Here is a 144,179-nt window from a genome sequence, read left to right on the forward strand (position 1 = left end):
ATGAATCAAATAGAACTGAGATCATAATCCATATGCTATACATATATCATCACATTCAGTGAATCCATTATTGTCCTCTTGTTCGTGTGACGTCTGACGTGGAACTCTGCTTACTACAGTGGGCGGGACCAGCGGCTAGATTTAATCCAATCACAGTCCTTCGCGCGGAATTTCAAATGTTTTCAAAGTGACTTCTCTGTTTTGTCGTAAGATTCCTCCGCCAGATTTGTAAACAAAATAGGACCTTGTGGACGCCAGGAAACCTCTGATATATTATAACTCTATGGGAACCTCACATAAAATGAGTAAATCTTAATGCACGTTCAAAGAAGAAGACGCTTAAAACAACCGCACTGGCTTTGTACACAGAAATTACACATTTTGAAAGTCTTATTTCTGATTCTCACTCTGCGCCTGCGTGAACTGCGGAGCAGTGTTGCCAGGTTTCACAAGAGAAACAAGCAACCAGGTCTATGAAAACAAGCCCAAAAGAAGCGAGCCCATCGCGCTTTTTATTATTGCTATTCGAAAAATAGCCGATCTACAACAGTGTAGCTTGTAGATCTGTTATTTTCACCAAATCTTTATTTGGAAAATATGAAATATTTTTGAAACATTTTAACAACATAAATCTTGTACGGGATCCCTGGCATAAAATATTTTCAGATGGGGGTCTGCAGATAAATACATATTATTGGGGGTCCTTGACTTGAAAATGTTTGGGAAACACTGGTTTAAACAACATTAGGAAACAAGCCCAAATAAGCAACAACTACACCCAAAGTCGCTTATAATAAAATGACATGGCAACACTGCTGCGGAGGGATCTCAGGGTGAAAGGACTGTATTGCCACAACCACCACGTTTAGTCCACCATTAGTGTAGTGTTCGTAGCGCCGTGTTTAAGCGCGTCTGCAGGTTTAGATAGAATTAGGTTGTTTAGACATTTAATGATTTAATTTAATAGCGATCCTTCAACTCCCAGAAGTCAAGGTTTATGGACCTATTTCACCAGACGTTGAAGTATCTTTGAAAACAGGTAAAGTAATGTAGTTCAGTTCCGCACAGTAGTTGTGTTAACGCTAGTTAATGGAATCATGTAAGATATTTGCACAGAAACACGCTACACGTTGCACTAACAACTGTGTTTCAGTAGATTGAATCGCAGAGTAAGTTAATACGGTGTGTGTGTCCCAGTTAAATGCCTGTTACCACGTTGAAAATGTTGTGGGCGCCATGATTCATGGTCCATGATTATCCATGGGTCACGAGACGGTCCCGTCATGGATGTCAACTTCAACATTGGGTTTGCACTTTCTCCCTTTCTGGCCTGTACATCTACATACACGTTCAGATTTCAAATATGCTTACCCTATGGCCACGGATGTTGTAATTATGTACGGCTCCTCAGAAGTACCCGTATCTTCCGTAATGTTCAATAAAAAGCATTTTAATTCGATTGGTGGCCATTTTCTCCGTATTTTCGCCATATGCTTTCAACCACGCGACCCTATCGGTTGGGAGGTGTATTGCACTCTGGTACGTTATAACTATGAGAAAATGGTACGTTATAACTATGAGAAAATGGCCACCGATCAGATTAAAATGCTTTTTATTGAACAATACGGAAGATACGAGTACTTCTGAGGGGGCGTACATAATTGAAACATCCGTGGCCATGGTGTAAGCACTTAACATTTGAAATCTGAACGTTAATGTAGATGTACGGGCCAAAAAGGGAGAGAATGCTAACACTAGGTTGAAGTTTCGCCATGACGGTCGTGACAGACAACGTCGTGTGATCCATGATCCATGGCTATGTTAACGGTAGTTAATGGAATGATTTTAAATATTTGCCCAGAAACATGCTACGCCTTGCACTAACATCTGTGTTGCTTGCAGTAGATTGAATCGCAGAGTAAGTTAATACTTGTGTCCTAATTAAATGCCTCCGTTACCACGTTGAAAATGTTGTGGGCGCCATTATTTATGGCCCGTGATTAAAAGTAACGTACCAGCTCCTAGAAACATGGTTGGTTTCGATTCGCACAACACACGTCAACATAACAAACAAGGAGTCCGTGTCCGTCCACTACTTGAATTAATACTACAATAGTGTAATGCTGTTCAAGCCGTGTGTGTAAGTTACATGTTTGTTTTTATAGGTAACTATGCCGCTGCACGGAAAAGTAGTGGTGATCAAGAGGAGTGGTGTGGATGGAACAGAGTTTCCTCTCACTGCAGCATGTGTTTTTGGAAGGTGAGACCAACACTTGTCTAATTATTAGTTTCTTAAATGTAGTGTAAGTGTCATGTATCCTTTGTCACACACCATACGTAAAATAAAAACAACAGCCCATGAATAGGTTTGTCCTTTTAACAAGGAGATAATCAGATTACTCACAAACGTGCTTTTTATTTGTCGTACTGCATTTAGACTGTAGTTAAAGGCACCGACCTAGTAACCTCATGTTGGCCATATGCCAGGCATGCAGACTCTTGTCCATCTGGGGGTTTCAGTCATTTCAAATGGTAGGAGGCGGGGTTTCAATTGCATACGTCATACTTCCTAGTTCCTACATGCATAGGCATTGTGATCAAATGTGTTAGGTGTCTTTATGGTGAAACAGAGTTGTTAATATTTCAGAGGGGAATTTGTTACTTTCCAGTTTCCACAGCTGCTTGCACTGTAGCTACTGAAACAAAATAAAAAACAAAGAAGGAAGAGACAAATAGTGAATAGAACACATCACATACAGGTCAGGTATACACACAGGATGCATGTGAGACAACATTTTGAATATAGTGAGTAAAAAATGTAATGTACGTAACTTCAGTTTGTCACCATAAATAGGATGAGGTATGTAATGGAAACATAGTTCTGCAGCAAAGCTAGCCTTTCAACCTTTTTTTTTTGTAAATCTGATCCAGCAGCTAAATTGACTTAAGTTGGCTTATTGACAAATGTGCCGTTTTGTTGAGCTGACGGTAACGTCTGTGCTTCTCTATTGCCAAATAGGAAAGCGGAATGTGATATCCGAATTCAGCTTCCTCAAGTCTCCAAGGAACACTGCAAAATTGATCTGAATGAAAATAAGGAGGTAACCAGCAACAGCGGCTTTTTAAGCTGTCATAACTTGACAAGTTCACACCAAATGATTGTGTTATGTGTTTGAACTCATGGTTTCACTGGTTTCTTCACAGGTGATTGTAACTAATTTGAGTTCAGTGAATCCAACACGCATCAACGGAGAGGTTTTGCAACAGTCAGAGCGTCTGAAACATGGAGATCTAATCACTATTTTTGACCGTTCTTTCAGGTTGGTATGAAGTGGATATGACCTTTTGTGGGACATACCTTGTTAGAAAAGTTAGAAAAAATCATTTTGAGGTTGAGATGTCAATTTTATCCAATCAGGAGAGAGACTTCCACAAAGATAATTTATCAGCCTCGGTTTTATATTTTCCAGTTATTGCTTTGTCTGCTAATTTTTTGTTTCATCACTTCCAATTTTACTTGCTTATCACTGTATGAGATCAATCTCCTGATTGGAGAATTGGTATTCCAGTTGAAAATGTATTTTCTGTTTGCTAAAGGGTGAAGCAATGTTACCGAACAAACTTTGAACAAATATAATTTACACCACCTTTTAAATCTATGGCTCCCATGATAATTTACACCACCTTTTAAATCTATGGCTCTCATGATTTCTCTCATTGTTGTCTTAGGTTTGAGTATCCTCCAGCACCAACACCGAAAAAGAGATCTTCCATAGGAGGCAAAACTGAAACTCTCCGGGTAACTTTAACACCCCTCTTTTGCATGCACATCTGCAAGATTGTGTATAGGTGCATAATATACTAATGGCAATGTGTTTCCCTAGGTTCTTCAAGATAAGCAAACAAGGGACACTACTGCTGCTGAGACAGTAGATAAGACATCTGAAGCACCCTCATGTGAGTATTAAATATACACATTTTGTTAGGGTTTTATTGCCACTGATGGGTGTGTCAGTGTGTTTTTCCAGTGTGTCTTTGAAGCTTACCCATGAGAACCCTGGAGGTTTCTTGCACTCTTCATAGCGCTAAAGCTAAATGTTTTCTTACAACCAAAATATGGGTTTCAGATGAGCAGTGAGCACTCACTGAAAACTGATGTGATTAGGCAAACAAAATATAGAACATCCCACCAACATACAATAACACACTTAACAATACTAAAACAAGAAGAAAACTAACTTAAAACAACAACAAACAAAAACATATCCTCTTTAACCAGTTTAGCTGCATATAAGTAGAGAATCTTGACATTTACTGAACGTTGCCTTTATCTGTCTGGTCTCTAGATCCCTGTCTGAAAGATGGAACAAACAATGACAACATCCAACGGACCCCGGAGAAAACGGTTGAGGTGGAATCCACAGATTCACCTTTTGGTGACCTGTATCAAATGATCAAGAAAACCCTGGATTCAAAGAGTCCATGGAAACCATCTGGAAGTCAGCCCCAGACGCCTGCCACAAGGTTTTGCACCCCACAACCTATGTTGGTCAGGATAGCCGCTGGAGAAGTGGCAATCCTCCCAAAGGCGGAGGAATGTACCCTGAGCGAGGTGAAAGCTGAAGAATCCTCTGGCATCACTGCTGTGGAGGGTGATGCTGAAGTTGAAAATGTGGTTGTGGTGACTCCAAAGTCAGTGAAGAAAGAGCAGAATTCCTTCCAATGTGGACTTGCAGCAGAAGAGAAACCGCTGACTGAACAGGCTACCAATCCTGCCACGCCTGTACAGGAAACTCCTAAACATAAACAACGGTCTTTGACATCCAAAACACCTACCGCTACGGTGGCAACTTCATCACCACTGAAAAAGCACCAGGCAACTCCTCAGAAGTTCACCGTCACTCAGATGGGTGAGCAGGTTTCAGTTGAAAAGCCCACTTTGACACCCACAAGGAGAAAGAGCAAGGGAGCCACACCCATCAAACTTGCAGTAACTGAGGTGCAAGACCAGACTGAGGCACTGCCCAGTACTCCCAAGACCAATCCTTCTCCAAGGCATTCACCAAGGACGGCAGAGAAGAAACTGCAAGCTCAGGAAGCCACACCCATCAAACCTGTAGTAACTGAGGTGCAAGACCAGACTGAGGCTCTGCCCAGTACTCCCAAGACCAATCCTTCACCAAGGCATTCACCAAGGACCGCCGAGAAGAAACGGCAAGCTCAGGAGAAACGGCAAGCTCAGGAAGTTGCTCAAGTTATTGAGGCTGCAGCTGTTGTCAATGGTAATGTATATCTTAAGCTTTTTTTTTGCACATTTGTGATAACTTCTCATTTACATTTATTGCACCTGCATGTGCATTACAAATATTTTGGCATGGTTATTTCACTACTCTGATCAATAACAATTTAAAGGCCCTGAACATTAATACAGGTGTTTTCAGTTTGTGCACACCTACACAGCCAGGAGAAGTGTAATAAGCCAGTAGTAGTAGTAGTAGTTGGCAAAAAACCTGTATGAGTGTTCAGGACCTTTTAAAACTGTATTTGAACTTCTTGTCTTCTGGTCTTGTTTTATAAATGGCTACAACTCTTATTGCTAAATTAAATTCATATTTTCAATAATCTAACAGTGACGGCAGCAAAGAAACGCAAGAGTGAAGAACTTGGGGCGGATTTGTCCATGCCACAAATGAAAAGGAAACGGGTATCGTTTGGAGGTCACCTGACCCCAGAGTTGTTTGACAAACGAATGCCTCCTGACTCTCCACTGCGAAAAGGGGCTGCTCCACGACGCAGCCTATGTGTTCCGAAACTCGCAACGTCACTCCTAAGAAGGGCATCTGTCAGTGGTTTTCCAAAGGTAAGACTGAGGAATAGTATGTTTTTGCAGAAGTCTTTCAACTCACAAGTGTAATGAGCATGGCATAATTTGTTATTGAAATGGCTTTTGACTTCAGGCCAAGACTCCATCCCCTGCCAAGAAGTCATCAAAAGCCAAGACTCCATCCCCTGCCAAGAAGTCACCAAAAGCCAAGACTCCATCCCCTGCCAAGAAGTCACCAAAAGCCAAGACTCCATCCCCTGCCAAGAAGTCACCAAAAGCCAAGACTCCATCCCCTGCCAAGAAGTCATCAAAAGCCAAGACACCATCTCCTGCCAAGAAGTCACCAAAAGCCAAGACGCCATCTCCTGCCAAGAAGTCACCAAAAGCCAAGACGCCATCTCCTGCCAAGAAGTCACCAAAAGCCAAGACTCCATCCTCTGCCAAGAAGTCACCAAAAGTTAAGACCCCTTCTCCTGAGACTCCCACTGTGCAAGGTCGATTCTCCGTTTCACGCATCAGCACACCGTCTCCTGTTGCGGAGGAGGCCATTTCTGCCCCAGAGCCCTCAGCCACTATGACCCCCAAGATGCCTTTGAGGCGAAAAAGCATGAAGAGCACGTCACGGAAGACCTTGACGAAGAGTGTCGCGGAGGTTATGCGCAGGAGAAGCGGTGTGTCACGGGCATCTTTGAAAGGTAACCAAGGTCACCATCCAATATCACGAAACCATAACGCCATATGATTTCCAATATTCTATTATTCTCAAATGCATTCAACCATTTATTAATGAAAAGATATTGTTCATTCATTTTAGCTCATGTTGCTCTGAGAGATATAGTGTTAGGAGTGTCATCCATGAAGTTAAAGTGGCTTTCTTTTGTTGTGTAACTTTAACATTATGCCCAGAGGAATTGCATTGAAGGAGTAGTTCACCCAAAAAAATACTTATTTTCTATCAATTACACACCTCATAAAGCCTTGAATTCATGGATTATTTTTTGTTTTTGTCCTGAGACAATTTGATGACGAGTGTATTTCTGGTAGGACACACAAAGAGTCTCCTTTGTGTCCTACCAGATACATTAGCATCTTTCCGCCGGTAATCAAATTATTGGATTAGGAAAAACAAGAAATACATGAATTCAAGGCTCCATGGGGTGTGCAATTGATAGAAAATTAGTGCTCCTTTAATGCAGTGCCTTAATGGGTCTACCACCTATTATGCCAGGTACATGAATCCATTAACATCTGAGAGCAAGAGGTAAACGGAGGCATACAGTTGTGTATATTTGAAGTCATGAGACTTTTTGTTTTGTTTCTCAGTTGTGAATTCCTGGGCTGACATTGTGAAGTTTGGCCAGAAAAAGTCTCAAGTGGTAGCTCAAGAAGCTAAGAAAGCATCCGCTCAAATGAAGAAGAAGGCTGTTGAGCCCAAACACAAGGTGAGGTGAAATGCCACGCATTAATTGTAAAATCTGTTCTTTCTTCAGCCTTTCATCTACAAAAACCTATCTAGCACGGCATAGTAAAGTATGTATCATAGTAAAATATATGTACCGATGCCTTCTGTATAGAAAAGTTTTGGATTTAACACAATATGCTTCTTTAGAGAGACACTACAAACATGAATCAGCCATCAATTAAATGTAGTTTTTGCTTCATTTGTGTAGTTTGTATGGCTTCTCCTAAAAACCTGTTGGAAAAAGATGCAAACAATCATTGTCTATCTTAACTATATTTTATTCTCTGAATCTTTCAGACCCCTGCCAAAAATGTAAAGAACTATGCCAGCACTGGTCATGCCGATTCACCTGTAAGCATTGTTGTGGGCAGAGCTCATAAACGTGTGCAGCCTGCTGGTGCTGCCCCACGACTAGTCCACAACATTGTCCTTCTCAAGAACATGAAAATGGATGAGGATTTGACTGGTAATTACTTATTCCCATTCTCCACTGTTGAAGTGGTAATATTATATTGGTGTGCTTTGGTCTACTTGTACTGCTTATGTCACTCACATTTTGACTTCCTATTTCAGGCATTGCTGAAATATTTAGTACACCAGTGGGTGTCAAGCAGAGGAAATCATCATTTGTCAGTGTGCCTCTAAGTACTACCAAGACCCCTGTGTCAACATCTGTGATTGAGGCTTCATCATCAGTTGTCAGTGTGCCTCCAAGTGCTTCCAAGACCCCTGTGTCAACATCCGTGAGTGAGGCTTCAGTGATGAATACACCAGAGGAGACTGGTAAGTGGTTTTGACAATGCCAAAGTATATTTAACCACTTGAACCCTCTAGACGTACTGAAACGGACCCGACCTGGCGCTGTACTGGGATTGCTCGTTAAGAGGTCAACATTAAATAAGATAATAGTATTTACTGCAAATGTACTATGCCTTTCTATAGGTTTTTAGAGCTTTCTACTTCTGTCTTTTAATTTGATCTAACTATTTAATCTCAGGTGAAATGATAGTGTCCCCATTGGCTGTTTCATCTTCAGCCAAATCTGGAAAATACAACCATGAAGCTGTCGAACGCCTCTTCCTGGCTGATGATACGTCCAGCTTTGTCAGTGAAGAGGAGGTGCCCATTGATGAAGTCAGTGAACAGCAGTGCCCGGATCTGGAGACTGAAATGACGACAACTCCTCAGCAGAAGCCCCCTCAGCCTGACTGTCTGACTGGAGTGAAGAGGCTGCTTAAAACCCCAAGACAGAAGCCGGAGCCAATAGAGGACCTGAGAGGAAAACTGTTGAAAACACCAAAACAGAAAGCTGAGCAGGTGGAATGTCTCACCGGAGTCAAGAGGATCATGAAGACTCCGAGACAGAAGGCCGAACCTGTGGAAGACATCAGAGGGAGACTCCTTATGACACCCAAACCTGAGAAACCTGAGCAGCCTGAATGTCTCAGTGGAGTGAAGAGAATGATGAAGACCCCAAGGCAAAAGGCTGAACCTGTTGTGGACCTCGGGGGAAAACTTCTGAAAACTCCCAAAGCACCAACGGTCATGGAAGAAGTGAGCGTGAATGGCGTCGGAGAGCTTCTGGAAACACCCATACACAAAGAGCCTCTTAAAGACTTTATTGACATGACAGACGCAACTCCTGAGGTGAAGAGCTCCCTCTTGGATTCCACCAGTGATACTGTTGAAGGCATGGTCAACGTTGAGAGCCTGATGAAAACTCCCAAGGAGAAGGTGAAACCTGTTGACGGGCTGAGGAAAACACCCAAGCAAATGGAAGAACCTATTGAGGAGAGTTGTAGTCCCAAGAGCCTAATGAAGACACCAAGGCTGTCGGGGAACCCTCCTGTGGAAGACTTGGAGGAACCACAAGAGCTCACGGAGGAGCCTCTGACTAATGTCTGTGTTCAAATGGCGACAGTTGAGGTAACATTTTGTTTATTTGTCCTGCATTTTATGAATAATTTGTTCTCACAATTATAAAATACCTTCCTATGGTATGAATAGTAATATATATATATATATATATATATATTTGTTTTTATAGTAGTTGAACGCCCCCCCCTCTTCTAATCATTTGTTTTCCATATTGTATTTGACAGGGTCATGATGAAATGCAGCCACAGAATGAATCAGACAAGTCACAACAAGGTTAGTTCCCTATGGTGCAGTTAAACATGTGGTATGTTCAAAGACTATAACGGTGGTGTAGCATGTTTAGTTTATTGACTACAACTCACTGTGTTGACATTATTGCCAATCAATCTTTTTACAAGCCATTTTCCAGTGGGTCAAGTATTTAGCTAGCATTCCCTGAATTATTCAGGTAAACCCAGTAGTAATGGCTTTAGACAAAATGATAACAAACGACCTCAAAATTAAGCCAATGGTAAAATTCAGTTTTTGTGCAATATATGCACAAAGCTGTGAGACAGTGACATGGTATGGTCCTTGTTTTGTATTTTGTATTCTATAATGCTATTTATTTATTTTATTCATTTATTAATCTGTCTATTCATGTAATTTATTTCCTGCTTTTCTTTTTCTTCAGAACAAGAGGTTGAGATCATTGTCCCGGTTTCTGGGGACGATGCTGAGGTGGTGCAAGAGATCCCTGTTGAAGATGAGAATAACACATCTCTGCCAGCAGATGATGACCAACAAGCATCTCAACAACCCACCGCCACTGTGGAAACGGTTGAATCACAAGGTTAGTTCTGTTTGGGAGCGTACAATGGTGCAGTATGAACAGTTATTGCTGCTGCAGACTGTGCTACAAGTAGTGCATACCTACTGTATATTGTACAAAAGTCCAAATGTTATCCAAGTAGGTATTCATGATAAAACCTCATACTGTGACTCGTTTGGTCTTTAAGGAAGGCAGTGGTCTTTAAGGAAGGCAGTGTTTCCATTTAATTTAGTACAGTATGAAAATTACTTATTAACTGCATGTTGGTGACATGGTATGGTCCTTTTAACAAAATGTTTATAGAAATAACTGTTTCTATTTTGTATTCTAGAATGTTATTAATTATTATTCTGTCTATCCATGTAATTTATTTCCTGCTTTTCTTTTTCTTCAGAACCAGAGGTTGAGACCATTGTCCCTGTTTCTGGGGACAATGCTGAGGTGGTGCAAGAGATCCCTGTTGAAGCTGAGAATAATATGTCTCTGCCAGCAGATGATGACCAGCAAGCATCTGAACAGCCCACCGTCACTGTGGAAACCGATGAATCACAAGGTTAGTTCTGTTTGGGAGCATACAATGGTGCAGTTACATGTTAAAGGACAACTTTGGTTTTGTACAACCAAGGTTTATATTTTAGCTTGTAAGTAAAGTAAATAAAAGATGAGTGTTTTCATTTACTGCTTTCTATAGTTTTAGCAATTTTCGTGAGATTCTTTACAGTGGGCGGGGGCATTCTGTCCGGTGGCTAAATATGCCTTTTACACAATAAAAAAGGTCCTGTGGTCTTTGATGGCCAGATGTGAGTTATTGGGGGCTAGAAGAAAAAAGATAGCGAAAATTGCTAAAACTATAGAAAGCAGTACATTTAAAAATATGAACACTCATCTTTTATTTACTTTAATTAGAATCTAAAACATAAACCTTGGTTGTAAAAAAACAAAGTTGTCCTTTAACACATTGACTGCCAGAGTTTATTCCAAATTTACCCCCTTGGCTGCCAGCGATTTGCGTGTTTTTTTGTTTTCTCTATTTTCTGCATTTAAATGCATTTAAGTTTCTCAGGCCATGGTTTTGAACACATACGACGATCGACCAGCAGAGCGCAGCAAAATGACACCCTCGATGACTCGCTGACTCGCCCCCCCCCCTCCCTCCAGGCTCAAACAGTCAAAACAACATGAACCGGATGTGATTGTCTTCGACAATCTCTGATCGGCTTGTGATACGATGTGATACACGACGACGATGCCTGATCGTCACCCGGACCAAAGAAAATAAAAGGGGAGCTTTCCCTTTGTATTTTATAGCGTGTCCAAAAAAGGGGTTTTCTCTATTCTGGACGAAAATGACCGGAGAAAAACGATGTGACCCGGAAACGAAATTTTTTTTTTACATCCGGCTTCGGGTGAGTGTGACGTAGGCGGAAAACGAAAGTGATGATGAAAAGTAAACAGACCCGCGCGATCACAGATGAAACCAATGAAAATACCTAATATCGAGATAACTCGATCTAGGCAGTCGAGCGCTGGATTACTATTATCGAGTTAACTCGATCTAGGCAGTCGATGTGTTAAGTGTTTTACTGGACTAAAAATTCAGAGACTGTATTTGTCACACACTCATACATGTATGAGCAGTTATTGGTGCGGCAGACTGTGCTTTAAGTAATGTATACCTACTGTATGTAGGTATACATGTACAAAAGTCCAAATGTTATCCTAGTAGGTATAGATGATAAAACCTCATACTGTGTTTTGTTTGGTATTTAAGGAAGGCAGTGTTTTCCATTGAATTTAGTTCAGTATGAAAATGACTTAACTGCATGTTGGTGACATGGTATGGTCCTTTAACAAAAATGTTATAGAAATAACTTTCTATTTTGTATTCTAGAATGTTATTAATGTATTATTCTGTCTATCCATTTAATTTATTTCCTGCTTTTCTTTTTCTTCAGAACCAGAGGTTGAGACCATTGTCCCTGTTTCTGGGGACGATGCTGAGGTAGTGCAAGAGATCCCTGTTGAAGATGAGAATAACACATCTCTGCCAGCAGATGATGACCAGCAAGCATCTGAACAGCCCACCGCCACTGTCGCTGTAGAAACGGATGAATCACAAGGTTAGTTCTGTTTGGGAGCGTACAATGGTGCGGTTACATGTTAAGGTTTTTGAATAGAATCAAAATACAAATAATTTATTTGTCACACACTCATACATGTATGAGAAGAGCAAATGATAAAACATCGTACTGTGGTTTGTTTGGTCTTTGAGGAAGGCAGTGTTTACCATTTAATTCAGTACAGTATGAAAGTGACTTATTGACCGCATGTTAACTAACTGACTGATTATTCAGATAAGCTCAGTAGCACTTAAATGGCTTTTTGTACAATAAGTGCACGAAGCAGTGAGTTGACACAGACATGGTATGGTCCTTAACAAAATGTTAATAACAAATCTCTACCAGGACACAAGGAGGCTGTCGTCATCCCTGCTGAGAAGCCAAGAAGAGGATGGAGGAAAATCAAGCAGGACACAAAGAGTGAATCTACAGAGGCCCAGGACGTACAGCTCACAGTCGCCACAGAGAAACCCAAGCGGGGGGGCAGAGCAAAAACCAGAACAGTCGTCAAAGAAGTGGAGATCATGTTGGAGGCCAAACCTGAACCTGCCACGGACGATGTCCCAGAGGAGCAATTAGGTGATGCTCAATCTTCCACTGCCCCTGAGGAGAGAGAGATGCCTGTTCTCAAAACCAGAGGAAGAGGGAGAAAGGCTAAACAGGATTTGCCTGAGGCTGAGACTCGAGAGAGTTCCCTGAATAATTCACGTAAACCCAGTAGTAATGGCTTTAGACAAAATATTAACAAACGTACGATAACTGTGACATCTCAAAATGAAGCCATTAATGTTAAAATTCTGTTTGTGTGCAATATATGCACAAAGCTGTGAGTAGACACTGACATGGTATGGTCCAAACTAAAGGTTCGGGCCGCTACACGGCCCCCACACCTATGTCGCACTGCTGATCTGACTGATATGCCCATATATGGAAAATTCTATCTGTCAGTCCATGTCCCTTTTATGCCCATATATGGAGATCTCTCCATCTGTCTGTCCTCGCCCCTTGCCCGCTTGGCCGGTCCTCCCTTAAGCCAAATTTAATATAGGATGGTTTTAGAAATACGTTAATATTTCGTATTCTAGAATATTATTAATTTATTAATCAGTCAATTCATGTAATGTATTTCCTCTTTTCTTTTTCTTCAGAACCAGAGGTTGAGACCATTTTCCCTGTTTCTGGGGACGTTGCAGAGGTGGTTCAAGAGATCCCTGTTGAAGCTGAGAATAACACATCTCTGCCAGCAGATGATGACCAGCAATTGGGTGATGCTCAATCTTCCACTGCCATCGAGGAGAGAGAGATGCCTGTTCTCAAAACAAGAGGAAGAGGGAGAAAGGCTAAACAGGATTTGGCTGAGACTCAAGAGGCACACAAGGAGGCTGTCCCAGCTGAGAAGCCTAAAAGAGGAGGGAGGAAGATCAAGCCGGAAACAAAGAGTGTAGTGCCTCATGAATCTACAGAGGTCCTGGACGAACCGCTCACCATCGCCACAGAGACACCCAAGAAAGGAAGCACGATGAAAGAAGAAACGCTCGTAACAGAGGTGGAACCTGCCACTACCTCCACTCCCATTAAGAAAATTGAGATGCCGGTTCTGAAAACAAGAGGAAGACCGAGGAAGGCAAAACAGGATTTGCCTGAGGCTGTTGAGATTGAAGAGGCACACGAGGAAACTGTTGACATCCCACACGAGGAAGCTGTTGACATCCCACACGAGGAAGCCGTTGTCATCCCAGCTGAGAAGCCAAGGAGAGGAGGTAGGAAGGCAAAACAGGATTTGCCTGTGGATGTTGAGATTGAAGAGGCACATGAGGAAGCTGTTGACATCCCACACGAGGAAGCCGTTGTCATCCCAGCTGAGAAGCCAAGGAGAGGAGGCAGGAAGGCAAAACAGGAGTTGCCTGAGCCTGTCGTCATCCCACACGAGGAGGCTGTCGTCATCCCACATGAGGAAGCCGTCGCCATCCCAGCTGAGAAGCCAAGGAGAGGAGGGAGGAAGGCAAAACAGGATTTGCCTGAGGCTGTCGTCATCCCACATGAGGAAGCTGTCGTCATCCCACATGAGGAAGCTGTCGTCATGCCACACGAGGAAGCTGTCGTCATCCCACACGAGGAAGCCGTCGCCATCCCAGCTGAGAAGCCAAGGAGAGGAGGGAGGAAAACCAAGCAGGATACCCAGAGTGTAGTGCCTCCTGAATCTACAGAGGCCCAGGACCTACAGCTCACAATCGCCACACCCAAACGAGGGGGCAGAGCAAAAACAGCCGCCAAAGAAGTGGAGATCATGGTGGAGGCTGAACCTGCCAAGGACGATGTCCCAGAGGAGAAATTGGATGATGATCAATCTTCCACTGCCATTGAGGAGAGCGAGATGCCTGTTCTCAAACCGAGAGGAAGAGGGAGAAAGGTTAAACAGGATTTGCCTGAGGCTCAGACTCAAGAGGCGCACGAGGAGGCTGTCCCAGCTGAGAAGCCTAAAAGAGGAGGGAGGAAGAAGGGAACCGCAATAAAAGAAGAAACGCTCGTAAAAGAGGTGGAGATCATTTCAGAGGAGCCAGAAGAAAAACCTGAACATACCCTGGAGGATGTCCAAGAGGAGAATACAGGTGATGTTCAAACTGCCACTGCCATTAAGAAGAGTGAGATGCCAGTTCTTAAAACGAGAGGAAGAGGAAGGAAAGCTAAACAGGATTCGCTTGAGGCTGTTGAGGAGACTAAAGAGGCTCACGAGGAAGCCGTCATTCCTGCTGAGAAGCCCAAAAGAGGAGGGAGGAAGATCAAGAGTGTAGTGCCAACTGACTTGACAGAGGTCCAGGACAAGCCACTTACCATCAAAGAAGTAGAGATTGTTTCAGAGGAGCCAGAAGAAAAACCTGAACCTACCCAGGATGATGTCCAAGAGGAGAAATCAGATGACGCTCCCGTTGTTAAATCTAGAAAGGGAAGGAAGGTAAATTCTGCTGTTAAAGATGACGATTCACAGGCTACTCCAGCCAAAAGATCTCGCAGAGGAGAAGCACCGCCTTCCCCTCAGGAAGTAGCTGTTGTTGAGACAACTGTTCCTGTGACAAAGACTGCTACTCGGGGTCGAGGAAAAGCAAAAAGTGAGAGCAAAACTCAAGATGCTGACAGCAAAACAAAGGTGTCTGCAGGGCCTGTCAGAAAGGGCAGAAAGGCATCTCCTCCAGCAGATGACACTGTGGTTGTACCAAGCACTGAGGAGGTGATGGAAGAGGTTGAAGATGAACTACAAAATCCACAGGCCAAGAAATCTGTAGTGTGGAAAGATGATTTGACAGTGACTCACGTTATTTCACCTGCTGTAAAGGCTGTTCGAGGACGGAAGCCAAAACTGGCAGATGATGTTGCTTCACCAAGACCCAGCCCCGCCAAAAGAGACCAGAGTGTTGAGTCCGTTGAGTGCCCTGCTTCTGAGGCTACTGCATCGACCAAGCCTGGCAGCAAAAGAAAAGCCCCAAAAAACGTGAGCAAAGCTGAAGAGGAGGATCACTCCGAAACAACGGTTCCGTCAGAGCCCATTAAAAGGGGTAGGCGGGTAAAGGCTACTGATGCAGCTCTTGTTGAGACTGTGACCCCTGCTACTGAAGTGCCAGAGACCAAGCCCCGCAGAGGAAGAGCAAAGAAATGAGCGTTGTTACAGAGAAATGTTTCTTTTTATTTTATTTTAACTTTTGTATTTCTTTGTTAAATTGATAGGCTTTTAGAAAATATGTTCAGATTTAAAGTTCAGAAATATGTTCAGATTTAATGTTTTGATGTTTTTCACTTTGGCCTATACATATTTTTTTGTTAATAAAATGTTTATAATTTTAAAATGTCTGATTTATTCCCCCCCGTCCCCGTCCCCCCGTCACGTTAATGGAGTAAGGTCCATGTGTTAGTGTAACATTGAATTTTTTATGGTAAAGTGATTTATTCCAAATGTCAGGACACCACAGAAAGGAGTATAACATTCTGTTAATTGAGGGTGTTTTGTCTCATTGGTACAATACAGTTGGTAGTAACATTGCAGAAAAATAAATTATTGTACTCCAAGCTTCCCAGATAAAAATAAAATGCAATGGTCACAATAGAAATAGGTAAGTTAATGGATTACTTTGTAAAACTGCAATATACAGTATAAATAGTGTAGGAAAATATAGTGTCTGCATTAATGGAGGTAAAGTGAGTGAATACCAGTATTACTTATAATTTACATGTGTGCACACGTGTGTTGGGGTGTCTTATGGATAAAAAGAAACCAGATCTTGAGGTGTAGCAGCCATAGAGGTCCTGAATGACTGACAGACGGCTCAATCCAGATGTGTTTCACTGTTCGTTTTTTAATATGAAAACATACGCTAGTATTCATAGTTAAAAGCAGGGACATTAAAGGAGGCGTAAGTTTAAAAATTCTGTTAACATAGGTGCTATATTCTGATAGATACTAGTCTTTGCTAGAGTGTTCAGTAACATAGGTCCCTCCAGTCTTTTACTAAACGGAAAATGCATTACATTGTCAGGTTCAGTTACCAGTTTCATCCAATCAAGAGCGAGATAATTCACAAGGATTCAGGATAAATTGGAAGTGGAGCTCTAATATTGATGCTGATAAATGTGTTCTCTCTCTTGATTTGATGAAATGGTGTCCGGACCTGGAAATGTGTTTTCTGTTTATTAAAACTGGAGAAACGGGGAGACCCTTACTGAATGTAGAGGCTTTTAACTTTTTAACATTAACATATTTTGTATAATATCACTTACAGCACCTTTTAAAAGTTGATGATAAATGAATGCACTGTCCGATATATATTATATATTGACATATTTAATTATCATCATAAGCTACTGTTTTGTAATTGCAATTTGCGCAAATCTAAAGGCGGAACCTGACACCGAGTGAGTTTAACTACCCGGACAGAGTTGGAAGCGTACAGGAAGGTCACCAAACCAGTGTTGCCATGTCCGCTTATTATAAGCGACTTTGGGCTTGTTTTTCTGTCAAGTTGCTTGTAAAATATTGGTAGTTGCGGGTTGTGTTTTTTTTGGGCTTGTTTAGTTGTTTAAGTGTAGTTGCTTATTTTGGGCGGGCGTCCTATAATGTTGTTTAAACCAGTGGTTCTCAGATATTTTCATGTCAAGGGCCCCCAAATGAATATATTTTATGCCAGGGTTACTTATGTCTCCCCATACAAGGAGACAAGGGTAACTGAAGACGCGACGCGTTGTGAGCTTTTAGATATCATCTGCTATTTTCAAATAACCACTGCACATATAGGTTTAATGTGCTCATGTGCATAGATATATATAAAGGCTAGATGACTCACCCGCGCTGCTGGCCAATGGAGTACGACGTCGCCACATGGCGGCCATCTTGGGACGGTCATTCATAACATTATGTCTATGGTGCATATACTTTGAAATAACCATAGCGTGCTCAATTTTCATCCGATTTTCAAACGGTTTGGTGTTTTGTAAACACCAAAGATGTAGTTATGATATTATTGTATTTTTAAAAAAAAACATGATTATAATTATAAGTTTGCAGTATCATAACTACATCTTTGGTGTTTACAAAACACCAAACCGTTTGAAAATCGGATGAAAATTGAGCACGCTATGGTTATTTCAAAGTATATGCACCATAGACATAATGTTATGAGTGACCGTCGCAAGATGGCCGCGGTTGAGCTACGCTTGCGCCGCCCCTTGAGCCATCTAGCCTTTATATATATCTATGCTCATGTGACCTAGCCGCTTCTTTTAGGCTTGTTTTCACAGACCTGGTTGCTTATTTCTCTCACAACATCTGGCAACACTGAACCAAACGCAAGTCCGACGAAATTGACGGTCCGACGACGCAGGAGGGAGATTTGAGAACTCTGTGCTCCAGAAGCTTGCGGCCACGCGACGCCAAACCAACTTTTATTTTGTTGTATTAACTTGTGAAAGTCGTGATATGTCTGATATGGAGTTGCCCGACGACGTACAAACCAAACTGAAAGGGTTTCATTGCAGTCTTTGCAATGTGGACATACCCAACAGTAAGTAGCCGTAGTGAATGTAGACACATGACATACAAACACGCAGGAGCCACGTCTAGACTGGCTTTGCTGTTACTCCCAATACACATGCTTTTGAAGTTAGTTCTACTATAGCTCCATAAAGAACCTCTCACTCCGCTATACAGCTCCGAGATGAGGCTCTATGTGGTTCTCATCCGGGATCGGTCGAACGTCCGCCAAGGCTCCGCTGTTTACCCTTTTGTATACATCGTATCCCAAAACTAATGGTAGATTCCAAACCTCACGGATGTTTAAGGTTTGGACCGGAGCATAATATTTTAGGTCTGGAGCGAAACTACCCGTTTAAATCGCTTATTTAGTCAGCCTGTGGCCATGTTTCCCATTCAACCCGGAAAACCCCCATACGTCCGCTGCCAGTACTGCTCCTGGTTTGGCTACAATGGGAAACATGGCCACCGGCGGACTAAATAAGCGATTTAAACGGGTAGTTTCGCTCCAGACCTAAAATATTATGCTCCGGTCCAAACCTTAAACATCCGTGAGGTTTGGAATCTACCATTAGTTTTGGGATACGATGTATACAAAAGGGTAAACAGCGGAGCTTGGCGGACGTTCGACCGATCCCGGATGAGAACCACATAGAACCTCATCTCGGAGCTGTATAGCGGAGTGAGAGGTTCTTTATGGAGCTAGTTCTACTATTGATTTGCATCTTTATATGCGCAGGTAACTCCGATTCAAATGAATGCTCCTAGTTAGCTAATGCTAGCTCAGAATTCAAAGTTTACTACAAACTGGATGAGGCTAGCTAGGGCCTAATGACACTGAGTGAGACAAGCCATGGCACATGTAACACTGCACTGGTGGGGAAAGTACTGACATGTTTTACATGTAGTAACAGCATCAATACTGCAATGCAGAAATACTCGGTTACTAAGGAAAAGCCTGGTATTCAAAATGTACTCGAGTAAAAGGACAAACGTATTGGCATCAAAATGTACTTAAAGTACTCCTTTATGCAGAATGTCCCATTTCACAAGTTTTGTATGTGTAATGTATAAAAATCATTTGAAAATAGCAGATCTACACATTGTGAGCTTGTAGATGTAGGAATGTACGTGGGTAATGTATGTTTTGTAATAATCAAAATCTACAAAGTAACTAGTAACTCAAGTTTTCATATAATTGTAGTGGAGTAAAAGCATCATATTTGCCTGAGAGATGTAGTGGAGTAGAAGTAAAAGTACTGAAAATTCGAAATACTCCAGTAAAGTACAAATACCTCAAAATTGTACTTAAGTACAGTACTTGAGTACATGTACTTAGTTACTTTATACCACTGTTTATGAACCATTGCTTTGGCTTGTCTCACTATACATTATGGTTCGGTTGCTCTGTACTGTACAGCTGGCATCTTACTCATAAGGTGACCTAACCTGTTTTCTCTGTCATTCTTTATCATCATTATATGTGTCACTATCCATGGATGTGTCTCATCCACACATATGTTTTTAAAACATTTTCTAAACCTTTTTAGTGATAATCAATTATGTTCACATGCTAATCAAATAATTATTCAGAAATTGAATGAGGTTTTTGAAATGCATTGAGTGGAACCAACGGTGATATCTGTTGCCAAATTACACTTAACAACAAAGATTAACAACATCAACTTGTGTCTTCAAGAACCAAGCTTGGATGAGCACCTGAAAGGTCGGAAACACAAGACGCTGAGCAATGTGCGATCCACCCGGAAAGCCCAGGAGGAGCACAGTGTGTTTGTCAAAGGTTTCAAACAGGGGACCTCTCAGATTGACCTGGCAGAGTACTTCAAGCAGTTTGGCCCGGTGTCCGATGTTATCATGGACAAAGACAAGGTCAGCACCATAGAATGATGTAAAGCTCATGATATGAGTGCCACAAGGAGTGTTTCAGAATCTTTTCTTTAAAGCATCTGTCTTTGCAGCCAGTCCCCCACCCCTCATCATCTCAGAGCCTTAAGAACAGCAAGTCCACTAGGACAATGGTAGGCCAATAACAGTGGCCGTTGTGTGCTGATAAGTGCACGCATCATTTCAGTGGTAATCGGGCCTCACGGAAGTCAACATGAGCCAATTCAACATGTTGAATCAATGCTGATCACCAACTGTTGTTGGTCAAATTCAAGGCAATCAGTGTACAGCTGAGTTTTCATGTAGGAGAAAGAGTGCGGTCTTTCAGCAGCAATATTTTAAAAACGTACACTGTTGATAATCATAATGACTGGTACTGTCTGGATCACTCGACATACACAATGCATTTCATTATGCTTAACCCATTAAAACCAGGAAAGCATCTCTGTCATTTCAGATTTTAGTGTTGGCTATTCAAAAATAGCAGATATACAAGCTCACAGCTTGCGAGCTAATATTTTGGAACATTTTAGAAAAATCTTGAAAGTTTGAGAACTACTGATTGAGAAGGCATTTGTAGCATCGGTCTCAGGTCTTAATGGGTTAAACAGGCAGCAACTGTAGACTAAGCCTCTTTTTAATACCATCATTTTGCCTCTACAGGGGGTGTATGCCATCGTTCAGTTCAGTGAATTGGATGGCACACAGGCAGCCTTGGCCCAGCTGGACCACCAGATGCAGGGCCTGGCACTGCGGGTCAAACCCCGTGAGAAGAAGGAGTTCAAACTGATCCCCAAAAAGAAGTTTGATCCTCAAAACCTCCAGGACGTCCTGGAGCGACTCAAACCCCAGCTGTGCCAGGCACTTTCTGTAAGCACCTTCATGTCATTAATATGATCAATCTTGCATTTTTTTATATTGATGTTTTACGCCAAGTATCATTTGTAGTGTTCTTGGATAATTTAGTTTTTTTTTTCCCCACACAAGATGTTTCTAAAAGTACTGTGGTATTTTTTTAATCTAAAACTCAGAAATTAGCAAATTTGTCATGTTATGATTCTCATTTATATTCTAATCATTGACTTTCATCCTTGTCCTTCAATGGTTCTTCGTCATGCAAATTCTACAAGGCCAGAAGCTTATTGTGTTGCTTTTACTGAGCGAAGGAGTCGTGTCCTCTGTCTTCATCATCTCCAGGTGAATGAGCAGATGCAGCTTGTCATGGAGCGGTCTCAACTAAGAGACAACGAGAAGAACGCACGGGACTTGGTGGTCCAACTCCTGCAGGAGGTCTTAAGTGAATTCTTTCCAGGTATTCCATCCCTTCCCACCAAATGGCGAAGCTGTATTCTTTCTCCTGATGTATGTGCCGTTATAAAAAAACAAACGGAAAGATAACGTTTTCTTAAAATAATAGACGTGAATGTGATCCCTGTATTTTCTTTTTAATGGCTTGCAGACAGCCAGATTCTGCCATTTGGTTCGTCTGTCAACACCTTTGGCATCCATGGCTGTGACTTGGACCTGTTCCTGGACCTGGAAAACACCAAGGCGTTCCAGGCTCGCAGCAAGTCTACCACAGAGCAGGTATGCTATGCTGGCAAACATGACTCCATAGTTCTTTTGTAAAATTTACAGCGGGTGCTTCAGCGGGTGCTTCATGCTCTAGTTTTCTTGGTATTGGCCCAATAGTAGGAAATAGACACCGCATACTGTAGGTGAGATCTGGTAGTACCATCTGCCCCTATTGTTCTTTTGTATAAGGCCATAACTTTTTTCTATAGAGAAGCAAATCCACTTTCCATGGTTCCCTTACTTCCTTTCTTTTCTCTTTTGAGATATGATAGGAAAGCAGGTGGGGAGACACTGGTGCCAAGGATCTACTTTGTTCTCATAATTAATTTCACACCATTTCATTGAATTTTGCAATCATAGTAGAAAAATCCAAAATGTCATAGAACGTCTTGATAATGTGTTAACTCACTGTTTTGATGGACTTTAAGCCAGTGATCCAACCATTCTGGTCCCTCTGCTCTCTCCAGCCAGGGGAGGGCACGTCAGATGACTGCCACTCGGAGGACTCCATCCTGTCGGACATAGACCTGTCCACGGCCTCACCGGCTGAGGTGCTGGACCTTGTGGCGGCCATCTTGAGGAGGTGTGTCCCCGGTGTGCACAAAGTCCAGGTGGTCAGCAGCGCCCGCCTCCCTGTTATCAAGTTCCATCACCGTGAGCTCAACCTCCAGGGAGACATCACCATAAACAACAGGTGACATGTGACTAGACTTAACTTTTCATAATGTTTTGAGAATCCCTGAATCATTTTGCTTCATCTAGGTAGGATTTTATGCTTTCACTCATATGAAGCAGACTGGTTGGTCCACTCTGTTTAGCATTTTATATATTTTTTGTGAGTTACAGTGGAAAGGGGGAGAGGGGATGGCATAGGGAAGACATGTTGGAGAAGGTGGATTGGATCCTAATCTGGCAGGTTATCCACTGCACCGCCACTGGGAAAAGTGCCTTTTAGCTACTTCCTGTGTCTCTGCACCAATGGCAAAACAAATGCCTTTGTTTAGAATGCTTCTGAAACATGTCAATAAACTTTTTTTTTTTTCTTTTAACTTCTTGTTTTTATTATGAGTAACACGGTTTTATAGGTTGTCGTAGCCATAAGCATGATTGACTGTCATTGAATACCTGATGAGCAAGGTTGTTGATTGTGTGGTGACTGTTTACTCAATGGGTTCCTTATCTACTGTCTGTGTCCCCCCCAGACTGGCAGTAAGGAACACCCGATTCCTGCAGCTGTGTTCAGGGATGGATGCCAGGCTTGGACCACTCGTCTACACTATCCGCCTCTGGGCCAAGCAGAGACAGCTTGCTGGTAGGACCCATTTACCACCTCATAGTTTACAAAAGAGAATAGAGGCTGATAAGATATGTAAGAAGTGTTACCCTCGCATAAGAATTGATAATGCACTGCAGCCCTGATGACTGGTGTCAGTTGATTTTATGTAAGGAATTTAATAATGATCTTAGTTAAAATATAAGTTAAGAACTCTGATATCTTTTTAATACTTTATTCCATTTGTAAGTCAACAGGGGGCAGCAGAAAGTCACTTATCACATTTTGACATTCATTTGTACTTGTGGAAAGATCAGTCAGTGTTGTTTATTGTTTTCACTTAAATGCTAATACATGCTGTGGTAAAATAAATCCTTCCACTCTGAAGGGTTCTGGTGTTTCTGTACTCCTTTGGGGAGCATTCTAGACAAGGATTATTACAAAACGACTGGTCAGCATCACACAAGCATTAGAAAATGACTGTACTGGGAGACAAGCTATGAATTATGCTTAATTAGCAAAACCATGCTCTCATGTATTCTTTATTATGTATGTACATAAAACCAGCAGGGCATTTCAACAGTGTTGTTTAGTATAGCCAATGTTAGCTCGTAGCTATATAGAAAGTCCTTAATATGCTCATATCCATTTGCAGAAAGCAAAAAATAGTTGACTAGTCAAAACAAAATACAACAGACATTAACTTGCCCAGTGTAGGACACAATGACAAGTCAAAAATATATTTAAATCCAGGTTGAATCTAGCTTTAAGAACTTTCTCTCATTTCATATTGACACATTGGATTGCGAAAGCTTCCTCCCAGTGCTGAAGTACTTCTGTAAATACATTTATGTTGCATTTGACTCTGGGCACTTTCAGTGTCCCATAAGATGTCCTTGTAGTGTTGGAAATCAGGGAATCGAACTGTATTCTACTATTCATCTCAATGTATGTCATTTTAGTGTAAAAAACGTAATATATTATATATTATTGTTCTTGAGGGTAGCTGTGGCTTCTAAGATGGGTAATGTATTCATTAAACACGATGAGAGTGGCACCGTGACTTTAAAGAGCATGAGTAAGATATTAGCTCTGTGTCAGGCTCTTAACAACCCATTATGATCCAGAGGGAGCTGGTGTAAGTAGTGGCTGAGTGGATGTTGTCACAAAGTTGGCAAGCCCAGATGAAGGCTCATTATCTTCAATGGTTATTAAGGCCTTAGTTATACTACAGTACGTTGACGCGTGGGTGTCGAACATAGTCGATCTACAAGCTCACAACGCGTCAGCTGACATATCGTGAGCCTTTCTCTGTTAGCGACAACTCTGCTCAAAACCATGCCAGAAAAAGAACTCGGTACGCCATTGCAGAACAGTGAACCGCCATGGCGGAGGGAACGCTTGATGCTTTTTCAAGTTGAACAAAGTGGTCTGTCCAGTGGATTCAAATGGATTCTCAGTTGCCACGACTGATTTCAGTCATTTGGATTCCATAGAAGCCAGCATGTCTTCTATGGAAACATCATGTTGCGAAAATCTAAAAGCTCTCGAAGCTCTCAATGCGTCTGCGACTCCTTTTACTCTTTCACAAATCGCACATTAGGATTTGGTAATACAAACATTTTCAGTCGTGAGATTTTATTTTGCTTTAATCTATGCTGTCATCATAGGTGGTTGTTAATGAGCTTGATGTCAACTTGTTACAACCAATTCAGGTAACCCCAGTGGTGCTGGTCCCCTGCTGAATAACTACGCTCTGACCCTGCTGGTCATCTTCTTCCTGCAAAACTGTGACCCTCCTGTCCTCCTCACAGTGGACCAGCTCAAGGACATTGCGTGTAAGCCCCCCTTTTATTTTTTCGCACCCCATCCTATTCAGTGCAATGCCATGCTACAATACACTGCAACTTCATCTGTCTGTGGTTGAGTTTGGCTTTAGATGTTGGCATTCATTTTCCTGGGCGATGTGGACAATTTAAAAATATTTCTGACCTAATACCTCTACTGATATTGTGACGATTATGTCAAATTGATTTGTTATTTTTCTAAAATGACTAAAATAGTAAGATCTATAAGCTCACAACGTGTCGCATCGTGATGCGTTGAGCTTGTAGATGGGCTATTTATTTATATCCAAAATCTAGTCTAGTCTAGTCTCAAAATCACAAGTTGGTGACACTTTTTCATATCTGTCTGAAGGTGAGGAAGAGGAGTGTGTGATCGAGGGTTGGAACTGCACCTTCCCCAGTCAGGCTATTGCTGTGCCTCCAAGCAAGAACAGCCAAGACCTCTGTAAGTTGCTTTAATAATAGCACTAAGAATTACCAAATGCATTGCGTTTATTATTCATAGATTTTCTATTATTTCATTTATCAATATCATGAGAGCCAAATTCCTATCTCTTTCCACTATCTCTATCAAATAAAGGCTTAAAGATTCCCCTAAAATAAAAAATAAAACCTCTCATACCCATGATGCAACGTGAGGTTAATGGATAATAACCAGGTTATAATACCCCAAAGAAGATGTTTAGTCAAAACGTTTGTTTGTGATGTTAAAACTCACTTTGCATCCCGGCTATGAGTTGTGTGACTTCCTTTTTTAACATTGATCATGGTCGGCACCTCCACAACACTCTTTGTTTTGTTTCTATCAAGGGTAATATGACTTGAATATTCCCCAATTGATTTTATTTATTAGCACAATACAACAAAACATAGTCAACAACAACATAACAAAAGCAGATTATGCAGGTGAGATTGTAAAAACCCAGTGGGGTTTATAAAGTTAATCTGACCTCAGTCATTTCACAAAAAGAAAAAGCAATGTTCTTAAATTTGTTCTCTATATCCAGGTTCCCTGCTGCCTGCCTTCTTCTCCTTCTATGCCCAGTTTAACTTTCCTGACAGTGTCATATCCCTCAGGGAGGCCCATGTACTCCCAATCACCTCTTACCTCAGTCAGACCGAGGAGAAGGAGGGAGGAGAGGAGGCAATGCAGGAGGAGCAACCCACCAAATCCCGGCACCCTTCCCCCAAATTGGGGCCTCTCAACCTGCTAGACCCTTTTGAACTGTCCCACAACGTAGCTGGCAACCTGAATGAGCGTGCTCGGCTCAACTTCCAGAAGGAGTGCCAGGAGGCAGATAAGTACTGCCGAAGCCTTCAGTATCAGCAAAGGTCTTCCAAGGGGAAGCCATGGGGACTGGTGCGCCTGCTCACCCCACATGAAGAGCGGACAAAACGCAGAACCCAAGAGGGACCCAGTGACAAGGAGCTGATCATCACTCTACCCTTCAGGCCAGCTGTGCTCCCAGAGAGGTTGCGTAACCAGCTCCATGTGGCTGGTGACACGTTGCACCTTATGTGGTTCCAGAAGGTTTGCTCTGCCGTCGAGGGAGTTTTCCTCAATATTCTCAAGTGTAACTCCGTTCTCTCCACGGACCCTGTCTTTGGGGAACATTCAGGAACTTCTACTGGCGCTACTGAGGTGATGGATATGTCATCATCTGACCTCAACACATCAGCCCTCAACTCATCATCTGAGCTCAACACATCAGCCAACAATGGTGACGATGGTATTGGTTCCTCAAGTGAATGCAGCCCTCAGGTTAAAGTTGGAGTCAAGAGACGGCTGTCTTCTTTAAGCAGTGAAACATCAGTGTCACCCCAAGAGAAGAAGTCAAGAGTCGGGAAAGGGCCCAAACCCGATGCCCCCACCTGGGCCTGGATCCAGAGGCACACGGTGTGGGCTGGCCGGAGGAAGGTGAGAAGGTTGCTTCTCAAAGGGGCAGACTCTAAACCAGAAGGCACCAATGTGGAACTGGAGACCCAAGTCACAGAGCACATCCTAGAAAAAGAACCAGAGATCAAGGAGCCCCTGGCGTTCAAAGTTCAGTCCCGGATGATGGGCAGGTCTGAAAGCACTAGAGCTGTCCTCAAGTTCAGATCGACCAATGACGAGGCTGGACACTTTCAGGACTTTTTTCATTTCCTGGAAATCTTCTTGCCCAACATGGTGGAGACACTGTTGGAGCCATGGATGTAAAATAAAGAGGGTGAAACGGCACTAATATTGCCGTTACGGTTTTCAAAATATCTTTATGTTGAAGCAGGATATCAAGTGGAGAGCACTGGAATATTTTATATTTTCGTACCAAGATATTTTAGTTTTTTGTTAAGAAAAACAAATGTTCCAGAAGGAAGAGATTGTTATGAGAGAAGAACTCAAGTAAAATGAGTTCATAGTGACCTGCCATTAATGAATGCTTTTGTAAATATTGAATCTGCTCTAAGAATGTTATTGAGCTACTTATTGTTTGTGATTCTGGGTTCATCAGTGTTTCTGAATACTACTAGTGATAAAGCCTGCTCCATTTTTATGTTACCGATGTTGAGTGTTTTTGTTGAGTTTTTGGATATTAAACCGAACCCTCTTATTGATCAACGTATGGTTGTACACAGTCACTGATGCTGTTGTAATAATTAATAAATGGCATTTGTATAATATCCTTTATTATCATTGATGTATCATCAACCTAATGTATCATTATCTTATACCATATTGTATGCCATCTAATCTTAAATCGTAAACTAAACAATCTAGAAGTTTCTGTAAAATTTGAAAAACCCAAGTACTATAAATAAGCATCTAGTCCTTTCCGCAGCTGACCTGGGTTTGCATCCGACCCGAGGCACTGCTGCCCGTCATCCTCTCAAAGAAAGCATAAAAATACCAGTAAGATTTTCTTTTTCTCCACATAAATACTTGGAGGAATATAATCCGCTATCCAATCCTCACTGATTGAGCGTTCAGGTAATGAGATACATCAACACATGGCTGTGCTGGGCCTGCTAGGTGTAGACCCTGTAGACCAGACCTTTTACCCAGACAGGTCTGAGACTGATGAGAGTAATTACTGGGGCAGGCACACTGCTTTATTACAACAGGATGAGCTGGGGCTCAGGGATGCACCGTGCTCCCTGTACACTGATTAACATCATTCATCTGGCTTTTTAGAGGCCATAAGGATGTAAAGGGATGAATAAAACCCTAGAATTTATACCTCGTTGCACAACTGTCACTTGCTGAAAATGACAGAGTATAACCACTTGAACTCTTGTGTCCCTATTCTGGGCATGTCATAATAGGCGAACAATAACGAAATAGGTGATCTACAGTACAATCTTACAGCACGCTTTGAGCTTATAGATTGGCTATTTTTGGGACTATAAAAAAGAAAAAAGGAGTGGACCAAGAGTATAGTAGTGCATAGTTTGACACTCATGTAATCACCATATGGTTCAACTGGAATTGTATTTTATTGCATGGATAATTGGTCATGAAAAAAAGAATATATATATATATATATATAGCCATCACTAAATGTGTCAGTGATTATGGGCATTTGCAACGTCTTACCTCATAGCATAATTTCCTAAAATGTTTACGGTTTTCATGAGAGACCAATCAAAAAAATTACTTTCTGCCTAAGTCACCTAGAATAGATGACTTAGGCAGAAAGTAAAAAAAATATTTTGCCTAAGTAATGTTTATTACCCTTTTTTTGTATCTGCCTAACTCTACTCTCCTAACACTGCTGATTCATCCTGTCTTATTGTCTCCGCCAGGCCGAAATGAATGGCGAGAGAGTATGTTTTGCCCCCTGTCCTTCTGTCTGCGACCAGCTAATCTCCGCCACCTCTGCCCCTCATTTTTCAGATCAGCCTGTCATAGCGCCACCATGAGGCCATGAGGCCTTTTGCTAAACACATTTTTTTATACTACTACAGATTTTGTCCAAAAAACACGGAATGGTGCAGCAGTGTTAGGCAAAAATGTCAATTTGACCAAAAAGCTGAGTTAGGCAATTATGCTATGAGGCTAACAATGCTTGAAAATTACTCAAATGTTTTTTATTGATTTTGACATGTGCAATCACAATGGCCAAACACAATAGACAATAGTACTCAATGCTCCGAAATAGGATAAAGAACCATGCAGACCAATTTGCTGTTGGATATTACAAACCAAGATTGAAAATACCTTCAGTACAATGATTTGGCAATTACACAAAGTAAAATAAATAATGTAAAAAATGATAAGTAAATATCTTAAATGAACAACGGTTTTAAACCTCAATACCTTGAATAGTTCTGCTATAGAAACAACGCAAGTAGACATCTGATAGAGGCATGTATTGTGTAAACCTCTTTGAACTTTCTAATCTGCTTTTGTCACCCTCATTTTAAAACGTATGCTCCAGGAGAAGTGGATACCTCACCCACTCCCTTGATGGTTTATCTCTTGAGCTACAGCCATTTTCCTCCGCCAACTCTCCGGCTTGTTTTGTTCCTCTCAAATTTTGCCCACCTTCTGTTTCACTTCCAATTCAGCCTCCTCCAAGCAAGAGAGTGATAGAGATGGATATCAGAACAGGGTGTTTTGTTGCCTTTGGCTGAAAAGCAAAACAAAGCCATTGCTTGTAATTCTGGTGATGGAGATTCTCATACATCTTGTTTTCTTCTGAAGCACTTTGTTGTGAAACTGTTCTTAGGGTGTCTTTTCAAAAAATGATACCACATTTGTATTCCACAAGACACAGTGATTGTTTCACTGAGTATCGATGACCAACCAATTTGAGTTACATGTTGGCTCTTTTGCAGTAATTACCTGTAGGCCTAGAATTGATTCTCACAAACATTTGCGCATTTGTCAGACGACAAGGCCTATTGATCACTTGGAATTACCTAGGGATGAAGATTTTATTTTATTTGTAATTTATTTTCTACCCTTCCACCCTCCCCATAACAGAAACAATCCAATTTTATGTTAAATGTAACTGGTCTTCACTGAGGAGATATTTCTGAGTTAACTCCCCAGAGACAGTGTTTCTGGATCTTGCTGACAATAGCAGCCATTTCTCATATTTCTCTCCAGTCTGGCAAGAACTATACTGAGTCAGATGAGTCATTCCTCTTGTAAATGGTGATCTTGTGTTATTTTTACCTCAGTGCGTTAAGGTTACTGTAAATCAAGCCACATGACTTCTTGCCAATCCTATACTATTCCCGTAGGAATGTGACGCATAGAAGGCAAGGGTGAACTTAATAAAACATTGACCCTGTTCTGCCAACACAGGTCCTTAAACCCGCTTAGGTAATCAGCTCCATACATTAATAATAGTGTGAATGTACTGGCATGCAGTACATTTGAAAACATGTTAAGTATCATTGTAGAGAACCTCTGCCACCCGTACCACCATCCATCTGGGTTACCTGAGGCTTGCCTGGCCAGCTCTCATAAACACATGGATCAGGTGGCTGGATATTGGTGTAATTGGTCAGCTCTGTTTTCCAGAAAAGACAAATGGTCTAATTGATGTTGCTTTTGGCAGGGTAGCAGGCAGCCCTCTGGGGGGAGAGGAGGAAAGGATGACGGGTGCATGAGGTATCACTGGTGTGGGAATGAAATGAGATGCCTGGCTCTCTGGACCCCTTCACCGAAATGCCTGAAATAATGGTTCATGCTGCTCTAACGTAACAGATATTACTGTGTGTGCGTGCGTGTGTGTGTGTGTGTGTGTGTGTGTGTGTGTGTGTGTGTGTGTGTGTGTGTGCGTGCGTGCGCAATCTGCGCATGTACTTACTGTAAGAACTCATTTTACCTACACAGTAAATGTATCCATGTGTAAGAGTATATCCAGTCATTTATACTATACATGCATAGTACACATAAATGACCTGTTCATTTCTTGATTCTAACCGTAACAGTGTTATATAATGCCCCAACCGTTACAACCCAGACACACGGCCCATAACATACAGTATGCGCTCTAGGGAAATACCTCATTGTTTGGCTACTGGACATTTGACACAGGCTGCTGACAGACCCCCGGTGGCCCTTTTTAGAGCCATTTATATGGTCATGAGTTATTGTGACAATGAGCAGTCAGCAAGCCCCCATTTTCTGTCTCTGTGTTAAATTGAACTCTGCAAACACAATCCAGCTGCCTGGAAAGCACTCTGTTCATATTAGTGGCTCCTCCACTCTCCAGATGAAGCTAAATAAAAAGGCATCATCATTTCCCCCTTTCTGCCTCTCCATGTTAGCAGGAAGGAGTCAGACCCTCTCCCGGGAGATAGCTCTTACATCAGAATGGCCTCCTTGCATGAGTGTAAGAGTAGTGTGTGTAATCTCCCGTCACTATTTGAACAAGACAGCACACATTGTGCCAATGAAAGTGGAACATGCAAGTACACGTAAACTATAACCATTCAACAGAAAGGTTTCATTTTGAGGGTGACATTAAGACTTAAGTAGATGTCAGTATTCTGCACGGCTTCAGAGCATGTTAAGGTACACAGCTGTCTGTTACTGTGTACTGTGTGCCTCATGGTGCTTTTCCACTTCGAATCTACTCACCTTTGTTGCGGTTTTCCACTAGACAGAAGTTGTGGATAGTACCTATTACCTTTCACAAGTTCACCTAGGTGGAAACAAATAAAATGTCAGAAAAGGTTTGTGAAATCAGTGGAATCCTGCGGGCCAATTACCTTGCTACTGAATGCTACTCAGACACTCCAGTGATATCCAGGAGCCACAACCTGCTCTTCAGTAGTGCATTAGCTGCAGTTTATTGGCCCATGAGAAGTCAAGTCATCTGCCCTTTCACTTATCTCATGCTGTTACTTTCTCAGTGTTTGCCCACAAACGATGGGGAAAGCTAATGAGTTTGCCCTGTGCACCTTGTTGTTTCTTACCATTTAGTTTTACTGCCTGTAAAATAAACTACTGGAGGGTTGATAATGGAAGGTTCAGGAAATCCTTTGTGGGCAAAGGATGATTGCAATATAAAGGGTACACGTCAATGCCCTTGAACATGTCATTATGCAATCAATTGACTTATGGCTATTCTTCTTTTTTTCAGGCATAAAATATAAACTCTTGAAATCATTTAGGCTTCATTTGGCCATTATGTCCAAGGCAAGGCAAGGCAAGGCAAGGCAACTTTATTTATACAGCACTTTTCATACACCAGGGAAATTCAAAGTGCTTTACAGAATAAAAATACAGTGCAACAATGCACTTTAAAAATAAATGGAGAATATAATAGATACAATTAAAATAAGATAAAGGAGCATATCAATTATTTAAAAAAATACTGCCATATTTGATACAAAAATATATAAAAAGTGACAGCACAGCTCATTTAAAGCCCAGGCAAGACCTAGCTGTTCTTAGCCATCATTGGGTAGAGTAAACAATGTTAAATGAATATGTGTTAAACTTGGACGGCTATGATTTGGGATTGTCTAATGTAACCTGGAATATTGTTCCAGGTTTGTGGTGCATAGTGGTGAAATGCTGCTACATCATGTTTTGTTCCAACTTAGGGAACAATTAGTAGGCCAACCCCAGAATGACCTAAGGGTTCTAGGGGGTTCATATGGCTCCATCATGTCTAAGATGTAGCTGGGCCCAGAGCCACAGAGACATTTATAGACAAGTAACAACATTTTAAAATCAATTCTCTGGGAGACTGGTAGCCAATTTAAGGATTTTAGGACTGGTGTAATATGGTCATATTTTCTAGTTTTCGTGAGGACTCTAGTAGCAGCATTCTGAATCAGTTGGAATTGTCTAAGAGCTTTGCTTGAGAGTCCTGTGAGCAGACCATTACAGTAATCCACCTGTTCAGACACACAGTTTCCAATAGAGACAAAGTATTTCACACGCACGCACGCACGCACGCACGCACGCACACACACAATATCAGTTTGAATTATGGAACAATAATTTGTTTGAAATGGTCGAGGCAAATCAGGCAATCAATGTGTAATGTCACAATCCACTTACTGCTTTTATGACACGGTCATACAATTTAATTGCCTGTTTATTGACAACAAGAGCCGCAGCTTTGGAGGCTGTCGTCTGTGATTTAAACTATAACTATAAATAAGTTGTGTTTTGGACAAGTGCATAGGGACAGACAGAGGCACACATTTGAAAGAAAAATCCTCTTTACAAGCCTATAAGTTGTGTTTTGGAAAGTGCATAGGGACAGACAAAAGCACACATTTGAAAGAAAAATCCTCTTTACAAGCCTATAAAAGACAAGCCAGAGTACACAGTAAAATCAGAGGTGTTATGTCCATTTCATCGTTAAATCAGCTATGTAGGTGGCCTGACTTCTCTCAGAGAACCATTAGGACAAAGCATACAACTAACTTGTTAATGTTGCGTTGGCTTTCTGATTATTTCTTTGATGTATGTGAGCTTTGACAGCATTGACAATAGGCCTACTCTTCTCTTTTGATGGCAAAAGTATTTTTGTGAGGCTTACTTTGTTGCAATGTACATCAAAACAAACGCTTACACTCAGTGTTGTTCACCCATCTTTTCACCCATAAATTGTTTAATATACATGTTGCTTGTAATTTTCCAGACATCCTTACTGACCAGAAAATTACTGTGAAATGTTTTGCCATCGTTCACATTGTCCTGAAATGTAATAACTTTGCAGTAAAGGTATGAAGAGATTAACACCAACGGTGACACTGACATTTATGTGGTCATATGAATATTGCATGTATTATACCGTATATATTATGTATTTATAATACTCTCATTCAAAATACATGCTGTCTCAGGAAAAGTATAATTTACTGTGCAGTATGTACTGTATAAACATATACTGTGTGTGTGTGTGTGTGTGTGTGTGTGTGTGTGTGTGTGTGTGTGTGTGTGTGTGTGTGTGTGTGTGTGTGTGTGTGTGTGTGTGTGTGTGTGTGTGTGTGTGTGTGTGTGTGTGTGTGTATGTATGTATGTATGTATGTATGTATGTATGTATATATGGAAACCATTATATATATATATAAACTAAGGTTTTGCTTCCTTATATTGCATATTACACTGTTAAGAAAATATAGGATGTAGCATTCAGGGACATGCACACACACACACACACACGCATACGCACACACACACACACACACACACACACACACACACACACACACACACACACACACACACACACACACACACACACACACACACACACACACACACACACACACACACACGTGAAAGGTTGGTATCAAATAGCATAAAGGTCTGTTGTCTGATACAACTGTATACCTGAGATAAGAAGTGACTTGGGCATCATGATCTAAGCAGTAGAGCACAATGATCTAAGATAAATGGGAGCCACTGCATGGCTGTAAATGCTGCAGATGAGCTTATGACTAGACACTGGACTAAATCCCAGCACTTCAGAGCTGAATAGCACTTGGACTGATGACAGAGACTGTGTATGCATGTGTGCATATGCACTTTCCAGTTGACTAAATAACTATTAGGCAGTATGCCTTTTGTCAAAGTGTCCTTTTTTCAGGGCAAGAACTTTAAACTTTAAAAGTAAATGGATAGAAATATGAAAACAAAACAGTGATTTAAGTGGATTATTATGAACATGTATCTATCCCTGAAGCACATTGAGGCTTTATCACCGTAACCACTTATACTATATTTTATACTTTGATTATTCAAAAATAAATATAGAAAATAAATATTCTGCACATTTTCTGTCAAATCTTGAAGAATTGTGGAACGTTTCTAGTTAGTGTGGTTGCCCGAATGGGCAACCACACTAACGAAATTGCAAACCAACGAAATTGCAAACCACACTTTGCAATTTCCCAGAATTGCGACGCTTATTGAGTTGTTGTTGCTGTATAGCTGTTGACCTCTTCATCATCACCTTGTGAATAATGCAAACCATGAGTCTGCTTTGGGTCAAATGTGTTGCAGGCTATGATTAGTGGAGACTGGAGAGATACTATCCTCTGTGTAGAAGCTAGCTGAAAGCGAATGTGTCTGTTCATTAATTAGAGAATAGATAAGAGTCAATATAACTCTATTGACGGCCTCTGATTGCAACAGTCTGGCGCAGCCTAAACTAATTAATATGCCTGGTGTGTGGCTCATACATGAGGCAAATTAACACAGTGTGACATAAAGTGTGAGACACAGTGCTCATGGTGATATAGCCTACATCATGGTGCAGCATGTTTACTGGAAATCATGGCTAGCTCAAGGAGCTGTAAAAATGTTTACATTAAGCTACAGATAGTATTCTGAAAATATAGCTATGTTGTGGTTATGTTTTTCACAACTCAGTGTATTTTGTTCAATCAATTGTTTGATGATAATACAGTTCCAATAGGCTATTTCTATTTCAAACCAGAAGTCTTAGTCATTCCATTAGTCAGTGTTGGTATAGGGTTTCTGTTGAGAGGTCCATTTCAAGCCAGAATGTCAACTCTCCCATAAGTCGCATTAGCCTGTTTTGGGAAATGATGCTTTATTTCCATGTGCAGCCTAGCCTATATGAGAGCTATATTAAGTAAGAGTATGGCATCATCATTGCTGAGAAGCTGGGAAGCTACATAACCATCCATGATACAAGACTGAACACTTGATAGGGTTCTGATGTAGACAATCCGACAATACAATGGTCTATTGACTTGGATCAAAAGGCACATAAAAGAGCTCTAAAGGTTTACGGAGGCGGAGCTAATGTTCAAGGCTAGACTCAAGCTTGTCTGAACACCTAACTAAGATACCGCTCGTCCTCTTAAAACATAATGGGCAAAATGTATTGCTAGGCCGTTAACTTTAAAGACACTTGTAACACACAGCGTCCGGGCGCTGTCCGGGGTGCTGAAAGTTGAAGGCCGTGGAGCTGGCTGAGTTCCTGCATGGATTTTTTGTATCACAGAGACATAGCCTAGGGAGGCTACTATAATATGTGGGTAGAATATCAGCTGCCCTGCGGGCCCGAACATAATATGTTTATCTTTGTAAGAAAAATACATGATAACATGCGTGATTTAGCCTCTAATCTCAATTTAACTTTTGCTTTAAAAAAAAGTAGTAGGCCTATCCCCCGCCCCCTTTACACTTTTTTTACATAGTTTTCTCTCATGATCAATAGCCTGACCATTGTTCTAAAGTACTGTTACCCAAACAGTGAGTCGGGACCCATTTGTGGGTCGCAAAACTATTTTTGTGCGTTGCGAGTAAATATCCCCTATGATTTTAAAATGAAAATACACAATTTTTCACATGTTAAAACAAATTACAACGTTTTTCAAAATAATTCCCCCAAAAAATCCATTAATTGGAGGGGGGAAAAATACTTTTAAAAAGTAGTGAAAATAGCAGATCTACAAGCTCACAACACATGGCATCGATTCGTGACGTGGTGTGAGCTTGTAGGTTGGCTATTTTCACTAGTTTGGGTCCCGGGGAGACGTCAGATTTCTATTTTGGGTCTCGAGCTAAAACGTTTGGGAACCACTGTTCTAAAGAGCTTGCCGGCTGGTCATAATAAACAGCATGACATTGTGTCTATGCACAGGCTACATGGCTGGAAGAATTCCAACATGCGTCCAAGTGTAATGGGCCTCTAATGTCAGAGGCAGGCTGCCTATACTAAATGGGCTAAACTTCATTCGTGAATATCGGTTTTATGCTAAGCCAGAAATATTCAAGGCAATATAATGGGCAGCTCTTAAGTGTTCGATATCTTTACACGGCAGCTGGAGGAGACATCAATGACCCTTAACAGATAGATACTGAAGGGGGTGTGGTTATGTGTCACATTGTCATCATAGGCCTATCAGGTATCCATCCCACACTATATAAAACCTTGGAAATGAGGAGAGAAGAGGGAGACACACTAGTTGTACTGTGGTCACTGCAAGAGGAGCCTGCAACAGGAAAGTGAGTTGTCCTTTTTCTTTTTCCTTTTTTTGCAATAGCGTGCCTATTTAGATTCTGATAACATTTCTGGTGAATCATTTACAGATGTATTTTACTACTTGAGTACAACTTTTAGGTATTCTTACTTTACTGGAGTATTTTCAGTACTTTTACTTCTACTCCACTACATCTCTGAGGCAAATATTGTACTTTTACTCCACTACAATGATTTGAAAACTTGAGTTACCACTAGTTACTTTGTAGATTTTGATTATTATTACAAAATATACATTAACCACTTCAACCATATACCATTTGAATCACAATGCGTGCAAGTTTAGTAACACATTTTAGACTTTCTGCCTTTCTTTCATGACAGCTTTTGTTTGTAGCTACTACTAGGCCTACTACCAGAATAAGAAAGATGTCCATCATGTTGAGACCGTGGATGTGCCTGGTGGCGCTCGTCGTGTGCCTGCTGGTGTGTTGGAGCAACGTCGCGGACGCATACCCCCCGAGACCGGTGAGTCCAGGGGGCAACGCGTCACCGGAGGAATGGGACAAATATCACACCGCGATCAGACACTATGTCAACCTCATCACTAGACAAAGGTGAGTGCACTTAACATTTTCAGTCAAACTCCACGAAGAATTCTATTAAAAGTCTAACTTTTCAGATGTTTGTCAAATATTCTGGGCTCTCAGTCCCAAGGAAACCATACTGTCAGATGAGTTCACTTCATATTTGACAGACCAAAGCATGGGAAGCAGTATGGTTGAGATATGGAGTAGTATTATGCTTGTATAGTGGAATCAATGAGGTACTCAGATCTGGCTTTCTTCAACTGAGGGATAAAGTTCAGACCAGATAGCAGCCTCTATTACCTAATGGGATGGCTACCCCAGAGACCTCAAACTGTGTAGACCTAATAGAATGCTGTCTCATCATACAAACCAGCTCTGTTGTCCTGGCTAGTCAGGTTATCATCCTAATCATTTCCTCATCGTTGCTCAACATAATACCACAGTTTTCCCCTCTAACAATAAGACATGCAGCAAAAATATGAAAGACGGTGGTCCTTTTGGAACACACACACACACACACACACACACACACACACACACACAGACACACACACACACACACACACACACACAGACACACACACACACACACACACACACACACACACACACACACACACACACACACACACACACACACACACACACACACACACACACACACACACACTCACACACTGTGACACACACACACACACACACACCCGAGGTTGTCAGGTTTCTTTGTCTGCTGAGCTTTAACCATGCATGATGTGAATGTATGAGAGAGGTAGATGCATTATGTTGTTACAACTGAAGTTGTTCAGTCCATAGGCAAGTTCACTCGTCAGCAGCATTGATTTGATTGGAAGATATTTTAAAGGAAGGAGCCATTTTTGCCCCACCAAGCTTTGGATGGTCGACTTGAAAATGCCTCTTTTCTCAGACTAGATTGTTTTGTTGAATCACCATAGAGAAGCAGCACTGACAGAGATTCGATGTTGCCTTTTCTGAGCTCTAGTTCCAACCTAAGGACTGAACTGGCATGGCAATCATTTTGATCCCAGCTGTGTGCAAATCTGGGAAGCCAACGTATAGTTACCTGCCAAGGTGTAGCCATGGTGACCATAGAAGTTACTTCCACTGCACTGACTGTGACTGCATCACGTTCACCTTTAGTTTTACATTTTATTTTTATATTTTTATACAGCCTTCCTTTGCTTTAGGTTGAAATGTCTCTATTTCCGCTAAATTATTCTTGTGGATTTTATTTATTATTCATCTACTGCATTGACTTGGGAGTTGCAAATTGTTATTTTGTTGCACCTGCAGTACCGAGCCGGCGAAAACTTCTGGGAACTCAGATTACACCTGCAGTGACAATAAAGGAATGTATTGAATTCACAGTGGATGATATTTACTGTACTGTAAGTCCCACTCCCAACTAACAGACCCTACTAGTGATGAGTGATGACTATTGGAACATAATGGTCCATATATGAAATTGTCTGTGATGCTATTGAGATGAATCTGCAGTATTCCCAAACATCATGCCACCAAAGATGCTCTGCTTTGATCACATAAGTGCCAATGCGACTGGTGGAGAACGTACGGTTGTCTTGAGTGTATAAGTGACACCTACAAGTTATACCACCATGGGGATGTATCATTGTGCTGTTTCCATCTTTCTCAGGTATGGGAAGAGAGCCTCCCCTGAACAGGCTGTGGCCCAGCTCCTGTTTGGAGCCGACACTGATGGTGCAGAACCACGGTGAGAAAAGAGCAGATGAGCAGATGAATGTTCCTGATTTGTAACCCTGCAACCGTGCATTGTTGATGTGTTGTTGTGCATTGGCTACTGTCTTCTTATTTGTTTCAGAATTATTGTACTTCCTCATCACTTTCGCCAACTTCATCATTCTCTCTCTCATATTTACATTTTTGTGTCTTGGACATGTAGTGACAAGTTGTTTTTCTATTTCTGCTTTGTCATGGCTCCTCAACAAATCAGGGGTGTTTTTCTCTGTTGTTCGCCACTGTCATCGTGACATATGAACTGTCTCAAATATTTTCTTTTAATGGAGCTCTTTGTTCATTTTCTTGCAGCTCAGAGTACAGTGCTCAGTGGCCGCTGACTGGTGATGAGTGAACCTGTCTCCCCCTTACCCCCCTATGTTGCTCAATGGGCCAGCTGTCAACAAACATTGATGCTCAACAGCCTGCACTGAACAGTGTGGCCCTACATATTTAATGTTTCAATGTGCATGCAAACCTCTCTCGTCTACCTACTGTCTGTCTGTCTGTCTATTTTTTTAATTGTAAATAATTTGTAATACATTTGAATCTCTTTGAAATAAAGAATTGAACATACAGATATATTGCTGCAGTCGTTTCCTCAAAAGTGTACTTGCTCAAGTGGACACTAGATGGCAGTATATCACCAGGAAGCGGCTGTTTTCAAGTTTACCGTGTACCTTTTTGTTTCTAGTGTGTGGTACAGTGTTGCCATGTCGGCTTATTATAAGCGACTTTGGGCTATTTTTCTGTAAAGTTACTTGTAAAAAAAAAGGTAGTTGCGGGTTGTGGTTTGTTGGGCTTGTTTCTAAAGTGTACTTGCTTATTTAGGCTTGCTTCCCTTTAAAAAAAACATTACTTAAAGGTAGGGTAAGTGATATTTTTTGGTTAAAACAAAAAGTATTTTGTTAAAAGGTTAAAGCACTATATTCTGATAGTAATCAGTGTTTGTTCAGTAACAGGAGTCTCCCCGTCTATCCAGCTCTTTAATAAACAGAAAATACATTTTGCAGTAGGTGTCAAAATCTCAGCCAATCAGGAGAAAGTACCCATTTTTTGCTTCATTTTATAGTGTTCCAGTTCCAATTCTGCCTGCTCATTTCTTAGTGTCATCACTTCCAATTTCACTTGTTTAATCTATATCCTGATTGAGTTCTCTATCCTGATTGGATAACATTGGAAATGAAACTGAAAATGAAACGAAAATGCATTTTCTGTTTTGTAAAGAGCTGGAGAGACAAGGAGACTCCTTTTACTGAATAAACACTCTATAGCAATGAGTACTATCAGAATATAGAGCTATTTAACACTTATTTTAACCAAAGAAAATCACTTACCCTACCTTTAAACCAGTGGTTCCCAAATATTTTCATGGAAAAGTTTTGTGCCAGGGTCATAGAGTTAAAAAATAAGGGCCAGGGGATTGATTGATTGATGTACTTTATTTAGTACATGGAAGTACACAATTCACAATACAAGGTCTACTAAAGTGGGATGTGTGTGTTTAAAAAAACAAAACAAAAAAACACATTTTATTGCAAGAGTTTTTGAAAATAGCAGATCTACAAGCTCACAAGTTCACAAAATGTGAGCTTGTAGATCGGCTCTTTTTAAATAGCCGATGCATAATGGGTTTAATTTAAAGTGCTCATGTGGCCTAATAAGTTGCTTCTTTTGCTTTTCCTAGACCTGGTTGCTCATTTCTCTCGCAAAACCTGGCAACGCTGGTGTGGTACACTACCTGGATATGTGGTGGTGTAAGATTGTCGGCTGTAACTTCAGACAGAGAGCTGACAAATAACGACTGACTGACTGTCGTGACAGAGCAGAGGTGACTATCTTTTAGCATCCTATGAGAGGGGAAACGAGCCTGCATGCATACATACACGCGCCTGATTTATTGCGCATTGATGGGCTTGTTTCCAATTGTGTGTTCGTAATTTTTAGAAAGATCTAGTAATAAAAGAGAGCAGTTTGTTGTGGGGGTTGTGCTGGCTTTATAGTGTTAATATAGTGTTGTCAAAGTGTCCGCATCGATTAAGCAGCAAGATCCCTCGGACCAGTGGAGACCACAGTGCCACAGCCAGACAACCTTTGATTTCCACCAACGGTTTTTACGGCGTCTTCTTGCAGCTGCTGGTGGATTCGAAGAAAGGACTGGATAAAGGTGACAGAACAGGTGAGCTCTCTCTCTCTCTCTCAGACCCCTTTACGGATTCCAAGAGGGAAACGTAAATATTGTCATTCGGAGCCTTTAAAAAAGCTTGTATTCAGTCGCGTGGCGCGCGTCACCAAGTGGCTGTACTGTACGATATGTGTGTTATTGGACGCGAATAGCTATTAAAAACAGATCTCTCCAACAGATGAACTGCTATCGCTCTAATAAGATTAATAAACCTACTTAATGGCCTATACCTCGTGTAGCCGTATTGTCTATTCTCTCCCTCAGGCAGGCATCACATATCACACACATTCGGTCTCATCTTTAGCGTAGCTTATCTGAGAGACAAATTGCCTCAGCCATACGTTTCTCTCTTAACTTATTGCTTTTTTTTAATGAATGCCGCCCGAGACAATGTAATTATTTCTATGACTTTGTTCAATTTTGAATCGTCTTTAGGCTACTGGTTTCTGTTGGTTGTACACTGATTAATTATACAATAAGCAGCTGATGGAAATCACCCTCAATCATGTAACTCCGTCATCTCAGTGTAGATTCGTTAAGAGAAGAATCGTGTTGATGCTGATGTTTGGATGGACAGCCATCAATCATCTGCTATCAGTGATAATGCGCATGCTCAGATAGACAACAATTAGTATAAGAAATGTACAGATATCTACCAAAGCGAAGCTATGGACCAGATGAAGGACAGGTGTCCCACCCACGTGACATGACACTTGCATTTTAGAGTTTTGCTATATCTTGTACCATGACGTGTTTGGCCAAATTAATATACTGTACAGTTCAGATATATTCATAATCTATTCTGAGTTATAGCTAATGTATTTGACAAAATTGCTGCACCAAATTTTGGGCTGAGTGAAGAGTTGTTTACAAATACAGTAGTGTCAACTAGTTTCAAGCAAACATACACAATGATTGATTGAATCTAATGGCTATTATTTTTTTGGTTATAACTTACAGCTTACAACAGATTTTGATTTCATAAGTCTAAAAGGGCATACAGGTAGTCAAAACTAGAATAAATGTTGCATTCATTGCAAATTAAAGACAAAACCAATAGATCTCTATGCCTGTTAGCTCCCACTCACTTGAGCATATATTATTATACTGTACATTTACAAGTAAGTACACATGTATCGATACAAATACATATAGATGTGTTCACAGATATTATACTCATAAACAGATGCCAGATATTTGCCCTGAATAGAGCATGTCTCTGTCCCCATAGACTGTGGTGTCAACAGGGTTGGAAAGAGTAGGCCAGTGGTTCTCAAAGTTGGGTCCGGGGATCCCCAGGTGTCCTTGAGGGGATTTCAGGGGGTCCCCACTCCCCATCAAAAGTAGTTAATATAGCATCAAAATCAGTTTAACCACCAGATATTTAAAAAAAATCTTGATAAAAATCCACAAAATTTGAATATTTTGGAAACATTTTAACAACAAAAATCTTGTACGTGGGTCCCTGGCACAAAATATTTTCAGATGGGTGTCTGCGGTCAAATAATTCATTTGGGGGTCCTTGACATGAAAACGTTTGAGAACCACTGGAGCAGGCTACTAGATTAGAATATTCTATCCAAGTGTTACTTGGCTTAAATATAATTCAAGTGGAAGCTTTTGAAGCCCACTCCGAAGAGTTACTTTAGATGTGGAATCCTGAGCATAACAATTTCAATATGAATACAGCTTACCAGCCAATCCCTTTTCAATTCAGTGATGCTCCTGGTGACAATCTTGTATTCATAAGATAGCTCTCTCAAAGATTGCCTTTTGAATGAAATGAGGTTCAAAGAAACTTTTGGGGAATATACTGTATCCACCCGATTGTGACATAACGGCATAACTGAAGGCTGCTCTACAATACAGATACTTGCCTTAAGTACAAGTACAAGAACAAACTACTTTGACAGTTACGAGAGCAATTAGGTACTATCCACTGCAGTCTATCAAGAACACTTTTTCAACACAAATGTCACTTTTATGCCTAGTTTCCTGGTTTTGAGTTGTCAAGCAGACAAGCACAGTAGAGAGAATGGCCCATGTTAGAGATGTCCTTAAAAATCCTTAAATTAGCTTTGTATCTATTTTTGCTAACTGTTAATACTCAGGATAATGTAATTGTCAGTTCATTGATGTCACACAGAAAAGCTTTGTGCTGTTTTCAAGTGTTTTCAAAATGAGTTCCTGAACAGTAGTGTATCTTTAATAATGACTATATTCTTTTGAAAGGGTCCACAACATCTTTTTTGTTTTGTTTTATGCCATGAGGATGTTTTTGTTGCACCAGAATACAAGCTGAACGAGGCCATTAATGGGGGCTCCTTAACAAGCACACTGTACTGTATACTATATATTTACACACACACACACACACACACACACACACACACACACACACACACACACACACACACACACACACACACACACACACACACACACACAGAGTATAAAGTGTATATACTGTATTATAAATGTATTCAATATTAATGAGACTGCATTATGGATAGATATAGTATTCAGTGGATGATTTTATTTACAGTTCCATCAAGCTTCATGGAACCATCTGTGACTACACAGTAACATTTGAAGGATTTAACTTTGAAAGTGTCTTTCAGAGTTATTAATAATGCTCACCAGTTTCACTGTGTACAATAGGAATTAGGGAATGTGTAGCAGTTTAACCACTTAAATCCTGTGTACGTCCATGACAGGAGTTCCCCAGGGGTCTATACTAGGCCCCCTCCTTTTTTCCCTGTACACCGAATCTCTTGATCTAAAAGCTCACAACACGTTGCAATGCCACGCGTTATGAGCTTGTAGATCTGCTATTTTTGCCAAATGTTCACTCCAGAAGGTGGCTGGGGATGTTAGGGTTCATGTGAATATATTGTTGTTCTACATTTATGGTATATGATATTTATACAATGTTGAACATAGCAACTTGTGAAATAATAGCCCTGAGTTACATTGAATAAACCATTACCATATACTGTATAATATTAGCCAGGGCACAATATTATTTGGTTGTGAGTCTTGTTTCTTTTCATATCACAGTACTTTTAAGCACTTAGCAGATTTCTCCTAAAAGGCTCAACTTTATATTCATTTAATGATAAGAGCTTAGAATCCACTGGTAGATTTCCATATCAAATCCCAAGTTAGATAGGTTAAAGGATTAAAGGAATTTAAACCTTCTTGGTGTCTGTTGTAGTACTGGGAACTGTAGCTCCTTTTGACAGCTGTGGGAATTGGCTCAGAGATCAGTTGGAAATGTTTACGTTTACCTTGACAGAAACACTGCATAATCACTCCTTTCAGGGTTTAAGAATGGGGCTTGAAGTATTTAAACTTTGAAATTATGGCCTTCATTTCACCTCAGATTTAAGACAGATTTAAATGACTTTCATAAGACATAAGGCTTAATAAGTTATGTGAAAGTTGTCGTTTTTTCCCCTTTTGCCTGAGTAAATTGGATTACATCACAACAAATTTGGTAGTGATGATTTATGTAGAGCAATTGTTCTCAATCTTGTTTGAGCTCTGGACCACTAGCACATTTTGAACAATCCTCAAGGACCACCCCACCCAACCTCCCCACAGTACTATAGGGTCCATCACAGTGATGTAAGGATGTGGCCAGTGCTTGTCCGAGCCACTGGTTAAAACACACTTGATATCACACTGCTGCTAATAATGCTTTGATTAGCAGCTGGTCCCAAATCAAAAGGAAACACAATAAATAAATAAACTGACCCTGCCTGACCCGGGATTCAGGGCCAAACCTTATCAACAGAGAAGGCCAGTGGGGATTATGTGTCTTTGATCTGAGATGTTATTAACAAGATCTTAAATGGTATAAGCTGACCATAACATCGTGACGCCATTCAGTTCTACTGTCATTGCTTCATAATAGGTATGTATTCAATGCTTGAGAGGAAGGGCAGACTCTGGTTGTGCTCTGCAAAAATATCATATTGTCCCCCGGGCTGAGTAATTACCGCATGAAACAGGAATTGAAATCAGCTGTTGTTGGCAGAGAGAAAGAGATGCTCTGAGGTTTTGTCCCCTACGGCTGTTTCAACCGAGCGTTGACATGCAGATTCAGTGGTGGCGGCGTTCCCCCCTCGTCCTCCTCACCCATACAGCTCCAGTCTTCTCCTTCATAAACACTAGACCGGTGCCCTTTGGGGACCACGCAAGTCGGGAACGATGCAAGTTGGGAATGCATGCCCCACCCGGTTATACAATACCTGTTGTCAGAGTACCCGTTACCACAGTTCTAAACTCGGGAATGATGTAAGTCAGGAACAATGCAAATTGAGAATGCATGCTCCATATTTTTGTGCAATACCCGTACTTCACCTAAGTATGGGCATGTGTACCCACTGCGGTAGTACCCACCAAGCACCAACATGCGACCGATCGACTAAATATGGGGTTTCCTTATGTCATCATGTTGATGACGTACATGGGCATACACAGATGCAGTTCTATTGTGTGCTCAGCACGACACCCCCCTGGGTCATCGCCCACACACACACAAGATTGAGGTCAATCGGTAGCATGGCACCTGAGTTATGCCCGGGTCAGACACATAGACACACAGACACAGATTCTGTGAATTTATAGATAGATAACCTCAGTGCCCACTTCGTCACACACCTGCTAAGTAATCTGCTTTCACTCTGGGCCACACGTGACACACAACATGAGTGGCCATTACCATGGCAACCGCTGAAGCTTCCATGCACCGCAGTGTCATTTTAACTACGTGATTTCCTACTGATTGGTTTGGTGATAGTCTGGTGTTTGTGCCTGGTAGCTCCTCTTTAGAGCAGTTAGGTTGACATTGAAACAGTGGCTAGACTGGATACATTTGTCCCTCTGCCTGTTTCCTTTGAAAGGATGACAAGGGAAGCTGGGACCTTGAGTGATTTACAGGCAGTGTGCTGATTGTGAACAGTCCCCCTCAGTGCCTTGCAGCTCTTTCAATGAGTCTGATTGCCTCCCAGTGGTGTGTGCACTGCGATCAGCACAAACTAATTACAACCCACATCAGTACAGTGGAGATGGGGACACTGATACATTGATGAAGTTTTATCAGTAGAATTCAACAGCAAACTTCAACTGAAGATGTGAATGCTTAGATCAGTCAAAAGAAGTGCCTAGTCTCCAATCATATGCCACAGACACAACCCTATGAAAGTTTTCATTCCAACCAAACAGTGCCATTTTATTTATTGCATTAAATGGGCTCATACGATGCACTGCACTGCAACACCGGAGCGCAACATGACTGTTACCACTCCCAACCAATTGCAATGGAACTGCGGCATATCTGTGTCCGGTGTGAAGGGCCCAAGTAACATGCATAGTGCATTCACTGCCCTCCGTAGCGCCACATGACTGAACATTAAAAGATTCCATAAAAGGATATTTAACCACTTAAAACCTACGTATATACTTTGTTGTACATCAATAGCCTATTTTCATATATCACCTATTTTTGCTGAATGTTCACCTATTTTTTGCTGAATTGATCGCCTATTATGACATGCCTAGAACAGGGACATTTAGGGTTCATGTGGTTAGTCAGAGAAGATGACCACTGATCAACTTTCAACAAATTATTCTAGATGCCATGAACAACTCTGCTGTTGCTCTCGCTGTACTTGATTGGTGGTTAATGGGTCTCCACGTTTTTTGGTCAACAGGTTAATTATTTACAATTTGGCCTTTAAAGCAGAGTTAATATAAAGGTTCATTGTAACATTCAGCTCACCTGCGTCAGGGAAAGAGGTTGTAAATGTTATTTTCCACACTCATTATACTGTGAGTTAGCAACACCTCATGCGTATAAATATGCATGAGGAAAGAAATAGTTTTACTTTAGCTTGGTCACCACCAACTGCTCTTAACCACTTAAGGGATATTGGGGTCATTTTAACATATACTCTGGCTTTTGTGAGCACCCCAGACAGTTTTCAAGTTGCTTGATTCAGTATTTAGATATTTGATATTCATTTTATCAGACTTCTACAAACCAACTCAGTGGCCTTGTGGTTAGAGTGTCCACCCTGAGACTGGGAGGTTAAGGAGTTTGAAGTTACAATGGGTTTGTGTTTGATCAAATGAATATCAAATATCTAAATACTCAATCAAGCAACTTAAAAACTGTCTGGGGTGCTTACAAAAGCCTGAGTAGACGTTGAAATGACCACAAACATGTTTGAAAGTGAAATGTCCCTTTAAGCCCTATATACTTTGTCATATGATGAATAGTGCAAATAAGGATCTAAAACTCGCAGCTTGTAGATCTCTTACTTTTGCTATTTTAGATAAACATACACTGTATATATGTTTTAAGGTCTTGAACATGTTTGCCAGAATAGGGAGCTACAGTAGGTTGAAAGTGGTTACCGTTAAACTACTGTTGAATTCCCATCCTCATTCAAAAGACCTCTCTGAGACTGATAAACTGATAGCCTTGTGCTGTACAAGGCTGTTGGATTTGCAATGAATGACATTAAAGGACCATACCGGCGTCAGTATGATATTGCCGATGTCACAACTTCGGCCATATATTACACATGAACGTAGACCATTTGCCTATTAATTGCTTTAGTTTTAGAGTCAGTGTTTGTTAACATTGTCTCCATAGTCATTAAAACTTATAGGGTTAGAACGTATACCTGAGTCATTGTTGGTTAAACATCATTGTATGGTTAAGAAGTCATAGACATTTGAATTTTGTTAATAAATCACATCACTCTTTGCTTTAAAACACAACAATAATGTAACTGACGAAAAGAAATGGACACCATGAAGTTCACTTAACTGAATCCAGCGGCTTCTTCAAAATTCAAACAAACCAAAGTATGCTTTGCAAAATGGTTGGCTCAATGGGCAAACATTAGTTCTGGTCCTATGCCAGGGTCTACTGTATGCATCTCCTCAGTGACCAGGTTTACGGTGTCTACACTTAAGTAAAAATTAAGAATTTACTTTAGCTACTTACTGAAACAAAGATGGTTGTAGGTTGCTGAAAGCCTTTTCTCGTGTCGAGTCAATAGAAGTTTCACCGTCTGGTGGATATGCTGTATTTTATTTTATAGCAAAAAGTGGATTTTACACAAAAGGTGGATGTCTTCCAACCGCAGAGACACGACAGTCTTTATTTCAGTGAGTAGAAGAAGTATATTCCTTATTTTTATTGAAGCGTAAGCCCCATGTGTAGACATCATAAAACCTGGTCAAAGAGGAAATACATAGTCCCTGGCCTAGCGTTAAGGAGAACTCTCTAACGCTATGGACTGGGAGCTAGGCAAACATGCAATAACACCAGTATCGTCCTTTAAGGCCAGTCATTAAAATCCAACAATCCATCGACATTCGTAGTCCTGATATGCTGCCTGCAGGAGGCAGATAAACATGTAATGAATGGGTTTAATTTTGGTTTGGAAAGACACAGGTCATTATTACTCTCACAGTGGACCTGAATCATCGTGGTTGGTCCTTTCAAGACACCTGGCTTTGTGCAGCATCTCATTCTGAGTGCTCCCTGGAGAAATTCCTCTGAGCAGTACCGCAACATATAATACTTTATTGTCTCTGCCAGGCCGGTCAGTCGAAGGCCTGAGATTATGTTTTTGCTCCTGTCCGTCCATGAACAGCTAATCTCCGGCACCGTTGGACAGGGACGCGGGAAGTACTTTAGAGCAAGGGGTGCTGGCAAACGGGACACATGCACGCTGCGCGCGCATGGGTCCCTCGTGCGCGCGATTTTTTTCGGGTTTCCCGCTGATAAAGTTACTTTTTTTGTTACTTTATTTCGGTTTTAGGGTTAGGGTTGGATTAGGGTTATGTGATTTAATTATTTTGGGGGAGCCGCGCCCACCGGAGAAAATCTCTCACACACACACACACGCACGCGTTCAGCCTTTTTTTTTTTTTTTCCTCACAACGGCAGGGGGTGCTGCAGCACCCTCAGCACCCCACTTCCCGCGTCCCTGCCGTTGGACCGATTGGTGTTAAACGTTACACACACATTCCCAGTAGGTCAAGGAAGACATTTTGGCCTCATGGTGGTGCTATAATAACAGGCTGTTTAACGTTTTGGCCTATAACTCATGAACCGTAGGTCGTACAATCAAAAAAACATTTTCCCCCGATTACTTGGATCATGAAGCCATTTGTGCCAGACATTTCCGCCATTTTGCGTTTTCTTCAAAACACACTGTTTCCAATACTCTCTCACAAATCTGTACACGTTTTATCTGTTTTATCTGAGCGTTTTATCTGTGCATGCACAAGAGGACTGCGCCTGTTCTATCAGATTTTCCATATTCCTAGAATATTCCATTCTACAACAACCCGGCCTGACTGAGACCTGCGATCAGAGGAGCGTGCTTTCCTTGTTGCAAAGTCAACACAGATGATGGGAATTGGCCTCAGTGCAGCTCTTAATTCAAACAGACAGAAACTCACACAAGTAAATAAAATATGTAAAACAAAGAGCAGCAAAAACACTTATCCCATTTATACATGCAAATATACATACATAATAAAGGCCTAAAGTGCTTTGTGCTGCTACTTTCGTTTTAAAGTGCTTGTTGCTTTGTGCTGCTACAGTACCTACTTTTACAGTGCTTGTTGGCTAACGCTTGCTCTACTGCTGAACGTGCTTGTGCATCAGAGTTCAAGTGTCGAACACCCGCAAGATATGTGCTAATCCTGAAGCATAATGTCCTGCTACACCTGAAACTCTGGAATCTCCTGGAGTAGAGGGATTTGAACAGGGAGCTAGCAGGGTGAGATGAGTCAGCAATCATCATCTGCATCTTTGCATCTGATGTGTGTGGCATATACGGAGGCAGAGGGAAGATCACACAGCCCTATAGAGTACAGAAGTCCTGACGTCACTCGTTCTTCCCCTGGTTCGTAAAGTGATTTCTCTATGGAGAATTCTTATACGAATTGTGGTCCAAAAATGAACAAACTGTCTCGGCAATATTGTCAGGGAGGAGGTTCTGTATCGTTTATGATAGTCAGTCATTTATATTTGATACAGTCTGTTTCTGGCGAAAATGTAACTAATTCGGCGGAAGTAACATTATCGTTTTCTCACCGTCAGTTGATGCTTCATATCCATAAGTTTTGTTTATTTTTGGAACACAGTTCTTATTTGACGCGATATTAAAGATGTCTATGGGGATTCAGAACGGGGGTGGAAAACCGCGAACCAGGTAGGATGTGTAAATTACGTCAGACTTCGGTGCTCTATAGCTTTGCCACAGGAAATCTAAGGCTAAACTGAACTGCTTTAGCAGAGTACTCTGTGAAGTTTATTCAAGTGCTCTGCTCATATCAGTCAAGCGAGACTTGGGGCATGGATCGAGTTGAACGGGTGGGGCAATTCTAAAGGCATTGTCCCCCTCCAATGATTCTTAAACATCGTTGATTGCAGAGCTCAAAGTTGCCTTTCAAACTGCTGTTAAAAATAATTCTCAAGTGTCAGCTGGTGAGCTGCAATGAAATGAAATTCATTTGGCTGCCAATTGCCAATTGTCCAAACCTAATACCCTGCTTTTTCTGTGGATTGATACAAAAATCTATTTCACAGAAATAGACCTCCTGTGGATTAAAGTGTACCACTTGTCTTTTAATATGCTCCAATTAGGTTAAACTCCCGTCCACCTTATTATTATTTTACGCCTTTTTCCTTGTTGCCATGGCGAAGCGCTGGAGGTAAAAAGAAAATAAAAAAATGAAAGCTGCTCATGGTTGTCTTGGATACGACCATTTCCCTTGTAAAGTAATGAGAAACGCTGAAGCTGTGGGGAGCACATGGTTATTTTTAGGCCCCATGCCAGCATGAATGTGTGGATTAGGGCTCGTTTGGTTGTAGTTGTTGGCTTGTGTGTGTGTGTGTGTGTGTGTGTGTGTGTGTGTGTGTGTGTGTGTGTGTGTGTGTGTGTGTGTGTGTGTGTGTGTGTGTGTGTGTGTGTGTGTGTGTGTGTGTGTGTGTGTGTGTGTGTGTGTGTGTGTGTGTGTGTGTGTGTGTGTGTGTGTGTGTGTGTGTGCAGGTTGTGCTCACTGTGGGAACTGCTCAAGGCATTGTATACAGTATTTGGCACACAAATACCAGTACAACACGCTAGTAAACTATGGCTTCAGGGCAACATGCTGGATTAGTAGCTCAATTGGTTTGTGTTCATAGCACATAGTCACATCATGCCCTCTCTCCTGTATTTCCTGTCTCACTCCACTGTACTATTTAATAGAGCAGAAATTGTTCCCTTGCCATAACACCTATAACAAGGCTAAATCTAAATCTCTCTATATATATCTTTTGTGTGTGTGTGTTATGACGACAAAATCAAATCAAAATCAAAGGATGAGATTTAATTTGAAACGACGGGTACAGGAGGCAGCAACACTCGACCATGCAGTCAGAGTAAAACAAGTTAAATTAATCAAGATTGATCAACTGCATGGAGTATTGTTAATACAATATAACTAACACAGCTGCGGTGGTTGTAGTTAGCCTACCTGCTCTTTTATTGAGACAATTTACATCCTATGGTCGGGCAGGACCAGTACTGGTTGACAAGAGGTACAGTATTGAAGGCCAAAGTGCAATTCACTAACTAATCACAGTGACTGACTCAGTCAGTCAGTCAGACATTCATATGTACAGTATAGGGCTGGTCCGTGGGTCCAGCCAAAAACACTATAGTCTAATGACGTGCCACTTAAAATGACATGGATGCTTAGAACTTGATGGCGTTCAGAGAGGTTTAGTAGGTGAAATGGCCAAATGTATGGCTTTCATGGGGCAATTGCACACACAGACACACTCACACGCACACACACAATTAAAAAGCCCTACTCTGAAACTTAGATAAAACAATTATAGAGAAGTCACACTACTTCAGGACCACACACACACACACACACACACACACACACACACACACACACACACACACACACACACACACACACACACACACACACACACACACACACACACACACACACACACCGCAAGGGCACACACACAGCTGTCCACTTGTTTTAATTGGATGACAGTGTTGAGATGATCACAGGCCAGTGAGCATAATGTTATAGCAGCTGTGCTATAGAGCTGTCTTCAGCACCTGAAACTAAAAACAAACTGTGTAGATAAATGTATTCTTTGCTGTACAACCGTGTCGCACGCCCCAAAATCTGTTACTTTTGGTGAATGTCACAGTCATACGTCGGAGTGTTTTAAGTGAGTGAGCATATGTAGGCATGTGGTGTTTGTGTATACGTCTCACATTGTGTTGCAGTCCAGTGGTTTGTGTGCACCCTCGCATTTCGAAATGTGTTTGTGTTCCATCCCGGCTCCATTACATGGTGTGTGTGTGTGTGTGTGTGCACTCACGCATTTTTGTGTGACTGTGTGCATGCACAAGAGGACTGCGCCATTTTGACTCCTAACGGAACTACAAGAAAGGGATCTTGCATAGAGGAAGATTATATTCCACCGTGGCAACTTATTATTTCAATCTTATCCAATTTGTAATGTTACTTTGGAGATGGAAACCATCTATTCAGTACATAACTGTCATTGCTTGTTACAATAAGAAATGCATTGGTTGTGAATGATAAAAGCTTCATGGTTCATTGTCTGTTTTTCAATCAAATTTGACATTGGGGGGATATAGTCTGTATTGATTCTTTGCTCATTTATAGTTTTCTACCATTCTGTTTCAGTTAGCCTGATTAGTGCTACCCTACCAAAATAATAAATTGTCTGCTCCTGGATTGGGAGAGCTTGATCACTTGGCAGGAGGCCATACCTCCTTGCATGCGTAAAGACTGAGTTATACTCAGTTGTGCACGGGTGTCGCGCACCGAAAATAGCCAATCTACAAGCTCACAATGCGTGCTGCAAATATGCATTGTGACCTTGTAGATCGGCTTTTGTTGGTGTGCAACAGCCGTGTGCAACTAAGTATAAATCAGACTTAACATGATGAGAGAATGATGACACTTAAGATTACAGTGTCATTATTAATGTTTGGCTGAATAGCCTGCAGCAGTAAATGTTCCATGATAGGCTGTGAATGGGAATGACTTGCGTCTCCTGCGCCCCCTCTGGTTTCGTCTTGTTCGCTCTCTTTTTGCCTTTATCTCTCTCTTGCTCTGTTTGTTGCACTTTCTCTCTCTCTCTCTCTCTCTCTCTCTCTCTCTCTCTCTTTCCACATTTCTCTCTTTTTCATACACACACACACACACACACACACACACACACACACACACACACACACACACACACACACACACACACACACACACACACACACACACACACACACACACACGTCAACACAGCTCAAGTGTGGCCAAGGGCCCACCGCAATCGGCTTTGACTTTTTAACAGCCACGTGCTTCTCAGCACACTTAACAAGCTCTGTCATTTCCCATTGCAAACACTGGAGTCCATGATAAGCCAGGGGGACTGGTATGTGGTATTAAGCACCTGATCTGCACAGATCCAAGCTTTTACAAAGTTCCCCCCTTCAGTGTCTACGACAGCTAAGTACTTAAGTGTCGTAAAAGTTGCGGCAGTTACAGCTGTTAAATGGTGCAACATAAATAGGCTTTTCATGTTGACATACCACACATACGTTTTGGAATGTTTGATGCCTGGCATGAATGCTTTTCATGTAGTTTTTTGCCCGGCGCCACACTATCCCTGCCGATGATTGCATATTGTCATGGCAGCCACAAATTGGCATCCTAGGATGCCAGCACTTCTCTCTCTCCCTCGGAAACATCTTTCCTTCGTCTTTCGTTTGTCTTTCTTTCTTCTTTCATCATCGTATCTTCCTTTGATCTCTCCTTCCTCTCACATCACTTCCCACACTGCCGGAACATTTTAACTCGGTGATGTTTCCCCAATCGTTTTCCCCCCTCCTGACCTATTCTCCTTTCTCTTCCCAGCTACAAGTCATTGCTAGCTCTTGGTGTTATGTGTGTGTACTTGTATTACTATATTTGTGAGGTCCAAATGTCCCTAGAAGTATAGTAGAATCTGAGAAATAGACATTGTAAGGACTATTTTCCGGGTCCTCACAAGAGAAATATTTTAGACTTACAATTAGAAACAAATTCAGGTTGGGATTAGGCACTTAGAAGTTAGGTTTAGGTATTGGGGTTAGTGTTATGCGGATTCATACTTGTGCGCCGGTGTCGCATACCGTAAAATAGCCAATCTACAAGCTCACAATGCATCACAGTGTGCAATGCGTTGTGATCTTATAGATCTGCTACTTTTTGGCCTATTTTGTGGTGTGTGTGTGTGTGTGTGTGTGTGTGTGTGTGTGTGTGTGTGTGTGTGTGTGTGTGTGTGTGTGTGTGTGTGTGTGTGTGTGTGTGTGTGTGTGTGTGTGTGTGTGTGTGTGTGTGTGTGTGTGTGTGTGTGTGTGTGTGTGTGTCATTTCCAAATCTTGTTTGGCAACTATGTCTGTGAGTTCAAGACGGTGGCACACCCCTGGATCACAGAAATCCCATAGCCTTTATTTAAATCACATAATATAAGAACTGTGTTCCCAAAACAAAAGAACTAAGATCCTTGGCCTGCTGTCAAAATAAATATGACAATCAGCCTAGTGATATGCGAGATTAGCGCACACACAAAAGCTGCCGAGTTGCCCAAGTTTGCCAGTGAGGGTCTTTTCGTGTTGTCCAATGTCAAAGGACCAATTAGAGTCAACAAAAGATCCCCTCTTAGCTAATGTCAGCCAGCACACCCACTCAGCCCAGCTCTCCAGCAGAAGCTACAGAGTTCTCCTCATGGAAGTGCAGAGCCGGACAGCATGGGGGTGTTACCAGAGCAACAGGCTGTCCTTTTAATAGCTGTTTACAAAATTTGATGCTGGTGATGTTTGAGCTTTCTTACACAACACAAGCGATCCCCAGCCTGTGGGCCACGAGGGTAGTGCAAGTGGGCCCCCAAATAATTGGCAAAACACTTATGTTTTGATTATTAAGGTCTCTGCATGATTTTAAGATTTGTTGAGTAAATCAATTAGTCGACAAATTCCTGTGTCTGTTTTGCCTGATATATGCTTGGTTGTGCGCCATGTTGCACAACTAAGTATAAATCACCCTTTAGTCACCTTCTTTAGAAGGACAGCCCGGGGAGGTTGCATTCATAAATCCGGTCAAATAATTCAGTACTGTTTACTGTGCCCTCCCCCGCCCCATCTTAGTTTCTTCTTGCTTTCTCCTCCATTCCAGCTGTCCTGACAGGATTCACAGAGGACTTTGGGACGAGCCGATCTCCAAAATGCCAGTGGCATCTGCCAGCTCTGATTCTGGTAAGTGGCTTGGTCTTAGGTGGACAAAAATAATGTGTGTGTGACTGTGTGTGTGAAGTCTCGCATTACCAGGTGATCAGAGCTCTCCACCTACTGATACGTCTGCTCTGGTGACATCTAATTATATGTATTTTCTACAACTGAGTGTAAACAATTCACATTTGCATTGGTTCGAACCAATGCAAAGACTTTAGGGTGGTCTTTCATATTGGGGAAGTGACAGGATTGTCTTCCAAAGGGTAACCGGAACGCTTGCCACAAAACACACTAGCCCCCATTTTTCCCCGGGAATAAGGTTAGATTTATGGAATAGTATTTCTGAGGTTACGTGTAGGAATAAGGTTAGGTTTAGGCATAGTTATACTGAGGTTTCTTTCAGGAATACCTGGTGGCGACCGTTCCGAGGTCGCCGGATTTGACCCAGGGTGAGCATGTTTTGGGGCGAGTATTCTTGTATTCTTCCAAAGCAGTCTGTGTAGTTTTGTTAGTGGCCGATCTCGCCGCTCTTCTAGTCACTACATTCAATTTAGAAAAAAATTGACTGTGTGTGTGTGTGTGTGTGTGTGTGTGTGTGTGTGTGTTAGAAATGGAGTAGAAGAGTCTGAATGGTTCTTTGGGTGTTTGATCACACAGAGTAGGGTAACTCATCTCATGTGCCCTAATGTGACTTAATGAGCTGGCTAATGGAGCACTGACGCTCCAGACCTACATCAGTCATGCTTGGAAGGACACACTCTGTTGTGTTGTATCCTTCACCATGCCCCAATGACACCATGCACGTGGATACCGTTGTGCAAATGTGTATGACCGTGTACTACAGTGGTGGAAAGTAACTAAGTACAAGCACTCAAGTACTGTACTTAAGTACAATTTTGAGCTCGTTTTATGCAGATGGTGCAGTTATTGCTAAAAATGTAATCGGCCTGTTATAGCGCCACCATGAGGCTGATTCGAACATTTTCAAGTGGCATTTCATCCTCGGCCTAGTGGGAATGTGTGTGCAAAATCTCACGGAAATGGCACGCTGTCTTTATTATTTGAGGCATTTAGTTCAAAACGGAGTACTCCTGCAAACTTTGGAAGCCAATCTTAGCCAATCAAGACCGATTTGCGTGATGTTTGGACAAAATCTGTAGGAGTAATATAAAAAAATGTGCTTCGCAAAAATCAGCCTCCTGGTGGCGCTATAATTTAAAAAAAAAGGGGCAGAGGCTCTGCTCTGGCATCCAGGAAGTGTGCGTGCACAGTTTCGCTGCAATCGGGCCAACGGTGCCGGAGATTAACTGTTCATACAATCTCACAACGCATCGCGATGCGGTACGTTGTGAGCTTGTAGATCAGCTATTTTCAAAAGATTTTATACATTTTGAAAACGGATGGAACTTTAAGTACATTTTGCTGCCAATACTTTTGTATTGGCATGTAAGTAAATTCTGAATACCAGACTTGTACTATGGTATTGATACTTTTACTTGAGTAAAAAAAGTGAGTACTTCTTCCACCACTGCTTGTGCAGACGCAATTTTGCGCACACACACACACACACACACACACACACACACACACACACACACACACACACACACACACACACACACGCACACACACACGCACACACGCACACACACACACACACACACACACTCTTGCAGAGCTCCCCGTGGCTCCCCGAGGCATCGGGTGAGTCGGCGAGTATGGATGGATCAATGTTCACTGAGACGGTTGGGGGCTGGTGGGTTGCAGGCCTTGGGAGGGTGGGTGAGTTAAGGACAACTTTACAGTGTCTCTTGAAGGTCATAGTCAGTCTGGTAATTCAGATGTTTTTTGTTGTTGTTTACTAAGTTTGACTTTTAATTCTTGCCAAACATTGGTGAAATGTCTTTTAAAAGGAAAATGTTTTGAGAACTAATTTTCCTCGGGGTAATTCATTCAGTTTTGTCCACACTTAAACTTCAAACATTCAGTGGCATTTAGCGATTTCCCCCCAAATTATGTCCCATGCCATTAGTTCTACTTTTGGACAAGTAAAGATGAAGACATAAAAGACATTAAAGATATTGAATTAATACTAGTGAGAGTGTGAGAGTGAGTGAAGGTCGGAGAAATTGAGTGCCTGTGACTTAGAATTCTATGTTGTGTGTGAGGATTTTAGCAGACGACAGGCAGAGAATGGAAGATAACTTTGCTAGGATGAAATTTAAAAATGTGTACAGTTTCTTTTTTTCCTAGTGGGCTGTCAGTTGGTCTCAATTTGCACTATAGCCAAAGGCTACGTTCAGAAGATTGGCAACATCGAATAAATTATTTCTCTACAATAAATTGTGTCTCTCGTACAAGGGGAAGATAGTGCTTTTGAGTGAAGGTAGGTTTTCTTTGCAGAGGCACACAGACACAGAACTATATCTATTGAATCTCACACGCACACGCGCGTGTGTGCGTGTGTGTGTGTGCGCTAATCTCGCATATCACTTGGCTGATTGTCATATTTATTTTGACAGCAGGCCAAGGATCTCAGTTCTTTTCTTATTATGTGATTTAAACAAAGGCTATGGGATTTCTGTGATCCGGGGGTGTGCCACCGTCTTGAACTCACAGACATAGTTGCCAAACAAGATTTGAAAATTATTGGGTGATTTCCTCAGGACATCCCTACTGAATTTACTGTTATATAAATCAAGTGTATTTGTGGTCTCTTTTCTATCTCTTCCTCTCATGGTCAGAGTCTCTCTCACACACACACACACACACGCACACACAGAGCTCTCTCAGATAGAGCTGTGTACTGTATGTACATCTCATCCTACATGCCATTACTTTTCAATTTCATGTACTATTGACTGTCAAGTTGTGTAGCTGTAATGTCACTGACCTTATCGATTTGACTTCATCTCCCAAAGGACTTGCAAAGTGACTGCGGGCCAGCCAATTCCCCACACATACATTTCAAATCGCATTGATTTATGGGTGATACACATATAATTGACACATGGCTTTAGCAATCAGACTTTGCGCAGTAGAGACAGTTGAATGACAGCAATTTGACAGAAAGATGGAGAGATAGACAATGAATGTGTATGAGAGATAAGTGCACTAATGTTTCATGGCTCTAGGTTGTAATGTAACTCACAGGAGATTTGTGATCTACTGAGCATCCCCTTTCTAGTTTGATTTGAACTGGCCAGAGGGTTATGAGACTGTCAGTGACCAACTATTATTAGTTTCCTTGATCTATGAGCAAAAATTAAAAACAAAAGTTCACCAACAGTAGTTCATTTAGGCCAGGTCAGCTGCGTGTGTAACTGCACCTGCATCTGCTCCTGTTGCTTGTGTCTGGGAATTATGTCATCATCTTGAGGTCACATCAACAAAAAAGTCATATTCAATACTTGAACAAAATTGCAGATGGGTGAATGTTAATAGTTTGAATTGTCTCTGTGTGACTAAAATGAAATATTTCTTCTGATGCACGACTTGTATTGTAGGCCAGAGATGCCACACAGCTCAGGATACTTTGTTTTCTGGGAGCTTCCTATTAGAGGATTTTCATTCTCTGTAAACCATTGCACCGTAATCTGACATGGATATTGCATTAGTAAACATTGTGAGTGCGCAGCCCCGCTTGTGACAGAGGAACATCATTATTAATTGGGCCCGCCCTCTTTGCCCTCTGCTCCTCCCTCCCCAACTAAGCCCAAGAGAGACCCTCCTCTCTAAGACAGCATTATACATCCCTCCCCTTTTCACCAGCCACCCTCCTCTCTCTCTCTCTCTCTCTCACTCTCACTCTCACTCTCACACACACACACACACACAAATACACGTACACATGTACACACACATGCACACGAGCAACCTCTCTCTCTGTCTTCTCCATTCATTCAGATACTGGCAGGCTTTCTGCCAGGCGCAGCTTCTATTCACGTCAAGAGCAGGTAGAGGGAAGGAGTAAAAGGGGGGAGAGGAAGAGACAGGAAGAGAGAGAGAGGAGGATCTCTCTGGCTGCCATAGATACTGGGCGTGTTACTGTGTGTGCGTGCGTGTGTGTGTGTGTGTGTGTGTGTGTGTGTGTGTGTGTGCTCTGTGCATAGTAGGGGCTTGTTGCTCAACCATGGCGGGCAGCCTGTTTGGAAGGCTCTCCCTGGAGGAGGAGGACTCTGCCAACTCTCTAGAGGGCCTGGATGTCAAGGAGGGTGATGGTAAGAGGACAGAAGTCACTCACAGTCTTCACCGGCAGGGCGTGGGAATGTGTGTGTGTGGGTGGGTGGTGCTGTGTGAGCTGCGTGCTGGGCATATTGTAGGGATTCCGTCAGGGAACAGAGATGGTGAAGACTTTGAGAGGAGGCAAGGTTTAGGTTTTAGGAGGATATCTTTGGTTGTTAAGAATTAGGTATTTGCTCTAATTAAAAGCATTGTGGAGCCTCTTAGTGGACGATCTAAAGTGGGTGGATGATGACACTGGATTAGTGTTAAAGAGCTAAGAACAATTCTAGGATAACAGGAGTATCGCCTGGGCATTATAAGACTTGTTTTGATTACTGTTAGGACATCAGTTATTTGGAATTTAAGTGATCCAGGATATTAAGCTTATTCTACTGTTGTTGTGCTTTGTTGTATGTGACTAAGAGCATGCACTGAACATTTGACATGCAAATGTAAATGCTGGTGGATAGGGATGAAGTACTGAAGAACACAGTTTGCTGATGTAAAACCGTGCGGGTTTCGGATTCACTGCTGCACCTGCTCCTGATGAGCTCCCTTCAGGTCTGATGAAGATGAGCGTTGACAGACAAGGGCTCAGCACAGCAGGAATGTTTCTGTGTGGAGTGGTGCCTGACCACAATTACACTAGGACAGAACTACACAGTATAACAAGGTGCACATGGCACCGCGTCAATTAATACCAATGTCTACTACTCGGTAGGGGTGTTGGAAAAAATATATTCATGAATACAATCGAGATGCTTATTATCAATGATTCAAAATCGATTCACAATTTCCAAAAATCAAAAGAATATTTTTTATTTAATTTTTTTCCCCTCTCATTTTTGCTGGTTAAAGTTACAGGAGTTTTTACTCTATGGTGTTTGTGATATGAAATGTAAGCTTACCATATTCATAGTAAACATTATCATGTCTTCAGTCATATTCAAGGGCTTTTTTTCAAACTAACTCCAGTCACTTTCAGTTCAGCACAGCTGAGGCGTGTGTCACTGTCCAGCTGAAGCTTGTTGGCACTCGTTAATGTTACTTGCATCAAGGCAATTATGTTGTGTTTCTGCATAGAACTATACCTAATCTAAGATTCCATCAAAGCCAATAATTTTTACACAACCCTCTCTGGTATTATATCATTTTTGGTTTGAGCTGTTGCAAATAACTAGGCTACACTTGATTGTTAAAGTCCATTATGTAAAAAAGAAAAAAAAAAAATCGAATCGTGACCCAAGAATCAAAATCGAATTGTGAGATAACAGAAGATTCACAGCCCACTACTCTATAAAAAACATGTTTTTGTCATTTTGTTTCACCATACACAATACTGTGCTCTTTGCACACCCATTGTCCTTTATGGATTGGAGAATCAGTTTGAAAGAGGAGACAAAGAAAAAGCACTTAGTGAAATCATGCACAAGGTCATGTTGTGCACTACCTTACAAGGGGATATTAAATCTTTATGACCCAAATATCTCTTGAATCTTGAATCAGTGGGGCTGCTGTGCTGGCTGTGTCTAGCCATGTATGACAATGTATACAAGGTATCTTACAACCAAATGATAATGCATTGACTGTATTTGCTCACACAGCATGGTAAGAGGATAGAGCTATACAACTGTTTAATAATTGATGGAGCTCATTAATATTGCATGATATCCTGCATACTACAATATCACAGTATACAGTTTACTGAGAGTGTGTCCGTTCGTATCTATTTAGGCTATGTATTCCCGTGGTATTTGTTTCAATCGTTTTTCACGAGAGCTACAAAGGAACCTTTTGCACATTTGTAACATAAAACCAACATTATAAAGGAATAGACGTTGTTCCAAGAGTAAATACAGTATATTCAATTTCATTTGTGTGTGTGTGTGTGTGTGTGTGTGTGTGTGTGTGTGTGTGTGTGTGTGTGTGTGTGTGTGTGTGTGTGTGTGTGTGTGTGTGTGTGTGTGTGTGTGTGTGTGTGTGTGTGTGTGTGTGTGTGTGTGTGTGTGTGTGTGGGGGGGGGGGGGGGGGTGTGCAGTGAGAAGGCCATTACCTTGTTAACGGAACTGACAAGATAGCCAGGACAGTTATAATGAATCACATGCCTGTGCATTCACATTCCAATCTATCATTTGGGGATGAATATGCTCTCTGTGTGTGTTTGAGAGAGACAGAGACAGAATGTGCCCAGGTGTAAATGTCTGTGACTGTGTGCATGTGTGTGAGAGATGGAAATGTTTTTTCGAGCACATTGTGCGTTTATGGTTAGCAGTTACTGTACATGGTCATTCATATGGAACAATTTCCTGATCAGGGACACAACCTTCAAACACGCATCTGGTCTTGGTCTGTACTTAGGATTTTGCAGGCGGAATCAGGAGGAAGCCTGTTAATTTGACTCCGAGAAAATGCTATTTCTTTTTCAGTCTCTTTCCTGATAGTTCTGCAATCGGGTTGCATCACACACATATTATAATGAGGAGAAACCGCACAGATCATCTTCTCTTTAATCTCAGACATACTATGCACACTACATGATTGTAAAATAACGGTGCATCACAAACTACACAACATTATCTCATTAAGATAATATGCATGCTCCTCCATAATCATGAGAAGGCAGATGTAAACAAATGTACCGTATGTCTGTACAGTAATGATGTGTCTTGGAAGACATGGTATTAATGCAGAATGAGAATGATGTGTTCTTGTATTTGCCACACTAGCTTTCCTTTATACTTCGTACTGTTGAGGACGAGCTTGAATGGCAAGCATTTCTCTGCCTGCATTGTTGCAACTAGCTGTATTGTTCGAATTTGATTGTTAGAAGTTGAACTTGAATGGTTGTCATTGCCATTTCTAAAGACCTTTGCCTCCTTACAGACTCAGACTCTCATTATCTATTACAGGGCCACACTGAACCATCCGTATTTTAAATTGTAATTAGCAAACACATTAATGTAATGCCTTTATTACAGGTTAGTCTCATTGAGATTGAGATCTCTTTTTCAAGAGAGACCTGCACATACATAAAACAAAATAAATTTGACAAACAAGTACATGAACAGGAAACAGCCACAAGCAACATCCCAAATATCAGCACCTTAAATTCTTCCAATGGAATGAAACACTCAAATTTCAAGCTCCTCTGTAATTCATTCCATCTATGGGGCATAATATTTCAAACCGCTTTTGCCAAGTTCTACCTGTGGTGTATCTTTAAGCTAAATAGTCCTGTGACCTAGTACCATACAGAGCAGTCATGGAGCAACGATTATGGGGGATTTTCTTAAGCAAAGATGAAGTAACAGATAATTAGAAATTATCCGGGCAGACTGATAAGTCTCTAAATGGTTTGAGAAGTTTAAGATTGAATCTGTAAATGCCTCATTACCAGATATTCTGTGTACCAGATTTCTCTTCTGATTGGCGGGATAGGCGAAACACACACACACACACACACACACACACACACACACACACACACACACACACACACACACACACACACACACACACACACACACACACACACACACACACACACACACACACACACACACACACTGTCCTGACTTGCCCCCCCCACACATTCATGGTGATATTCAGTGTGCAGGCCGCTCTAATGGCCCAGTGTTCAAACATGGATGATGGATCAGTGAGTGGAGTGAATGGGTAGGATTAGGCTGTCGACGGTAATGGCTTGGTTTCACAAGTACAGGACTAATCATTCTGGTTCTGGCTGAGGGTACTCAATAATGCGATGACATGCGCAGCTATTTCAGCCACATCATGTTGTGTCGATTGCCGTTTGCTCATTCATTAAACCCACCGCAATTAGAACAGAGGCACGAAGGAAAAACACATACTCCATATTTCAAAGTTGAGTCGATAAATTCCTTCTCTTTTATTTCTGCAATCTGTCAAATTTTGCGTAACCCATACTTCCAGGAGCCAGAGGGTGAAGTCTAAGTGTGTTACTGTCCACTCATAAAATGTCACTAAATATCACCAGCTTGCTAATGAGATAATCCAACAACCCCCCAAGTCTACTTGCAACAACCATCACCATGGTGATGGTGGATGGGGATGGGGTGGCTTAAACGCTAGGTTCCACAGCCCACTGCCTTGGTGATTGGTTGCCCAAGAGAGCATGGGGGGTTGGGTATGGTTGTCAACATTGTGTGCACAGGTGTTTTTACCCTAGAAATCTCTCTCTTCAAGGTATGGTTCCACAGACTGTTTCACGATGCAAAGTTATTCAGCACATTACAGTGCAAAGTTACTATGCAGCAAATAATGGGAGTTTCATCAGCCTCTGTAATAGGCTCGCATAAAATGGGGCATATTATATCATCATGATTAGCTATGTTTATGTGGAAATGTAGTGGACTTTGTAGAAAACAAGGCCTTTAAAAACTCTGACATGGCTTGAAGGACATCGCAGTGTTTTATATATATGTATTTGGTTCCATTGACAATACATAATCCATCATTGTCAAAGCATGTTAAAGAAAAAATGTCTTATTTAATGCAGTGTGCGATGTTTTACTGTTTAACCATTATAAATATTATTTAGACATTTTTGTTTTGTTTTGACAATGATGGATTGAGATAGGTAAAAAAAACACTGCCAGTATTCTTTAACTTCTACATTTGACTAGACCTCCATCCATTTTGACTGAGCATTCTGAAGTTGATGAATTGAAGTGGACAGCCAATCTCTGGCGTTATTACACAACTTGCTATCTTGAAATCTTAACAGCACTACAGTAAGTCTTTGCTATTTTATATCCTGATTGCTGTCTGCAGCTGCTGCCGAGCAACTGTAGTCTTCGGAATTGGGCACTTGTTCCAATTTCAATTGTAGACAATCCCATCAAAATTCTTGTTCACTGTGTCTGTTCTGGTACTGTAGATATCTAGGCCAGGCTAATGAGAAGAACTTAATATCTGGAATCGGGCAAGCAGTACAATTTGGACAGCTGGTATTCACATATTGGAATGCCTGAGAATAAGAAATTTCATTCAAAATGAACGTATTTAGGATAGAATGGGATAGTACTTTAATCCCGAGGGAAATTAAGTCATAGCACAGGAGTAAGGATGAAACAAAGATACAGGTGTAGAGAAGAAGTACAGAGAAGTAAGTAATACCAGTAACAAAAAGGGTAGCACAATAATATAGACACTACAAAGATACAATCATATAAAGACTCTGTAGCAATACTGTAGGTGGACATGGAGGAGAGCATAATATTTGCAATCAATAATCAACACAAATTGCATAAATGGGAACACCTAGGGACTGACCTGGCTGCCCCCACTATGCCTATCCTGACACAAATAATGTTTATTGTTTATTAGGACTTTGCTATGACAAAAGCTAGTCTTCCTGGGATCCAACACGCACACATGCACGCGTTCACAATTATTCATATTCTTATATTAAACGATCAAATAAAAATACAAAATTAAATGAGAGATAAAAACTAAAACAAAGTCAAGGACAATCAAAATGTTTGCTCAATAACAATTGTAACATTTGTGAATAAAATAAAATAGTACTAGGGAACTTCCTTGAGGAACTACACACTGCAACTCCTTGCTGTCAGCTTTGAAGCTTCCTTTGAATAGGGGTGCTCCTTCCATTCCGACATCTCGCCACTCCGACTAGTGGCTTCCGCGTGCGGTTAGGGTTAGGGTTAGGTATAGGGTTTGTTAACGTCGGAAAGGCGAAATGCACCCCTTTGAATAATACTGTAATCTCTCCTTGACAGGTTACTCTCTATCCAGGACAAAGCAGCAGAACTAAAACTTAGACTTTGAGTTTTCCAAGTAGACAATGATCAATAACATCAAAAGCAGTGTTGGTAGCTTGTGATCAGACCATTACTTGAAAGTTTTGGATTTGAACATATACAACTTCATCACTGGAAGAAGGTTTATATGACTACTGTTGGGACCAGCAAAGATGGATCTGTTGTCATTAGGCAGTGGAATGACCTTGGCTAAGTTGGCTTGTTTCCAAATCTCCGGGCACACACCATATTCTAGACACGTACTGTATGTGACATAATGGCTTGGAGATGTATTTGGCAGCAATTCTGAGTAATTTGTGAGATTGTCTGTAGCAGGTGGTTTGTTATCAGATAGATAACAGCAATCTTTCAATATTGTGTTCCTCAACCTGGTGAAATGCACTGCTTTTCCCTCATGATACAGTCTTCATTATGTTATATGACACAATGTCATTCGTTGCACACATACTCAATTTATCCACTTTACTACTAATTCAATTAAATTAAAAATAATTAGCAATTTCATTGCACATTGGCTTTTAACAAATGTACCTTCTGTCTCTATGAAAAAGGCATGCATGCTTGAATTCCTCCCCATTATGTTATTCAGCATTCTTCACAGCTTCTTTCCATCATTCTTTGAGTTTTGTCACAGCATTTCTCCATGTACTATCAGATAGAGAACCTGTTCTATCTGCAGCTTTATTTTTTTGCATCATTATACTGGACCATTAGTCTTCTCAATTCATCATCCAACCAGGGTGCACTGGATGACCGAGCAATACATTTTCTTATTGGAGCATGTTTATCAGCAATCTCCATAAATAACTTCATAAATGCACTCGGCGCTTTTTCTGGATTTTCTTCACTGCATACATTCGACCATTGCACACTTGACCTCTTCCTCAAATAATGCCTGATTAAACCCATTATAAGACCTTCTGTAATTAATCCTAGATCCAGCTTTAGGTGTACTGTTTTTTTCAAGCAATTGCAACCAAGTTATGATCACTGCAACCCAGTGTAACTGATATACAGTAGCTTGGCAATAACATAGATTCTGAACATAGATGCCAACTCCACCATCATGCTTATCCCTGTCCCTTCTGAACAGATTGTATCAATGTATTGAAACCTCTGAATCATCAAAAGATGAGTCCAAGCGTGACTCTGATATAGGCAATATGTGAATGTTTTTGGATTGAACCAGACTGCACAGTTCATGAACCTTGTTCTACAGATTACACACATTTAAATGACAACACAATTTTTAGCCGCGAGCTGAAAGCGCTGCGGCTCTACAGACAGCCTCAGACATCGTCACTCGCGACACGACATGTTTTCGACATGTTTTCGGGACACCTATTTGTCTATTGGCTGTCCTGGCTGTCCTTCACTACTTTACAGCCAATGGGGAGACACTACTTTAAAGCCCATGGACGGCCCATGGACGGCCAATGGACGGCCGTCATTCACAGCACCCGCCTCCCCTCGCAGCACCCCCCCCCCCCCCCCTCCGTCTCCATCTGTCCCTCTCCCAAGTCCCTCTCTCTCTCTCTCTCTCTCTCACACACACACACACACACACACACACACACACACACACACACACACACACACACACACACACACACACACACACACGCGCGCGCACGCTCTCTTCTCTCTCTCTCTCTCTCTCTCTCTCTCTCTCTCTCTCTCTCTCTCTCTCTCTCTCTCTCTCTCACACACACACACCAGCTCCAGCGAAAAGTTTGTGGTTGCTTTGTTGATGTGTTAGCAACATGCTATGCTAACCGTAATAGTGAGAGGACAGAGTGAGAGGCTGAGAGTCATAAAGTCATTAAGTCATAAAAAGTCGGCCAGCGGAGAATCTTCAAATCATCTGTGACTTACAACAGCCGCAGGGCTTCGGTGTTGATTTAACTCTGAGGAGCAGTGGAAGTACTCAAATGTTTTACTTGAGTAAAAGTATTAATACTGCAATGTAGAAGTACTCTGTTACAAGTAAAAGTCCGCAATTCAAAATTTACATGAGTAAAAGTACAAAAGTGTTGGTATCCAAATGTATTTAAAGTACCAAAAGTAAAAGTACACAAATGTTTGAAAATAGCAGATCTACAAGCTCACAACGTGTCGCGATGCGACACTTTGTGAGCTTGTAGATCAGCTATTTTCAAATAGCCTTGGTATAAAATAGGGCTAAAGTGGTTAATGTATGTTTTATAATGTAATAATTTATATCTGCAAAGTAACTAGTAACTCAAGTTTTCAAATAATTGTAGTGGAGCAAAAGTACAATATTTGCCTCTGAGATGTAGTGGAGTAGAAGTACAAGTACTGAAAACTGGAAATACCACAGTAAAGTGAAAAATACCTCAAAATTGTACTTAAATACAGTACTTGAGTACATGTAGTTACTTTACACCACTGATGACATGCCTGTCTAAGACAAGTCCCAGAGTATTCCTAAAACTGTATATATCTGTAGGCTATTTTTATTTAGTTATTATTGTCCATTTTATTTTCTTGCTTAATATTTTCTTTTCTTCATTATATCAATTATATGTAGAACCATCTGTGGTACAAGTTCCAACAACATTTCGCTGCTTGTATCTTTATGAGTCAGTAACAAATAAAGCTTCTTGAATTCTGCACAATCCTAATGTTGTAATTCACTGCAGAAGGACTTGTTTTGTACCACAATAGGTAGCCTAGTCCTATACCGGTTACTTATTTTTATTTTAATGTTAAGACATTTATGCTTGAATGACAGTGATTAGGCCATAACATGTTACAGCACTATACAAAAACAAGACATGACAAAGTCATAATATAGCCGCAAAATGTCATATTGAGGTATGCCATTTTTTGGCAGAGTTCTTCTACATTGCAGTATTGATACTTTAACTTGAGTAGTTGGGGGGGGACACACACACAATACAGCTGCTAATAATATGAATGTCAAATCATATTCAAAAGGACATATATATTTTTTTTAAAGTTTTTTTTTTTTTTTAATGTTTTTTCAAAAAGTTTTTTTTTTTCATTTTTTTTTTAAATTTCAATTTCTCAACGGCAGATTGGGGCAAAAAAAGCCTGCCGCTCGCGGCTAAATTATGACTTTAGTCATTTCTTGTTTTTCCTTTACTCCTTATTCTCCCCAATATAGTCGTTATGCCAATTGTTTCCATACCTGCACACATTTCTGTGTTGTTGACTGCTGTTGTATCCTGCTGACTCACCTACCAGTGAGGAGCCCCCACCGGGAGGGCGTAGAGCCTTCGCCCTACTCCTCCCACCCAACACTCCCTGCTGGCAGGTGCCCGTAATCCTACAGACTGTAGGATTACGTGCAGTGACAATGATCACCCTCCCCGTCTGGCTTCCCTCCCTTGAACACGGGCCAATTGTGTTTGTGTAGACACACTCAAAATCTGATGCACCACAGTGGATTTGAACCCACCACCTCCGTGGTAGTGGGCAGGCAAATTAACACCCGACCGCCAACAACCCGTCTTTTGGCAGATTAATAGTATGTGACAGTCACGTCATGAGTTCACAGATAAAAACATAACCTCAGCACACCTCTAAGAAGTTCAAATGTCCTTAGGTGGCTTTGGGATGCCATCGCGGGGGCAAATTATCAAGTGTGTCGTTATGACTGCTAAAAGAATGATTGCAACAAACTGGAAGGATGCAGATCAGCTGAATGATGGACTATGTTTACAAACATTCCTAGAGACTATCTATGGAGGGAGCTGCCTCTAACCTCTTAGAACTCTATAATGAAGAACAACAGTTGTTTAGAGTCATAAAGACATGGTCCGTAAAATCCCTACCTTCCCTAAAATCTTGAGCTGCACACCGGACGTGATGTAAATGGCTCATTATTTCATTCTATTTTGTGGTAGTAGTGGTTGACCTGATGTACGTTGTGTTTTGTGCTGCAGTATGTATCTCTGGTGTGTCCTACAGGTCCACAGTTAGCTGATATTTTCATAACCTCTCTGTATTTTTGTTTAGTTTTATTAGATTTTTATTTTACCTTTCTGGTCTTTTTTTAATCTTTATTTTACACTTCTTTGTCCTTTTTGTGCCTGTACTGTTTTAGGCTTTTTGTGTGCTAAAGAGAGAACCTGAAGAGAAAATGAAGTACAAGTAAAACAAAAAAAGTTTTTCGTTCCCCAGAAAGGCAATTTCATCTCTCTCCCGTGCCTCCCTCAAGTGTGGGAGTAGTTATTTCATCTCCATTCAGACTGCATCAGTGTAATCTTCATTCATGTAGATTTTGGTCCCTCTGACATTTTTGTCTCTGCTGCTACTGGTTTCCCAGTGCAGTGTGCTCGCTCGACTTCAAGGTCCTGCTACAGTTTAAGTTTTTCCACGAGGACGCCCCTCACCTTTTTTGTCCGAATCAACCCAGGTCTGCCACAGAAAAAAAAAAGTTCATATCGGGAGCAGTGGGCTCTACGAGGGCAGCACCTCAGGGAGCAGTTAAGGGTTAAGCGTCTTGCTCAGGGACACTACAACACCTAGACCATAACAATGGTTTTATTGGTCGCCACAGGCAGACAGACACAAGGAAAGTGTAATCCCAATCTCACCAACCCACCTCCAGACCTCTGGTCGTCCAGGAGGCGAGACAAATACCCACAGACAGACACAAAGTCATTCTGTGTAAATGTTTCAATTAAATTGATATAATCTTTCACTGGTATATCTTTCACAATAGCCATTATTTTTGTTGACGAGTGTCAGACACGTACTGTAGGCACCATAAATGTACCGGAAATATATTTATTTATGGATGTTACAGTTAATAAATACTGTTTCTGACAACACATTGTTTTCTTATATATCCTCTGAAGCTAATACCCTGCAGCATAAATCGGTATAGAATGTTACGCAGTAGGACTGGCGTCCCTATTTTGAGCATGTCATTATAGGCAAAAATGCAGCTTGTAGATTCATTTCACGTTTTACAAAATAGGACTTAAGTGGTTAATGGATGACCATTGACCAATAGCATTAATTTATGAAAAAACATTAAAAAAAAGAAATGTAGATACAAGGCTTCTGCCCGACAGCAACGATATAAATTCTACATGTACAATTCTGGTAAAAATGACGTCCTATACGGAATGCATTGCCTGAATGGGAGAATGAATGAATGAAATCTATTCAGTTGAATACCCTGCACAAGGGCTTTGAGACAGAAAGAGTCGAAGAGGCCATATAGGGATAGCTCATAATTAAACGCATACTGTGAAATGTTTAATCTGCTCTGGTGCAAACCACCAAGGAGTGTGTTCCATTCCATGATAATTCTCCACCATTGTCTTGGACACCCATTTCCCCTCACCTAAGGGACTGACAGTAATTATACAGTATCTTGCTGGAGAGCATAGAATATAATCAAATTCTTACTGCAGTCTCCTGAGAGTTTCATTGCGTGTCTGTCAAAAATCTCAATGTGTTGAGTCTCCCGTTGTACAGAGGGGGATTTGGCCGTTTTCACAGTAAACTTTGGAGTGTTAATTTAACTCTGTACTGTTAAATGAATCCGTAAGGATAAATATTTCAACCCTCAACAGTTAAATGAACACACCAGACTTTACTGTGGGAAATCTGTGTGAGTCGGTCTTTGTGGGGGTTTTAAAGACGCTTAAAGGAAACAGCTGTGCTTACAATGATGAGAACAATATGAACCAGCTCCTGTAAAAAGAAATAATGAGAACATGGACAGAAGTTGGAATGACGACTTTACAAAAAATTACTAGTGAAGAAAATGTATCACAGAGAAACAGTAGCTGTTTGCTGCAGTTGTCCTTCACTGGCCTTTTAATATCCAAAGAGCATCTCTGTCTTGGCTCACGCTCTTACATTGATAGTCAAAAACTGGGCACGTGTTGATAGACATTAGCCAACCTCTTTGTTTCTCTTTCGTGACCCCGAATCTGTGACGATCCACTCTCCAATAGCAGCAAGTCAACCCCCTCTTGTCTCTCCTGTCTCCCTTCCTTCTTTCTAATTCCATCCTCTCGTTAGGGCTGGAAATATTGATAATTTTCTTAGCGATTATTCTATAGATAACTTTTTCAATTACTCGAATAATTGAGAAGCTCGTTTTTTATGGGTTTTGTTTTACAAATCAATGTGTATAATGAATCAATTAGTCTTTTTTATACTTCGTCATAAAATAGTGAAATAGACGATCTACAACCTCACAATGTGCATAAAACATTTGTTATTTTAGTATAATCAATGATTTTTTTAAATAATCATTTAAACCATTTGGTTTGATTTCAGGTCCTAACACCCCAGGAGCGTGACGAATAAACAATGCAAAAATGCATCCTGAATCTTTCACATTGTGGTTGGGGTTGGGGTGCTGTATTATGGAGCACCCCAACCTGCTGTGTTTCACAATGCATGTACCCGTACATGCATGTGACAATAAATCTCTTGAATCCTGAATCATTAAACTATTAATTTGGTGATGCCTCATTCATACAAGTTGAAACAATCTATGTTGTTTCGCAAAGTAATTACGTCGCTTTATGGCCACGTAATATTTGTGTTCTGTGTGCATGTACTCATCACACAAACAGCAGTAACTACGAATCAAACATCCCGGTGTGAAAGGACCTTAACTGTTGCAATTCTCCCATTTACCACTCTACCCTCATCACATCTTCCCTCCCCATCCTTTCCTTCGCTCTTCCTAACCACAGCTCCATAGCAACAGGACAGCCTCCGCTAAGTGCTACCTAAGAGCTCTGTGTTCCCTGTTGTGCTCTCCAGCCACAAACGATAACAGCTGAGATTGTTTTGGTTGCGCCCTTGACATTGAGTTTAATTGACGCTCTCTTTGGAAGTGGTCTTAGACCTGGACAAGACTACAAAAGGGGAATGCTGCCCTTATTGTCAAGGTTGCCTTGTAATTACATGCAGTACAGTATGCCCCACTGTCTGGAGGTGAAGAGAGATGGTAGGCTTACAGACATAGGTAATGTTTGAGCTCCGACTGAGGTCAAACAAAGTAAGGCAGTGAAAGTGGGCTGCCTTTTATTATTGCTGTTATATGTGACTGACATCTTGCTGACAGCCATCAAGTGATTCTGTAAATAAAGGTTCACTATATTTTTGGTTTTGGTTGGTGCTTTTTCCCATGTCAGTTCGCTTATATAACCGCTTTTACCTGGCGTCTCTATTTTGGGCCCCTATTGTGGTTCTAAAATCACTCTGGGAGCCAGAAGGGGAGACAATTCTGCTGCAGTTCCTAAGTCATTATAGGCACAAAAAAAAGTTAAATAACTTCAACAATTGTCTATTTTCACTATTCATCGTATGACAAAGTACATAGGATTTTACTGTTTAATAATTGAATTTAATAAGCACCATCTTGTCTCATCTTTGGAATTTTGAAGTTTGTAACAATTCCCATTCTGTTCACATCTACCGTGTTAGTTTGGCTGCTGTCCCTGTCCCTGCCACACTGCATTTGTCTCTGAAAATAAAACCTACTCAAGCACGAAAAGACATTTGTTCTCTAGTTTGCTAGTAGAGTATGCTCTGTACAGCGTGTGCCTTGTACCAGGGCTTGTTCACTTGTGTACACCAGAGACCACTGTTGATAGTTTTACAATCATATGGTAATCACATGATATTGACAAAAAACTTGTGTTGCAAATTTCTTTTCCTGCTGAATGTTGCAAATGTGAGAATCTGATGCATGCACACACAGCTTTTTCTGGATAATTTCTGGTTCAGCGAATGGAAAGAAATGTCCATTGTTCCAAAATATAAGATGATATTGCTAATTTTGAATACAGTAAAATATTTTGTTCCAACATGCAATTTGATTTATTGTTCCAGAGATTCGGCACAAACCCAGAGTTCTGTAGAACACCTTTACTTTATGAAAAAATAAAGCCCCTCGTGATTTGAAAGTTGCTGTAGTCAATGTTCTTTTGGACGTGTTTCTTTTGGCGGAGTTCAGGTACAGTAGAGTCCTATGTCCTATACACAGAAAAATCCTGAGTGTTAATTTAACAGGGAGTCAACCACAATTCCCAATTCTGGGGAAACATTTGCAGAAAATAGTAGATCTGCAAGCGGACACATTTTTGGCGCAGATATTTAATATAGAGCGAAAACGGAAAACACACTAAGTTCGAATAGAGCCCAGAGGGACCCCGTTCAACAACGTGTTGGGTTTAAGTGGTTAAATTAACACTCAGGATTTTGCGGTGTGCCAGACTATTGTTCCGCATGGTGCACACCTGAACCCTTCATTGTGCTCTTTACAGTACAATCGGTGCTAAATGGAGACCTCTGACAGTGTCAAGTTGCAGCGTGGAACATAGGGGATTGAAATGCACTGAGGTGAATAATGCCATTGCGCCCGAGTTCCAGAGCATGAAACCAGCAGACTAGAATACATGCTGCCTTCCAGGTGAAATGAGGCAAAAGAAAGTTGTAAATAATCTAGTCCAACAAAAATGTGGCTTTGGTCCGTGCTATGCAACTTTGTTTCGAAGTACATGGAAGTGGGGAGAGAGGAGTAGCTTTGACTGCTGCGTAGGGAGTGTAAAGGATTTACACTCAACACTTCAAAAAGAAAGAAAAAACAGAGATGGGGAGCAATAAGTTATACATTATGAGGTGAGATCCAGGTCTCTTCCTCTGTGAACTTAAGACCTGGCTGGCAGATCTCCTCGTGCTTTGTATGGGACAGAGTGAAAATGAGAGAAACTAATCCTATCTTTTTGTGTCCTAGGAGGATAGGGAGGAAAAGTTGGAGTTTTTAATAATCTCAGTGAATAATACAACATCCCCAGACAAGACGTAGTGAACAGACAGCACAGAATAAATGGGGTATTATTCATTATCCCTATCACACCTTTCTCATGACCTCTTCGTGACCACCAGGCAACGGCAAGGCGCTAGAAGCTTTAATCTAAAGTCACGGTAAGGCATCCTTGATATTTAGGAGGCTTCTGCTGTCAGAGATGTTGAACCTGACTGGGAATTGATTTAGAGGGAGGTTGAGAAAGGCCAAGAGATATAAGAAATGGAACAAAAAGATGTGTGTGTGGAAAAAAAGATAGTGGAACTTTCTGACCTTCACACCCCCAGCACACACTTCAGAACGGGTTTGAGAAACCTCAGAACACATTCTGAAGCCTGTTCTGAAGTGAGCATAGAATCACCCCCAGACAGCGGCACCTTGTTGGAAGAAACGATGAACAAGTGATGTAAGAGACAGAAAACCACAATAAAACAAAACAGGAAGAAGAAAATGTGGCCAGCCTGTTACGTCAGTTGTCTATGACATATCTATGACGTTGAGGTGAGATATACCTTATTAATCCCCGAAGGGAAATTGAGGCGTTACAGCCTCAGTTACGTACTTTATGAAATCGTGGCAAGGTTTCAGACCGATCGGAGCCCATTGGAAAATGTATGGAGATGGACAGGCACAGACACTCTTATAGACAGCTACCCACCTACTGAGCCATTTCGTAACAATAACGAGAGAAAAAAGAAAGAAGCAAAAGCGAGGAGAAAGTCGAGCTCTCTCCGGGGAGTCTAGTGAACAAACCTTCATGTGTGTCTCGTCGGTTCTGGGGAAGACACAGAGCGAGTAACAACTACATGTGTGTGGGTCTGCAGTGTGATTAAACAGAATTACGCAAGACCTGTAAGACGAGTTTGGTTGTTTGATGTGCTCCACCGGGCACAAATCTGACAACGTTTCCTTACTGATCTGACGGGAGAACAGTGGTAGAACAGAAAGATAACAAGGCCTCATGGAAGACACTCGTCTAATTATTTGTTTAGAGAGAAACCAACAGACAGGGAGCGACAAGAGGGAGAACGACATGAGGCGTAATTACTATTTTTGAGTGAGACTGACAAAGACAGAAAGAGAGGCGGTATGTGGGGGGATAGAGCTATTGAAAGGATATTTTTACTTTGTGTAGAAGCCCTATTTTCAAATGAAAAAGATGTTGACACTGACAGGTTGACAGTTGACCATGACACTCAACCACAATATTGATTAATGAATATACTATGGATTTCCATCAAAATAATAATATAATAATAATAATATATCGTACAATACAATAACATAAGTCTATGATGCATCAGTTAATGCATAAAATAAATTCGCAGTGGAAAATCTCTTTAGTGTTGACGTATACACTCATTAATTACAAAGGAACTCTTTCTTCCACCCTTCCTGGCTGCTTTTCCTTATAGCCTTTCCTTTCATCAGCAGAAACCACGGCCAGGACGGTATCTTTATTCTTCATGTTTGACAACCAGACCAGGGCTGGGATGTGTCTCCGTGTGCAGTGCAGATGATTTATGTCTCCATTGTTCACCCGTGTTCCCTGGGAGATATTTTATTCTTGCAGGTGTTTAAAGAGAAGTGATGGGGTAACTGATAACTTGAGAATTAGCAGAACTATATTTTTTGTCCCTGTCCTTAGTGACATTTTGTGTGTGTGTGTGTGTGTGTGTGTGTTTATGGGCATGCTCGAGAGTGTGCGCCCATGTGTGTGTTTGCGCTGCATGAGTCGATGTGTACTATGCATTCAGATTTATGTTTGTATATATATATATATATATTTGTGTGTGCAGATTGTGCCACTTCTCAAGACTCAATACAAAAACCATCATCTACCTTTCATATACCTTTCCTTTTAAATGAACCACTAGACTAGTGGTTCATGACTCTAGTGACTAAAGCTTTTATTATATTTTAACTAGAGCCAGACCAATTAGTTCGGCTGATCATTATTTGACATTTGTGAAAAAGTCTGTATCAGTAATTATGCAGCTGATGTGTCTTGATTTTTTTTACCACAATTAACCTGCCGTCCCCATGTCATTATAGGCAAAATTGTGAAAGGTTTTAAAAACGTTTCCAAAACCTTTTAAAAAATAGCTACAGTGTAATATCTACTACAAGTTTGTCCCTGTCAAAACTTGTACGCTTTGCAACGCGTTGTGAGCTTGTAGATTGGCTATGTTTGAGTGTTTTTTTTGTTTTTTAACTTAAATTAAAAGTTTTTTCAAATTGATTAGAGTTGACTTTGTACTTTTTGACAAAATATCGGTCAACATATTGGTTATCGGTAGTGTAGGACTCTCCAAAATCGGGATCGGCATCGGACCAGAATTTCTGGCATTGGTCAGGCTCTAGCTGAAACTGCCACATGAGAGAGGCCAACCTGAGTCTGCATTGGAACATATTTACTGTTGTCCACCTGAAACTCAAGAGAAGACTTTACAGCTCCATAGAGATGATTATTTTGGTGAACAGGCTACATTATCTGACTGTTGAACCCACTTCAGTTCTGAAACACTGCTGAAATATGAAGTGTGTGTGTAAAAAGTACAGTAATGGAGCACTGTGCACAAGCCAGGGAGAGAGGTATAGACTTAACATAAGACTCATGGTAAAAAAACGTTAAAAAGCACAATAACCGCTTCAAACTTCACAGTTGAGGTAGTTGCAGGTGCAATTCATGTCATCGAACAAAACGTGGAACTCTTTTAATCTCATGTAATTTTCTGCATAAATTGAAAAACCCTATGGGAAAAATAAATGAAATCTGGCTAGGGATCGCATTGTTAAAGGTAGGGTAAGTGATATTTTTTGGTTAAAACAAAAAGTATTTTGTTAAAAGGTTAAATTACTATATTCTGATAGTAATCATTGCTATAGAGTGTTTTTTCAGTAACAGATGTCTCCCTGTCTCTCCAGCTCTTTAATAAACAGAAAATACATTTTTTCGGTAGGTGTCAAAATCTCAGCCAATCAGGAGAAAGTACAATTTTTTAAGCTTAATTTGTATAGTGTTCCAGTTCCGATTTTGCCTGCTCATTTCTTAGTGTCATCACTTCCAATTTCACTTGTTTAATCTGTAGCCTGATTGAGTTCTCTGTCCTGGTTGGATAAAATTAGAAATGAAACTGAAACTGAAACGAAAATGCCTTTTCTGTTTAATAGAGAGGTGGAGAGACAAGGAGACTCCTAATACTGAACAAACACTCTATAGCAATGAGTACTATCAGAATATATAGCTATTTAACACTTACTTTAACCAAAGCAAATCACTTACCCTACCTTTATATCATGTCCTGGTTTTGACAAGGCTTTGTGCTGAAGGAACAGTCAGAGGCATCATTGTAGCCTAAGTACACAACATGAGAGGCGTCACTGACAGTGACAACCCACTCTTCCCTCCCAGAAACCTGCTGCCCTTTAGATACCTAGACAAAAAAAAGAACAACAAAAAGATCAGGGTGCAACTGGTGAAAGCTTTTGTTTTATGTTGTTGAAAATGTTTATTTGACAAAGGTCACAGCAATTCAAAGGGTTTGTTCATACTCTTATCCACCTAGCTCCAGCTGACTCCACTTCTGGCTTCCAGAGGGGTTTTAGAACGCTGTCCTCTCCTTTATCCTATTAGGCCCCTTGGTTTTAGGCCTGCGAACTACTGTACTACTGTATTACGGGTGCAACGGGTGCAACAGCTAATCGATTCAATTGATTACAAATAGGGATGTCCGATATTATCGGCCTCCCGATATTATCGGCCGATATTAGCATAAAAATTGATATCGGGAAAATATCGGTATCGGTTTTTGGGAAAAAAAATTTTTTTTTTTTTTTTTTTTTTTTTTTTGCTTTATAAATAAGTTACAGGAGTTCTTACTGTATATGGTGTGTGTGATATGAAATTTGAGCTTACCCTAATCACAATAATCCCCGCATATATCGGTATCGGTTGATATCGGTATCGGTAATTAAGAGTTGGACAATATCGGTATATCGGTTATCGGTAAAAAAGCCAATATCGGACAACCCTAATTACAAAAAATAATCGATAATCAATCATTTAAAAATAAATAATTGATTAATAATCTATCCTTATTTCGGGCATGTCATTATAGGCGTTAAGTAAAAAATACAACATAAAAGTAGCTCACAACACTGCTTGATTGATGCTATTTTCAGTTTTCAGTATTTTTCCAGGACACCGTTGTGTGACAAAGTATAAAATAATGCTTAAGTTGTTCATTGATTTGTTGATATACTGTGTGTGTGTGTGTGTGTGTGTGTGTGTGTGTGTGTGTGTGTGTGTGTGTGTGTGTGTGTGTGTGTGTGTGTGTGTGTGTGTGTGTGTGTGTGTGTGTGTGTTTGCTTCTCAATTATTTGATTAATCGAAAAAGTGATCGATAGCATAATATATAAGAAATGAATTGATACAGTAGTTGCAGCCCTGTAACATATGGGTGTACAGTGGGCAGAGGCGCTGGAATGGAATATGACCTCGGGGGGACACATCAGGGACACATGAACGCGCGCGTTTTTTTCCCGGGTGCTTCAAATTTTTCACACACACAATGAAAATTAGAAGCACTCCATTTCCATGACACATATCATTTAAACAAAAATAAGCACTTTATTTAGGAATAAGGAAGGTAGAAGGAAGGCGGTGGGGGGACCCACCCAGCCTGGGTCCCCCCACCTCGCGCTCGCGGTGGTCGCGAGGTGCGGGGGACTGGACTGTTTTTTTGTTTTTTTTTGCTGGACTGAATAGTGGGGGGACACAGTGTCCTTTATTTAACAGGCGTAGACCCACTGACAGTGGGTCTACACAATCAGGCAGGAGCCACAAGTTATATGTAACAACAATGCAGACAGTATTAGGACTGACTAGAGGACTTGGTACAGACAGTATTAGGACTGACTAGAGGTCATGGTACAGACAGTACTGTATATCATTTTTCAGCCTGCAATGAATCACTAACTGTCAAATTCCTACTTTATCTAGCCAACTTCTTGATGCATCTTGATGTATCTCTCCTGATATGAACTCTGAAGAGGAAACAACACTTAAAAACACACAGATCTGCTGAAATGAGCAGATCTGCAAGCTCACACTTACATGTCACACCACAATGTGTTGTGAGCTTGTAGATCTTAACATTTTATATATACATACATACATACATACATACATACATACATACACACACAGTGCGTATATGTTTTTGTATTGAACATTTTTGAAAATCTTTGCCTTTTGCCTACATGCCCAGGGTTAAAGTTGTTTTAAAAAGTGGTTATTAAGCACGTTTCCATGCTTAACTATGAATAAAAAAAGGTTATTAAGTGTAAGCATAAGCAGGCTCCTGCTCTGGCGCAGCCCCCTAATGGAGCTGAAACTGATTAACCACTCTCTAATTGGACCAATCGTCTCTAAGTGTGCCATCATGCCCATATTAGGGCACAAGACTTACAGTGAAGTAAGTATTTGGCCGACCCCTGATGGCCCACCAATCTTTCTTTTTTATGTAAATGTAAGGCCTGTTGTTGTGTTATTAGACTCGGTGTCAATCAAATTTAATTACTGCGGAAGACTGTTATGCGTGCCTAAATGCCAACTCTTCTGTCAATCAACCAGGCTGTGATTAGTGGCTTTTGTTAAGTAATGTCGGTGTGCTCACTACATTAATGCGGCATTTAGGAAGCTGGCAGAGAGATGCTTTGAACCGAATCACTGACGTCATTTACCTCTGCTGATAGATTTGTCATTGTGTTGAGTGATGTTTCTGCCTTGGCAGTTTGACTGCACCTCCCAGAGATACGTGTGTGTGTGTGTGTGTGTGTGTGCGTGTGTGCGCGTGCGCCTCCTTTACAGGCGAGCCATTGACTGCTGTGCAATGGAGTGGAAACAAAAGTGAAACAGCATCGTTGACTGTTTCAATAACCTAATCAAGTTCCAGAAGGCCTCCAAGACACAATATTCTGGTGCTATGCAAACATCTCTGGAATGCAAATAGAAGAAAGCAGAAAATAAATATTATCTGTCATTACACCCAATACAATCCTTCGCATTAGTATTAGCTACCTCCCAACCATTTTGCTGATGGTGCAGAAAAATACATTTCTCTGCTCACATGTCATCTTCATTCCAATTGCACACAGCAAAAATAATTACTGTGTGTGGCTGTGTTAAAAATTGGGAAATGTGACTGCATTTTCCTGGTCCTCACTTTTTAAGGGGCTTCTGGATTGAGTTTAGATTGAGGCTTATACTAAGGTTAAAGTAATATTAGGCAAGAAATGTGCTGAAATTAAGGAGTGTGTAGTCAATGGAAATTGTAAAAAGTATAGTATGCATGTGTGTATGACTGCTTCTGTTTGTCGTGTGTGTGTGGGAGTGCAGCTTACTGAGTTTGGAGGGAAAGATACCGACTTCAGAGAGGAGTGAATGACAGAGGTGAAATTGCTTGGTAAAGGATCATGTGAAAAATCCATCTCTCACTTTCCACTCTATTCCTGCTCTCTCTCTCTCTCTCGCTCTCTCTCTCATGCTCTTTATCCTGCTTCAGTGCTTTCTAGCCTCCTCCAACTGTTTTCCTCTGCTACAAACTCATCTATCCTCCTCTCTCTTTAAACTCATCCGTTCAGTCTGTTTACCATGAAAAACGTACAATCTACGCAAAATATAATACACTACTGTATTATGTCCTCTCTTTTCTTTCTCTTCTTGCTGTTTTGTGTGTGTGTGTGTGTGTGTGTGTGTGTGTGTGTGTGTGTGTGTGTGTGTGTGTGTGTGTGTGTGTGTGTGTGTGTGTGTGTGTGTGTGTGTGTGTGTGTGTGTGTGTGTGTGTGTGTGTGTGTGTGTGTGTGTGTGTGTGTGTGTGTGTGTGTGTGTGTGTGTGTGTGTGTGTGTGTGTGTGTGTAGCCATGCACCAGGTCCTGGATACTCTGAGTGACAGCACCAGTTCCACAACAGCCAATGACCTGGATCTTATCTTCCTTAAAGGCATCATGGAGAGTCCAGTGGTGAGTGGAGCTCTGTACTGTATTGGCTGTATGTTGTGTGTGTATAGTCTGCCATCTGAATGTAGGCCTGCATCCTATATGCCCCTGTACTTTGTTGCTAGTTAATTCTGTTTTCATTGTTTTAAGGGGGTGTAAGTGATATTTGTTAAAAAGTTAAAGCTCTATATTCTGATAGTAATCATTGCTATAGAGTGGTTGTTCAGTAGCAGGGGTCTCCCCATCTCGCCAGCTCTTTAGTAAACAGAAAATTCATTTTCAGGATGGAGTACCAATTTTATCCAATTAGGAGCGAGAACCCCACAAATATACTTTTCAGTCCAAAGTGTTCCAGTTCCAATTTTGTCTGCTTTTTTTTTTCACTCTCAATTTCACTTCCTGTATCGTGTATGGGTTCTCTCCAAGCCCCCAGAACCGAGAGGTTGCATTGAAGCACATTGGACATGCTGGCCGTTCATAGGTACTGCAGCTTATTACGCCCACGACACATGAACGAGCGAAAACCAATGGGCTCGACTCATGAGCTTGTGCACGAGCTTGCGCATGGAGGTGATGCAAAATGCGTCACCTCCATGATGCAAAACGTGTCACAGAGGCCCCAAATAGACCCCGCCAGTCACATTTCCCAACCTTGAAGAAGGGGTGAAAAGGGATTATGCGCTGGGTGAGCAACTCCATACAAGTGGAAGGGGGGGATTTCTGGTGCCCTCGCTATTATTTTAACTCTATGGTTCTCTCTCATGTTTGGATGAAGAAGTTGGTATCCTGACCTGAACACGTATAGTCTGTTTACTAAAGAGCGAGAGAGAGAGGGAGACTGCTGAACAAACACTTACGGCAATGATTGTTATCGGAAGATAGAGCTATTTAACACTCATTTTAATACAAATAAATTGCTTATACCTATGCCGTAGCATTCTGGGTATGTCATAATAGGCAGGCATTCTCAACGCATCGTAACGCAATTTGAGCTGAAAGTCGCAAGACAATGCATTGTGAGCTTGTAAATCGGCTATCGGAAAGACATTTCGGTTTAGAGGGGAAAAGGAGGAGGCCAAGTATGGACTCCTGGAGGACCATGGTCAGCTTAGTATATAGAGTTAGTGTATTGTTGTCACTGCAACACATGCCACAGGAAATTCCTTCTATTCTGTGAACCTCTTACCCACAGTATGTTTTCATACATGGTCCGTTTAAGCCCTCCAAACAAACTCATAGTGACAAGGCACCAGTTTTTGTACATATGTAAACACTCCAAAAATAACTCAGACCCCTATGAAATGAACCATATTCAGACCTCCTCAGGAGGTGGTCTGAGTATGGTTCGCTTCAAGCCCATGTTGCGGTTCACTTAACCTGTGCATTGAGAACACAGAACGCTCCAGGTTCGCTTCGCCCTTTTCCATTGTGTATTGGCCTTATAGGCTTGCCGTAGACAGATCACATGCTATTGCACTATGACGAAAAAATGAATAGACGGAAAGATGGCCGCTGGTAACACTAGTAGGCTAGTGGATGAGAATGAGTAGTTTGGTCCAAGGAAGAAAACATTGCACCTCTCGAGATATGCAGCTACAATGCACAGAAACACAAAGGTTTTCCTCCAATTTGCAGTTCATATGAAGACAAGGGGCTTTATTAGGGCTGCACTGCAGAGCTGTGTCAAATGACAGAAAAACTTTGACAAAAGTACTTTAATTAACACATGTGATAAGATGAGAAAAAGCGAAGAATCCTCTGACATAAACGACACATGGCCATTTTATGACAAACTGCACAGTATTCTATGTGGATGCGCCCATGCCAAACCAAAGCAGTACAGGTTTGAGCACCAGACTGATGCCCCATCTGAGCTGAAATGGACCAAAAGGATTAGAGCTAAGTTTTAGATTTACTGTTTGGCTTAGAATAAGATTAGATGGCTTGGGCATCTTAATCGCCGTTAAGAGTTGAGGGAATCAATGTAGTTAAAGGGAAACACTCATGCTGTTGATGTGTATTTAAGTGATGGTTTTCTTAGCATGTAGAAACAATAACATGTGTGATACAATTAATTTAGACAAAGAACATTCCCTGTCTGTTTTCATCCATTCTTGGTGTAACTATAGCCTGATGGTGCATTTCATAGGCCGGCACTGTCCTGGCATGCTTATATGGTCTATGGCCGACATTACATCATCCTGTTTAATATTTTATGAAGTCATGATCACTGTTGTGCTGCAAACCCAATGAACAAGGGCAAAGTCACAGCCTCTGTGGTGGCTGTGACTTTCTTCGGTCAGTTGAATAATCGAGATATAGATTTTTTTATTATCGACTAAACCGATAAGTCTTATTAACCACTTAATCTGATTAACCACCGTATTATACACTTGCATACAGTATATGGTGGCATAAAAAATAGTTAAACTAGACAATCTACAAGCTCACAACGCGTCTCATTTTGACATGTTTGGAATGCCACTTTGGAATGCCCTGCCCCTGGAGATCAGGCTCACTGAGTCTGTCCCCCGGTTTAAATCCCTCCTTAAAACCCACTTTTATAGATTAGCTTTTAATGCCCACTCCTAGTCGATTGTTCTAGTCTATCTCCGCTGGTCTTGCACCGGTATGAAAGTGGTTTGTGCATTCCTGCATTGTTTTCTGCATTGTTTTTGCTTTCTTTGTTCTGTTTTGTCTACTGTTTTCTTTTCTTGTTTTCTTTGTGAAGCACTTTGTAACCCAGGTGCAATATAAATAAAGTTTTATTATTATTTGTATTATGTTGTGAGCTTGTAGATCTGCTTTTTTCACTTTTAATAACGTTCAAATCGTAATCGAGGCAAAGGTTTGAAATAATTGCGATATTGATTTGTAGTCATATGTGGTAGTGTTTAAAAGCCAGGAAGTAACTAGATTGAAGTAAGTAGGTTTTAGGGTTGGGTTATTATTGTCCAGTTCTTTAAGTTGTTCATCTTTGCATTTGTCACTTATATAACCCCCAAGAATGAAACCAACTGTGGTCTCCTGGGTGGAAAACCAAAATCTACCGCTTATCAAGGAGATTTTTTTTTTTTTTTTATTTATTATTTTTTTTTTTTTTATTTACCCAGGGTAGTAGCTGAGCACAAGTGCTCATTTTCAGCAACGCCCTGCACATAGAAACACACAGACAGACAGACACATATTAGCTTCTGGTCTTCGGGAACGGCTACTCTGCTACTGTACACTCATACATATGATAGCAAATGTCTGTTGTGTGTGGAATATAGGTTTTTGTATAGCATGTTGAGTATCTCTGCTGTCCGGCAGGAACCAGCTAACTCCAAAATGTTCATTTTTCAGGAAATGAAAAAAAAAACGAAACGAAAATGGAGTTAGGAGGTTTTGTTCATCATTGATTAGAACAGCTGAATAGACCTCCAAGCTCACAATGAGGTTGGAGGTCAAAAGGGGGTGGAGCCTGGAGTCAGCAAAACCAGCTAACTCCACCCCCCTTTGCTGAAGTTAGCTGAAAGTTTGAGGATCCAATGGATTTAGCTGCTTTGGTCAGAAGCACTTTTTAATACTTTTCATTTGTTCAATTTTTTTTTTACCAACACACAGACGTAAAGGCTGTTCAATAGCACTGATTTATGGAAAAAAAATGCAAAAGCGGAAAAATGGAGTTAGCTGGTTCCTGCCGGACAGCAACGGTACAGTGGTCAGGTGTGTATAACACTGTGCGGTGTGTGCATGCCGTGGGATATCATATAGATATTTGGTATTACTGGGATCTTTAGTGTACATCTGTAAGGACAAGATACATTTTCAAATCCATGTTGTATTTACACAGGGTCTTGTTTGGCCAACTGCCCAGACATTGGATTAAGCCTTATACTGGACAGAAAATCACTGGAAGCTTATCAGTGAACCTTCTCCAAGGACATCAAGCCTTCCTCTAACAAAATTCAGTAAATTGGTTCCTTATACAGATAGTCTTTATTTATTTATTTTTCTTAAAGGCTGAAATCTGATTAGAAATGCATTCTCAGGTAACTTCATCTCAAGTTCATAGGTCACACTTACTGGAAATTGATTTCTCACAAGGAAGAGATTTGCTGAATCTGCAAATGTGGCCTTTGGGGGAATCGTGTTGTTTATTTTTGACTGAAACTAACTTATGCCAACACTCAATGTATAGGAAGCACTCACACGTACAGACAGAGGGCACATGCCTTGTGCCAGAGAGCAGACATTTGTCTCAGATTCACCAAATCTGAAGCTGCTCTAATGAATTCTGTCACAAGTTGTTCAAGGAGGATAACTCAGATTTTTACAGCTTAGGGCTTTCTGAAGTGAAGGAATACGTTTGGGAAAGCTTCACACTCTCAGACAGGCTTCAAGAGCTTCTGTGTTGTGCTGAGTTGTAGCCCCACTAGTGATAGGAGTCGATGGCAACCAAAGTGTCCATCTGTCCAATACTTCTATTGCAGGAAGAACCCCACTGATTTTGGCCTTTCCTTTAGTGCCACTCTTAGGCCAACATTTCTTGTGTTTTTTAATGTTCTAAAGGCAGTTTGCAGCTTTTTAATTATGGTACTTTTACTTTAAAGCCTTTGCTTTTGTTAACATTATGAGTTAATATTCAATATAAAATAAACCCCCCTCTCAATTCTTCCACTCATCTTTTTTTTCTTTTAAATCTGTCTTTATCCCCACTAGAGAATGCCGGGCTCTATAGGCCTGATTATACAGTACATTACTTTGCTGTGTAGCCACAAGGGTCTGTGGACAGCGGATGTGCACACAGTGCTGCACATACGATTGAAGGACTGGTGCCATGGCGAGAGGCCATTGTGAGAATAGGTCTACTGTCCTAGTTAACCATCTTGCGTCATTTATTTCTGTGCATTCCTGTTTATTCTCTGAAGAACACTGATGGAAATAAATACCTTCAGCAAAGCTTCAAGCTTCTTTTTTTATTCAGGTTTTTATTCTGTTCTGCTTGTATACCATTTAACAAACCTGCCAACGAACGTCACTTCATGTCCTTTATTACCACCTGACTCGATCACCTGATTCTACCTCTTCTCAAACAGAGCATCCACTTTTCTTTTCTAGCAAATGTGCAGTCAGTGTACTTGTTCTGGGGCGAACATTTTAGGCAAAGAGATTTAGTGTTGAGCGACAACTGGAGGGGATCGAGCAGTCAACTAGGAAGTATACAGTATAGGGTTTAAGTGGTTAAGGGTGGCAATGTTGGTAGGTTCAAACCACTTTGGTACAGTTGGGTGTAAGGTGCAGCATGGCCACCAGGGGCCGGTTATGGGGCTTTTACACTCTTGGTCTTGTTTTCCAAGTACACTATTCACATGTTTTTGTTTTCCCTGTTGTGAGAGGACCAGCAGGTAGAGGGACAAGTGTCTTGTCACGTTTTTTCCAGATTTCATTTCACTCATTCATTCATTGTTTGCCTAGTGTTTACTCCATGTGTGCTCACGTAAGATGAGTACGAGTGACCGCTTGTATCACTCTTGACAACGAACAGTAACATCAGACATGCTGTGTTGTGTCAGCGGTTTCTTCACACAGGAGTGGAGTGGGTGGTACTTTTCAGCTCGGAGGTGCCGGTATTGTGGGAAATACCAAACACCATTCTCTGGGGGGTTTGGAGGAGGAGGTGTGGGGCTGTGTGGTCTCACTCGGTAACTCAGAGTGCTATTTTCCGGAAGCGAGGCGGAGATGGAAACTCCAAAGGGAGAGCTGCATCAAATTCTTTCTCTGCTTCTCTCTCTGTCCTCTCGCGCTTACGTGAGAGTGAAGTAGAAAGAGAGTAAAGAGTCTGTTACCTTGATTTCTTTCTCCCCTTTGTGTCTCTTTCCCTCTTTCTCTGCCTCACTCATTCTCTCTCACACACGCACACTCTCCCCCTGTCTTCTATAGTCCTCTACTCTCAAGGCTGATTGATTTTCCCTGATTGATTCCCTTAGGATTTATGTGCGTGTGTGTGCGTGCTCATGTGTAAGAACAAGATACTGCTGTTTGTTTATATGCGAATGTGTGTGTGTGTGTGTGCGCGTGTGTGTGTGTGTGTGTGTGTCTGTTTGCTCCTGTGGTATTGACGGATTTTCTCATAAAAGCTTAATCTGCTGATGCGGGCTGTGAGAATGCTGAAGGCCCCACTGAGGTATGTGAAGAGGATTTCAAACACTAGTGTCCCTCTCAACCCCATGGCAGGTCTATAAATACTTTGGCTTTATAGAGAGGTAGAACTAGAGATGGAGAAAAATGGAACAAGTGATCGAGAGAGTGATGGACATAAACAGAGAGAGACAGACAGATTGTTCCCGTGTGTGTGTGTGTAGGCCTGTCACAATTATTACATAATCGCTTAATCGCAATTATCTAACTATATAAATGGCGAGCAACTTCCGTGCCCTCGGTGTCCACACCCCACAGCTCTGTTATCGACTAAACACAACACCGTCACACCACATGTCGCCAACACTGTCGCCACGGCGGGCGGCCTGAATTTACGTTTCGCGTAGGGCACCTGCCATGCCTCACTACACCGTTCCCACCTCGCAACATAATTAATTCTACTCACCAAATGTCGGACACAACGGAAGTGGAAGCAGCTTCCTACCGCTTACCGTGCGTACCACCGAGGCCAACACAACACGACGGCCCGCCATTGAAAATCCCCAAAACAACAAGAGCACGTTGCTCTGCTCTGCTCCACACACCAGGCTAGGTTCATGACACCAAAGGATTAGCCAGTGATGTCATCATTACTGGTCAACACACCAGGCTAGGTTCATGACAGCAAAGGATTCGACAGTGATGTCATCATTATGCAACCCGGAAGTACACATCGCCGGCATTGGGATGCCAGGTTGGGATGCCACGCCAGAAACAAGCAAGAACCTGCATGATTTTTTTTTGTGATTTTTTTTTTTTTTTTTTTTTTTTACCGTTTGGAGATTTTCATCCGACGACTTTGGCGCGGACCACCAGGGGGTCCGCGGACCCCCTGAAACATAAAAAATATTATTTCTTCCCAATTTTTTTCTCAATTTTTTTAATTTTACATTACAACTTTTTTTTTTTTTTTTTTTTTTTCCCAAATGTTCATCCCATATATACACGCGCCCACGCTGGGCCCCGTGCGCGGCTGGGGGTTTCGGGCGGCCGTAGGCCGCCCGGACCTCTAGTTTAAGATAATCACAATCATTATGTATCTTAATCGTCATAATGTCATAATCGTTTCCATGTTGAAAGATTTTCTTTTATTTTCAAACATTTCAAAAGAATAGTGGAAATAGCAGATATACAAGCTCACAACGCGTTGTGAGCTTGTAGATCAGCTATTTCCACTATAAATTTGTGAAAAATATAAAGTTATTAAATATGTCATGCTCTCCCAGCAAGGCTGCAAGCCTGCTGTAAACCTGCTGTAAACCTCCGACCTTGCTCGAGTCACCAGAGTATGTCTTATTCAGAACCACTCACCACTCACAAATGAGTCTACAACAACCTGAGCTATTACCCTGCAAAATGCGATTCGACTACGCTAGATCATTATCAGTTATCTCCCTGGCACCAAGTCATTGCTTGGCTCTGTATATTATAATACCAGTGTCTGGTATTTTTTGTTATGATCGAGAGGGAGACAGGCATATTGTAGACACACGAGTGAATGCACAACGGGACCTGATCTGAGGTCATTAAGTGAAAGAAGGTGGGTTTTCACACCCTCAATCTTTGTCTTTTTAGCCTAAATCCCAGGCCATGGAAAGTTAAACGACATTGAATTAATAAAGACATTGCAGCACATACAGTACATGCACAGGCTCAGTTTTACACCAGTCATACAGTATATTCTGCTGCGTGTCCCTAGCTGTCTGTTGTGAATACTGAGCGGTGTAGCAGGGTATCTGTGGTGTCTTGTTGTCTGAGGGCCAGACACTGACAGCTTGTTCCATCAGGTTGCCAGGGTCTTTGCCAAGACGCACAATGGACCTTCTGCAGCACCACAGAACCTGTGTGTGTGTGTGTGTGTGTGTGTGTGTGTGTGTGTGTGTGTGTGTGTGTGTGCGCGCACGCACAAGCACGCATCCTTGTGTGCATATGCAATTATTTTTGTGAAATTGTTTTCTGTGCCTGTATGTGAATGTGTTTGTGCATGCATGCGTCCTTGTGTGCACATGCGTGTATGTAAATATTGGGCGTATGTACTGGTAAATGTGTTTTTTTTTGCTCTCTGTGTGTGTGTGTGTCTGTTTTTGTGTGTCCATTTGTCGATGCGCCACATCCTGTCCTCTCCCTCATATTCTCAAACAAACAAACCATGGCTAGCGGACTGTTCCAGAGGCTCAGGGGACTCCTCCTCCATGGCATAGCCTGACAACGTGAACTCTCATAAACAACGCAGCTCACTGTCAGCGTTGCCATGTCTGCCTATTATTAAGCGACTGTTTTTCTGTTAAGTAGCTTGTAAATATTGGTAGTTGCGGGTTGCTGTTTTTTGGGCTTGTTTCTAAAGTATAGTTGCTTATTTGGGCTTGTTTGGGCTTGTTTCCTAATGTTGTTTAAACCAGTGGTTCTCAAAAAAGGCCCCCCAAATTGTATTTGTCCACCAACTGCCCCATCTAAAAATATTTTGTGCCAGGGACCCCATACCAGATTTGATAAAATGTTTCAAAGAAATATTCAAAATGTTTCCCTTTTTTCTAGAGTTTCTTTAGAAAATAACCAAAGTATTATGTTTAAAGTGCTCATGTGGCCAAGCCGCTTCTTATGGGCTTGTTTTCATAGACCTAGTTGCTTATTTCTATCGCAAAATCTGGCAACTCTGCTCACTGTCTACTTCTCAGTGTGCCCTCGAGATATTAGGAAAAACTATTGTGTAAATTATTTATAATGTGTGTTGTATAGACAAACAGCCGAAGCATGCATAAGTAATGTGGGCCTTTATCTTATTATGCAATGAATAAAATTAACTGCTCTTGACGCGGTCTGTTGGCGCCTTAACTAGCATTTGGTTGACCCATAAACGTGGTTCCTAAACTTTGAACAGTCATATACCCCCCTAAGACACTCGACATTATGCTGAGTACCCCCACAATCACTGGCCCACAGTTAGCTCATTGTAGTGCTTACATTTTTTTGTAATTCTGCTGCATGAACAAAAAGTACACACACACATATTCAAACTGTATTATTGCCATGACTGTAAATCCAAAATATCCAGACACATCCACTTTACTGTATTACTATTAGAGAGAGACAGAGAGGGAGCGCGAGCGAGCAACAAGCTTGCAAAACTATGATATACTGATATAATACCTCTATCACAATACATACAATATATACATTTAGCCACTTGCAGCTTTTATATGGCTGCATGCAACCCTCACTCATGCTGTGCCGTGCGCCTGCATGCATCCGGTCACCAACATAATTCTCATTTAAATGAAACCACTGGTGATCAGATTGTCCAGTTAGTTGGCTATTTATCACTTTTTGATGATTGTTATTTAGCATAATTAATGGATTGTGTAGGCGTGGTTTTGTTCAGGCAGCATTTGAAAAATGCATTCCAGCACAGTTTAATGACCCAGCATGACTTGCTCACTGTCAGTTACATTGTAAACTAATAATATTCTATGAAAAATGTCCCTTACATTAGAGTAGTAGACATTGTGGTGATATTTAGTTGTTACATTATGACTACAGTAGGTAAGGGGTGTATGCATTTATTTTTGGTATTGAGACTGCAGTGCCATCGGCATCAGCTATTCAACAACTAGACTGTTTGAGGTAAATCACAGATTTATTTCACATGCCCCCTAAACTGATCCACGTACCCCCATGATTTTGACAATCATGGACCTGTAGTATCACTTGATACCAAGTGTTGTATTTCATAAAAAGTGTGACCTTCAGTGCAGACACCAAACCTTTGTCAACATTTTACTATGATAGCATTGTGGTTGCATTTCTCTTATATTACAGTTTTCTACATTATGTCAGAGCAGACAATGCACCTCAACTACAGTAGACTCGGATTTACTCATTTATATTCACAAGATGTTGCTGTTCTCCCAACTCCCATAAAAACTCTCATAAAAACCTCCCAGAGAAGAAAGTGTGACCCCTTCAGTGACCGTCAGTGTCACACCAGACTGAGTCAGTCACTTAGAGAGTGGTACAGTACCCTGTGGGACATGATAAGGTCATTCATTGCCATCAATGCTACTGGGCTCGAAGGCTGCCGTGCGACAACTGAAGCTATGTTCAGTAGAAATTCCGACCCCTTGTGCACTATTGGATGGATGAAGTGAAAAATTCATGTTTGTTGAAATATTAATGCTTCCCAGCACAAGGAATATAACGTCTGACTTAGTTTTATTATCTGCAAGATAGAGGGAGATTGGACTGGAGTTTGCACTTCATTGTGGTACTGTTGGATTTTTTTTGTGATGATTTATGGGCAGAGGGCAAGGGGTTGCTTTATGCAGCACACAGTCCTTTTTATGCCTATTGTGGTCTCTTTGTATTATTGTGCCCTTTACAACGTTACTAATTATAACAAATAGGCCCACGGAAGTCAGTAAATATTTCATGATGAATTGGAGGTTTAACTACTTGCCAAACAGAAACACTAATGCACCTGAAAGCTATAAATTCCTGTTTAAAGGTCAGATCCAGAGGACCAGGACGGACAGAGGATAAAAGGCAGGGTACCATTGGGCTGTGGACAATACTTGCACTAAAGATACATCCTTGAATATAAAATCCACTTACAAAGTCATGTGTTTAAATAATTTCATCCCTATTTTGATAGCATAGCATTTCATTACAGGAAAATAAATCTAAAAACAAAATGTACACAATGCAGACATCGCATTGTGAGCATATAGACCTGCCATTTTTGCTATTCATCATACAATAACGTATAGTAGGCCTTAGGTGGATAATAGAAAATATTCCAACAATAACTTTTAGTTATGACCTTGCTGTCCTGTAGTTGTCATGCACTTCACGCCACGATGCCTGTTGCACATTGTGTTAGAATCAAGGGCCCCTCATATGAATGGCCTGCAGTTTTGCTGTTTTACCCCTACTGGTGTCAGAAAGAATGTTTCTCCATTCAAGTGGGTGGGTTTTTGCCGAACTTTAGACTTGATTTTATTACCTTTAATAAACATTGTCATAAATACTATATGCTAGTTTAAAGTCTTCTTTCATTCACCATGATATGCTTTTGATAGATTATGGTCCCATTTATTTTAAAATGTATGATAAAGTAGGGTATGCTGACGGAGGGGCGTGGCTACCTTGTGATGATTTGATTGACAAGCTACACAACCAATATCATTCATTCCCCACCCCACTCTGGTCCCAACCAATAGCATTCATTTCTGTGCGCATAGGATATGACTCGATATTGAAAGATGTGGATTTTAAATCTTTGAAAAATAGGCTTCATTTACGGTCTGTTGAGTCTGGGGGCGTAACTTTGTCCATTTCTTTTTACAGTCTATGGTTAGAATGTTGTGTGGAATCCCCACTCAATATCTGCCTACACACATTTCTGCATTTCTTCATGCAGATCTATGTGAAATTGTGAGCATGTTGAACATGCTTGAGTCCTCTCCCATATTTACCCAGGTTTGAAATGCTCATATTTAGATGTTGCTGCTATATAGCAACATTTAGTTTTTCAGAAAACTGTTTAGAAGGCGTTTTTAGAATCGGCCTCAGGCCTAAATGGGTTAACCTGTTAAGCATATCAATTAATCTGAGGCTAATTGTCTGCAACAACGGCTGAGAAAAGCAGCATGAAAAACAAGTGCAACTCTAGTGTCTATGAAATAGAAACCTCAATGGGGGAAGTTGAACAAAAGAACCGAGATGCTGTTTGGAAGTCTTAGCAGTGGCGTCTCGAACAAAAAGAAGAAAGAAGAGTGTCAGAAGGTCACTGCTGCAGTCAGCACTGTAAGTTCAGAGCTGCACACATTCAAAGAAATAAAGATGACATGACGGAGCCATATAACAGCATGGCCTCCCCGTCCAATCTTTAGCTATCGTTAGTAAGTTACTATGTGTGCAGTTTGTGAAGCTGCACAAATCACAATGTGGTGTTCAGTGGCGAAGCAGCACTATACAGGAACAATCCGGATGGCCTTGTCGCTGCATTGACAAACATGCTGCTTGTAGACATGGCTACTCAAACTAGTATGCTGACATCTCCTTGGGCCAAATGACAATACAATCTTTACAAATATTTCATCTATAACTGCTATAGTACAATGTGCTTAGAATTTCACTTCACCAGGCATTTCCTTGTTGTGCAGTCTGTTAACAACCTGAACGTGGCATCATCCAGCATGTTGTGAGTTTGTAGAGCTGCTGTTTTAGGTGAAGAGATTTAGTGTAGAGGGATTGGCATTGTCCTTGCCAAATGATTCTGATACTAATTTGGATCCCGTGCCTGTTTTCTGGTTCTTGTTCTTCTGTGCATCAACGTTCCAGGCCCACGAGCACTTCGAGGAGCCCAAGCTGGAGGCAGTGAGAGAGAACAATGTGGAGCTGGTCCAGGACATCCTCAAGGACCTTACTCCGCTCGCCCACCGCAGCAAGACGGCAGACGAGCTGGCCCGCATCCTGAAGGAGCCCCACTTTCAGGTCTGCATATCAGGGCTTGACACGTCAGATCGGATCAGGGCTGGGCTGTGAGAAACCGCCTTTCATGCCACAACCTTTCATCCCCTTTTCAAAGTGCCGGCTGATCAGCCTTATCTCACTGAGCCAGCGTGGATGTCTCTGAATTTGATCCCTTTAATGTATTTCAAATTGTGTGTGATTCAAATAGCTGTATGAAAATGTACCGTACAGACCAAACACTGTGGCCCTCCTGTTGCATCACTGCCATGTGTGTTGATATGTACTCGGCACGACACATTCTTGTAGAGATATTGTTCTTGGTGAATAAAATATATTCTGACTCTATCATCACCATCCTCAAAAGCTCCAGTATCTCTTTCTCTTATTTTCCCACAGTCTCTGCTGGAGACCCATGATTCCGTGGCGTCTAAGACCTTTGAAACCCCTCCTCCGAGCCCCTGTGCCTTCATGGATGCAGCCTTTAACAACCAGCCTGTACCTCCTGATGCAGTCAGGATGGTGGGCATCCGAAAAGTGTCTGGGGAGCACCTGGTAAGACCCATCAACGAGTGAGAGCTCTTCTCCTCATCTGAACTGTGAGCTGTGTGTACTGGCTGTTCCCCCCTATCTAATCTCTAGGATCACAGGAGCATGGGCTGGATGCACTGTGGGCCTGGCCTTGTACTCTTTAGTACTATTGACTGATTCTTGTGTTGTGGACCTACTGTAGGAACTGAGCCTTGTTCTGTAGTTGCACTTTAAAGTGGCTTTAAAGCAGTAATTATATCTAACAATTATGTATTCTCAGTTTGCCACATCACAGTATAATGTGTTATTAACAAACAAGCCAAATTTGAATAATGAAAAAAATGGCCAAATGTAGTATTCTGTCTGTTCTCTCTGCCCTGTACAGTGGACACTGGGGGTGTGTCTGCTGAATCTGGCTATATTTGCATATTTCCCAGAATGCGTTTTGGGTCACAGGGAATATGGAGGAGTTTACCTAGTTATGAATATGGGAATGCGTTAGGAGATTATATTATGTCTTCATGTTTAGTGTTGTGTCATGGTCTTAACTTGGTGATTTGTGTGTTGGTGTAAGACCTTGACTATAATGGGTGGGAAAAATTAGTTCTTGTTGTCCTAGTCTAGTCTTCTTTGTCTTGTCAATTGTTTTCTCTTGTCTCCTTCTTTTCTCTTTCTTCGGACTGCCCCCCCGTGCCAGTGTAATAACTGGATGGGGGGCGCACTACAAATCCCGAACCTATGAACCTATAATGGCTGTTTTCACTACCCTCTCTGCAATACAGCATCTGAGCCTGAATGTCTACCTAAATATTTTCTTTTGCTGATTTAAATATACATGTTCTCATGCACAATTTAGCAAACATTCAGAATACAATAAATTAGCCATGCAATCATTTTTTTCTAATTATAGGCATAAGACATAACCCAGGAAATACTCTGTATATCAGAAAGATACAAAATTGTAGCACAACAGAGCTCAGGACCTAGTCAAAACTATCGCAGAAAACCTTTATGATGTCACCTCAATGAAAGTTGACCAAATCAATTATGTATTGTTGGGTTGTAAAGGTTTCGCTGCAGGCTACACACATTATCATGATGAAACTGTTTGAAATTATATCCAATGTTATGTAAGCTAGGTGGTCTCAGTATGAATTGTGGTTTATTTGGTAGCATTTAGTAGTGTGACTGATTTAAATAATTCTGCATAAAGTTGGTGTGCTATTTGATAGATTCTCCCACTCACCTGTCATCTATCCGCACCCCTGCCCCATCTTCTACTTGAGTGGGGAGTGGGAGAGTGTGTGGGAGACCTTCCAGGCAGTAGTCTGCCTAGCTCACAAACAACAATCAGGGTGTCCACTCCAACAAGGTTAATCGACCCATACGGTGATGTAACTGGTGCGATTTTGGCGCCCCCCTCTCGGGATGGCGCCCTTGTTATGCGCTCTGTTGTTAACACTATATCATTTAGTCACTAAAGTATAATAATGTAGTTTTTTTAGTCACTAAAGTAAAAATTTTGTCACTAAAGTATAATTATTTAGTCACTAAAGTGATATTATCGGGGGTGCACATAACTTTTTAGGTCTAGTACTCAGAAGAGCACCTGGAGATGTGACTTGGTGCGCAACAAATAAATGGTCCCGTCCCGTTTTGTCAACGGGGGGGGGGGGGAGTCAGCACGGTGCCCACCGGACAGTTTTGTCAACGGGGGGGGGGGGGGGGGGGGTGCAGCTGCGCGAAAAAAAAAGAAAGAAGACGCTCTGCTTGCAAATTCCGCCGATTTTCGCCGTTTATTTTTCTCTCACATCGTTTGGTGAAGCCACCAAGGTTGGTGCCCTGTGCTGCGCTGCTTTTATCCGCCAGATTGGGACGTTCACGGCATATTTTGCACAATCATGGTGCGTTCATCATCGGTGACGAGTGACTCTAAACAGCCGCTGCTGGCTGCGTGCACGCAGCGAGGCAATGCGAGGCGATGCGAGACACTCGCACAATCACGTGCAGCATGCGTCCTCGATCTCCAGGCTTTTATTTTTTAGTGTGCATTTTGGGTGCGCATGCGCACCTGCGCACCAGTTATGTGCACCCCTGGATATTATACCCCCTGGGAGAACACTTACATTTATTACTGTAATCGAGTTGAAAGCATTAAGACCCTTTTCAACTGAAAAAGGAGGTTATTGTAAAAAGATTTACGGGTTCCGACATTGTTTACAATGAGGAGTGGACGGAGGCCTGGTGCCTCTTGGACCCGGAAGTGACGTCGGACTACAAAATGACGCCAGACTTAAAAACCGAATTGTCGGCTGCATGCATCGTCGATTGGAAGATTTGTCTCTGGACACCGACACGCAACAAAGTATAAATCAGAAACACATTCTACATACTGTATGCACAGTGCAATACCACGTAATTGCCCTACAGCACTGTTCTTTCCTGTGAATCCCAATACAATGTACACTGGTCTTGTTCAGGCTGCCTACATAATATGTATGTACGTAAGTAGCCTTGGGAATAATGGTTCCCAAGCCATGTGGACTATAGGTCAGGAGCCTTTCTCCTGTTTCTGTAGCTTGAGGCAGCTTCATGTACAATTACACCCCCTGGACAAGACGCTAGTTACTAGCAGGGAGGCTTTGGGCACCATTTTTGTAGCCTTTGGTATGACTCGGCCTGGGATTGAACCCCGACCTCCCAGTGTCAGGGCGAACACTCTAACCACAAGGCTGGTTTTCCTGTGTGTGTGTATGTGTGTGTGTGTGTGTGTGTGTGTGTGTGTATGTGCAGGGTGTGACGTTTCGCGTAGAGAACGGTGAGCTGGTGATCGCCAGGATCCTCCACGGCGGCATGATCGACCAGCAGGGCCTGCTCCATGTCGGTGACATCATCAAGGAGGTGAACGGCAAGGAGGTGGGCAATGACCCCAATCTCCTGCAGGAGATGTTGAAGGACGCCAGTGGCAGCGTAGTGCTGAAGATCCTGCCCAGCTACCAGGAACCTCACACAACCAGACAGGTTAGCTGAATCCTTACATGCACAATAGGACGGTCAATAGCGGAAGTAGCTGATCCACAACATTGTAGATATGCTATTTTCCAGCTGGAAGCTCCAAGTTGCAATTGAAAGTAAGAGCACAAGTCATGACAAATCAGAGTAGATTTATTCTAGAGAGATAGAACTCCACCATGGGTCAATAAGAAGATCTGAATGAATATATTTGTAATTTGTCTCTATCCCCCATGGTCATTGGCTTATGTTACAGTACATGGAGGCATGTACTGTAATCAAACATAACTTAAAGGTAGGGTTAGTGATTTTCTTTGGTTCAAATAAGTGTTAAATAGCTCTATATTCTGATAGTACTCATTGTTATAGAGTGTTTGTTCAGTAAAATGAGTCTCCTCGTCTCTCCAGCTCTTTATAAAACAGAAAATGCATTTTCGTTTCAATTTCAGTTTCAGTTTCATTTCCAATTTTATCCAATCAGGATAGAGAACTCAAGTAAACAAGTGAAATTGGAAGTGATGACACTAAGAAATGAGCAGGCAAAATTGGAACTGGAACACTATACAAATGAAGCTTAAAAATGGGTACTTTGCCCTGATTGGCTGAGATTTTGACACCTACCGGAAAATGAATTTTCTGTTTATTAAAGAGCTGGAGAGACGGGGAGACTCCTGTCACTGAACAAACACTCTATAGCAATGATAACTATCAGAATATAGTGCTTTAACCTTTTAACAAAATACTTTTTGTTTTAACCCAAAAATATCACTTACCCTACCTTTAAGGCAATAATCCAACGGCATAATACAAAGCAAGTCTTTTGCACACCTACACCCTAAAAGATAACCTGCTAAAGGTCTGACAGGCCGAAGCGTTGTTATTCCCATTCAAGCTTTTTTAATTGCATTTGAAGACGGTGTGCGGGAGTTTTTTCTTTCAATAATCTGACTGCAACTGCAGTCAGATCTAATTAAAGGCCTAATCCTGAAGTCCAGCGGTCATTTGTAACGTTTCAATAACAGGGTTTTTAACATCAGATCAGTTGGGCATGTCAAGGCAAAATCTTTGCAAAATCTTTTCAAAGATTTTCAAAAACATTGACCTATAAGGTCACAATGTGTGGCAATGTGATGTGTTATGAGCTTGCAGATCGTTGTGTGTGTGTGTGTGTGTGTGTGTGTGTGTGTGTGTGCGTGTGCGTGTGCGTGTGTGTGCGCGCGTGTGTATTACTATGCTTGTGAGTACTAAATGTCCCCACAAGTATAGTAGAATTCAATAGACATTGTGTCATTTTTCTGGTCCTGATAAGAGAAATGATTTTTCAGGTTTGGATTAGACATTTAGAGGTTAGGTTTATGTCAAAAAAAATCAGAAAAATGTGATGTCCTCACAAGTATAGTAATACTGTGTGTGTGTGTGTGTGTGTGTGTGTGTGTGTGTGTGTGTGTGTGTGTGTGTGTGTGTGTGTGTGTGTGTTTGTGTCCTTCAGTTGTTAACCTTGTTCACCCTGCCAAGAATTACACATCGGCTTCTGCAGCCTCTGCAAATGCAGCTTTTATAGATGGCACAGGCTATTCTGTATTAATACACTGCCTCCATTACAGTTTTGTCACTTATCCAAATATTTTTCCTGAGATCTACTCCACTAATAAAAATTTCGGCTCATACATAATGGATGAGAGTATAAAGGACTTTGTAAGAGTAAGAAACGGCACCCAAACTCTCCCAAAAGGCAACAATTGTTTCATCTTTTCCGCCCACGTTCACTTCAGAAAGATTCTTTCAGTCTTTCAGTTATGTCAAAGACTCATAGGTAATTCAGGATCTAGTGATACAACAGCATAGAAAAAGATAAATTGGGGACCGTCTGGGTGTTTTGCTCTTTGCAGACGATAGTACAAAGTCAAATCATCGGTGTTTGTGCACTCTCTGAGTTACAAAAATGGATAAATGAATTGTTTTGATTGTACTGTGTAGTGCAGTGCTTTCATCTCAAGACCCAAAAGAGTGCTGTCAACAGTATTCTAGGATAGAGTACAGTAGAAGGAGGTTGAGTAGTAGGTCGTTCCCTTTTCCTTTTTGAGATAACAGGATGGTAAAGATTGGAAGGAGAATCCTTAGTGGTGGCACAGGTGAGAAAGCTCTAGATTTGTTCCTACAGTACCTGTACATCAATGAACATACATTTAAAGCTGTATTATTGTAACTGTTTTTTTTGTGAACCAAATGTTTTTTTGTTTTACAGAGTAGAAATCTCCAGGTTTTTCAGACATTTGCAACATACAAATAACATGAAAAGAGCAACACTGACAATAAGGAGAAAAGAAAACTCAAATGTTATTTTGTCCAGTCTGTATGGTAGAGTATACTGTATGTTAATACAATATACAATTGGGGCGGTTGTATTTGGTCTCCCTGCTCTTCTATTGAGACATTTAGATCTTGTGTCAGGTTTGACACCACTTTTCTTTTGACACGATCCTGCTTCTGGTATGACACAAATTCTGACCTGAAGGTCAAAATTCTATTTCTCCCCCGAGTAAGCAGGCAGCCTCTATCAGCTCAGTGGTAAACAATGTCAACACTTGCGCATGGGACGTGGGTTCAAATCATCCGGGGTAGAACAGGAACGTTACATGTATACTGGCCTTATTCTTATTTCAATATCAAGAAAGATTTACTCATCAAATTGCTTACTTATACTCAATTAGACTGGTACAGAATATACACATATAAAGTCAAATATAGAATATACTAGAATGTCTTGCAATCTCGATTTCCTGTAGCTCTTCTCTGCACTCCTTTGGGCTGATATACGGCCGATGAAAAGACGAACTGCAAGCAGCCAGCAGCTGCAGGGATTTTTTTTCCAGAACTGCCTTTTTTGAAAGGCTCCAGATCATAGTCCGATAGCATCACAATCCAAGTCTTTTCAGGGCTATCCTTTAAAAAAGTAAAACGATTATATTCTTAGCTTTGGCATTTCACTGCGTTTCAAAAGGCCCTAGACTTCACAGTCTTGGCAACCATTTGAGGATTTCTAAGCTAGCTTTCAGAAGTGGTACAGTGTTCCTCTTCATCTTTTCTTAGGATATTAAGCTCTGGATTTCAGAGCCTAATTCAACCGTAACCCGTTAAAACCGGGAAAGCAAATGTGTAATTTTAGATTTTAGCGTTGGCTATTCAAAAATAGCAGATATACCAGCTCACTGCACGTCACTTCGCCTTTGTACATCTGCTATTTTTTTAAATCTTGAGAGTTTAAGAACTACTGATTTAGAAGGCATTTGTAGAATCTGCCTCAGGCCTTAATGGGTTAATATAGGTGGTCCGTCTGTGATAATGACACGGGTGATTTGGCTCCGTATTATACTGGGAGGAGCAGTGTAGGTAGATGGTATAATGCAGTGGTTCTCAAAGTGGAGTCTGGGGACCACTAGCAAAATTACTTAATATAGCTTAAAAATCTGTTTAACCACTTTAACCCTACTTCGGCATTTTCAAAATAGCTGATCGACAAGCTCACAACACATCGCAATGCGACGCGTTGAGAGTTTGCAGATCTGCTTTTTTTGTATCTTGAAAAATGTTTTTTTTCAAGATACAAATCTTGTATAGGGGTCCCTGCTCCCTAGCACAAAATATTTTATGATGGGGGTCCGCGGCAAAATACATATTAATTTGGAGTTCATTGACATGAAAAAGTTTGAGAACCACTGGTATAATGTATGCAAAGGATATTGAATGATTTCCGTTGTTCCCAGAAGTGCTCTGGGCATCCAGGCTATATTTCACTGTCCTGTCTGTCTGCTACTGATGCTATGGCAGCTCTACTCCATTGACAGCTCCCTGTGGCGTGTGTGTGTGTGTGTGTGTGTGTGTGTGTGTGTGTGTGATCTGTCACTCACACTAACAAATATCTGCGCAGACAGACCCAGACAAGTATATGGACTCATGCGTGCACACACACATACAGTAGATGTTTGTGTCACACACACACACACACACACACACACACACACACACACACACACACACACACACACACACACACACACACACACACACACTGTGGCTTACAGCGTTGGGGTTGCAGGCATTTTTGTTCATGCATCAGTTCAGCATGAGGAAACACTGTCAAGTACAGGGGGGTGGTTTCCATGGCTACACATGTTGTCTCTGTTTCTCTCATTCACTATCTATTTATATCTATCCATCTGTCTATTCTGACTCTGCTTGTAGCACTACACTTTTTTTTTTTAGCAATTCCCTTTTCTATTAACCCATTAAGACCGGGAACGTATCTGTGTAATTTATTTGATTGATTTGGCTATTCAGAAATAGCAGATATACAAGCTTGAGCTTGTAGATCTGCTATTTTTGAAAAATATTTTACAAAATATTTATAAAATATTTTGTTTCAGGGACCCCCCAGAAGCAAAGATTTGAGTTACAAATGTTCGCTTAAAAAAATATCTATATATTCAAAGATTTGCACAAATGACCACGATTTTTTTTATAGAATATACATTAGATAAATAGCAGATCTACAAGCTCGTAGCGCGGCACTCGGTGCCGCGCTATGAGCTTGAATATCTGCTATTTTTGAATAGCCAAATAAATCTAAAGTGACACAGATGCGTTCCCGGTCTTAATGGGTTAATCGAATAATTGAGAGAAGCGCGTATTTGTTTGATATTTTGTAATTCTTTTATGTCAACAAATTGATTAACCACATTATTTCAGACTTCGATTAACTGTTGCACCGCTATATGAATAGAACATATTAACCTCTTTAGGGCTCTAATGATTGCAATGTTGGTCCATCTTTCCATATCGTTGCTTGTCCAAAACCTGGAATTTGCTATGCACTTTTTGAGCAGCAAATAGTTTGAGAAGCGCTGCTCTAGTGCCATTATGCCAAAACCTGCACTTTCACATAAGATATCTCACAATCTAATGTCATAAAACTTGCTGAACTCATTCATGCTCCCCAGAGGATGAACCCACCCTACTGATTTTTCGTGACACCGTGGTCTTTCCTCGAGACCACAATATTCTCTTGGACACAAGTCTGTGAATTTTGTGCCATAAATCATTTTATAATAGTATTTGTCACTTGTGTCAAACACTGGATATCTCATTTTGGAATGAAACTTGAGTTATGGCACTGTATAACGTTCATCTGTATAACGTTCATCTTTTCCTATATCTGTCTCCTTCAGGCATTTGTGAAGTGTCACTTTGACTACGATCCCTCTCATGACAACCTGATTCCTTGTAAAGAGGCAGGGCTGAGCTTCAGCAGTGGAGACATTCTACAGATCTTCAACCAAGAGGATCTCAACTGGTGGCAAGTCAGTACAGCAGCTCTCGCTCATTCATTAGTTCGATTAACTGCTGCACCCCTACATTCAATGATATACTGTGAGAAACTGTCCTTGCCAGGGTGGCATGGTCAGCAAGTGTCCAAATGGAAAGAAATGTGGGCAATTTCTAGCTACACCTATCAAACGGGCTCTTTAAAGACATGTAAAAGTATCCTTTAAGGTGCACATTTAATACTCCAGAATTGGGTACTGTGATTTAACTCTTCACCATTAACAATCGTAGAATTTGTGCATTTTACAACGTCAAACATTGAAACGAGTTCTCTGCGATCATGGAGACTGTATAGAGAGTATTTGTCATTGATAACCTTGATCACAACACCCAGCCAAATAAACAGGAATGCCCACGTCACATCATAATAAGGATCCTTGTGTGTCCTCCTCCATAGGCCTGTCACCTAGAGGGAGGCAGCGCGGGCCTCATTCCCAGCCAGCTCCTGGAGGAGAAGAGGAAAGCCTTCGTTAAGAGGGATCTGGAGCTTGTTACTACAGGTGCAGTCATGATGAGTACCAGCGTCTACACACAGCTCAGAGACACTTATTATGCCAGTTTAACACAGTCAAAACCTTGCCATGTGACTGCACTACAATACCCAACTCTGCACTTCACTTCACACACACCAGCGACAACAAAGGCAACATCTGTTCCTCTTCACATATGCAGGGTCATTTGTCGTCGTAGTCCCCGTCCTCCCCTCCAGTCTGTTACTCCCTCAGTGAGTGCTGAAGAACTGGTAATGAGCATTGGTGTAAAGTAACTAAGTACTCAAGTACTGTACTTAAGTAGAAATTTGAGGGAATAGCCGATCTGCTCACAACGTGTCGCAAAGCTACGTGTTGTGAGGTTTTAGATCTGCTACTTTTATACATTTTGAACACTTGTGAAATGGGACATTCTACATAACGAGTACTTTTACTTTTGGTACTTTAAGTATATTTTGATGCCAATACTTTTATACTAAAAGCACATTTTACATACAGGACTTTTTCTTGTAACAGAGTATTTTTTACATTGTGGTATTGATACTTTTACTTAAGTAAAAAAATGTCAGTACGTTGTCCACCCCCTCTGGTCTGTTACTCCATCAGTGAGCGCTGGAGAACTGGTAATGAGCATTGCTGTGTCTCAGACGGGACTGATCCAATCTGCTCGCTGTTAAGCCGCCGGCCCTTGCATTCAAAAACTCTGTCCTAGAGAAGAGATATGGGGGAGGGGGAGGCGGGGCTGCTGATTGAGTGGCCGCGATATGGTCTCCAAGGACAAAACCTTATCAGAAACATCAGCTCGGCTCTTGATGAGATGCTGCAGGAATAAAAAGGCTTAATTGCAACAATTAGCTGAATACCACCATTTGCACGATTTTAGATTCCATAATTATACACATTGTTGGCATATATCAGGTAGAACTGGAGGGTGGGTGCATCATTTAGTTTTGAATGCCTGTCTGCTCAAAGTCGAAGTGTTGAAGCTAACATTTTCAAACAGGCTTATTTAAGCTATTCAAAAAAAGATAAAGAAAAAAAAGAGGGAAAAGGGTATTTTCATATAGGATGCAACAGGTGCTATGAGATAAAACATTTTTTCAGAATCATGAATGAAAAACTATAATTGTAATAAAAATCCTGAATGCACAACATTACGTACACAAATAAGAGTGCTTATCATTTTGGCATTTTATACTTAGGCGATTCGAAAATAGCCCATCTACAGGCTGACATTGTGATGTGTTGTGAGCTTGTAGATCTGCTTTTTTTTTAAACAATTTGAAAAAATGTGAAAGATATTGAACAAATTAGAAACAATGGACGTCAAGGTGAAAGTGGTTAAGACCCCCCCCACCCCCCACCCCCCGGAGTCCCTGTGATCCAGGCTCCACACTGCACCCTCACAGTAGTGGGGCAAGAACAGGTGGTGAGTCATCTCGGTCCGTGTGCCCTTGGCTTCTGTTGAAGAGAGAAGATGACGGGCCCAAACAAACAATACTGTCCTTGGGGTGGTGCTCGAAGGACACATCTGTCCACTTGCACACTCCACTCATAATATATCAGCTGAGATCGTGGTGGGAATAGTACAGTACCTTTAGAGGGGATACAATTTGGTCTGGGTTTTGCGGTTTAGAAATGATTTACGTGGGCATTTGTCACGGAATGAACAGCCAAGGAGCAGGTATATTTCAACATCGACGCTCAGCGGCTAGGAATCACAGAATCACGTCATGACTTAAGTATCATTTCAACGGCTTCCTGTGTTAAACTCAGACACTTAAGACATTTCTCTGCCATGTTTATCGTTTCCTTTGTATCATGCGCGACCTTCTCTGGAGACTACTCTCCTGTCATATTGTAGTAGACAGCCAGACAATGACAGCCAGTCCCAGGTGTTCTGTGGCACGCAGATGGAGTTGAAAGAATCGGTTCATTGGGTCACAGTGCCATCTAGTGCTGAAGGTTGTGTACTGCCCCTTATGGATGTTTGATTTAGTATGTAGTAGAAGGCAACAGACCTTGCCTTGCCGGTACAGTATATCACTTTAACGCTGGAACTTTGTTGAAGTGGCTGGCAAAGACAAGTGTGCCACACTGCCACTCCATCGTTTTATTGTCTCATGCTCCGCTGCCTCTCATAGGTCCATTGTGCGCTGGGATGGGCGGCAAGAAGAAAAAGAAGATGATGTATCTGACGACCAAAAATGCAGGTACAGTGCTTTATACCTCCAGCGCGCTCCCTGATTCTCTCAGTGGTTTTTGAGAATGTAATATTTTTGTGTGATGTGCAGAATGCAAAATATGTGCAGACAGACACGGGGCAGGCAGGCACACACACACACACACACACACACACACACACACACACACACACACACACACACACACACACACACACACACACACACACACACTTAATCAGTTCAGCATGTCATATACAGGAGGGTGGTTGCCATGGCTACACATTGTCTCTATTTCGCTTTCTGTATATCGTCTCTGTTGGGCGTCAACCTTGTATGTCCAAAACCGTTACTTTTCAGGAAATAGAAAAAAGACTGTGTGTTCCAATGTATTCATTATTCAAACCAAACATTTTCAAAAATAGCAGATCTACAAGCTCACAATTTTTGCTATTTTTGCGTGACACTATAGTACCCGGAAGTAGGGCATTCATTTATAATACAAAAACATTATTGTATATTAGGCTATTCTAGCCTGGTGTGTCATAATACCAGATGGATATGCTTTGTGTATATATATAGATATATTTAGTTTTTGTTATTTTTATTTATTCCTTCTGTTCTTTCTATTTGCTTGCCCCTCCTCTTTTCTCTCTTTGCTGTGACATGACACTTGATTCTTTCTATTCCATTACTCACAAGACAAAAACATTTTCAATATCTAATAACACTGGATGTAAATAACATTTTTAACTTTGTAACATATGCCGTAGAATTCGATCGCCATGAGCTGCGCATCTACGAGGAAGTGGCCAAAGTCCCGCCCTTCAGGAGGAAGACGCTGGTTCTGATTGGAGCACAGGGTGTGGGCCGTCGCAGCCTGAAGAACAAGCTGCTGGTTTCGGACGCCCAGCGATACGGCACCACCATTCCCTGTGAGTACCTCTTCCCTTAGTTTGTACTAAGATTTTTATGATAATATAACATGTAAATGTACTAGTATTTTTTCTTTACAACTTTGAAAAAAATGGTAAATGGGTACTTAAAGTATACTACATTAGTTCCACTAATCCAAGCCTGAACACAATCGATTGATTGATCATTAAAATGAACATGCTCTGAAAATGCACCCAGCCCACCCATCTGACCACTTGATGGGTGGGCGCAAACGCTTTCCAGATTTTCAAGTGGGCCCATATCCAGAAAAGGCTGCTAACCACTGGTGTGGTATTTGGTTCGGGTGTGCAGCACTAATAGATAGACCTTTGTTGATCCCGCGGGGGAAATTTAGTCGCCAGAGGCGGCACAGCAGTTAAAGTACAGATTAAGAGAAGTATTGTACGATATAGCAAGGGTAGCGACACAAAACTAGAAGTCTAAAGAACAACATCACAAAAACACCACCAATGAACTATAGTATAATAGTATAGTAACCTCACCTGCACTATGCACGAACGAATACACACACACACACACACACACACACACACACAATCACAGTGTGGTTACGGCATCAACAGAATACTGATATCAGTACAATGCCAACTGTATTATTATCAGTACAATAGCCGCACCCATAGTGTCACTAATAGGGCTGATCCTAGCTATTGGATTACATACATTCCTCAGGATAGGTCAGTACACAATCAACACCAGAGCCAGCCCAGGACTACAGGCATGATGATAGTCATACAGAAGACTTCAAACTGTGTCTAATACGAAGCTGGTCAAACCACTATTGTGTGCAAGTTTTATTTGCTGACATGGTATAGAAAATGCATCTTCTGAATAGTTCCTTTGACCTCGAGGCGAGCACCAGTGCAACAGTAAGACAGCAAACATGGCATGAAATATTATGACATATTTTGGTATAGCTACTGTATGGCATGCATGGTCATGGCCTTAGAGCGGGTCCCTGGGCGCTGCTCAGTGGCTGCCCACTGCTCCTAGTAGTTAGGATGGGTCAAATGCAGAGAACGAACTTCCCCAAGGGGATCAACGAAGAATAACTCCTCTTTTATTGCCTTTAAATGGCTGTATAAGAAGCGGGGGCAGGTCTGTAGCCAGTGATTTAAGTGATGAGGCAACACAGAACTAAAGGGCCAGAGGATTTATTTTTCTTCTTATTTCTTCCTTTGCATCTCCTTTCTTCTTATATGGTATATATCCCTTTATATTGTTTTCCTTTAAATCCCTTTGCTCTTTCTGTTGCTGCAGGAACCAGCATTTTTTGCTGAATAGGGCCCAAAAGTATTTTGGGGGTCTTTCCGTGTTGATTTTGTAGGCTATATGCTATTTCTTCCTGTCTAGATGAACTGAAACGGAATTTAGAATTGAACTTAACCATAACTAGAACACATTTCTAGCAGAAGACAAATGACGAAAAGACACACAATGACCTCATGACTTTCAGGACTATGTTTGAGACTAGATTCTCCCCCAAATGAAAGCGACCTATCCCTCCACTCTGTTGTCCCTCAGTCACCTCCAGAAAACCCAAAGTGGATGAGAGGGATGGACAAATGTACTCGTTCATGAGTCGCAGTGAGATGGAGAGTGACATCAAAAACGGCCGTTTCCTGGAGCATGGCGACTACGATGGGAACCTGTATGGAACCAAGATCAACTCCATCCATGAGGTCATGGACACAGGGAAGATCTGCATCCTCGACGTCAATCCACAGGTGGGAAAAGATACAGTCCTGCCACTTACAACAGCAGCCTGCTGTTTGCGCTCTGCTCTATATCCTTCCTTCCTTTCATTCCTATCCTCCTCCTTTCCTCGCTACCTTCTAATTCTGTCCTTCCTTTCTGTCCTCTATTATGGACAGATTGTTAAACTCTTGACATAGTGTATATACAGTATATACTTTGTATGCTGTATCACACATTTATCTCAGGTGTACATTACAACTAATCATGCATAGTTTTGTTGCTCCAGAGGTATTTTCACTCTAAGCACATGTTGTGTCTTCATCTAGAGAACTCAGTGGCAAGATGCAGCTAATCCCATTAGCTTTGTTAGGTAGTTGGTATTTAAAACAAGGCCATGCTAAAATGATGATGAACAGTGAGCACAATAAAGTCTCAAACGTATTTCTATTGTGGTCCTCTGGACAATGGTAGGTTTTGCATGTACAGTATATGGTATGGCAGGATTATACGTCATAGACTTACTGTACAGTATTACAAATATGTCTACAGTATTACACAATTACACGTACACATTAAATCTATAAAAGCTAGAGAGAGAGAAAGAAGATATATATTGAATTGAACAAATTGGGCAGCAGTAGGAGTCATACTCACAAAGGCACACTCTGCTTTTGGGAATGTAAAAATATAGGTAATAATCTTCTAAAATGTTTAAACATTAAAGGATCTACACCATGAATTAAATATATATATATATATTTAACTCTCTCAGTGCCAATGAAATAAAAAAATATGTTCATACTGTTCCAGCAAATTTTTTTTTTTTCAAAGTAAAAAAAAAGTGCTTAGGAAGCGAGATACAGCCTTTTTCAGTTATAAGTTAAAACAAACTGAGAGAGTTAATATCATATTGTTTATGTCCCTCAAACGTTTTTCAAAAGGTTTGAGCCTAAATCAAGCCTCAGATATACTCATTCCAACTAACTTCTGTCTGGCTTATAAAGCACTTTCCCCTGCAATACCACATTGTCCTGATTTGCACGTGGCGCTATTGAGCCAGTTTGTATGCATGTTATCTCCTGGTTCTGTTTTTTTTTTCTATGTTGGAACTGAAAAACGGGAGGGATTGCCCCGAAAGTGACGTCACTTTTGGGACCAAATCAGTTTGGTCTGTTTTGAGACATTTACATAAAACCCCAGAAATGCTGTGAAAGCCTGAGTGCTCAAACTGGGGTATTTTTTGGGATAGAAGAGAGGTAGGGGAGACCAAAAACACACAAAAAAGAAGGAAAAGTTAAAATTCATGGTGTAGTCCCTTTAAAAAAAAGTTTTACTATTTTTGCATTTTCAATGTGGGCTATTGTCACTATTCTTCATACGAGTATATACAGTAGGGCTTACGGGGTTAACATGAATTTGACATTCCTTTTAAAGCAGTACAGAGTTATGAATGTTTTTTTGGGATAAGAGGCAACCTATTCCTCTACAACGCTTCAGAATTTAAAATAAATTAAAATGTTTGGCGCTGACCGGTCCAGTGTTTTATGAGATTAGCTCCACACACACACACACACACACACACACACACACACACACACACACACACACACACACACACACACACACACACACACACACACACACACACACCTTATAAACGGCTAGCCTTCTACTGTAAAAAAAAAAAGTGTGTTTCCCATGCTTCTAACCACATGAACCCCCAGCATGCCTATTCTGGGGGGAACATTCGCCAAAAGTAGCAGATCCTTGCACGTTGTGAGCTTGTAGATCTGCTATTTTTGGCAAAGAGATTTGTCGTAGACGGAAAAAAGCGGTCCAAGTACATTTATAACTGTTTTTCTAAGAATAGTGGGTTTGAGTGGCCAAAACTGAAAAGTCACATTCACATGCAGTCCTGGCTCTGGTGTTATGATTGTGTACTGAAGTATCCTGAGGAATGTAAGCAATCCAATATCTACAATAGGAGCTTCCATATTAATGACACTATGGAGCAGACTAAGTTTTATCTGTGACACTGTTGCCTCCATGAGCAAACAGTTTAGTTTTAAGGCCACTCCAACGGTATCCTGCCACTGTTGAAATATGACCGCCCTGCTGAATTTTTATGTACATTTTTAGACAGAGTGACTACTACAGCTACTGTACTCTGTCTGTAGCTTACTTTTTAGATGACTAATTCTGCCAGGAATTGTGATTATGCCAGGAACTGGCATAATCACAATGATACTGAAGTTAGTGACTAATACATCTATCTGACTAATAATTTGTCCGATAAATCCACTAGCTCAAGACGATAATGTTACTAATAAGTCACCCTCTCAGAATTATAATTGCACCCATATTTTAGCCATGTATTGCATTGCTTGAATAATAAAGTATAATAAAAATGTTTTTAATCTATATTTGTGTGGTATTATGTTCTTCTCTCTAGGCCCTCAAAGTCCTGCGTACGTCTGAGTTCCTGCCCTATGTGGTGTTCATCGAAGCGCCAGATTTCGAGGTTCTCAAAGCCATGAATAGGTCAGCCATTGAGATGGGAGTGGTCACAAAACAGTTAACGGTAAGTGTGCCTTAATTGGTTTCAAGAAAAACTTCCATTCAATCTCTTTTTGAATGTATTATTACTCAAAGTGCTACCGGTAAAGAGTGTAATCAAGAGTGACACCTCACAGCTGGAATACAGAATATATTGAAAATAAAACGTGTAACCAGGAAACTGCATTCAGGACAATTACTGTGTAATTTCACTTCAGCTGTGCACCAATTTCCATGTTTACCGCATCCCTCGTTGCCAGCCCCTTCTGCTCAATTGTCTGCTGATTGCATCCGTTCTCACACAATCAACTCAACTGTTATCCACATATCCCTGATTGGGACTCTGCCATTAGGACCTTTTAAGCTTAATTTAGACTCTGCCGTACAATCGTATCTGCTCTTGTCAACAAATGACCCATTTGAACAACAAAGTATAAATCAGGCTTTAGAGTTTGGTAAATCCTGCCTAGGGTGCTTACACTTTCAAATTCACTATATTTTTCTAATTTGTGTTCTGAAAACAAAAAAATATTCTTATATTGTTCTCCATTTCTTTATTGTTGTTTTTTGTTTTCATGTTTTTTTCAATGTTTTATTTACCTTCGACTCAAATTGTTTACGTGATTGGGAAACTTTTACACTGATTAAAAGTGCTTTTATTATTATTATTATTAATATTATTATTATTACAGTATGCATTTTGTATATACTAGCTTTCCTGTGATTCATCAGTCTTGCTTTTCCTTCACCATTTGTTTTATTATGTTTATTATTCCTCTATTTTATGCTTTATACATTTATTTATTGTATTTATTCATTTATAGAATTTGTATTGATTGTTTTATTCACTGCTTTATTCTAAAAGCCCACGCTCACCTTGTTTTGGAAAGGTGTTCTACAAATAAAGATTATTATTATTATTATTATTATTACATGATTATTATCTCACTGCAATACTCCCGTCAGGACTCTGAGCTGAAGAGGACGGTGGATGAGAGCGAGCGGATCCAGCGGGCATACGGACATTACTTTGACCTCTGCATTGTCAATGACGGCCTGGAAGTTGCCTTCCGCAGCCTGCGGGTGGCCCTGGACAAGCTGTCCACCGAGCAGCAGTGGGTGCCTGTCAGCTGGGTCTTCTAAAGGGCACTGAGACATCGCCAGGAAAAGGGGTGAAGGGGGACCAGAGGTCGAAGGTTGTTGGAAGAGACGGTATGGGTCCTTGGTAGACCTTGGTAGACCATGTTTGGTTAATTGAGCTTTGCAGGTGGTCTCTAGAGCGCAGCACAGGGTTGGCGAGCCCGATCACTAGTTGGCGGTTTGAGGAGACGGGGCCAGTCCTCATTATTTAGTGCAGTGGTTCTCAAATATTTTATTTATTTTGTATTTTAACCCATTTAACCCATTTATTTAAACTATAAGTCTTTATGCCTTTCAACATGGGACAGCATCTGTGTAATTCTAGATGTTGCTATATATATAGCAACATTATTATTTTATTTTAAATTAAAAAAATATGCTTTTCAGAAAACTGTTAGGATTGAGAAGGCGTTTTTAGAATCGGCCTGAGGTCTAAATGGACCCCCATAACTCTGAGAGTGTACAAATGGAACCACCCTTACTGGTCCATTTGGTTCCATTTGTACACCCTCAGAGTTACAGACCTGTAAGAGTTCATTTGGAACCCCCTCAAGGAACCCTGAGTGTCCTTGGACCCCACTTTGAGAACCACTGATTTAGTGCAACGGACCAGCCTCACATAGAGTGTGTATAACCTTTTAGAGCTCCTCTGTCACCCATGATGTCAAGACGTATTTCATTTATATTTATAAAAAATGAATCAATGCTATTGGTAATCATTCAGCTGACAGATGCTTCGAACCCACCAGAAAAGCACCGGCATGTACTTTCTTAGGCACACAGGTTTGTGCACGACTGTTCTCGCCAAACCTGGCCACAGCGGTCTGTTTGTCTGCGCAGAGTCACAGACACACTTTTTCTTCCACCCAGAGCGGAAAACAAATCTTCACATGCGCGAGTGGAGCGTTTGTGGGCGGCCAGTGACAGTGTTGATTTTGTAGACTAAAACTATGACGAAGAATGTACGTCGACTACCTTTTTTCACTGACAAAAACGAAATAAAAACTAAGCTATGATGACTAAGACTAAATAAATATATTGACAATTGACACTTTCGCCAACAAATAAAAACTAGACTAAAATATATCCAGTAGAACTAAATACAAGTCATTTTATGTTTGCTTGCGCACGGGTGTTGCACTCTGAAACGTTGTGAGCTTGTAGATCGGCTATTTTCAGCGTGCAACCAAGTGTAAAATCAACCATTACGACACCATCAAGGCACCACCAAAATACATTTTAGTCGACTAAATAAACTGTCGTTTTAGTCGACTAAAATCTTATGATATTTAGTCTACTAAAACTAGACTAAAACTAAAACATTTCAGATGACTAAAATATGACTAAAACTAAACACAATTTTATTCAAAAGACTATGACTAAAACTAAATCAAAATGTGCTGTCAAAATCAACACCGGCCAGTGAGAACGGCTGCATTCACTAACATGGAGTGGAGGAAAATCAGTGTCCGTGGCACCGTGCGCTTATGCTTGCACGCCTGGTGGGTTTCAAGCGTGAGTTGAATGAGATATAGTGCTATAGTGCGAGCAGTTGGGCTGAGTGTATATTCCTATGAGTGTGGAAGTGGGGTGGTGTATGTTTTACACACAGTGCTTTGCTGAGGGTTTAGGGGTGTCATCATCAGTCTACCACCAGGAAGTAATTGGTTCCCAAATCTTTATGTAGTGTAATGTTTACATTGGATTGGTAGTTTAAAGACAAATGGTTTAAAGAGAGGTACCAAATGTCATATTTATATTACAATATGTATATTTATGTATATTTTACTGTTCAAACATACAATATGACTGTGTATATGTATGTGTGTATATATATATATATGTGTGGATATATTTATATGTATATGTATATACACACGATATATGTATGTACTTTTTCTTTTACTGCGTGTCCTTTGTTGGGAAAACTCAACAGCAATATAAAGAAAACGCACAACGATTTGTGTTGCATACTGCACAGTGCACACTGTACATACTGTATGAACCTAATTTAGAACAATGGAAGAGTCATCTTTGTCCTGGATTACTGTTTCAGTGCACATGTCTTATTTTGACAATATTTCATGTTTTATTCTTCATTCAGTGTTTATTTGATTTTGTGTACTGAATGCTATTTGCCTGTTTTTGAAGATGTGCCTCTTCTAAAGAAACTATTACTGAACGCTCATATGACTATCAATTTGTTAGCTAATACTTTGTGAAGGCCCACAGTACTTTTCAACAGTAAGTTATGTTTTGCTGTAAGAAGCTGTAAAATGCTACCACCCAACAGTGTAGACAGGAATAATCAAAAGAAATACTGTAGATTAGAATTGTTATCCGATATGCAAGTCATCAAAGATTTGGCAGCGGCTTCTAACTGTTGTTTTGACTACCTTATAACTAAAAGCCAAGTGTGCACTATATCATTTCTACATTATCATCATAGAGCGCTTCAGCAATTATTCATGTATATGTTCCTTCATTATGAAGAAAGAATAAGAGTGCGTCTATTTATTTGGATATTTATTTTATTTGTCCCTCACAATTGTAAATATTGTATTGTAACAAAAGGTATATATAACATAGAGAAAATACTTTGGTGCTTTGATGACACTCCCAGTGTATTGGTGTAGTTGAAGGACTACAGAGCACTGTCATTTTTGATGTTCATAGAAAAAGACATTAAAATAAATCTAAATATTCAGAGCAATGCCTCTACATTCAGTTAACAGTGTAACTTTGTTATTCTTTTTGCATTTCTGTTTTATTTCGACAGAGAAACGACAGGAAAGCTGTGTGAGGGGGTAACAAGCAGTAAAGTGTGGTACAGTATGCACTCTTATGAGGTGAGCCACCAGGGCGCACTGCATAACTTTATTTTCAATCAAAATAACACATTATACAGTAATTTATGTACCTTTACAGCAATAGCAAAATTTCCATCATATTAACAAGATATATTTTTCAATAATTCCTTATTTTTCAGTTATTCTTCCAATTATCTCTTCTCTTTTGTGGTGCTGTATTTGTATAATATATTGCAAAATTAAGGATTAACTCATTTTGTAAAAAAAACCTGCAAAAGTTTTAAAGTGAAATGAAATACAACTACAAATTGCCTTTTGGCCTAAAGGAGGCACTAGAGGAAAGGCCATGTTAAAATCATCTGGGAAGCATGAAAAGCAAATTCCATGGCAATCCAGCCAGTAGTGTTTTGAAATATGTTGTCCAAAGTGTTTGACAGACCGACTGAACAACACAGCCATCCTTAGAGTCCCGGCTCTAGTGGGGGGCTAACAAGTATGCAGAAAAAAGGTGACAAAGGTTACATCTTGTCGCTGCTGGGCAGAAACCTAGTATCTCCGTATTTCAACTTTTTATCTGTTTTCGTCACTTAATGTCCAACTTCGTCATTTGTGTACAACGAACAACAGTGTACGTCGCTATGCGTTGTGAGCTTGTAGATCTGCTATTTCTGAAAATCTTCTTTCCATTTCTTGAAAAGTAACGGTTTTGGACATACAGGTTTTCCACCCGACAGCGACTCTCTGTAGGTTTTGTGAGGTCAGGGGTCGATCTGTGCAGGTGGAGATGAGAGGTGTGGTGCCAGAGGCAGGTTTATAGGATACATCCCATAGTCAGGCGGTGGCCCCCTTGGCTGAGGGCTCCTCAGTTTAGGGTCAAACTGCATGGGGAAAAGAAGCTCATTGTAATAGAAAATAGTGTCTTTTCTATTAGACACTCAAAGTTAATGGGTCTTACAGTTCCTTGTTTGGGTGAAACAACATAGGAAACTCTTTCAGAATAATAGCAAATATAATTTATTCTGTAATCAACAATATAGCCAATCTCTTTGTCTGTCATCATCTGTGATGAGCGACTTCTACATTCTAATTACTACAAGTATGTTCCAGGTGTGTAGTAATAAAAATGCATGTTTTTTGCTCTTTGCATGTCATATGGTTAGGGTTTCCTATCCCACAGTAAGCGCAAAATGCACCATATGAATATGGTCATGTATTACAATGGTTCTCAAACCTTTTAATGTCAAGGACCCCGGGTTAGTAGTACATATTAGGCCACGGACCCCCATAACTCTGAGAGTGTTCAAATGGACCATTAAGGATCCATTGGTTCCATTTGCACACTCTCAGAGTTACAGACCTGTAAGGGTCCATTTGGTTCCTAACTATCACCATTTAAATGGGGACCCTCGGGTCCCTGGACCCCTCTTTGAGAACCACTGAAGTATCATACCAGTGCGTATGGTGGTGGGGGGTCTACTGTGCTGTAGCGAGGAGGGAGTCTGTTGGTGTGTCTGTCGCCCTCTTCCTGCGTAACAGACAGATTGATGACACAGATGGAGGAGGGCCTGTCAGCTTGTGCTGGAACGGCGCCACGGCTTGCCCATTGCCTCCTGGCTTGCATGTAGAGGCAGAGTAGGATCATTGCTATGAACACCATCAAGACAGGAAATCTGGGGGAATATATTTACATTTCAGAATCTGAAAGACTTTTGTCACACCTTAAAAATACTTTGCAGAAAAAGAAGGGTGACATTCATTTGCCTGGGCAGCATGAGATAATACATCAAATGCATAGAAATAGTAATCTAGGATCATAAGTAAACCAAGAACCTATCATCAGTCTAACAGTAGGATATCCAAAAAGATTATCTGTGCATTGAAACTATACACACTATAGGATGCCAGGTCAACAATGACCTGGCATCTGTTTACATAACATGCTAACTAAATTACATTTTAGCCTTTGCATAAGCCTGCAAGGTCGGCTAAGGTGGAGTCTGAAGAGGTGAATCTTCAGATTACGGCTGAAGATTGGGAGTTATTCATTTAGAAACCTATCTTCATATTTACTGAAGACTAAACATCACATTTGCATGTATATATGTATATATAAATTATATATCAGTGAACGTTATTCCTTGTCCTTATTCAAAAGTCTGATTGCTTGATTAAGTTGAGTAGACTAAGACACATGCACGCTAGAAGCCATTTTGACCTGTTGCTTAGCCATACTTACATGAACACATTGGACATGGACATGGCTAGACTTATAACAAGGTTGTTGACATTACTGAGGAAGAGGAAAGACAATCATTATAGGAACAGCAGATCCAGCTGGTGACAATTGTGACATTTTTAACAAAAGAATAAAGGGAACTTTTGGCTTCTCCTAGGTTAACTCAGTTCTCGTATCAGACTTCCCTTTGCTTTCCTTTTACAGGTGTTTCAGATGACCCAACAGGTTTACTATACATACAGTAATACTTAACTAAGCAAGATCGCTCTATGACATTGTGTCAGAGGATACATTCAGCAGACTTTGGTCTGTGCAAATGACACTGATCATCAACTGGGTGTGACCTAATGTCACCCAGATCAAGACATTTCAACATTTGTTGTTTGTGCACAATCATTACAAATCGGATGAAGCACCTGTTGAACTAATTGAGTGCTGAATGTGCTATCATGGCGGTTATGAGACATTACCTGACTAGTGTTATTATTGAATTATTTAAGGAGATATTGCCATGTTAAAGAAAACAGACTTTGAAAATGACATTCTGAATGTCCAAATCAAGACTTTGTGTGCATAAATAAGAAAGTTGTGATAAACACTACCATTATGTAGCATGGCAATATTCACATAATAAACCATATTTCCTTTATATCACTATACAGCATTATACATCACACACACTTAAAATAGTGGAGAAGAGAATATGATCTACTGTATGTGCTTTAATGTTCTGTGCAGTATTTGAGTTAAATGATTGAAGTTAGACCTTAAGCCTGTAAAATAAACTATCATCCCAACTTTAGAAAACCAAATCCTTTGAAATGACAACGGTTTGACACATGCCACAACATTGAGAGAAATTAGACAACCAGCTAATTGTGAATATATGTTTCTTCGTGAATGTAATCTTACCTTAGTTAATAAAGATCTCAACATGTACAATACGTCTCTTAACCTGAGTGAGTTTTCATAGGAACTTGAGTCACAAAGGAGAGGTTTTATAGCCTTATTGCTCAGTTTAAAGTCACAGCACTTAAAGTACGGTACTATATTCTGATATGCGGAACATTATTGGATGGAACCAACCCTCACATTCAACCTGAATGACCTGAGACTCACCTCCTGAAGAACCCTCCTACATACACACACACACACACACACACACACACACGTCTCTTAGTGGCACGATAACAATAACTAAGTAAAATGATAAGAAACAAAAATAGTGGTAGCCTGAAAGAGAAATGAGAGGAATTGCGGTTGTACTTGTAGGCCTACAGTACATAGCAAAAATCGACTATGTGCACTATTCTGTAAATTGCATTACAGTGAATGGGGTTTGTGACAAATTATTCAATTGATTTACCTCAAAGATTGCTGTCTAGAAACTTTGAAAAACACAAAGACATGGCTTTGAGATACTTACTCATGTGTGATCATGGCATTTCTTTCTTTCTTTTTCTTTTCTCTCATTTGAAAAATCAAGACATAGGCAGAAGTTTGTAACTTGGAGATTGTGGCTAGCTATTTACATTCAGGCAGCGCACATAAAATGTAATCTAATTGATCGATTTCACACCCAAGTCTATCTCCATGCTCGGTTGTCAAACCTATTTACATCCCATGAAGAAATAATCAGGGTGTGTGTCCCGCTGTGATTATGTGTCAGAGTTGCATAATGTCTGAGATTTTCTGCAGGTATTCTCATTTTGTGGGCACTACACTAGACTTTGAGCAGTTCTTACTGACAGATCAACACAGATGGTCAATAATCTAATGTTTAGAATTATTTTTGACAAATGTTCTGATTCAAATTACCTACATTTAACCTAATAGTGTAACTATTGTTGTAATTGTAATATTTTTGAGAGGCTCAGCTTGTTTAAATATAAAAGAAATAAACATTTTCGTATCAATTGTGCAATTCAAATAATGTTTGGTTTGTCTACAGGAGTAGGGTAAATTGCTACAGTATTCTGTTCAATAGAGGTTATCTTAAAGTATAATCTGTATGGTGTAGTTGAGCACAATTAACTGTCCAATTATGAGTTTCCTGTAGGGCCTCTCAAATAACAACTCTATCTCAAGACAAATATGCAACATGAGGCGTTCCACAGCCAGTGACCTTTTTAAAATAGCAGAGCTTACCTGGGTTATGGTCAGTGACGCAAACAACTTACAGTATCATCAACACTGTTTTTGACACAGTTGGACAGTTAGGAGTGTGAATCACAGTGTTGAATCACATGGGCCAGAGCCATGTGAAAAACCTTTGATGGGTATACATTAAGGGTAAATGTGATTGTCAATAAATGTGGTGATAAAACGATAAATATGTAATGACGATGCGAAATATCATTACCAACCATTACAATAAAAGGAGAGGAATAGGGGGGTGATCCATGTTTCAGCATGTACTGTAGCTCAGGAATGCAGCCTCAGTGCTGTTGAAACATGTAGAATGGAGATCTCTGGCTGCAATCCATGCATAGGAATGTTGACTTTTGAGGGGAGGTGGGGGCGGCACTGTGCTTTGCAGGAAAACTATGTGCTCAAATTAATACTTTTATGCCCGTTTCATGCAACAGCAGCCTAATACGACACCTCTTCATACACAAGTTATTTTATTCATGTTTAGCAAAGTATCTCTCCGCTATAAGCCCGTACCTGTATGTTTCACATGCCGCTTGTACAGTACAATACAAAGCCATTCTATGGCCCAACCGCAAGCACGCTCATGTACACAGCTCACACGGTCAATGTAATGCCTGCAGGAATACATGGCGAGGTTAACACCATAATGTTCACTATCGTAGGACCGGTGGAGGTGGAGGCGGAGGAGGTGGTGGTGGAGGAGGTACACCTCCTGATGAAGGTGGAGGTGGTGGTGGTGGTGGTGGTGGTGGAGGAGGTATACCTCCTGTTGAAGGTGGGGGTGGGGGAGGAGGAGGAGGAGGGGGGACACCTCCTGATCCAGGAGGGGGTGGGGGTGGAGCGGGGAGCCCATTATATGGACTGATGGGTGGTGGAGGCGGAGGTGGTGGGAGGCCGGTGGGTGAGGTCATGGAGGGGGGCGGGGGGAGGCCACTGCCCACGGAGGGTGGAGGAGGTGGAGGAGGCGGAGGGGCAGGGAGGCTCGGGTCCAAGGCGGCAGGAGGAGGAGGAGGTGGAGGTACGCTGGAGGTGGATGAGAAGGTGGGCACGGACGGTGGGGCCACTGCTATGCCATGACTGGATCTGGAGGGATCAAATAAATACACCGTCAACACCTATGAACAGTTGTCCAAATAGCATTACTGCTTGCATGTAATGAACCTAGTATAACTACTACTAGGATGTTTTTTTTTAATGCTTTAATAGGCTCTATGCACAGCAGCCATATTGGAAAGACATTGGGCCTCTTCTTACTTCCTTCACAGGTGTTACCAATGATATTAATGAAGGCTCTGTTCCATTCTGGTCAGGGTGCTGATATTGGCTCACTAGAAACACTCCATTTTGGTTCCCAAATTGCCCCTTATGGTGGGTGTGTAGTTATGGGGGTCCTTGAAAATAAGACAACCACTATGCCACACTAAATGGAACAGAGCCTTAATTAGTATCATTGGTAACACCTGTGAAGGAAGTAAGGAAGGGGCCCAATTCATTCCCAATATGGCTGCTGTGCATAGAGCCTATTGAGGTGGAATTAAACAAGCATATTTTCTTGTATGAACATATTTGACAATAATTCCTGATTGTGATTGGTTAAGTGGAACAGGGAGGAGCTGTTCTTACCCGTAGCAGTCAGTGAAGCTGGACATGGACTCGCCAGGCACAGAGGGAGGCGCCACAGGACAGTCCACTGGCTCTGGAACTCGACTGCTGAAATTATGGCAGTCAAACGTCAACAAGTGATCCCCACACAAAAGTCAGTTCAATAACAGTTTTATTCCTGGAAAACAAAGGTTACTGGTACACCCTCAGGAAAAGGCTTGGGTTATATTGGCGTATAACAAAAATCTGAAGACAACACTATTAAGACCTGAGGCCGATTCTAGAAATGCCTTCTAAATCAGTAGTTCTCACACTTTCAAGATTTTTCAAAAATGTTCAAAAATAGCAGATGTACAAGCTCTGCAGCGAGGCACGAAGTGACGCGCTGTGAGCTTGTATTTCTGCTATATTGAATAGCCAATGCTAAAGTCTAAAATTACACAGATGCTTTCCTGGTTTTAATGGGTTAATACAATGCTCTGTGTATTACTCATTGAATTTACAGTAGTAAGTAACACTTCGTGAAAACGCCTAATACATGTGGGGTTCACAGATTTGTAATTCAAAATTATGAGTGATTATGATACACAAGTATTGCAGCAGTTAAAACAGCGTCGAGTATCAACTACAGTCCACCATGAAGAAAGTATTTTTATTGTCTTTTTAACCGGAGAAAAACTGAAAACAGACCGTCTATAACCCATGCTAGCAGCTTTCAATACCTTACAAAATCCTTTTAATGTTTTGTGATGTTTTATGCATTGGTTGGCTGCTGTGGGTATTGTGTGCACGGCTGCAAACCTTAAATCCCAATTCCCAGGGGGGAAGAATTAAAACCTTGAAGTTGAACATACCCAGAGTTGCTCCCGGCACTCTGCGTGCTGTCTGTGGTTCCAGCTCTCGGTCTGGGCTGCTGCACCTGGGGAAAAGAAGATGAATGGAGGTAAAGAGACAAGCCTGATCTATCACTATGCCAGAGTCGGCCATATATCACGTCACAAGTCCAACTGGGACCGTGGCGTGGAAGAGAGAATGCATCATGCATATGGATCTTAAATCTAGTGGGAAAGTATTCTGATGATGAAAATGAATGTGAGCATTAGTTTGATGTGGAAAGTGGCACTATCAAGGTTTTTTATGGAGTTTGTTTCGTGGTGATATACGTTTTAATATGAGAGACATTTTAAATCTCACCAATAATTTGTTTTTCATCTACATGTTTTTTACGATGTGGGACTATAGAGGCCTAATAGCGGTCTAGAAGAGTGTGTGTGTGTTTTCACAGTTTTTATCGGTTTTAATCACTTGTTATTAACTATTCTAAATATTCTAATAAATAAATTAAACTTAAACCAAGGACCTGGCAAAATCCTCACCTGGTGGAAGCAGTGTCCGATGTTGTCCAGAATGGTGTACGATAAGGGGACTCTTGCGTAGCGGCCATCTGGCTCCGTTCCAGATTTAGGTGGGACCATACACTTGGTGCGAGACACCTTAGACACAGTAGTGGTGGCTCCAATCTCTCTCCTCGCCACCTTTTCATGATGTATAGCTACAGCCTGGTTGAGACCACAGTTTGAATCATCCTTACTCCATTGAACCAACACATTTTCACTCATATCAGTGGTGGAAAGTACTGTAACTAAGTAAGTAAGTACATGTACTCAAGTACTGTACTTAAGTACAATTTTGAGGTACCTTTACTTTACTGGAGTATTTCCAATGTTCTATACTTTTACTTTTACTCCACTACAATTATTTGAAAAGTTTACAAAGGTTTTGATTATTATTACAAAACGTACATTAACCACTTCAGCCCTATTTGAACTTACGCTATTTGAAAATAGCCGATCTACAATGCTTCACCACATATCAGAGGCAAATATTACTTTAGCTCCACTACAATTGTTTGAAAGCTTTAGTGACTTGTTACTTTGTAGATTTAGATTATTATTACAAAACATACATTACCCACTACAGCCCTATACAATACAGCCTATATATTTCGGCCTATTTGAAAATAGCAGATCTACAAGCTCACAATGTGTTAGAGGTAGACCATGGGAGTAGAGTAGCTCAGCTGGTGACAGACTAAAGGTGGTTGATGACCTATTATACAGTGAGTTATGCTCACTGTAGGCTACCTAACCTGCCACTGATAAATACAGTCATTTTCTGTGCCGACAACATGTCATTATAACAATCATGTTCTTCTTGACAGACATCTATTTGGTATTCCTAATTAGTGTGTTTTTCTTTTCCTTTTAACCACTTTCAAGCTGGCATCCATATGTTGGGCATAGTATCGGCAATTTATTTCCCAAAATATTAAAAACATTTCAGAATTGTCTAACATAGCATAAATAGCAGATCTCAAGCTCACAATGCATTGCATCGTGAGCTTGTAGATCAGCTATTTTCACTGTCGTATGTCTCTAGCTTAGCTATATACTGTAAGGCTTCAGTGGTTATAACCACAGTGAACATCAGGAGTCTGGACCATGGTGAAAATGTTGAGAAACAGTTGACAGAATCGAGCTCAGATGTATTTAGGCTGTGAACTGATACAGTGGTAGGATCCAGAAAGTCATGGCTCCTAACCTTGTAAATAATAATACAAACGTTTGACCAGTGGTGTAAAGTAACTAAGTACATTTACTCAAGTACTGCACTTAAGGAGTAGTTCACCCAAATAAATACTTATTTTCTATCAATTACACACCCCATGAAGCCTTGAATTCATGGAGATTTCTTTTATTTCCTGTAGATCTGCTATTTTCAAAAGTTTATACATGTTGAACTTGTGAAATGGGACATTCTGCACAATGAGTACTTTTGCAATTGGTACTTTAAGTATATTTTGATGCCAATACTTTTGTACTTTTACTCAAGTGCATTTTGAATACAGGACTTTTGCTTGTAACAGAGTATATCTACTTTGCAGTATTGATACTTTTACTAAGTAAAACACGATGTGAGTATACTTCTTCCATCGCTGCTTTTGACTGCGATCGCTCACCAGTGAAAGCAGATTGATGGAAGACTCCATGTGTTTCATCTGCACGGCCTGTGCATCCAGCAGCCTGAGGACGGCGGTGGCCAGGCTGTTGATCTGGTAGGTCACACTGGCCAGTGACTGGGTGGTCAACGCCTTGGCCTCTTCAATAGATGCGTTCTCTGCCTGGAAGAGTTCAACGCAGTACCATATGTTATGCAGTGGTGGAAAAAGTACTCACATTTTTTTTACTCCAACACAGTGGTTCTCAACCAGTGGTCCTTGAGGGGGTTCCAGGATGTCCCCAGCTAAATGAAAGATATTTAGGAACCAAATGGACCCTTATCATAAGGATCTTATGTGTCTGTAACTCAGATAGTGTACAAATGGAACCAAATGGACCCTTATCATAAGGGTCTTATGTGTCTGTAACTCAGAGAGTGTACAAATGGAACCAAATGGACCCGTTAGGGTCCATTTGGTTCCATTTGTACACTCTCAGAGTTAAATGAACATTGATTTTACAATATAAATTGGGGTCCCAGAGATAGAAATGCCATTAAATGGCTACACATTTTTACTGAAGTAAAAGTATCAATACTGCAATGTAGAAATACTCTGTTACAAGTAAAAGTCCGGAATTCAAAATTTACTTGAGTAAAAGTACAAAAGTATTGGTATCAAAATATACTTCAAGTACAAAAGTAAAAGTACTAATTATGCAGAATGTTCCATTTCACAAGTTTTCAAATGTATAAACATTTATACCATCTTTTGAAATAGCGGATCTACAAGCTCACAATGCGTCGCATCTCGAAACATTGTGAGCTTGTAGATCTGCTATTTTCAAATGGCTGAAATATATAGGCTGTAGTTGGTAATGTATGTTTTGTAATAATAATCAAAATCTACAAAGTAACAATTTAACTAAAGTTTGCAAATAACTGTAGAGGAGTTAAAGTAATATTTGCCTCTGATATGTAGTGGAGTAGAAGTAAAAGTACAGAAATTGTATATACAGTACTCCAGTAAAGTAAAAAATACCTCAAAATTCAAGTACAGTACTTGAGGAAAGTACTGTACTTGAAGTTACTTTACATCACTGCAAATAGACCTGCATGGACATTGGACCCCACTTTGAAAACCACATTCTATACCCACTGTATCAGTGGGTATAGAATGGCAGACCTACAAAAGCAACACATTGTGAGATTATAGATATGCTATTTTCAAAGCATTTTTATACATTTGGAAACTTGTGAAATGGGACATCATGCAAAATGAGTGCTTTTACTTTCAGTATATTTGAATGCCAATACTTTTGTACATTTACTCAAGTAAATTGTGAATTCCGGACTTTTATTGATAATAGAGTATTTCTACATTGCAGTATTGATACTTTTATTTAAGTCTCAGTCACTCACCTGCAGGTAGTTCTTCTCGCAGTAATCTGCCACTTTAAGCAGGTTACAGTGGTTCTCAATCAGCCCTTTCTTCGCAGCTGGTGCTTCTTGTAGTATTTGCGAAACAAGCGCTGACAACTTCGTTTGGTCCGCCATTTCTCCCTGTAATCTTTGGTAACAACTTAAATAATGATGTTTATAGCAGCTGCTGAGTGAGTATAGGCTGTTACTAACCTATCTCTCTATCTCCGCCGGGAGCGTGAAAAAATAACTTGGGGAAATGTTAGTCGCTCGCAGCGTTGCCATGTCCGCTTATTGTAAGCGACTTTGGGCTTGTTTTTCTGTGAAGTTGCTTGTAAACATTGGTAGTTGCGGGTTGCGTTTTGTTTGGGCTTGTTTCTAAAAGTGACAGTGTAGTTGCTTCTTTGGGCTTGCTTCACAATTTTTTAAATAATTTCAACTAGTGGTTCTCAAATATTTTCATGTCATGGTGGACCCCCAAATTAATATGTGTGAGGGCCGGGGCAAATACATATTAATTTGGGGGTCCATGGTTAATAGGGGCCATATTAACCCTCATCTGAAAATATTTTGTGCTGCCAGGGAGCCCCCCGCATACCAGATTTTTGTTGTTAGAATGTTTAAAAAAATCCTTCAGAATATTACACATTTTATTTAAAGATTTTTTGTAAATAGCAGATCTACATTGCGACGCTTTGTGAGTTTGTAGATCTGCTATTTTCAATGTGTACATTATACAGTTTATGGTTTAAAGTGCTCATTTGCTCCTTTTGGATTTGTTTTCCTAGACCTGGTTGCTTATTTCTCTCACAGAATCTGGCAACACTGGTCGCTCGTAGGGAGCAGTCTATGGTAGGGAGGGACCGCTGCTGAATGCGGAATGACCGCAGGCTACAGCTTTAGCGTCTCAGGTGAGGAACTACCGTCAGTGGTGTAAAAAGTATTCAGATTGGTTTCTTATGTAAAAGTATCAATACTTCACCGTATAAATACTCCTTTACAAGTAGAAGTCCGGAATTCAAAATTTACTTGAGTAAAAGTAGAAAAGTATTGGTATAAAAATGTACTTAAAGTACCAAATGTAGAAAGTACTCATTATGTCCCATTTCACAAGTTTTAAAGAATATTTTGAAAATAGCGTTGTGAGCTTGTGGATTGGCTATTTTCAAATGGCCGAAACGTATCTGGCTGAAGTGGTTATGTATGTTTTTTTTGTAATAATAATATAAATGATCTACAAAGTAACTACTAACTAAAGTTTTCAAATAATTGCAGTGGAGTAAAAAGTACAATATTTGTCTCTGCGATGTAGTGGAGGCCAAGTACTGAAAATTGGAAGTACTCCGGGAAAGTAAAAGTACCTCAAAATTGTACTTAAGTACAGCACTTGAGTAAATGTACTTAGTTACTTTACATCACTGCAAATATGCCTGCATGGACTTTGGACCCCAACTGTGCATTCTACACCCACTTTATCACAGCAGGTCCAATGTGAGCTCTGCTCTGCCTCTGCATGCACAATTAAGACGGCAAGTTCACTTGAAAGATTAAAGTTAGAATAGTTGATTTCATTGTACATTGATGGCTGTATCCCACCGTTAACTCGGTAGGCTGATTAATGTAGTACTTGTTTTATGTCCGAAACGAGCCAAACATAATAAACAGCACATGCGTCGAAATAAACATTTAATTTCAAATGCCACTAGAGGTCAGTGTAGCCAAATAATAATCTGTGGCGAGGCTGAGAGATGAAGCAGGGATCCCCTCTATGTATACAATTGTGTGTCATCTTTTTTGTTTTACTTGGTCTTCTCTTTTTCCCCTCTACACCAAACCTCTTTGCCAAAAATAGCCGATCTACAAGCTCACAACGCCTCGCAGCGCGAGCTCCTAAGAAAAGGGATGCTAGGGTTCAAGTGGTTAATGTAAAAAATATCATATCACACAAAGATTTGGCGGACCCCCTGTAGTAACTCTGAGGACCCCCTAGGGGTCCCGGACCCCCTGTTGAAGACCCCTGCTTTAAGCAGTCGGTTTGCAGCAGTTTGTTTTGAACTGATACATGGGTTTCAAAGTGTTTCAACTGGTCAGCCAAATAAGGTATCGGCATAAAAAGTGATTTTACACAAAATTTCTTGAGGTAATTGTTTCTCCCCCAAAATCACGAAGGCTAATTTGACCTTTGGGATACACAAGTCGGTGTGTCCAAAAACGTAGTTACTAGTCTGCACTTTGACTTGCATTGATGATGTTGATTATGATGATGATGATGATGATGATTATGATTATGTTGATTATGATGCTGATCAGTGCATGCTAGCCTTGGCCAGTAAAGAAGTACATATACTTGAGTACTAAGTCATTTCTTTTGAGTATGTATGTGTGGCCTACTTTACTTGAATTGTACTTTTGACTCCACTACATTTCTAAGAAAGGAAAAAAAGTAGGCTACATTATGAATGAACCACTGAAGCTTTATTTCAAATATAGTGAAAATAGCAGATCTGCGTTAGAATGTGCTTCTAATGTGTGACGGGGCCGTGATTTTTCTATTCTAATGTTTATTTTATTTTAAAAAATGAAATATCCCTTTACATTTTTAATTTACTTTGTAATTTATACTTTTTAATACTTTTAAGTTTTAAGTCTTTTAAAAACCATGTACTTTTGAATAATTACATTAAGTTATTGTATAGTTATAGTACAAAGTATTCCTGCATGTTAAAAATACAAATTTAACTGAGCGACGTTAACTTAATATCTGACCAGGATCTATACTTTGTCTCACGTACTGGGGTTGAGCGAGTACTTAGTCCACCACTGATAATGATGATGATGATGATGATGATGGTGCTGGTGACAACGAGGAGGAGGAGGATTATTAGTACAGTACAGTACAGTACAGTACAGTACAGAACGTAGTTGGATAGATTTAGAAGTTATGCAGTGAGATGGCTAATTATAACAACCTCAACAACACTGGTTAGCTTCTAATTTTAAACAATCTGACATGTAATGTGATTATAATGACCGAATATAATTTTTTAAGTAAACATCCATTGTTTTGTTAAGGATATCCTGTATCAAAGGCTGAACTAAACTCTGTGCGTGTGTGTCTTTGTGCGTGTGTGCGGTCGTCACTACCAAACTTTTCTCAGTTGATCCTGAGGTAATCTTTGACATAGAATCAATTTCTGCTTGGGCCATTTTTGTGTTGTGCATATTTAATTACACAATTTACAGATTTGAATAAATTACCAGAAATAACAAGTAGTGGTCATCCAACTTGTATTTGGTGGTTTTGTGGTAAATTAATGAATATTGTCATTCAGGTATTATAATATTTGAAGTGTAACAATTGGGCAAACTGTATATGTCCATACAAATGATTGCAGTGTATATCATTTATTATGACTTCTAGACACTAGAAACCAATGGTCACTAGTCACTACCAAACGTCATCATTTTTGTATTGTGCTTATTTAATAATGTCATTTGCATATCGGAACAAATTAGTGGGAATAATTAATTATACAATAAATACATGCATTGATAATGGCGTAATTTCTTTAAGGTACAAAATATTCAAATTGTTATACATTTTTATAGATTGGATAATGATACAACATTATGCAAATTAGGTAACCCTAAAATTGCCACCCTATTGTAGGGTGTGCGATGATGGATAGGAGAGGGACTTCCCAAACATGCTTGGGGCACACACATAACATTTATTGTAGGCTACTGTTATTGTGCTATTTAGTTGTGTTTTCTAATGGGAAATACTGTTGGAAGGGATTCATGTGTTTCGTTGTATCGTTTATTGTACATTTATTGTATGTGTGTTATAGTGACAGGGATAGTGGCCCCCTGCCCTGTTTCCATGCAGAGGTGAGAGAGTTGGTGTTTTGTGGGCCTTACCACCACAAAATAAAAAGTGTGCTTGAATTCCATTGGTCATTACAGTGGTGTCAGAACATCGATGAAGGAAATTACTGCTGCCTTCTGGCCAGCAGGAAGAGACAGAGAAAGTAGTCCTGGGGCCAAGCCATATTTTGGTACCACCTAAGGTGACCGTAAAGTTTTTGTATTTTTGTCTTCCTACATGTCTCTAGTTTATATTTTGGTATGATAACCCTTCCAATCTTGTAGCTTAATGGCAGTTATCACTACCTACCGGCTAATGTATCCGGTAGGAGACACAAAGTAGAATCTTTGTGTCTCCTACACCCAGGCATCAAATTATTGCGACAAAAAACGAAATATATCCATGTATTCAAGGCTTCATGGGGTGTGCAATTGATAGAAAATAAATATTTTTTTGGGTGAACTCCTCTTTAGGTTTCCCAGGGGGACTCTCTACCCATTCAGCTATAACCACCCTGGACCGAAGGAGGGTAAACTTTTACAAGCTTATGGAAAGCAGTCTTTTTGCAAACACCAAAAATCTGAGAAGTTATCAATTGCACACCCCATGAAGCCTTGAATACATGGATATATTTTGTTTGGTACCAATTTGTGAAAATATCAGTGTTGGCCCCTGGACTAAAGAGAGAGAGTTGGATGCCAGGGAGCAGCCACCAGGTAGTGAGTGTCATACCGCAGATGATCCCCTCTCTAGTCAGGTTCACTATGTGTTCTTGTTCAAAATTTGTGGAGATTAGCAAAACAATACTTTTTTTTTATCTTCAGAACATGGGGAATCCAAAAATCTATGTTTGCATTTGCACAGACACCTGCATGTCCGCCATATTGGACGTTCAAAATGGCCACCATAAAATACATAATTTGTGATATCTTGGCTTCTAAACAACATAGAAAGTTAATGAAATATACTAATCCAATGTTTTCTGGGTCAAGGAATCCAATAGAGACCTAAAGGATTGTGCACAGGGACTTGCAGTAGCGCCACATAGGGGATGGCCAGTGAAATTCAGGTTTACTATGTTAAAAAATATATTTTCGTTAAAAAAGGTTTGGATTAGAAAAATATACACTTTTGGAATCTTCAGAGCATGAGGAATCCAAAAATCCTTGTTTGCATTTGCACAGATACCTGCATGGCCCACCATATTGTTCAATATGGACGACCTAAAATATATAGCCTAATTTGTGCTATCTTGGATTCTAGACAACCAACCTTAGTTAATATGTTTCCAGGTCAAGGAGTCCAATAAAGACCTCAATGTAGTTATTATATAAAAGCAAGAAAACAAATGTAAATGGAAAATATAGTCTTTATATTTGTGTAATATCAACACATCATTGACTTTATTACACCACAGGTTTACAGATGTAAAGAAATGGGTGAAAAACTCCATTGTTTCTGTTGTTTTCAAAGAGAAGAAAAGAAAAGAAGAGGGCGGGGAGAGCAAGGACAACAATCTATCAGTAATAGAAAACATGTCAAGGATATACAAATGGCATAAACCAACAGATACAGTATGTACATGAGATTAGACATAAGGTGCAAGGTGGTGACACTTTGGTAGGTCTACACTAGCAGCAGGTACAGTATGTACATGAGATTACACATTAACTTGCAAAAAACAGTATTGACAAGTTATAAGATTGAACTATATACAATAATATCATCTATCATTCTTTTACGGCCCTTCATCACTGTTAGAAGGGTCATTTTCAGCATTACAGTCTGCGTCGTTTTCGCAGTCACTTCCAAACAAAGTTCTGTGCAAGTTGTGTCTCCTGCATGAACATCTCTGGGTTGTACAATGGGTTTTGCACTGACATCTGACCAACTCTACAATGGCCTGTGGTGCAGGAGGAACCTTTGTGGTAGTAGGTAGTATCTCACCATGGCTCCATGTTTGAGTGGGTCAAAAAGACTCTGCCACGTCACAGTGGCTTGGCACCACACCCTACTTTGATCATGCACACGTTCAATGTTCTCCTCAAGGGCACCAACGGTAGGAGGCAACTTGCTGCTTTATGCCAGATGTTTGCAAAACAGATACCACCTTAGGTCAGGAATGTTTGTTATATGGATGCCCCTTGGGCAGTACATCATACAAAGTTGGCCAATGCATCATTCACCTCCTGTGTTAGGTCGCCTTCCTCTGTTAGTTTCTGTTAGTGGTCAGATGTCAGTGCAAAACCCATTGGACAACCCAGAGAAGGTCATGCAGGGGACCCAACTTTGTTTGCACAGAACTTTGTTTGTGTGGAAGTGACTGCGAAAACGACACAGACTGTCTGTAATGCTGAAAATGACACCCCAGACAGTGATGACGAGCTGTAAAAGAATATTCCTGAATGATAGATCTAGTAGATATTGTATGTATATAGTTCAATCGTTCATACTGTTTTTGCACCTTAATGTCTAATATCATACCTGCTGCTAATGTAGACCTACCAAAGTGTCACCACCTTGCACCTTGTGGCTTTTTTCCCCGTAATTTTTATCGCTCGATTCTGTAACCCCTTTTTCACCCGGTGCCAATTAGCTAAGTGATCCTGGGCACTACACTCCCCCCACCAGCCTAGGGAGGCCAAGGCCGAGCTCATGCCTCCTTCAATGCATGAGAGCCAACTGACCACCTTGTCACCTGACAGGGGGGAGTTTCCCTGGTTGGACGTAGCGTGTGGAAGGAACACGTTATTCCAACCAGTTCCCTTCCCCTCCATCAGGCGCCCCGGCTGACCAGGGGGAGGAAGTATAGTGACCAGGATTACTACATGTTTTTGTGAGGGTATTAACTACCCTAGGAGACACGGGAGAACATGCAAACTCCACACAGAGTAGACCCTTTCGCCTTATGTCTAACCTCATGTACATACTGTATCTGTTGGTTTACGCCACTTGTATATCCTTGACATGTGTTCTATTACTGTTACTTGCTCTCCCTGACCCCCCCCCCTCTTCTTTTCTTTTCTTCTCTTTGAAAACAACAGAAACAAAGGGTTTTTCCACCCATTTCTTTACACCTGTAAACCTGTAAAGTCAATGATGTGTTGATACTACACAACTATAAACACTATGTTTTACATTTACATTTGTTTTCTTGCTTTTCTATAATCCTGAGAACTACATTGAGGTCTGTATTGGACTCCTTGACCTGGAAAATATATTTAATTAAGGTTGGTTGTCTAGAATCCAACGTAGCACAAATTAGACTATATATTTTATGTGGTCCATAATGAACATGCAATATGGCGGCCATGCAGGTATATGTGCAAATGCAAACAAGGATTTTTGGATTCCCCATGCTCGGAAGATTCCAAAAGTGTTATAGTTTTGCTAATCAAAAATTCGTAACAAAAGTATATTTTCTAACATAGTCAACCTGCATTTCCATGGCCATCCCCTAGGGGGCGCTGCTGCAAGTCCCTGTGCACTATCCTTTAGGTCTCTATTGGATTCCTTGGCCCAGAAAACATAGGATTAGCATATTTAATTAACTGTCTATGTCGTCTAGAAGCCAAGGTAGCACAAATTATATATTTTATGGCGGCCATTTTGAACGTCCAATATGGCGGACATGCAGGTGTCTGTGCAAATGCAAACATAGATTTTTGGATTCCCCATGTTCTGAAGATAAAAAAAATGTATAGTTTTGCTAATCTCCACAAATTTTGAACGAAAGTATATTGTTTTACATAGTGAACCTGACTACTCCTATTGGCCAGAAGACACCAGTGAAGCCAAAGAGTGCTGGCAAGAGCAGATTATAGGCAGCAATGACTGTGCATTGGGAATCACACTGCAGTTCTAAACACCTGCGGTTAGTGGCCTTCCCCTACCTTGTACCTACCTTGGTACAACAGAGATGGGTCTATTGACTATCTATTGCCTCCAGGTTGAAATAGTGGCTCAACTCAATGGCTGGTCTGACAATGAAACAACTGGCCTTGCCGTAAGGTGTCGTACTCGCAGAGTCGCAGTGGGGGCCAGCTTCACTGTAACAGAAGGTCAAATCAAGTTTGGGTCTTCTTTCTGAGTCTGACCTACAGTTGAACATTGGAACATTAGGAATACAATTACATTTATGTTTGGCTTTTAGGCTTCGTAAAGTGCACAGGGCACATTATGACCAATAACCTAATGACTTTATACTTAACTTTATTTATAACTTCATTAAACATGAATAGTAGAAATAGTCGATCTACAAGCTCAAAACACGTCACATAGTGACACGTTTGGAAACATGTCTTAAGCTGGATATAGTCTATATCCAGCTTAAGACATGTTTCCATATAGATTATCCTCCCACACCAGAGAACAATGGCTGGCAGCAGCAAATTATTCCATACACAGACACTTCTAAGAAGGTTAAACATAGTAGCTATAGTCTTAAACATGTTTGTTCTTGTTTATCTGTTTTGATATTTCTTAGTTTTACAGAAAGTTCAGCATTGTTTTCTGTCCCCCCTCCTCACCAAGCATTACCTCTCCTATCCAATGCAAACCCTTGGACCCTACTATATTGAGGCAAATGTATGTAAAAAAAAAAAAGAGAGATTTGCTTTGCAGTGATCTTCTCATTGCATTAGCAATAAACTTAAAGATTTATCAAATTTGCATAATGTATTACTCTGTCTACATGCAGCCACATTATCTATACATGTATCTATTATATAAATATTTACCCAAATGTGTTCAAATATGCAAATCATGCAAAAAATTTCCTATGCAGAAATGGATTCTACAGGAAAAAGGTTCTTAAGGATTAACAGACAAATTTGGTAGTGACAAATTTTGGTAGTTGTCTAGAAGTCATAATGAATGATATACACTACAATAATGTGTATGGACATAATAAATAAATAATTTTATTACATGGACAAATAATTGGGATATTTACTAAATGTCTGTAGTGATAAGTTATACAAGTATAATAATGTTTGTAAAAAGAAGTTCTTGGAATGACATACAACAGAATATGACCATGTGTTTGCTTTGATTTGTTACATACTTATGCATTTAATTTAATTTAATCTATTAACCACCATAAACATGCCCAATGGTTGCACTGCAAATATTCTTACACCTGAATGAGCTAAAATATTCATTCACTTACCACAAAACCACCCCAAATATAACCTCTACTTGTTATTTCTGCTAATTTATCAAAATATGCAAATGACACACAATGACGCACAATATAACAATGGCCCAAGCAGAAGTGTATTCTAAGTAAAACAAACCTTAGGATCAACTGAGAAAACTTTGATTGTGAGTGTGACGATTACCAAATTGTTCTAGGATTTGCCGAGTCTATTTGTATGCGGGTGTAATATCAGACAGACTCCAACATCCCTAGAGAGCTTTTCCCTGGCTGCAGACAGTGTTTACAGAACTAATGGGATCACATTCTTTGCATGTACACAACATTGGTATGCATCTATTCTGTCATCAGGCTAATTTTAAAAATGATACCACCTTGGGGACACTCATTACTAAAGCACATAAGGGTGTTTCCTGCATATTGTACGGCTCTTCCTGTAAAATAGTGAACAATCTAGCAGAAAGCACTGCTACAGTTTTGATATCTGTAAGGCTGATAAGATGGTTGTGAGCAAAGTGTCAGCACCATCCTTGATCATTATTCTCTTGTTCATGCTGTATTATCAACAAGACTGTAAATCACACGTGATAATTGCTCCAGTGCACCTTTTGCCTATTATGAGCCATCTGGTGAGTTGCTCTCTGTACTTTAGTACCCTTTAAAACAACAAGGCAATATTCATTTGTAAATTAATTAATGGTCGATGGACAAAGTACCAAACGTCATTAATTAAGTCAAAGTATAGATACTGCTGGTCAAATATTACTCAACTAAGTGACAGTTGCTCAGTCAAATATGTACTTGAGTTAAAGTACGGAGAACTTGTTTTTAAAAATACTTAAGTATTCAAAAGTATATGCTTTTAAATGCGCAAATATTAAAAAGTACAAATTACAAAGTATATTTTCTTTTCAATATCAATACATTGCTATAATAAAATGGAGAGATTTTCCCCCCCAAATTCAAAGTTTTCACAGAAATGTTACAAAATATATAAATAATAGGGTCAGCGATGCGACACAGTGTGAGCTTGTACTGTAGATCAGCTGTTTTCACTTTATTTGAAATAGGGCTTTAAGTGGTTAATTGTCTCCGCCAGGGCGAAAAACATGTTTTGCACCCTGTCCGTCCGCGTGTGTGTCCGTGTGTGTGTCTGTGTGTGTGCCTGTCTGTCTGTCCGTCCGTCCGTCCGTCCGTCCGTCCGTCCGTCCGCCCTCTTGATCGCAGCAAAACTGTGTACACACGCTCTCTGGATGCCAATTCAGAACCTCTGCCCCAAATATTTCACATGGGCCTGTTATAGCGCCACCAGGAGGCCGCATTTTGTAAACCCCATTTTTTTTACAATACTCCTCCAGATTTTGTCCCAACATCACGCAAATTGGTACACAGTATCTCTATAGTTATGAAACGAAACCGGTCTTTCCGATTTTTCATGTTCCATCCTGATTGGCTAAGAATGGCATCCAAAGTTTGCAAGAGTGCTCCATTTTGAACAAAATGCCTCAAATCATGAACACAGCGTGCACATTCTCACTAGGCAGAGGAAGAAATGCCACTTGAAATTTTACTAATCAGCCTTGTGGTGGCGCTATAACAGGCCGATTCGTGTTTTTACCTATAACTGCACCAATCTGTGTAAAACTTTGTATTTGCACTCCCTCGAGGACAAGGAAAAACCTTTGCCCTGCATTTTTGTCTCCGCCAGGCCGAAAGGCAGAGTATGTTTTACCCCCTGTCCGTCCGTCCGTGTGTCCGTCCCGTCCGTCCGTGTGTCTATCCAAAGCCTTTTTTGGAAGGGAATCTATTATTTTAGTAGACCTATCAGTACGTTATCATCAGCCATTTAGTTTATCTCTGTTTACGACTCATATTAGAGAAGCATCAAGATCTTAAGCTGTTCATTAAAAAAAGGCTTCCTGCAATGAGCCTTTTATTTGTTTATGGTGTGTTCATTATCTCCTCTTGTTCTGTCATCCAGAGTCATATCATGTTAAAGGTCATATCATTAGCAATAATGGCATTGTTTGTATGAAGAATAGTTACATTGCACAATTCCTGTTCATGAACAAAGTTTGAACACTAGAACCAAACAGTTTACTATACTCATCTTGTATAGTTAGCTTACAGTTTATACAGTTTGTATACCCAAAGCATTTTAAGGTTATAGCTTAGTTGTGTTTATTTAAAGAATTTGTGTATAAAGTAGGGTTGATTTGCACTGCATGCACACATATTCATTTTCCTTAATAGTGTTGTAATGCATGGCAATAACCTACACCAACTGTACCTGGCAATGATAAATGCTTGTAATTCATTTTATAGTGCTTTCTGTTCTGCATGATTTGATATAGTTGGTAATGTATACCTATAAAGACACTAGGATACAGTATGCTACACACAGGTTGAAATAAACATGACCTAATTATGAACTATAGGCGCTCTCTGCTGGGGCACAATACATCCACTTAATCTGCTGAGGAGACTGCTTGGCCTGCAATGTGTTTTGTGAACAATAAGCTAAACTAAGGTTGGGCGACCTGATAGCTGAGTTGTTAGGGCAGTGATTCTCAAACCTTTTCATTTCAAGGACCCCGAGTTTACTATGCATTAGGTTTTTGCATGTTCCCTAGTTTAGTTATCTTAGTTCTATGGTGCTGTCTGGTCTGCCCCAGCTGTATTGTGTTTGTAATCACTCCTCGTGTATATGAGTCTTGTTCCCCAGTCATTCCTTGTTGGGTCATTGTTTTGTGTTGCATACAGGGGTGGATTACTGAACGAGTCTATTGGGCCTCTGCCCAGTGTCCCGAGAGCTCAAGGGACATTGTCATTTGTCATGGTTGTTAAATTTACATTTCTTGTCAAAGGACTTACAGTATAGTCACTCATGTCAATAAGAGCCCCAAAAGCCGTACTACAAACTGAAGGAATAACCCAAACATTGACTTTGAAGATGTCACAAGAAACAAACCAACATGATACCATTCAAGTGAGTGTTTGTGTCTTAACGCTGATTTATACTAAGTCATACGGCGGTGTCACTACGACTATGGGTAAAAAATAGCTGTTTACAAGCTCACAATGCGTTGAATGCACAAGGTGTTATGAGCTTGTAGATCAGCTGTTTTTGGCATGCGACAAAACATAAATTCCAAAAATGTAGTTATTCTCCTCAAAGTTATGTAAGTGCTGACTGTCCGTTGCTCCGAAGTGCCATTGGTCCGACGGCCCCCATTATAACTAATCCAAACCCTAACCTCACACTAACCTATATAACGTTTGTCGGACTACTGGGACGTTGGATTAATGGGGAGTCCCCGGTCCCAGTCTCAACGTCCCTTTCCTGTTCCAGCAGTGGAAGAATGTTGTAACATAGATTTGGTATGTACTGTACAGCCTCCTTGCCCTGTAGGGCCTTGTCTCAATGTCCCTTACCTGCCCCAGCAATAGAAGAAAGCTTCAGGGGGTTTCAGCCCCTTTCCATGCCTGCATGTTTGTGTTACAGTACCTGTACTCTCAATCCCCTATGCTCCTCAAGTCCCCTTCCTCCTGGACATTGTGGGATGTCAGCAGCCGTCCCTAGAGCTAGGGGTACTGTCATGGTTGAGACTCCTGTGTCACTTATTTCTATGTACTGTATTATCTTAGTTTTATGGTCCTGTCTGTCCCAGCTGTATCTTGTTTGAATCCCCCCTCATGTGTACTGTATATCAGTCTCTTCCCCAGTCAGTCCTTGTTGGGTCATTGTTTTGTTTTGCGTGCGTTCGTTTTTTTTATGTTCTTGTCTTTGTTATTAACCTGTATGTGTAATACACCCGTCACCCAAACTTGGGTTTTTACCTTTGCCTGCCTCGCTGTACTGCATTTGGGTTCTCACCCACACACCAGCATGTGACAAGGCGAACATTTTCCGAAAATAGCAGATCTACAAGCTCACAATAGATCAGCTATTTTCAGTGAAGAGGTTTGGTCTAGAGGAAAAAAGGGAGTGGGCCAAATATAGACCCCTGGGGGACCCCGGTCAACTAAGTATATAGGGTTTAAGTGGTTAAAAGAAAATGTGCCTGAAGGTAGCTATTCAACCTTTCTCTCGCTGTACTACTGTAGGTCTGACCCCCCAGCTATTACATCATGCCTCGCTCTGAAAGACTGAAGTGCACACCCGCAAGCTTTTGCAACCATCAATTACCTATTCAGTCATTGTTGCACACAAATAATGATTACTTCCACACACTTTATCTGCTGCGATGTCAACAAGGGAAAGGTCACTTCCTCTTTGAGTAAGTTCCATCATTCGTGAATTGTATTTTGTTAAGCCATAAACAAATTCAATAACATTGTGCCTGCAGGGGCTAATAAAATCCAATATGACCCCATCCACCCTGACCACCCTGTCCCCCAGCAACCAAGGAACTTATTTAAGAGGGAACGGACATCTACATCACTTTGTCTGTCCAGTAATTCAGACTGGCAGATTTGTGGCACTGGGAGGCAAACCGTAGCCTTAAATTGGATGGAATGCATTGAAGTAGATGAGGGCCAGGTAGACAAGCTTATGAATTAACACTATTTCTGAATGATTGTGTAAAATAATCTGTTCAGGGAAATAATATACATATCACACGTTGTTTTCTGCTGTCTTGCTTGTCAAAGTGCACAGGGTATCTAAAGAGCACAGAGCACGTTTCTCTCCGATGGGCTGTTATCGCAAGAATGTCAGTCATTAACAGTCTGTCAATCTATTCTCGTGGTACTGCTGATCACCGGTGCTATTTAGATACCTCAATGAAACTGCATGGTGTGCACATCAAAAAACAAGTGATCAGAAAACGTGTGATATGTCTTTTATTATATGACAAAGGTTGCACTCATTAAAAAATATTGTTTGTTCATAAGCTATTCCAACTGGCTCTCCGGTTCCAGTTTGCCTCCCATATGTGTCAATGTGCATGCCTGGCATAGAACGCTTCCCTTCATTGAGAAGTTGCCTGCCAGAAACCAGGATCAATCACTCACTTGCTTGTCATTCAGTTAGAACTGATTATATCCTCTTGGGGCATATTTACAGTTCCTGTTTTTGTGACACCATTATGTGAAAGTAACATTTTGTAAAAGCTGATTCTTAATATTAGGCTCAAATCGCCTGAAAACACAGCTTATGAAATGAAATGAAGCCATGTTGTACTGTATCATTGCACCCCTGGCAGAAACATAGTGCACTGCTGTTTTATGAGCTTGTTTTTGCAGCAGAGCTTTGTACTGTAAGCGCTTAACCAGCCATTTGACTTTGAATGGCCTCACCTCAATTATGACTTCAAGTGAAATCACAAAATTCTCATAAGCCAGGGATGAATTGCCTGTTTAAATATCACTAAAATGATATTGATATATAAATATGAACAACAAGTTGAACAATAATAGTACCCCACGTGTTACCTGACAACTTCCTCGTAATCCTTTGTTTACAACTAAAGCCAAGCTCCTGGTCTAACATTTCCTCATTATTAGTTGTTATGTCATATAATATAACAGGTATATACAACAAGTTGTTTTTGGAAGGGACACTCATACCAGTTGATTAACATGATTGTATCAAAACGTGTTAATGGTTAATGTACGTAGATCTGCTATTTTTGGGAAGAGGAACGAGAAGAATGTCTCTGACTGATTTATTCACTTGACCGTTGAGTAAAGGAGGAAATTGTTAGATTATTTTATTTTTATTTTGATCCATAACCCTAAAACCTGAGTTTTATGGTTAGGGTTATTGTGTGCTGGTGTTGTGCACCAAAAGAAGTACAGAAGTTGACACGCTTTGTGAGCTTGTTAAGCCTCACTCCCCCACCATAAAACAACCATTTCCTTTGTAAGGACCAGGAATATTATTATTTGGCCCTCATAAGCATAGTAATACAAGTACACTACTACACTGTCATACTGTATGCACACAGTTTGACTCACAGCACCCACATCCAGTGGTGTGCAACATATGCCTCTTTTATCTGTGGAGATTGGATGCTGTAGGCCATCGCAGCTTCACCACACTTCACAGACTTCCATTACAGCTGCCGAATTCAATTACGGTGCTGGAGTGTGCGGGGAGGCTAAACTGCACTCCCCTACTCACAAACATGAGTGCACACACATGCACGTACACACGCGCACACACAGCAGCACACACTCATGTTAACTCTTTTATTGGCTGGAACCAAAGACTTTGGAACAAATTCCAAAAGTCTATTAACACATTTACAACATTTGCTGCTTCAGACAGGGCCCCTGTCATATTCTTCTCGACCTACTGCTGTTGGTCATTTTACGATCAGCTAAGTTTGTGAGGGGATTTGTGAGACATTATGAATCATGTTTTGGTATGAGACATTTTTTTTTTTCTGTCTGAATTTCCAGTCTGAACCAGGCATACAGTATAGAAATGTGAAAATGTGTAACCTTTTGATTTAAGGACATATTGCGATGATGTTTTGATTGATGTATTCAAGCGCGGTTCCTTTTTATCAGACTATCATGCAGTAGATAACAGATAATTAATTGAGAGTTCATGGTACATAAAGAGTCTGGCTAATGATGATGATAGATCAATAATTAACCACCTGGCTTTCACTGGTTCATGTGTGTCACACGTGCCTCAAGATTCTGAGGCCATAAACAAGATATCAACAAGCTGTAATGATAGTAATTACAGCTTGATTGATTGATTGATTGGTTGATTGGCCCAATAATGATCCACAGAAAATGTAGTAGAATTCAAAACTACGGTTAGGAAATGTCAGAAATTAGTTTTTCAAAAGATTCAAAATGTTGGAAAATCTAGTCAGCCGGGCTTTAGCATTCCTGAGGGCCATTTTTAGAGTGAGGAATGAGTATAGATGTAGCAGGTTTTGTGTCATCTGTAGCAGTCGCTGTGTAGGAGTTATGACTTTTCAAAGTTCAAAATGTTGACCTTTAATTATAGCAGTCTCATCAGGCTGATTGGGGTCATTTGTTGTGCAAGTCATGCACACAACTTCCAATCATTGATGAAAATGTCATCCCTCCACATTTACCAACTCACAGGAATTTGTTAAACCAGCACGATACGAATTGCACGATACAAAAACTATGGTTTTTAGTCCTTCGGGGTTGAACAGCTAGATAAAAGAAAATCACGCAGTAAGGGTCTCAGATATAATGTAGGTCTAGGCTTACATGGACTTTTTTTGTTGTTAATCTAAACGTTTATGGGTTTCTTAATGTGCATGTTTGAATATGTAAGCGTAAGACATAACTTCACCGGATATGTAAGTATTATGCAAACCAGGGTTATTACTGTAATCACACTAATGCTATGCATGCAAAAGCATCAATCGAATTATATCATAACCTGATTGTTCCCAGTAATCAGGCTATTTGTGTGCATGTAAATGCATGTGATATGACAATGACCTTGGCTATTAGGACTTGAATAAAGAATTGTTCCGTTGAATGGAGTTGTCGGTAATAGTCACATCACATTATTCACATTAAGAAGAAGAATCACCACCCTTTAGTTTACACATGTATATTTAAATATGCATCATTCATCTTTCCAATAATTAACCACATGAACCCCAGTGTCCCTATTGCGGTGGCAAACATTTGGCAAAAAATAGCCGATCTTGTAGATCGGCTATTTTTGGCGAAGAGATTAGGAATAGAGGGGAAAAGGAAGGGGCCTTGTATAGACCATTGGGGGACTCCAGTCAATGAAGTATAGGGTTTACAGTAGGTGGTTAATAGATGTCATGGTGTGCACTGCCACATGTTGCAAGGGTTCATAATACTATTTGGAGCAAGAGCCACTAGTTGTATAAAGTCCAACAACAACAAATGCGGAACATCGGCATCATCAAAATGACATGTTTATCAGATGGAGAAGTAGTCCTTATCTGCAGTGAAACCAGTGTGAGGGGCCCTTGACTGCCAGCTGACTCCGTGTGCTTACCTGTACTTTGTCTTTCAGGATACCTGGTAGGCAGGGCAGAGGTCGTCAGTGCCAGCTGGGAGGACCCGGGTCTAGTGCTCAAGAACAAGCCACTCCAGTTCTCTCTCTTGTTTGTCTTGGTTTGTTTTTTGTTATCATTCTTTTTACTGTTACACCATGCAACTCTCCTACTGTATGTCACTCTCTTTTATCACCTAGGACAAAGGAAGGAAACACAGCATTTAAAGGATAAGATTTTTATTAAGTAAAACATAATGTAGCAATAATAAATGCATAAATGGAATTATCAATACCATCAATAATGTAGAAGATGCATGATGAGATCAAAATGTGAATCATGTGGGTGTTGTATGGTATAACACAAAATAAGGATAATAAAAGCCAATCACAAACTAAACCCAAACATAATGTCTCACTGTGTCCCAAACAGAAAAAATATGCCTGCAAGTGCAAGGACAGCATTTGAATGCAGGAAGGCATCAAGGCCTGTCCCATTCAGAAGTCATTCAAGTCAACATGAAATGCTGACTGCTAAGGTGCCAATTTTGAAGACAGCATTGGAGTACGGTTCTCAGGGTAGGATATCCACAGTTACATGTAAAATATAATTTGTTTTAGTTTTTTAGCTGGAGGGCTAACTGACTCAATTATTGGAGTGTGTTTGACTTAACTTAATCTTAGTTTTGTTGTACTGTACCAATTTCATAATCAAAATGTGCTTTATTCTTTTATATTTCAGTGTAGTGAAAATGGGTTGGCATTTTAAAAATAATAAAAGTTTGTTTAAACATATTAGATACAGTAGTAGCTGTGTCTAACGTTAGCCTTTAAGAGGATGGCTTGATTATGTAAAGAAAACAGCTTTGACTGGGTGTAAGTTGTGAAAAAGTTCATGATGAGCTTCCCTTCTTGGAGGCCTGTCTCAATCACAATAAATTCCATGTACCTCCACTGAGCCCTGCACCTCCTCAGTTGGCACGGAGGTGAGCAGCTGTGGCTCAGGAGGTAAAGTGGCCGGAACCGGAAGCTACCAGCTAGGGGAGGTGGCAAGCTACCTCGCTACAATGGAAATGGGCCCCCAGACATCTATTTTGCCCAGACAGCAAGACTGCCCTTCATATTGCTCTGGCAATAAAGTTGCCACCGTAAAGACTTTGAACGTGTCTATTGACAACCGTTGTAAATCAATGTGCTAATAGTCGTACTGGAGCATCAGAAAAGGGAAATATGAGAAAGTGGGCTCACAGTGATGAAAACACAAAGCTGTTTTCAACACGGGATGGGTCTTCAACAGGGGGTGTGGAAATACTACAGGGGGGCCACCAAATGTTTGTGTGATAGGAACTTTTCTTTTACATTAACCACTGAACCCTAGCATCCCTATTCTGGGGGAACATTTGCTGAACATAGCAGATCTACAAGCTCACAACGCGTCGCAGCTGCAGCGTGAGTAGATCGGCTATCCTGCAAAGACGATTGGTATAGAGGGGAAAAAAGAGTGAACCAACACAGCCACAGGTCAAGTTTTCTAAATATTGAGGGTTTAAAGGAGAATTTTGGACTAAGTTTTTCTCACCTTTCTATGATGTTATGATATCTTGTTTTTTGAACGTCTATGAACGTCAGATCTCACCAAAAAAAGAAAGAAAAAGCTATTAAAATATGTGATCTAACGCAAGGCCTATCCGCGCACGTTTTAAGCTGTGGCGGACCCGGGATGGAGTTATGACATTTTTCTACTGTACCATTCATCCTAAGATATCATAACATCATAGAAAAGGTAAGAAAAGCTTAGTCCAAAATTCTCCTTTAAGTGGTTATGTCTGAAAGTACACATTAATATGAATCCAACATATTAATAGAAAAGATCATGTATAAACAAAAACAAACAAAAAAAACATACATTTACACAACACTGATGATAGTGCTGTC

At 40.8% G+C, this 144,179-nt stretch overlaps 5 protein-coding genes and 1 long non-coding RNA gene across 17 annotated transcripts in view; 5 read left to right on the forward strand and 1 right to left on the reverse strand.

Moving 5' to 3' along the window:
• The first annotated feature begins 882 nt into the window (after positions 1-882).
• mki67 (marker of proliferation Ki-67) lies at positions 883-15,928 on the forward strand. Of its 7 annotated transcripts, XM_084077846.1 has the most exons (20): positions 883-1,039; positions 2,166-2,260; positions 3,020-3,101; positions 3,205-3,320; positions 3,730-3,799; positions 3,885-3,957; positions 4,347-5,282; positions 5,631-5,860; positions 5,958-6,519; positions 7,148-7,266; positions 7,584-7,752; positions 7,860-8,069; positions 8,284-9,212; positions 9,389-9,437; positions 9,838-9,996; positions 10,370-10,528; positions 11,931-12,095; positions 12,441-12,803; positions 13,244-13,641; positions 14,632-15,928. In XM_084077846.1, exons 2-20 carry the CDS (start codon positions 2,172-2,174, stop codon positions 15,745-15,747), a joined length of 5,994 nt encoding a protein of 1,997 aa, XP_083933972.1. In that variant the 5' UTR covers positions 883-1,039; positions 2,166-2,171; the 3' UTR covers positions 15,748-15,928. The 7 variants fall into 7 exon arrangements, with proteins under 7 accessions (XP_083933972.1, XP_083933966.1, XP_083933968.1 ...); XM_084077840.1 differs by having other exon boundaries at positions 13,244-15,928; XM_084077842.1 differs by having other exon boundaries at positions 12,441-12,674; positions 13,244-15,928.
• A 2,019-nt stretch (positions 15,929-17,947) lies between these two features.
• On the forward strand, positions 17,948-27,359 carry tut1 (terminal uridylyl transferase 1, U6 snRNA-specific). The gene is made up of 10 exons (XM_084078796.1): positions 17,948-18,142; positions 19,811-20,001; positions 20,680-20,886; positions 21,214-21,328; positions 21,476-21,603; positions 22,059-22,285; positions 22,794-22,903; positions 24,580-24,702; positions 25,064-25,156; positions 25,719-27,359. Exons 1-10 carry the CDS (start codon positions 18,058-18,060, stop codon positions 26,909-26,911), a joined length of 2,472 nt encoding a protein of 823 aa, XP_083934922.1. The 5' UTR covers positions 17,948-18,057; the 3' UTR covers positions 26,912-27,359.
• A 9,699-nt stretch (positions 27,360-37,058) lies between these two features.
• On the forward strand, positions 37,059-39,438 carry pyyb (peptide YYb; the record flags this gene model as incomplete). Its single annotated transcript, XM_084078475.1, has 3 exons — positions 37,059-37,246; positions 38,892-38,969; positions 39,305-39,438. The coding sequence occupies 3 exons, from the start codon at positions 37,059-37,061 to the stop codon at positions 39,345-39,347; spliced, it is 309 nt and encodes a 102-aa protein (XP_083934601.1). The 3' UTR covers positions 39,348-39,438.
• A 1,501-nt stretch (positions 39,439-40,939) lies between these two features.
• Positions 40,940-112,273, forward strand: mpp2b (MAGUK p55 scaffold protein 2b). 5 transcript variants are annotated; one of them, XM_084078754.1, is made up of 13 exons: positions 41,044-41,171; positions 55,479-55,558; positions 81,342-81,442; positions 93,941-94,093; positions 94,469-94,624; positions 97,394-97,621; positions 102,838-102,969; positions 103,392-103,494; positions 105,630-105,698; positions 106,442-106,603; positions 108,150-108,352; positions 110,776-110,904; positions 111,846-112,273. In XM_084078754.1, exons 2-13 carry the CDS (start codon positions 55,528-55,530, stop codon positions 112,020-112,022), a joined length of 1,644 nt encoding a protein of 547 aa, XP_083934880.1. In that variant the 5' UTR covers positions 41,044-41,171; positions 55,479-55,527; the 3' UTR covers positions 112,023-112,273. The 5 variants fall into 5 exon arrangements, with proteins under 5 accessions (XP_083934881.1, XP_083934880.1, XP_083934879.1 ...); XM_084078753.1 differs by having other exon boundaries at positions 81,342-81,440; positions 93,915-94,093; XM_084078755.1 differs by lacking the exon at positions 81,342-81,442 and having other exon boundaries at positions 40,940-41,171.
• Positions 112,274-119,865: 7,592 nt separating this feature from the next.
• Positions 119,866-125,504, reverse strand: abi3b (ABI family, member 3b). 2 transcript variants are annotated; one of them, XM_084078539.1, is made up of 6 exons: positions 125,241-125,504; positions 123,841-124,002; positions 122,198-122,380; positions 121,676-121,740; positions 120,843-120,926; positions 119,866-120,302 (listed from the first exon to the last, which is right to left on the reverse strand). In XM_084078539.1, the coding sequence occupies exons 1-6, from the start codon at positions 125,373-125,375 to the stop codon at positions 119,873-119,875; spliced, it is 1,059 nt and encodes a 352-aa protein (XP_083934665.1). In that variant the 5' UTR covers positions 125,376-125,504; the 3' UTR covers positions 119,866-119,872. The 2 variants fall into 2 exon arrangements, with proteins under 2 accessions (XP_083934665.1, XP_083934664.1); XM_084078538.1 differs by having other exon boundaries at positions 120,843-120,929.
• Positions 125,505-142,696: 17,192 nt separating this feature from the next.
• The window catches only part of LOC311060584, a 3,427-nt gene continuing 1,944 nt past the window's right edge, over positions 142,697-144,179 (forward strand). The window contains exon 1 of the long non-coding RNA XR_014602287.1: positions 142,697-142,823. This is a non-coding gene — a long non-coding RNA (uncharacterized lncRNA). The remainder of the gene's footprint in view (positions 142,824-144,179) is intronic.

Source organism: Gymnoscopelus microlampas (genome assembly GCF_963454915.1).
Source record: "Gymnoscopelus microlampas genome assembly, chromosome: 14".
Classification (NCBI taxonomy): Eukaryota; Metazoa; Chordata; class Actinopteri; order Myctophiformes; family Myctophidae; genus Gymnoscopelus; species Gymnoscopelus microlampas.

Excerpts from the sequence above, each read along its gene's own strand:
- tut1 (XM_084078796.1), top strand. The coding sequence starts at position 18,058 with ATGTCTGATATGGAGTTGCCCGACGACGTACAAACCAAACTGAAAGGG. Across the intron at positions 22,904-24,579 it reads CAAGCAGAGACAGCTTGCTG|GTAACCCCAGTGGTGCTGGT; the intron begins GTAGGACCCATT and ends CAACCAATTCAG. Across the intron at positions 24,703-25,063 it reads CCAGCTCAAGGACATTGCGT|GTGAGGAAGAGGAGTGTGTG; the intron begins GTAAGCCCCCCT and ends ATCTGTCTGAAG.
- mpp2b (XM_084078751.1), top strand. The coding sequence starts at position 59,667 with ATGGCGGGCAGCCTGTTTGGAAGGCTCTCCCTGGAGGAGGAGGACTCT. Across the intron at positions 59,755-81,341 it reads GGATGTCAAGGAGGGTGATG|CCATGCACCAGGTCCTGGAT; the intron begins GTAAGAGGACAG and ends GTGTGTGTGTAG. Across the intron at positions 103,495-105,629 it reads TCTGGAGCTTGTTACTACAG|GTCCATTGTGCGCTGGGATG; the intron begins GTGCAGTCATGA and ends TGCCTCTCATAG.
- abi3b (XM_084078538.1), bottom strand. The coding sequence starts at position 125,375 with ATGGCGGACCAAACGAAGTTGTCAGCGCTTGTTTCGCAAATACTACAA. Across the intron at positions 121,741-122,197 it reads TCGGACACTGCTTCCACCAG|GTGCAGCAGCCCAGACCGAG; the intron begins GTGAGGATTTTG and ends TCTTTTCCCCAG. Across the intron at positions 120,303-120,842 it reads AGCTTCACTGACTGCTACGG|ATCCAGTCATGGCATAGCAG; the intron begins GTAAGAACAGCT and ends TGATCCCTCCAG.
- mki67 (XM_084077840.1), top strand. The coding sequence starts at position 2,172 with ATGCCGCTGCACGGAAAAGTAGTGGTGATCAAGAGGAGTGGTGTGGAT. Across the intron at positions 6,520-7,147 it reads GTCACGGGCATCTTTGAAAG|TTGTGAATTCCTGGGCTGAC; the intron begins GTAACCAAGGTC and ends TTTGTTTCTCAG. Across the intron at positions 7,267-7,583 it reads CTGTTGAGCCCAAACACAAG|ACCCCTGCCAAAAATGTAAA; the intron begins GTGAGGTGAAAT and ends TGAATCTTTCAG.